The 121,896-nt window shown below is 44.0% G+C and overlaps 2 protein-coding genes across 5 annotated transcripts; one reads left to right on the top strand and one right to left on the bottom strand.

Annotated features, from left to right (window-relative positions):
• Nucleotides 1-38,623: 38,623 nt before the first annotated feature.
• Nucleotides 38,624-79,878, top strand: TVP23A (trans-golgi network vesicle protein 23 homolog A). 2 transcript variants are annotated; one of them, XM_030211054.1, is made up of 8 exons: nt 38,624-38,716; nt 38,865-38,944; nt 42,490-42,634; nt 58,231-58,320; nt 64,214-64,342; nt 66,874-67,002; nt 69,823-69,900; nt 77,933-77,952. In XM_030211054.1, the coding sequence occupies exons 1-7, from the start codon at nt 38,708-38,710 to the stop codon at nt 69,850-69,852; spliced, it is 612 nt and encodes a 203-aa protein (XP_030066914.1). In that variant the 5' UTR covers nt 38,624-38,707; the 3' UTR covers nt 69,853-69,900; nt 77,933-77,952. The 2 variants fall into 2 exon arrangements, with proteins under 2 accessions (XP_030066914.1, XP_030066913.1); XM_030211053.1 differs by lacking the exon at nt 69,823-69,900 and having other exon boundaries at nt 77,933-79,878.
• On the bottom strand, nt 78,102-120,428 carry NUBP1 (nucleotide binding protein 1). 3 transcript variants are annotated; one of them, XM_030211050.1, is made up of 11 exons: nt 120,309-120,428; nt 114,701-114,805; nt 111,791-111,924; nt 105,135-105,203; nt 103,095-103,127; nt 100,718-100,808; nt 93,704-93,858; nt 92,518-92,628; nt 91,616-91,718; nt 88,188-88,271; nt 78,102-80,296 (listed from the first exon to the last, which is right to left on the bottom strand). In XM_030211050.1, exons 1-11 carry the CDS (start codon nt 120,367-120,369, stop codon nt 80,244-80,246), a joined length of 999 nt encoding a protein of 332 aa, XP_030066910.1. In that variant the 5' UTR covers nt 120,370-120,428; the 3' UTR covers nt 78,102-80,243. The 3 variants fall into 3 exon arrangements, with proteins under 3 accessions (XP_030066910.1, XP_030066912.1, XP_030066911.1); XM_030211052.1 differs by having other exon boundaries at nt 120,144-120,401; XM_030211051.1 differs by lacking the exon at nt 120,309-120,428 and adding an exon at nt 114,888-115,514.
• Between the last annotated feature and the right edge of the window lie 1,468 nt (nt 120,429-121,896).

Here is a 121,896-nt window from a genome sequence, read left to right on the forward strand (position 1 = left end):
GAACTGTTCAATTAAAGCAACTTCATGGGTGTGGCTTGTATCTCTTTCAGGGAGACAAAACTAACAGTTTATAGCAGCAGCTTCAGAGAGCATTTTCCATCTCACAGATAGGCTGCAGAGAATACCTTCTCCTGCTTTAGACTTAGTCCCGCCCACTCTACCCCTCTACCCACCCACCCCTAGAATGACATGTCTTATATAACCTCTCTATCAACTCAATCATTACTTTTACCTCCCCAAGTACACCTATTTCTATTCTTCTATCACCTTCTCCCACTACTCCAACCAGAGTTACACCTGATCACACTGACCACCCTTCAACATCTTCGGTCCTTCTGTGACTGCTCTCTTCTGCTTGACTGCTTAAATACTTCAAATTTAAATGCTTTACTTTTTGTCTATTAGATTGTAAGCTCTTTGAGCAGGGACTGTCTTTCTTCTGTGTTTGTACAGCGCTGCGTACACTTTGTAGCGCTCTAGAAATGTTAAATAGTAGTAGTAGTAGTGGACATGCCGAGTACCAGGTCTAAATACGGACGTTCATCTTTTTAGACATGGACACCCCTTTCCTTTTCTGAAACTGGAGTTGGACATCCATAATTTGCTCCCCCCCCCCCCCATCTCGCCTAAAACATACCCAGACCATGCCCCCTTGCTATATGGCCATACTGTAGTGTTAGATGTCCATATTCTGGCTTTATAAAATTGGAATTTGAAGGTCTGTGCAATATAAATGTCTAAATGCTGGTTTTCAGATGTCCGAAACACAAATACAGCTTCTAAAATTCGGGCAATAATCAACTAACAAGTACAAAAAAACTAGCATTGTAAAAAGCCATCATAATATGATGGGGCTGATAAATTACTTGGTTCAATGCCTTAGTGACATATGCTTGAAACAACTGCAGGTGCTCTTTCCATACTAATAGACCCCAGTGTCACAGAAGACTACTAAAATGTAAAGCCAAAAATATACCAACTTGGATTCCATGAACATAAAGCCAGAAACCTACCGTTCAATATTTAGGGTGGACTTACACTAGCTTGTCACCCCCCTTTTTTGGACTGACTACTTACTCTGATGTTGACCTCCTGGGGGGAGGGAAGAAAGCAGGGTGGAGGGGTGGGGTCTACAACTCTTTCCGAAAAAAAAGGCGTGATCTAAATCCCTTCCTTTCCTCCTATCAGCAGCCTCCTTCAGTCATATTACCAGGGGCGTAGCCAGACAACAGATTTTGGGTGGGCCTAGGCAAGAAGTGGGTGGGTACCAAGTGTTCTCCCCCCTCCCCCACCACCACCAAAACAATATCTCAGCAGGTGGGAAAATGCTTCTTGCCACCTTGGCAGTCTACAGCAGGCATGCACTGAAAACTGAGCATGCGCAGATGCCGGTATCGTGGAGAGTAGCGTTTTCGTTCCCATCAGGGGGAAGACTTCAGCTGGCAGAGCTTGGGATCCCCACCAGCTACCACTAAACGTGTTCTACTGTTGGGTGGGCCTGAGCCCTAAGTGGGTGGGCCCTGGCCCACCCAGGCCCACCTGTGGCTACGCCACTGCTCTGTACCACCCATCTTGTCCCCATCTATACCTGCACTTGACCCCTCGGCTTCATGGTAAGGTGTACTGTAGAAAAGCATTAGCATTGTATCTGTTATTTGAATGTTTTAGGTGTTTCATTGGTATTACGCTGACGACATTGTATTATATCTCTGTTATTTGAATTTCAGTGCAGTTAAATGTATATATTTTTGATACTGATTCATTATAGTCCTATCATTAGGTTTCTATTTGCTGTTTTCAGGTTTACCTCATTTATTGTATTGTCAGGTGTTGAGATTTTCCTGGTTCCCCAGCACAAGTATGAAGTAGTAACTCTTTCTCAGTGCTCAACACCAGTTTTATTACACTGCCCCACAATAAAACACAGTCTTCTCATGAGCCGCTAAGTTAGCTCCGCAGTATCCTACATGAGGCTTCCAACAATTCGCCCACATAAGCCCCTCCCCCAGCTATACCTTCCACCAACACAGTCCTGTAGCTTCTCACCGCCCCAGCAGTGCATTAATGTTCCAACAAAACAGTCACAGCTTTCTGGAGCAGATTCTCCCTGCAGTATTCAGGTCTTAACAGGCCTCCTACACAGAGTCTTAATGGTTTATACAGTCCAAAAGCGTCTAGCACAAGCATGCCTTAGCACTATTAGAGTCCTCACACTATCTTTCCACTCTTTTCAAACAAAAATTAGAAACAGAACAATGTCCAGCTCTGGGGCTTTTCTATCTCTGCCACCAGAGCTGGGACAGTCACCTCCCTTGCAGTGTTCCATGGACACAGCCCACCCCCAGCTGCCACAGGAGAAAAATAATACACTGTGGCCAGCACTAAACACTGCTACCCCAAAACAATCCAATATTATTGAGAGACTTATGTCAGTGCCTTTTTGTGGTTAGTATAAAAAAAAGGGTTTCCTCTTTCTTTCTGGCTCATCGGCCTCTGCTAGTTCCAGCCACATTCCTTTCCAGAGCTTCTTGGCTCAGCCCTTACTTTGGGGTCCCTTCTTGCCCTGGGGTTGGGTAGCCCATTTACTCCTGGCTGGCAGTGTTGCCATATAAAAAAAAAAAATTCCCACCCAAAACAGCCCAAAATCCGCCCAAAAACCGCACACACCCCACCCCCGACGTCATCACCCCCGCCCCTTCCGTCATCACCCCCACCCCCGCTGTCATCAACCCCGCCCCTTCCGTCATCACCCCCGCCCCCGCCATCATCAGCCCCACCCCCACCATCATCGCCCCGCCCAATACGTCACCAAACCCCGCCTCTGTCGCCATTAGCCCCACCCCCCACCGGCCGAAAAACCGCCCAAAAGCCGCACGGAAAAAAAAACAAGCCCAAAAAACCGCAACCCGCCGCGGGCAAAAGTTTCCCGCGGCGGGTTGCAGAAAACCGCCCAATTGGGCGGGAAAACCGCCCATCTGGCAACCCTGCTGGCTGGCCTTTCTGTGTGAGGGCTCTTCTTTCTGAGGCTCCCCTCCCCCTTTGGGCTGGGTCTCTTTCCTTTTCCCTGCTTGTCCCCGCCCTTCCTCTCACTCTCTGGCTGCTGGAGTCCTCAACCACTCCCTTCCAGGCCATGCCTTTCTTTGATGGACCGCTGGGGGACTGAGGGACCCTAGAAACTCCTCTCCTCAGGTAGGATCCCAGTTTCCTACAGAGCCCATGCTCCTCCTCTGCCAAAAAAAAACTCCCAGCAGGCTCAGAGCTCCCAGATATTGCTGCTGGGTATAGAAACTCCTTTTCCCTTGACTGGATTCCATTCCGGGTTTCTCTTCCCAACCAAAACCCACACCGTCCTCAGTGACATTTTCTATCTAGCTATCTCCTGTTAGCCAGCAGGTGTAATTCAAAGTACATTTATTTTTTTTTTTAAACCTTGCACACCTAGAGAATCAATTAAATTTATGTCAGTTGTTTAGAGAATCATATCTTTTCCAATAAGACTGTTTTGGTGAGTGCTATGAGCACAGACATGCACCCCTCATTCTATATAGGGTGCATGCAGTTAGGTGCTCAGTTACAGAATAGCGCCAATTGCACACAGAACTGGTTAATTGGCACTAAGGGGTCCTTTTACTGAGGTGCACTAAAGGATTTTGGACACGCTAACAAATTAGTGTCCCCAAACTGTTCTAAACAGCACTCTAAAAGTAGCACAGGAACAGTGTGGGGGCTTTACCGCCCCTATGATCAGAGATAATAGCATGCAAATGTATGTGCGCTATTATCTCTGATCATAGGGTAAAGTGCGGGAGGATTATGCCTGAGCACGTGCTCAGGCACAATCCTCCAGCATTTGTTTGACAGGTCTGGGCTGTCAAAAGCCCAGATCTGTCAGACACAGGGGCTGGAGGTCCAAGGGACCACCAGACCCCAAACAGCATGGCCCTAGTGGCCTACTACCCCCCCCCCCCCCCCCCTGTGGTGTGAAGCCCCACCCAGTGCATCCCAGGATGCACTGGGTAGGGCTGGGTGCAACCATTTTCAAGGCAGCACCAATGGAAGAGGAGGGAGGCCACCTCCCTCTTCCAATGAAGGTAGGGGTGTTGGGAAGAGGGCCGCTAGACCACCAAGTGGAGGGGGGTTGATTTGCGGCCCACTGGGCCACCAAGGCTCTATTTGAGGGGATGCTAGGGGGGTTAGGGGAGCTGGAGACCCACTGGATCTTCAGCTCCCCTGAACTTGTGTCGGGGGTGTCAGGGGGACTGGAGCCCCGTGTCACTGGGGGGGGGGGGGGGGGTCAGGATTCCTGCTCCTGTGGGAGGGGGGCTGCTAGCATGCAAATGCATGCTGGATAAGGCTCACCATTCCTCCCCAATGGTCTGTAAACCCTAATGCCAGCTCCGAGCTGGCGTAGGGTTTGCCGTGGACAGCGCGCTAATGTTTGGTGTGCAGTTCGCTGATCATTGGGGAGGAATACATTTAGCATGCATTTACATGCTACTTACGCTAATAGCCCTGTTTTGCAAGCATTTGCATGCTAGTTGCATTCAGAGCCTGCGAGCGCATTGTTTCACGCACTCGGAGGCTCTGATCATGGGGCGGTAACAAACGCAGGCACTAGTATGGTGCTAACAGCCTCTAGCGCCTGCGTTTGCTTCTGATCATCGGCCCATAAGTGCCATGTGGCCCAGAGGTATACAATGGACTGAGTGGTATTTACCATTCGCTAATCATTAGCGCACACTAAATCCGTTAGTGCACCTTATTAAAAGGACCCCTCAGTTGGCAATAAGTACCAATAATTGGCTTTAACAAATATTAATTGACACTAATTTGCAGTTATGCATATAACTGACTTACAAGCCTATTCTATCAATTTAGGGGGTAATATTCATAGAAATATAGAAAAATGTAGGCAGATAAAGACCATATGGCTTATCCAGTTTGCCCATCCATGCAATATACTCTCCCTATCACTCCCTTAGAGATCCTATGTACTTGTCCCGAGCTCTCTTGAATTCAGATACTCTTTATCTCCACCACTTCCACCAGGAGACCATTCTACGAATTCACCATGCTTTCCATGAACAAGTATTTCCTCAGGTTACCTGAGTCTATCCCCTTTCACCTTCATCCTATGTCCCCTCGTTCCAGAGCTTCCTTTCAATTGAAACTTTTCCTGAGATGGGAAGACAGTAGAACGAGAGGACATGAAATGAGATTGAAGGGGGCAGACTCAGGAAAAATGTCAGGAAGTTTTTTTTCATGGAGAGAGTGGTGGATAATTGGAATGCCCTCCCAAGGTAGGTGGTGGAGATGAAAACGGTAACGGAATTCAAACATGCATGGGATAAACATAAAGGAATCCTGTTCAGAAGGAAGGGATCCTCAGAAGCTTAGCTGAGATTGGGTGGCAGAGCCGGTGGGGGGAGGCGGGGCTGGTGGTTGGGAGGCGGGGCTAGTTCTGGGCAGACTTATACGGTCTGTGCCCAGACAATGGCAGATACAAATCAAGGTAAGGTATACACAAAAAGTAGCACATATGAGTTTGTCTTCTTGGGCAGACTGGATGGACCGTGCAGGTCTTTTTCTGCCGCCATCTACTATGTTACTATGAAAGAGACTCACCTTTTGCATAGGTATTTAAATATCTGTATCATATCTTCCCTCTGCCGCCTTTCTTCCAAAGTATACATACTAAGATCTTTAAGTCTGTTTCCATATGCTTTATGATGAAGACCATTGACAATTTTAGTAGCCACCCTCTGGATCGACTCCATCCTGTTTACATGTTTTTGAAGGTGCGGTCTCCAGAATTGTACACATTCTAAATAAGGTCTCACCAGAGTTTTATATAGGGGCACCATCGTCTCCTTTTTCCTACTGACCATTCCTTTGCACCCAAGCAACCTTCTAGCTTTTGCTGTCACCTTTTCTACCTGTGTGGCCACCTTAAGATCATCTCATACGATCACACCCAAGTCCTGCTCCTCTGTCGTGCACAAAAGTTCTTCATCACCTAAACTGTACTGTTCCCTCGGGGTTTTTTTTTTTTAACATTTGTACCCCGCGCTTTCCCACTCATGGCAGGCTCAATGTGGGGAGCAATGGAGGGTTAAGTGACTTGCCCAGAGTCACAAGGAGCTGCCTGTGCTGGGAATCAAACTCAGTTCCTCAGTTCCCCAGGACCAAAGTCCACCACCCTAACCACTAGGCCACTCCTCCCCCAAGTGCATGACCCTGCATTTTTTAGCATTAAATCTTAGCTGCCAAATTCCAGACCGTTCCTCTAGCTTCGCTAAATCCTTCCTCATATTATCCACACCATAGCCGCCGAGAGGGGGGGCAGGGGGAACAAAATTCCCCAGGCCCCCTGGCGCCACAGTCCCACCCGCCCTCCGTTGTCGACCGTCTGCCCCCTGCATTGAAATCGCAGTCTCACCTCCGTGAAAGCAGCGCTGCAGGCAGCAGAACGCCTCCCTTCGGCCCTCCTTCCCTCCTTGTGTCCCGCCCTCGTCTGACGTAACTTCCGCAAGGGCGGGACACAAGGAGGGAAGGCGGGCCGAAGGGAGATGTTCTGCTGCCTGCAGCGCTGCTTTCACGGAGGTGAGACTGCGATTTCAATGCAGGGGGCCCAGCTCAGTGGCAGACGAAGGGGAGGAGCAGCGGCGACCTCGGGGGGGGGTGGAGGGGGGAGCGGTGGCGGCGACCTCAAGGGGATGGGGCGGCAAGGGTGGCACGGGCGGGGCCCCGGAGGGGCGGCCTTGCCCCGGGCCCGGCCCAGTCTCTCGGCTGCCCTGATCCACATCATCTATCCTATTGCAGGTTTTGGTATCATCCACAAATAAGCAAAACCTTACCAGACAGCCCTTCAGCAATATCGCTTACAAAAATGATTAAAAAAACTGTCCCAAGAACTGAACTTTGCAGCACACTACAGGTAACATCCTTCTCCTCAGAATGAGCTCCTTTTACCACTACCATCTGTCACCTTCCACTCAACCAGATCCTAAGCAGTCAGTTACTTTCGGGTCCAAATTGAGGGTACTCAGTTTATTTATTAGTCATCTATGCGGAACCATGTCAAAGGCTTTGTTAAAATCTAAATACACCACATCTATCATATTCCCTCTCCTTCCTTACTTCTGCTTCCTCTTTTTTTTTTTTTTTACAGATACTTTTACTAAAAAAAGTTTATTCTCTATATTATGCTTTGTGTGCACATTCTGTTCTGCTGCTTCCTGTTTCTCAGCACGTCCCATGAATTTGGTTCATAAGCACAGTTAAGGGTAGGCATAGGAGGAGGGGGCCAATGCCCCCCAACGTTACAGCAGCAAATACTGAATCGATCCCCTTCCCCCTTTGTCAATATGACTTTCTTGCCCTTTGCCCCCACTATCTCCCCTGATAGTAATCATACAAACTATAATTTCAGGTTCACGCTGTAACATTCTAAGATCCATAAGTTCTGCTCACAGACGTGGAGTGGCCAAAGTAGATGACAAGGCCTTTTTATTTTATGGACTAAATGCCAAATGACTGAATGCAGATCAATTAAAAAGGCTAACCAGTGCCCACCCCCCCCCGAGGTTGTCGTCGTCACCGCCCCCTCCGTCGACCACCGGGCCAGGCCCCCCTGAATTCAAATCATAGCGCCTCACCTCGACCTCGCTCCTTGTGAAAGAAGCGCAGCAGCGGCAGTCTGCAGATCGCCTCCCTTCGGGCCTTCCCTCCCTGTGTCCCGCCCTCGCGCAAGTTACATCGGACGAGGGCGGGACACAGGGAGGGAAGGCTCGAAGGGAGGCGATCTGCAGATTGCCGCTGCTGCGCTTCTTTCACATGGAGTGAGGTTGAGGTGAGGCGCTATGATTTGAATTCGGGGGGGCCCGGCCTGGTGGCAAGTGGAGGGGACTGCGGCACTGGGCCCCCCTTGGAGGCCTGGGCCCAGGCAATTTTGTCCCCCCTGCCCCCCCCTCTCGGTGGCCCTGAGGCTAACTCCCAATTTCAGTAAAGCTCGTTAAAAATTGCATGCACAAATGTGGGTGGGTGCCCATTTCCATGTGCAAAGTAGTTGAATAACAAGCCAATTAACACCAATAATTAAGATTTTAACAAGTGATTATTGGTGATAATTGGATTTAATTTTACATGTAGGTCCACAAAGGGGGCGCAGCCATGGGAGGGTCATAGGTGGATCGGGGCACTCCTTTAATTTATGCATGTTGTCTAGAATAAAGGGGATCCATGCCTAATTTAGATGCAGGGATTTACACCAAGGTTTTTTTTTGGTGTAAATGGTCACTCCTAAATGTAGTCATGGTTCCCAGTGCTTAACGCTATTCTATAAATGGTGCCTAACTTTAAGCACCGTTTACAGAATAGCACTAATTGTTATTTTTTTCAATGCTGATTTTATAGAATCACCATCATTTATAGAATTTAGTCTTAAATGTACCTAAAAGAAGAATAAAAGTAGAAGTTATCTCCTGGACCCAGGGCAGGATTAACCTTTTGGCAGGCTCTGTGCAAACAAGCATATTGAGTACACTGGGAACTGGAGCTGGAGACAAGGACTTGGGAGGCCAGGCAGCACATAGCAAGCATGGCTGGCAAATGTCGAGAAGGCAACAGAAGGAGGGCTGGCCACCTTAAGAAGCTGGCAACATGATGTCATCAGGATGCGCCCAGACAAGCCGTTCCAAAGAAATTGCACATGAAGGCTCCTGCGCACGCCTACAGAGCATGCCACTGAGATGGCAACCCATGGTGTGGAGAGCCTGGCACATCAGAGCCACCAAGACGACCACTACCAGAGAAACCCAGCTCCGGAGCAGCCATGCGGGCAGTCCACAATCCCCTCCAACGAGAAGGTAGGGGGGTTGGGACATGGTAACAGCCGTGACAAGACCCTGAGGAGGAGCTAAGCCAGCTAATGTCTACCAAGTGCCACCCCAGCATAATCAGTCCACCACTGCTGTGTGATATTAAGTTACTGTCAGGCTTCTCACGGAAACACTGGGATTGTGAGCCCTTGGACCACTGCTGTGGAGCGGCAGTAGCAGGCAAAACCACCCCCAAACCCAAGACAAGGCAGGACAGGACTGGAACCCCGGACTGGAGTTGCAGCTGAGGCAAACAAGCTGGAACAGGCAGAGCAGGAACAACTAGACTTCACCTGCGCTTGACCGCCATTCCCCAGGAGTTGAGCCCCTGGGTGCAGGCAGCCGGCAGGACTTACAGAACAGGGCAGGAACTGGATACCAACAAGATACACACAGGGTCTAGAATACACAAGGGAGGCTAGGCAGAATACTAGACTAGGACTCTCAGACAAACAATACCACACTAGGTAGAAAGCAGACAGGCTCAAGAACAAGGACTGAAAGCTGCCAGGCAGCCATTAAGAAAGGAACACAGACAACCATGAACTAGTCAAGGAATATAGACCAGAAACAAGACTAGGAAATAAGCAATAAAACCAAAGCTAAACTACACACAGACTAACTAGAACCAGACAAGGAACTCTGACAAGAAACTGGACTTGGCAGAAGGGCACAGAGCACACCAACATACCAGGGTCCTTAGATGATGTAAAGGCAAACACAGAAGTTTCCAGGTGGTTAATAAAGCCCATCAGCAGCTGAAGTTCACTGCAAGAATCACAAGGCAGCTACGGGTGCTGTTTAGGCACAAACAAGAAAAGCATGTCTGGCAGCCTGGAAGATCCAGACCGGACTGGTCTGAAGTCTGGAATGTGTGACAGTTCATAGCAGCCACAGGTGGCGAGGTGAGCACAGACAAGGAAACAGTCACCATCGTGACAGTTACTAGTAATTAGTTACTGTAGTTAATTAATTTCTTGCAGTAATCAATAAAGTAGCTAAGTGCTTGTTCACTATCCCAGTAACTATAATTAATTACTTTTGAAGAGTTACTAGCACAATATGGCATGATATGATTACTGTAACTAATTAATTTAAGCGGAGATGCCACTGCTTACCCTGGGATTGGTAGCATGGAATGCTGCTACTATTTGGGCTTCTGCCATGTACTTGTGACCTGGATTGGTCATTGCTGGACACAGGATACTGGGTTAGATGGACCATTGGTCTGACCCAGTATGGCTAGTCTTATATAGTAACTGAAGAGTAACTAGTACAACACTGTAGTTCACATCCTAATTTGTTACCCTGCCACCAACACCTCATCCTTCAAAAATAGGAAGTTCTTAATCCCTTTCCAGAAGTCTCATATTGAAAGCCTGGGAAGTAAACAAACACAGCGGGGGTAACAGGAAGGATGATGCAGAATAAAAGTGTCCAATGGACTAGAGAGTTCACATCAGAAGCTTTATTCACAGTAAAATGGACTCAACACGAATCGTGTTTCGGTCACAAAGGCCTGCTTCAGGAGTCCCTGTACGTTGTACTTATATGGCTACTCAACACTCTGCAAGTACTAAAGGCAAATAACCTAGACAGTGAGTATCAATCTCAGGAGCGCTGTCAAACAGAGTCGCGGCTAACAAGCAGAAGAGTGTTGAGTAGCCTTATAAGTACAACTTACACGGACTCCTGAAGCAGGCCTTTGTGGCCGAAACACGATTCATGTCGAGTCTATTTTACTGTGAATAAAGCTTCGGTTGTGAACATTTTAGTCCATTGGACATTTTTATTCTGCCTCATCCTTTGTGTCACCCCTGCTGTGTTTGTTTACCTGTGTTACCTGTGCGGAGGACTTTTGTTCTTCTGTGCGTGTCGAAACCCTGGGAAGTAACATTTTCTGTGCTCTCTAAAAATGGTCCTTGTACCCTGATGCAGCTTTTGTAAGTGAAATGCTGGCCACCGTTAGTGGGGACATTTTGGCATGGTTTATATCTTTGGCCAGTACTGCTTTTGGAGGAGACAAGAAACACTGAGGAATTAAGGGGATGACCTCCCCTAATCCTTCCAGTGGAACACTGCACAAAACAATCACTTTTCCAAAGGTTAGATATCCTGAGTAGCAGGTGTAAATCCCAACATCAATCTTTATGGACACAGAGGTGCATTTCCCTTCTGAAACGAGGAATACACGGTTATTTATTTTTTTATCCCCATCGTAGCCCCACACAAAATATGCCCACACCATGTTCCCTTGCTAGATTCATGTTTTTTAGTTGTAGACATGACTATCTCGGCTTGGTACAATTGGGATTTAGACATTTATGCAATATAAACATCTAAATACTGGTTTATGCCCATCTAAAACCCGAATAGCACTTCTAAAATAGGCACCTTACTCGGGTTCTGATGCACAAAGCTTAATGTGCTTGCAACATTTGCTTTAGACTGGTTGAAGCTGGTCTAAAGCAAAAGTTATGTAGCGTCTAATTCACAAAGGGGTTCTGTGTCCCTTTTATCGTTTGCCGTAGCAGCTACCAATAACCCTATGCAAATGTATGACAATGAGCTCACTGGTATTCAAATGAGCATTCCGAGCAATACGAACTAACCAACTTCCGCAAACTACTGAAGACCCATCTCTTTAACAAGGCATACCACAAAGATTAACAAATATGAACATACACAACACCTCCACATATATTCAGAACTGTCTTAATATATCTGCTTGCTATATTACTATCACATTTTTATTATAATGCTACCCAAGATCCTTCTGTACCATTAAATGTATATTTTCTAATTATATTTCCACCTATCATGATGTATTGTAAGCCACATTGAGCCTGCAAGGAGGTGGGAAAATGTGGGATACAAATGCAATAAATAAATACACAGACAGTTCTGTGCAACGAGCGCCTACCTTTAACGTGCAAAATTTTCCGGCAGGTTTGGAGCTGTTGTATGGGGACACCCTCAGTCTGCTTGCACTACGGTTTCCTGGACTGTGTAGAGTACTTGTGTTAAATTTCCCAGCCTTGGGCAGACAAGGGCAAGCAAATATAAACAAAGCAAAAAACAACTTGTTAAGCCCCGATATACATGACAGACCTCATAGACCTACCAACCAGAAACACAACAGGATCAACATGAACATACCTAAATCTCCACTTCCCAAGCTGCAAAGGACTCAAATACAAATCAACCTATGCATCCAGCTTTTCCTACATAAGCACACAACTATGGAACGCATTACCAAAAGCCGTGAAAACAACTTATGATCACATAAACTTCCAGAAATCATTAAAAACTAACCTGTTCAAAAAGGCATACCCTACCGACCCAACTTAAATGCCTGTACCCTGCAACACAACAAAACCAAAACTCGTAATGGACGTAGAATAACTCTTCCTCTCTACGATTCTCTTCCTCTCTACGATTCCCTAATGTGTCTGTACACACGAACCTTATTCTACCACAACATTACTGTATTTGTTCATACCGGAATTGGCGAATGCCTTTACGGTACTTTGTAAGCCACATTGACCCTGCAAATAGGTGGGGAAATGTGGGATACAAATATAACAAATAAATAAATAAATAACCCCCCCCCCCCCCCTAAAAAAAAAAAATCCCCCACTTCAACTAGCTAACAATTTACGGATAAAGCATTTTCTTTATAAACTTTGTAAACTTACCCCCACCCCAAATTCTTAAGTTACCGCAACTGTTTTGTACTGCCTATCTACATTACATAAACAAGATTTCTAGCTTCAACACACACATCATGTGCACCATAGGAGTGGAAAGTGAAGCTTTGAAGGTGGAAGCGCATGCGCAGAACATAAGCGCTTACCGAGAGACTGCTCTGCGCATGTGCTAGGTGCTTTCCCTATCGAGCCACTTACAGATTTTCCGTGCATCTCATTTGCATGCGATTTCCTTTCAGCAACGGTTGGTGATTGAAAATCGCTAAAGCCAACCGCGGATATAAACGTGCATAGTGTTTCATGGCGACTTTTGTGCATTGGGGCCTCAGTGGTATCTTTTGAGTTGCCAGCACCACTGAATGTAAGCATAAAGTTAAATACTGATGCTGATGCTTAACATTCTGCTGAAAATCGGGCCCTAAGGGTTTAGCATCAGTCCTGATATACAGACAAGATGCTTCTGTATTGTATTTAGTCAGAGGACCAAACAGAAAATATGAAGGGATGTAATTAATTCAATGAAAAAAGTACTAAACTAAGGGGCCCTTGTACTAAAGGGCATTAAGCCCTTAATGCATGATCAGTGCATGAAAACAGGCTCATGCAGAAATGTATTAAAGCGTTGTGTGGGATTACTATATATACTCAACTATAAGCCAAGATTTTTGGGCCCCCCAAAAATCCCCAAATCTGGGGTCTCGGATTATAATCAAAACAGCTCATTAAGGGACCCTTTTACTAAGCTGCGCTAAAATGTAGCCTGCACACTATTTTTAGCATGTAGATTTCCCGAACGCTCAGGCCACTTTTAGTGTGACAGTAAAATTGTGGCAATTTCAATTTTCCCCTTAATGGCTACGTGCTAATTTTCCAATTAGCGCATTGCCATTAGCGTGTGAGCCCCTACCATCACCTATTTACTAGGTGGTAAGGGTTCCCACGCTAAACCTGCGCTAATCAGCAGCGTACGCTGGTTTGCTAGTTAGCACAGGACATGCCCCCTCTCCACCCCCAAAACACTCCCCTGCGCTAAAATTTTAAAAATATTTTTAGTACTTACTGCCACGTCGTAAAAGGGCCCCTAAGTATTAGAATGCAAAAATAATAACTACATCTCAAAGATGTTCAGTTTTTCTTTTCTGTGAAATTTTGCATATCTTAATCTTTTTTGCTCATTTTCCACTGGAGAAAAATATCACAAAACATATCTACAATAGTGCACAGCAAAAGGAGCAGCTTTTATATGATTCTCAATGTTAAAAATCTCTACAGAAAGGTCTGCTTTTACACTGAGATATGCCCATACTCCACAGCTGGCATCAACCTGCCCAGTGATGCCAAGTCAGAATGGAAACTAATTCAGGACCGGTTCTATGCATCAAAAGATGAAGAGAAAAGAGGAAGACTTTCACATGACCAACACAAGTTTCTGAAAGTAAAAACGGAAAGAAATTCACAGTATAAATAAACACACACACATGATGAATAAAATTGATGCCCAACAGACCCGTAAACAGTGCATTTTGTCTAGCAAAAAAGGTGCCGGTACCCAAATGGCAGGCCAGCCTTCAGGGGTGGAGTGATCATTGAGGGACTCACCCCACAATAGCCAGGACCCCTGCAACCAGTCATAGAATCTATGACAAGGCAGAATTTGTATGTAGAACCTGAGCTCTTTCATTAAAATATGAGAACCATGGGTCAACTTTAGCAGACAGTGGAAAAGGTGCCACTTCTCAGTACCCCCAAGTACCCCCTCAAAAAAAAGCCCTGCCCGTAAAACTCCTTATACTTGTCTTTTCCAAATAAGAAAGATTCAAGCACACCAAATACCAAGCTGCGGTAAAAAGTGGCCTGCAGTAGTGTGGGCACGTGGGATCGCTGCGTGCCCAGGCCACTTTTAACCACGGCCGTAAAAAGGTTTTTTTTTTTAATTGATGTCCGGAATGGCTGTGTGCTAATTGCAAAATTAGCACATGGCCATTACCACCGTGAGCCCTTACCGACATCTATTTAATAGGCAGGACTCACGTGCTACTCATGCGGTAATCGGGCACCATGCAGTGATAGCCGTGCGCAGCCCAATTACAGCTGGGAATGCCTACTCCCTGCCTCCATGCTAGCATGGGAAATGGCAGACAGCAAAACCAGAATTATCGCAGGGTGCCTGGGTGCAGCTGGCGGTGCTGAAAAAAGCACTATTCTGTAAGCCATGCTTAAAGTCAGGCGAGGTTTATAGAATAGCGCTTACGCACAAGAATCACATGCAAATTTAGGTGTCATCATTTGCACCAATGAAAACTGGTTGCAAATGACCGTGCCTAAATTTATGCACGATGACCAATTATGTGCATAATTAAAACCCATGCCCTTGATCTGCCCTGAAACACTCAAGACCCTCCAATTTCCACATCCCATTTTTTGAGCTCTGTGTAAAATTTAGGCACAGATTCCACACCTAAATTTACGTGCATAGATGCTAATTAAATGTAATTCATGCCGATAATTGCTGGTTAAAAAGCCAATTGTTTAATTGCTCCTTGGTTTCTGTTTCTTCTCTCTACCACTTGATTGCAAGGTTGGCTTGTAGTATTATCATATATTCTATAAATACATGTTTAAAAGCCAATTATTGTCACTAATTGGCTCGTTATTCAATTCATTTGCACTCGCAATTTTATAAAATTAGAGGGTTAGGTGTAAATTCAATATAAGTTGGTACAAGTTAGGTGCCAAAAAAACTAAGTACTAAGCTGGTATTCTATAATTGGCACATTTGTGCACCAAGGGGCCCTTTTACTAAGCAGCGGTAGGGCTAATGCGTAGGTAGCGCACGCCAAATCGACACTACCGCCAGGTTAGCGCAGGCACCCGGTGGTAATTTTGAAGTTGGTGTCTGCTGTTTCCCGTGGTAGAAAATATTTTTCTATTTTCTACCGCAGGGGCGTTCCCGGCCATAATTGGCAGCGTGGCCACATTGGTGAGTGCTGCCTGATTACTGCTCAAATAGCGCATGAGCCCTTCCTGCTAGGTCAATGGGTTGTGGTAAGGGCTCAGGAAGAAAATAACCATGTACTACTTCTAATTTTAGTATACGGCCATTTACTGCCCCAATTTTTTAAAAAGCCATTTTTTCTATTCACAGTAAAAAAAAAACTGGCCCAGTGAGCGTCAGTTTCACGTGTCCAAACTACCACAGGCCACGTTTAAATATGGCTTAGTAAAAGGGCCCCCAAATCTGTTCTAGAATCCTAATGTAAGTCCACTGTAATGCGCTCATCTTTACTTGTCTATGGCTGGAGTAAATGGTGCCACCTACCTACATGCAGCAGCCACGACCTATTGGAACATAACAGAAATAGAAATGTATGAATGCTCTGCTATTTGACCCTAAGTGGGTAATGAAATAAACGAAACCGTGAAACCTCACAATCAAGTATTCTATAAAGCGCGTGTAAGATTAGTTGGAAGATCCCTGACTCTTCCATTCCCCTCCCACGTTAACATCTCTGTTGCAGTTGTATGCAAGAGATGTTAGGTGCCCAGTTTACAGAATAGTATAATAAAAAGAATTTAGGCTAAACAAAAATGAAATCAAAGAAATCATTTCAAAATCAATCAGTCATTAAAATACAGGCTAGGAGAGAAATGCCTCCCCTCCCCTTTGTCAAGCCCTGCCCATTGGAGGCAGCCGTGAACCAGCTGTGGCAGGTGGATGACATCTAATCCATGGGTTTTTGCCTATACATGTCTGCCATTGTCCACCATGACACACTGTCTCAGTCTACAAGTGTATTTTCATGTGGTACTTTTTTCTGTATAGCAAGTTGATCAAATATCCCAAACAAAAAAAACTCAATTACAATATAGTATATAATGTTTAAATCCAAACTAAACAACACGTAATTTTTAAAAAGGAAGGAAAAGGCCTCAGACGCCTTGCCCTAATGTTCAAGACTATAACTCGAGGATGATTAACACCATCGACTAAAAAAATTACCTCTATTGGTGCACAAAAATCTTTCAAAATAAACATGCAAAATCATCAAAAACTTTAACTGAAAAAACTTGGTTGGATTTAAAGCATAAACCGCCCAGACCCTATAATGCCTGTGTTTCTGCATTGTGCCTTCTTCAGGGGTCACAACTTGACGAGTAACTGAAAAACAATATGGAGATTAACCGCAATATCAGCAAAAGGTGCAGCAAATCAACATCTGCAGTGCAGCGAGTCTATTCGCGAAGGGTCCGGACGATATATGTTATTTCTATTGGAGAATAAACTGGCTGTCCTCGGAACTACTTCTTCCACTTCTGTTTTCAGCTTTTGATTACTGTGTAAGTTCTTTCCTGCTTAGGTTTGGTTTGATCTGGATTTAAAGCATTACATACTATATTGTAATGGAGTTTTTTGATTAGGAAACTTGTAGAATTTCACTCCATTCTTTAGTATTATGTATACTTTTTGGTATACATAATAGTGGAGGAGTGGCCTAGTGGTTAGGGTGGTGGACTTTGGTCCTGAGGAACTGAGTTTGATTCCCGGCACAGGCAGCTCCTTGTGACTCTGGGCAAGTCACTTAACCCTCCATTGCCCCATGTAAGCCGCATTGAGCCTGCCATGAGTGGGAAAGCGTAGGGTACAAATGTAACAAAAATAAAATAGATACTATTGGAGATTCTACATGGAATGTTGCTACTATTGGAGATTCTAGGTGGAATGCTGCTACTATTGGAGATTCTACATGGAATGTTGCTATTCCACTAGCAACATTCCATGTAGAAAGGCTGCGCAGGCCTCTGTTTCTGTGAGTCTGACGTCCTGCACGTACGTGCAGGACGTCAGACTCACAGAAGCAGAAGCCTGCGCGGCCACATTGGTGATCTGCAAGGGCCAACTTCAATCTCAAATAGTAGTAACAGTGGAGGAGTGGCCTAGTGGTTAGGGTGGTGGACTTTGGTCCTGAGGAACTGAGTTCGATTCCCACTTCAGGCACAGGCAGCTCCTTGTGACTCTGGGCAAGTCACTTAACCCTCCATTGCCCCATGTAAGCCGCATTGAGCCTGCCATGAGTGGGGAAAGCGCTGGGTACAAATGTAACAATCAGTATATATGAGGATGACATATAACAAAGAACAGCAAGGTAACATTTCTCGAGATCAGACCACTGCATGAATGACATTGAAGGTAACTTTCAGTAGTTGTGGGCAGCTTAAAAGTCCATGAATGTAACTTAATTAACATAGGAGGGAATTCATCAAACAATGTTAGGGCCTTAGTCGTATTATTTGGGCCTTAATGCAACTTAAATGGCTGTAACACTCCTTGCCCAAAAATACCATGCTGTCATTTGTCACAGGTTAGGCAGTAATGAGATGTAAAATAAGCAAATGCATGCTTTGCATCTCATTATTACGCAAATGCTCTAATGTGACGTGGTGATAAACTGCAAGTCACTTTAGGTGCCAAAAATCATGGTAAAATAACCCCAGCTTTTTGCTGGGGTTATTTTATCTTCCAAGAGTACTGGGCTGCAAAGCCATGGCCCAATGCTTCCAGGCCTGTAGAGAAGAGTTTCTCCCACCCCTGGCTCAAGCTCCCCGCTATTTTCCCCCACCCCCCATGGGGGCTAGGAACGTCCTCAGGTCTTTGGCAGGAGTGATGCTCAGTTAACTCCTGCCCAGTCCAGCACCAGCACCAGCCCCAGCTAGGGGCACCATCTTGGGGCTGGCTGAACTGGGCAGGATCAACTAGGCATTGTTCTTGCCAAAGACCCCTGGACCCCTACAAAAGAATAAACTGGGCCAATTACAGGAACAAGGACAGATCATTAAAAACAAATGACTGATAAAAACTAATTAATTCAAACTCAAATATTTTCTAAATAAAAATGTTTTCAACAACTTTCAAAATGCTGCATAGTTAGATTGCATTTGAATTTCTATAGGTAGTTCATTCCAACTACTGGCTGCCAAATATGCAAATGAACCAGCAAAAAATATCTTATAAACCACCCTTTTTGGATCTGGATACTGAAGAATCAAAAAACATCTGGATCCAGGACTAACATTTCTAGCTGATTAGACTTGACATATAAGCAGGTGTTTCACCATTCACATTTAAAAAAAACAAGCAACACAGCTTTAACACAATACATCTTTTTTTCTTATTACATTTGTACCCCGTGCTTTCCCACTCATGTCAGGCTCAATGCAGCTTACATGGGGCAATGGAGGGTTAAGTGACTTGCCCAGAGTCACAAGGAGCTGCCTGTGCCTGAAGTGGGAATCAAACTCAGTTCCTCAGGACCAGAGTCCACCCCCCTAACCACTAGGCCACTCCTCCACTGTTGCTACTATTTGAGATTCTACATGGAATATTGCTATTCCACTAGCAACATTCCATGTAGAAGTCGGCCCTTGCAGATCACCAATGTGGCCACGCAGGCTTCTACATGGAATGTTGCTAGTGGAATAGCAACATTCCATGTAGAATCTCCAATAGTATCTATTTTATTTTTGTTACATTTGTACCCTGCGCTTTCCCACTCATGGCAGGCTCAATGCGGCTTACATGGGGCAATGGAGGGTTAAGTGACTTGCCCAGAGTCACAAGGAGCTGCCTGTGCCTGAAGTGGGAATCGAACTCAGTTCCTCAGTTCCCCAGGACCAAAGTCCACCACCGTAACCACTAGGCCACTCCTCCACATGCCTGTACTGGTAACCAGTGCAATTGCAACAACAATGGTGTGGCTCTACCATACTTGAATACCTTAAATATAAATCGCGCAGTCATGTTTAACAGAGTTTGAAGTTTCTTACAATCATATCTGTACAGCCCATATAAATGATGTTTCAATATCAATGTGAGCCAACACCATTGATTGCGCAATCAGTCCGAACACCTCTGGTTTAAAAATTTGATCTTATGTGATGTAACTTCCATAATACTCTAAATACTTTAAGGACTACAGCCTGTACCTGCTCTTCAAACATAAGACACTTGTCAACAATTACTCCCAAGATTTTAAGGGAAGTTCAAGATTCCAATGAAAAGCTAATATTATCAGTACTTAAACTTTTCTCATCCAACTTATTGTATTTACTGCTGAAGACTAGGAAGTTAGTTTTGTCTTTCTTCGTTATAAGTCTAAAGGTGGTTTCATCATCTGCACATATTAAAACTTTCAAACCTAAACCAGGTGATTTCCTGCCCAGAAGTGCCATAATTAAGTTAAAAAGAATGGGAGACAAGGGATCTGGGAGTGGGAGTTAGGGTGTCTGGTGCTGGAATCATGGGAGATAAGGGTGATCCCCTGAGAACCCCTCCCCCGGAGAGGGGACTGGGATGTCTGGTACTAAGCAGGGTTGCCAGGTGGAAAATTTTTTCCCCACCCAAACCAGCCCAAAACCCGCCCAAAGTCAAACCCCGCCCCTGACACCCCCACCCCCGCGTCATCACCCCCGCCCCGCCGTCATCACCCCGCCCCCGCTGTCATCAACCCCGCCTCCGCCATCATCGGCCCCGCCCAAACCAGCCCAAAACCAGCCTAAAACCCGCCCAAAGTCAAACCCCACCCCTGACACCCCCACCCCCGCGTCATCACCCCCACCCCGCCGTCATCACCCCCGTCCCGCCGTCATCAACCCCGCCCCCGCCATAATTGGCCCCGCCTCCCCCATCATCAGCCCTGCCTCCCCCGTCATCGGCCCTGCCCAGAACATCACTAACCCCACCCAAAATGTCACTAACCCCGCCCCCCACAGCCGAAAAAACCGCTTAAAAAACCACCCAAAAGACCCAAAACAAGCCCAAAAAACCGCAACCCGCCGCGGGCAAAAATTTCCTGCGGTGGGTCGCTGAAAACCGCCCAATTGGGCGGTAAAACTGCCCACCTGGCAACACTGGTACTAAGATCATACTGATGCTCTCCAATGTTTATAAGCAGTATTACTGCTTTGCCCTATAACTTAACAACCAGTAACACCAGCATTCTACAGGATTACTAAATCCTGTATAAATGTATTCCTCCTTTAACTCTGTAGTTATAATGTACCATATAATAGCATATAAGCTATCTCTCAGAAAAAGAAGCCTCCAAGAACAAAAATAATTTTTCTAATTGCATATAGGAAGACAGTTTGAGTATAGTCCATACTACCTTAGTTAGGGTAAACACCTGGGACCCTGCTTGGGGTGACAGTAGTCCATGAGAGAAGTCTACATGGGAGGTGGCAGGGGAGGAATAACCCACTCCAGAGAGGGAAAGGGGATTTATATTTTCAAGAGAACTGAGAAAGAGGAGAAACAAGAGACATTGAACCGAATGTTAATTAGCATATAATTTGCATAAGCAGAGTACCTGGAGGGTGAGGAAATTTCACCCTGAGCATGAAGGGATCTACAAAGAGGGACTGGCAATAGAGGAGGTTCAGCTATAGGTTAATATGTTGTGTGTGGGTTTTTTTGTTTTTTTTTGGGGGGGGGGGGGGGTATTTTTTTTTCATATGTAGCATTTGGTCTGGTTTTTTTTTTTTAAGTATGTGGCTTGTTTGACTATTTTTTGAGACACTTTAAGTGGTAAACCATTGAATTAGTCTGCTGCTGTTCTTTAGTAGTTGATATGGTTATTTTACATATTTATACTTTTGCAATTACTAATTTTTACAATTAAATTAGTGTTCAGTTTATTTTAGCTGGAGAGTTCTAATTTCTTTTGAAGACAGTTTAGCCCACTTTGAATGTTTGTTTGAACAGCCATGTTTCTTTTTCCATAGTTTCACTTAGATGATATTACATAAGTATTGCCATACTGGGACAGACCAAAGGTCCATCAAGCCCAGCATCCCGTTTCCAACAGTGGCCAATCTAGGTCACAAATACCTGGCAAGATCCCAAACAAGTACAAAAACATTTTATACTGCTTATCCCAGAAATAGTGGATTTTCCCCAAGTCCAATTTAATAATGGTATATGGACTATTCCTTTAGGAAGCCGTCCAAACCTTTTTAAAACTCTGCTAAGCTAACCGCCTTTACCACATTCTCTGGCAACGAATTCCAGAGTTTAATTACACGTTGAGTGAAGAAACATTTTCTATCATTCGTTTTAAATTTACTACTTTGTAGCTTCATCACATGCCCCCTAGTCCTAGTATTTTTGGAAAGCATGAACAGACGCTTCACATCCACCTGTTCCACTCCACTCATTATTTTATAAACTTCTATCATATCTCCCCTCAGTCGCCTTTTCTATAAGCTGAAGAGCCCTAGCCGCTTTAGCCTTTCCTCATAGGGAAGTCGTCCCATCTCCTTTATCATTTTCATTGCCCTTCTCTGCACCTTTTCTAATTTCACTATATCTTTTTTGAGATGCGGCGACCAGAATTAAACACAATATTCGAGGTGCGGTCGCACCATGGAGTGATACAAAGGCATTATAACATCCTCATTTTTGTTTTCCATTCCTTTCCTAACAATACCTAACATCCTATTTGCTTTCTTAGTCGCAGCAGCACACTGAGCAGAAGGTTTCAACGTATCATCAATGACGACACCTAGATCCCTTTCTTGGTCTGTGACTCCTAACGTGGAACCTTGCATGAGGTAGCTATAATTCGGGTTCCTCTTTCCCACATGCATCACTTTGCACTTGCTCACATTAAACATCATCTGCCATTTAGACACCCAGTCTCCCAGTCTCGTAATTTTTCACAATCCTCCCGCGATTTGACGACTTTGAATAACTTTGTGTCATCAGCAAATTTAATTACCTCACTAGTTACTCCTATAGCTCCTTGTGACTGTGGGCAAGTCACTTAACCCTCCATTGCCCCAGGTACAAAATAAGTACCTGAATATATGTAAACCGCTTTGAATGTAGTTGCAAAATACCACAGAAAGGCGGTATATCAAGTCCCATTTCCCTTTCCCTATCTCTAGGTCATTTATAAATATCACAGATCCCTAGGGAACCCCACTAACTACCATTCTCCATTGAGAATAATGACAATTTAACCCTACTCTTTGTTTTCTATCTTTTAACCAGTTTTTAATCCACAGTAAGACAGTACCTCCTATTCCATGACTCTCCAATCTCTGGAGTGAATCAGGGTGGTATTTGTGTGTTTCTTTATGCTCTCTGTATATCCTTGTTTTTGAATAAAGGTTTCTAAACACTACTTACTGCTCTAATAGTCCTGGCTATAACATCTGAGGCTGTCACAGAGGCTGGTGAGTAATTTTTTTGGGGTAGGAGGGTCATTCCTGAATCCCTCCAGTGGTCATTTAGGGCACCTCTTTGTGTCTTATTCATAGAAAAACAGATCTAGACCAAAATGTTGACGTTTTCACCCTAAACATTTTGGTTTTGTTCCATTATGGCTGTAAAATGTCCAAGTGTTAGGCATGCCCTAAGCCCGCCTTTGAAACACCCCTGACACGCCCCTTATGATTTGGATGCACTGCAGATGAAATGTATAGTCAGGTGTCTGCAAAACAGGTTTCAAAAATACTGATTTGGACGTTTTGAGAAGAAATTCGTCCAAATACGTTTTATGACACTATTTGGATGTTTTTCTCTTTCAAGAATGAGCCCTTTTGTGAGACATCAAACAGAAGGAGCATTAAAGCAACTCCTCATCTTTCTGAAGACAAAATTCTCTGAGGTTATAAGAGCTTAAATACCAGAACATCTTCGGTCCTTTAAAAAGACCTTACCTATAGAGACCACTTACCTTTCAAAAATAGTTTAGAATGATGGTTCATTTTGTCCTGTCTCAGCCCTGGTGCTGACTGAGCTGGTAGAAGCCCTGACGCAAGGCCCAGAACCATTGTGGAACAGACCAGACCGGACTAGATATGCTGGTGGGTGGGGGACAGATATAAAATGGAAGAAAAATCCCTGGATAGTTAGGAATGAAGGCTCATACTTTAGCCTGGAGAAAAGGCGGCTGAGGGGTGATATGATACCTCTCGCCTTGACTACTGCAACCTACTTCTTACTGGCCTCCCACTTAGCCATCTATCCCCCCTTCAGTCCGTTCAGAACTCTGCTGCATGTCTTATCTTCCGCCTGGACCGATATACTCATATCACCCCTCTACTCAAGTCACTTCATTGGCTTCCAATCAGGTACCGTATACAGTTCAAGCTTCTCCTACTAACCTTCAAATGCACTCGATCTGCAGCCCCTCCCTACCTCTCCACCTTCATCTCCCCCTACACGCAACCTCCGCTCTCAAGACAAATCCCTCCTTTCAGTACCCTTCTCCACCACCACCAACTCCAGGCTCCGCCCTTTCTGCCTCGCCTCACCCCATGCTTGGAATAAACTCCCTGAGCCCATATGCCAGGCCCCCTCCCTGCCCATCTTCAAATCCTTGCTCAAAGCCCACCTCTTCAATGTCGCCTTCGGCACCTAACCACTATACCTCTACTCAGGAAATCTAGACTGCCCAACTTGACATTTCGTCCTTTAGATTGTAAGCTCCTTGAGCAGGGACTGTCCTTCTTTGTTAAACTGTACAGCGCTGCGTAACCCTAGTAGCGCTCTAGAAATGTTAAGTAGTAGTAGAGCGGACAGATGTGAAGCATTTGTTTACGCTTTCTAACAATAATAGAACCAGGGGACACAAGATGAAATTAGAATGTGGTAGGTTTAAAACAAATCGGAGAAAGTTTTTCTTTACTCAGCGCGTCGTTAGACTCTGGAACTAATTGCTGGAGAAGGTAGTGACGACAGCTGGCCTTGCTGAGTTTAAAGGGGGTCTGGACAGGAAAAGTCCATTGATCGTTATTAAATTTTGGGGTTTTGCCAGGTTCTTGGGGCCTGGATTGGCCGCTGTCGGAGACAGAGTGCTGGGCTTTATGGACCTTTGGTCTTTTCCCAGCGTGGCAGTGCTTATGTACTTATGTCTCAGCCCTGGCACTGACTGAGCTGGAACTCCAGAGGACCAAGAGAAACCTGCTAGGTTAACAATTGTATGCCTGTACTTTGTTGCTAATTTCCTAGGGAAACTTCCTGGGTAGTTTCCCTTTGAAAATCATCTTGAAATGCATTTGCACAAATGGTCCACATGTTTGCACAAATGGGCATGTAGGGGATGCCTGCCTCACTGTAATCTGCTGAGGAACACCATTTTCAGCCAGGTCAATACCCAGGTAATGTGCTTTTGAAAACCTCTATATGCAAAACACCTGATCCAGCCAAGCAACTGCCTCTTCCAGGTTCTAACACCTATTCTTCAAGAAGCATAAAACAAGGGCCATCTCTGTCACACAGACTAATAAAGCTACAGCTCTAGATAATGACCTTGAAGTTCTTTAATAATCTTGAGTGAAGTTTCCACATCAGAATCTCTTGCAGCCATGGATAGGAGAAGGGGTTGTGTGCTGATGGGGGCTTTCCAAGTTGCTGGTTAACTATGAAGAGGAAGGAAAGCAATGGTTGACCACAACTTCCCTCTAAGAACAACAAACAAAAATGGCAAGAAAATACAGATTTTATTTGGCCTACATTTATTAGGATTAAGCTAGCTAGCATGTCTGTACTTTTAAGTAACCATTAAAGTGAATTCCTGAATTAGGTCTACCACTCTCCAGGTTGGCTAGGGCTAGGGTTGCTGTGGAATCAGTGTTCACAGCATCCTGGAGCAGTGGGGGCTGTGGCAGGGAAGGAGGAGATCATCGCTTAAGGGTGAGATCTAGTGGCTGAATTCAAGGCCCATGATTGAAGGATTCTGGAAGAATAGCATAGCCCCTGGCCCAAAACTGTCACTCCAATGCCCTGACTCAGAGCTGGATTAAGACATAGACAAACTCAGCACATGCTTAAGATCCAATGAGGGGGCCCTGTCAGACATACTAATCCAGCATTTTCCACCTGATGTTGACAGATTTTTACCCTGGCTGCCACCTAGTAAATAAAAGAGTTGAGTTGGGTTCAAGCTGCTGCCATCCATGGAAACCTCTCTGCCTAATTATGACAGGGCCCTTATAGCCAAGGGCTTTCTCCATCCAATATTCTCCAGCCCTGGAGGATACATTTGGGATCCAACCACCTCAGACAATCCAGGTCTTAGTAGGAGTTTCTCAGGTCACCATACATTTAACTACAGCCTATATGATAAGTACCTTGGATAGATCTCCAATTAGAAGCATACTTTATGATGCTTCCTTATGCAGGTCTGTGAAGCAGTTTAAAAAAAACAACTCATACAAAAATCTCAATCAACATGGGACTTCCATTCTTCATCAAAACTACTACAGTTACTCACTATATAAACAAAATCCCTTGCTTCTAAGAAAACCCTCAAAAATAGCTTATACCTATAGTTCCTCATACCTTCAGTCTTAGGTATAGGGGTCCTACTTACACTCAGGGTGACTGTTCTTCAGCTATCAGCCATCCTGTTCCTGACCACCTCCTTTTGACTTAGAAACAGATTGCAGTCCCACCTGAAACTGAACATGTCCAAGACCGAGCTTATCGTCTTTCCACCAAAACCCACTTCTCCTCTTCCTCCACTTTCTATCTCAGTTTATAACACCCTCATCCTCCCCGTCTCATCTGCCCGCAACCTCGGAGTCATCTTTGACTCCTCTCTCTCCTTCTCTGCGCATATCCAGCAGATAGCCAAGACCTGTCGCTTCTTCCTCTTTAACATCAGCAAAATTCGCCCTTTCCTCTCTGAACACACCACCCGAACTCTCGTCCACGCTCTCATTACCTCTCGCCTGGACTACTGCAACTTACTCCTCACCGGCCTCCCACTTAGCCATCTATCCCCCCTTCAGTCTGTTCAGAACTCTGCTGCACGTCTCATATTCCGCCAGAACCGATATAATCATATCACCCCTCTCCTCAGGTCACTTCACTGGCTTCCGATCAGATACCGCATTCAATTCAAGCTTCTCCTTCTTACCTACAAATGCACTCAGTCTGCTGCCCCTCACTATCTTTCTACCCTCATCTCCCCTTACGTTCCCGCCCGTAACCTCCGTTCACAGGATAAATCCCTCCTCTCAGTACCCTTCTCCACCACCGCCAACTCCAGGCTCCGCTCATTCTGCCTCGCCTCACCCTATGCTTGGAACAACCTTCCTGAACCCTTACGCCAAGCCCCCTCCCTGCCCGTCTTCAAGTCTTTGCTTAAAGCCCACCTCTTCAATGCTGCGTTCGGCACCTAACCCTTACCGTTCAGTGAATCCACACTGCCCCAATTTGACTGCCCCTATCGGACCGACCGTTCACTTGTCTATTAGATTGTAAGCTCTTTGAGCAGGGACTGTCTCTCTTTGTTAAATTGTACAGCGCTGCGTAACCTTAGTAGCGTTCTAGAAATGTTAAGTAGTAGTAGTAGTAGTATGCTTGTGTCACACCCTCATGGCGTCTTTTCTGGGGGACACAACCTTGTACTAGCAGGCTTCATCAAAATATGCAAAGTAGCAACTTCTTAGGCAAATTGTACTTCCTTTAATATTATTTAATCATGCAAGCAGGGAATTCTTACAACAAACAGCAAACAGTTCATCAAATCCTTCTTCAACTGGGCCCACTCCATAGGGGACCTGGGTCTCTGTTTAGAACAACCTCCACCCCTTGGACAGGCCTTTTTTTTTCACTCTCATTTTACAGTCCTGTCCTCCACCCCCAGCTGTTAGTCCAGTTCTTAATTTACATCCTCTAATATTGCTTTTTTTTCCTCCTCCCTCCCTTCCTTCCCAGGAAGGTACTCTTTATATAGGGCTGCTACCACTTCTCCACACCCCTTCTGGGCTCTTGCCCCTGGCTCTGGAAAGGTCCAATATCTTCTTGGGTGCCTTCTCTCTTAAAGAGGAATCTCCTTCTATGGGTCCTCCCTGACTCCTATATGCCTGGCCTTTGCTGGAGCTACCTCTAGTGACTCCATCCAAGCATTTCACTATCTGATTCTCTCCAGTGGTCATTTAGAGTATCTTTTTTGTACCGTATTTGTTCTGAAAACAGGTCTAGGCAAAAACATCTCTGTCTCCTTAGTGATCACCCGGAAAATCCTTACTCCCAGCCTTCAGGCATGGAGGTCACACATGCATGATGTTTTGCACATACATGTACAATGGGTTGGGATATTGCACACTATTCAGTAGTGATTGCACATGAATAAACATGAAATTTTGTGTATTTGTTTCTGCTCATTTTCATTTACCAGCAACATGATCACTAACATCCCTAGTGATCATGTTAGGGGGTGGGGAGATGAGAAAGTGATATTATTTTAGGCAAGTTGGGGGAAGAGGAAGATGATATGATTTTGGAGGATGGGATGATGAAAAAAATTATGTCATTATGTTAGAGAGAAGAAGGGTGTGTGTATGGGGGAGGTGTATTTAAACTATGATGGGAATCCAATGTGCTTGATTCCCAAGGACCCACCAAACAGTTAATGCTGCTCTGATCAGACTACATACGTACTGTGTGTCTGTGTATTGGGGGGGGGGGGGGGGAAGATATGAAATAGAAATATCCTGATGCTTGTGAATGAACGTTTATGGTGCTGGATCTCAAATCTGGCTGTGACTCATTTGGAAAGAAACTGCCAGGTCAGAAACACCATGCATGCACAAGCATGTATACTTGTTCTATGCACATTTGTAGTTTACTCCATGACAGGTTTCAGTTTCACCTCAAACTCTCTTTAATATTTTATGTCAGTTGGAAAATCCCTTGGTAAGCTTGTCTGCTTGGTCATAACTCAATTTAGTTAAACCAGTATTGCCAGCTAAGGGCGGACGTTTCCAGTCTATTGGCATTCAGTTCAGTTGCATGATCTCGTTTAGTATAGGGTGGAATCGATCTGTTTTCTTTCTTTCTTTCTTTCTTTCTCTCTCTCTCTTTTTCTTGTGCATTTTCTATAAAATAATTTAACCAAAAATATAAATAATCTTAGATAAACGTGAAAATACACTTAAAAGTCAATTTTACCTCTTTTGCTATGAACAGAACTTCAGCCATTTGTTGCGTGAACCATGAAGAGTCACAACAAAACTATTTATTGAGGAACAAGAGTTTATTTTCACTTTCAATTTTTGGTGCACGCATTTTAAGATTGCAGAGCACAGGTCTGAAGTACCCAAAGTTTATTTTGTCTCAAATACTGCTTACGTTCTCTGTTTCAGTATTTTAACATTTTTTCTTTTGAACATACAGAAAAAATATCAAGCAAGGTGATATTTTGGCATTCTAATTCAAACTTAGGGATTATGATTTGTACTATATGTGGAGGGGCATTTTAGAAAGGACGCCCAACTCAGCATATGGATGTCCATGTCAGAATGTCACACATTGTCATCCATCTCACATGTATTTTAGAACAGTATACTAGAGCCTGTTCTAAAATACATGTGAGATGGACATCCATGTACCATGGGCGTAGCTAGGTGCGGCCACGGGGGCATGGGCCCCCACAGATTAAGCCCTGGTCCCCTCTACTTTTGACCCCCCCCCGCCGCCGACCTTCCCCTACCACTTTCGATCCCCCCTCCCGCTGCCGCCGACCCTCCCCCGCCACCGCCAGGTACCTTTGCTGGCGGGGGTCCCCAACCCCCACCATCTGAAGTCTTCTTCAGCGCCGGTCAACTCCGGCGCCTTCGCTGATGATCTGTTTTTGACTCCTGACGTTCTGCATGCACGTCCTGCATGGGGCTACATACAGGACGTGCACGCAGGACATCAGGAGTTAGAAACAGATCATCAGCGAAGGCGCCGGAGTAGACCGGTGCTGAAGAAGACATTGGCTGGCGGGGGTTGGGGACCCCGCCAGGAAAGGTACCTAGCGGCAGCGGCGATGGGGGAGGGGCGGCAGCGGGGGGGGGGGGGGGTTCGGCGGCGGGAGGGAGTCCAAAGTGGCGGGGGGGGGTTGGTGGCTGGGGGAGGCAGGCTAAACTGTGCCTCCTCACCTCGGGGTCTGGACCCCCCTCCCACCAAGGTCTGGCTACACCCCTGCCATGTACTGGAAACATCCAGCATGAACATCCATTTACTAACTGAAACGTTCAAATTATGAAGTGTGGGGGGGGGGGGGGGGGAACAAGGGACATGGACATGTGGCAGAATAGGCAGTGCTTTTTTTGTGCCGGTATACAACAGTACGGCGTACCGGCACCTTTTTATTTTCTACCCCCCTCCAGACTCAGCTCCCGGCAGCTTGATTCAGCTCTGTTCCTTCCCCCCCTCCCCCCGGCAGCCCAACTCAGCTCCATTCCTCCTCCCCTCCACCCCTCCACCCGGCAGCCCGACTCAGCTCCATTCCTCCCCCCCCCCGGCAGCCTGACTCAGCTTCGTTCCCCCCACCCAAAGCGTTTAACCCTTTTACCCTTTTACCAGTGGCAGCAACGTCAGTAAAGAAGAAGGCACTGTAGGCTCGCCTCCAGCTTCTCCCTTCCCTCTTCACACAGTGTCCTGCCCTCGCGGAAACAGGAAATGCATCATCGGAGAAGGCGGGACACTGTGTGAAGAGGGAAGGGAGAAGCTGGAGGCGAGCCTGCAGTGCCTTCTTCTTTACTGACATCGCTGCCACAGACAGTAAAAGGGTTAAATGCTTGGGGGGGCAGGAAGGAACGGAGAGGAGGGCAGGGAGCTGAGGGAGGGCAGGGAGAATCGCTGGACATGGAGAGGAGGGGAGGGGGAAGAGAACAGATCGCTGGACGTGGAGAGGAGGGGAGGGCAGGGGGAGAGAACAGATAGCTGGGCATGGAGACAAGGGGAGGGCAGGGGGAGAGAACAGATCGCTGAAGAGGAGGGGAGGGCAGGGGGAGAGAAGAGATCGCTGGACATGGAGAGAAGGGGAGGGCAGGGGAAGAGAACAGATTGCTGGAGAGGAGGTGAGGGCAGGGGGAGAGAAGAGATTGCTGGACATGGATGGATGGAGGGGAGGGCAGGGGAGAGAGGAGAATTGCTGGACATGGATGGATGGATGGATGGATGGATGGATAGATGGAGGGGAGGGAAGTCAGGAAGGAGATGCACATGGATGGAGGGGAGGGAAGGGAGGAGAAATGCTAGACATGGATGGAGTGGAGGGCAGGAAAGCGAGGAGAAATGTTGGACAAGGATGGAGGGAAGGAAAGACAAAGAAAGGAGATGCACACGGATGGAGTGGAAGGGAGAGAGGAGAAATGATGGTCATGGATGGAGGGGAGGAAAGACAGAGGAAGTACATGCACATGGATGGAGCGGAGGGAAGTAAGGAGAAATGCTGGATATGGATGGAGGGAAAATTGCTGAATTTAAGGGCTGGATTGGGCAGATGTTGAAACTGGAGAAAGGAAAGGGACAGGGCTACAGATGGTAGACAGGACGCATAAGGACACAGAAGGATGGTGGACATGGTGAGAGAAAAAATATCAAATGGAAAGAAGACACTGCATAAAACAGAAGACACTGGGACCAAAGCTAATAGAAAAACTAAATGCTCAGACAGCAAAGGTAGAAAACTTTTTTATTCAGAATTTATTAATTGGAATATGTCAGCTTTTGGAAATGTGAATCTGTGATATTTTACATGCAAGTTTCAACTTTTCTAGTATTGCTGCATGCTGAGTCTGACTTCTTGAGGTAACTTTCCAGTTCAGTATTTTGCCTTCATATCTGTTGTGTCATGTGTTTTTCATGCGTGATCAAGATGCAGTATTCTGCTAGCGTGCATTATTTGCAGCCCTTTTTGTTTTGTTTTGTTTTTTGTTTCACTAGGTTGTGTACTGGTGTTTTAGAGCCCGGTGTAATTATAGTGCTGCCTTTCCACGGATAAGGTTGTAGCTGATTTTTTTGTCTACATTTTTATTAGTTTATAATCAGTCTTCAGAGTTCTTGTTTTGGGCCTAGGGACTTGTGTACTATTTTCAATGCTACATTTTTATATGCTCCATGGCTAGTAAAATGGATGTGGCTAATGTGGGGGTGTGGCTACTATGGGGGCGGAGCCATAGATAGTGACCCCGCCCTTAAGGTTGGCACGGTATGAGTACCGGCACCTTTTTTCCTACAATAAAAGCACTGAGAATAGGAATGTCCGTCTTATAAAATACCCACACAGACATCCATGAAGAGTATAAAGTGGTGGAAATAAGTATTTGATCCCTTGCTGATTTTGTAAGTTTGCCCACTGACAAAGACATGAGCAGCCCATAATTGAAGGGTAGGTTATTGGTAACAGTGAGAGATAGCACATCACAAATTAAATCCGGAAAATCACATTGTGGAAAGTATATGAATTTATTTGCATTCTGCAGAGGGAAATAAGTATTTAATCCCTCTGGCAAACAAGACCTAATACTTGGTGGCAAAACCCTTGTTGGCAAGCACAGCGGTCAGACGTCTTCTGTAGTTGATGATGAGGTTTGCACACATGTCAGGAGGAATTTTGGTCCACTCCTCTTTGCAGATCATCTCTAAATCATTAAGAGTTCTGGGCTGTCGCTTGGCAACTCGCAGCTTCAGCTCCCTCCATAAGTTTTCAATGGGATTAAGGTCTGGTGACTGGCTAGGCCACTCCATGACCCTAATGTGCTTCTTCCTGAGCCACTCCTTTGTTGCCTTGGCTGTATGTTTTGGGTCATTGTCGTGCTGGAAGACCCAGCCACGACCCATTTTTAAGGCCCTGGCGGAGGGAAGGAGGTTGTCACTCAGAATTGTACGGTACATGGCCCCATCCATTCTCCCATTGATGCGGTGAAGTAGTCCTGTGCCCTTAGCAGAGAAACACCCCCAAAACATAACATTTCCACCTCCATGCTTGACAGTGGGGACGGTGTTCTTTGGGTCATAGGCAGCATTTCTCTTCCTCCAAACACGGCGAGTTGAGTTCATGCCAAAGAGCTCAATTTTTGTCTCATCTGACCACAGCACCTTCTCCCAATCACTCTCGGCATCATCCAGGTGTTCACTGGCAAACTTCAGACGGGCCGTCACATGTGCCTTCCGGAGCAGGGGGACCTTGCGGGCACTGCAGGATTGCAATCCGTTATGTCGTAATGTGTTACCAATGGTTTTCGTGGTGACAGTGGTCCCAGCTGCCTTGAGATCATTGACAAGTTCCCCCCTTGTAGTTGTAGGCTGATTTCTAACCTTCCTCATGATCAAGGATACCCCACGAGGTGAGATTTTGCGTGGAGCCCCAGATCTTTGTCGATTGACAGTCATTTTGTACTTCTTCCATTTTCTTACTATGGCACCAACAGTTGTCTCCTTCTCGCCCAGCGTCTTACTGATGGTTTTGTAGCCCATTCCAGCCTTGTGCAGGTGTATGATCTTGTCCCTGACATCCTTAGACAGCTCCTTGCTCTTGGCCATTTTGTAGAGGTTAGAGTCTGACTGATTCACTGAGTCTGTGGACAGGTGTCTTTCATACAGGTGACCATTGCCGACAGCTGTCTGTCATGCAGGTAACGAGTTGATTTGGAGCATCTACCTGGTCTGTAGGGGCCAGATCTCTTACTGGTTGGTGGGGGATCAAATACTTATTTCCCTCTGCAGAATGCAAATAAATTCATATACTTTCCACAATGTGATTTTCCGGATTTAATTTGTGATGTGCTATCTCTCACTGTTACCAATAACCTACCCTTCAATTATGGGCTGCTCATGTCTTTGTCAGTGGGCAAACTTACAAAATCAGCAAGGGATCAAATACTTATTTCCACCACTGTAGGTGTAGTCTAATGGTTAGAGAAGTGGTGTGAGAATCAGGGGGCCCAGGTTTAATTCCCACTTTAGGTGTTTGTGATTTTTTTTTTTTTTAGATTGTGAGCCCTCCAGGAACAGAAAAAATACGTACTGTACCTGAATGTATACCACTTCAATATCCTTCAGGCTTGCAGGTGGCTTATATATTCAGGTACAATAGGTATTTTTCTGTCCTTGGAGGGTTCACAGTTAAAACAGACAACAAAAGAGCTGAAGGGGAATTTGAACCTGGGTCCCCTGGCTCCTTGTTCACTGTTACTGCTCAGATCTGCATACAGCTGTCAGTGGCGTTCCTTGGTCGGCTGCCACCCGGGGTGGTTCGCCACTGCGCACCCCCCCCCCCAGGTGCAGCATCGTTTGACCCCCCCCTGGGTGTAGCACGACACCCCCCCCCCAGGTGCAGCATGACCCACCCCCAGGTGCAGCGTCCCCCCAGCGCATCACCTCCAAGCCCTTCCCCTGGGTGCATTCTTCCTACCTGCTGGGGTGCTGGGAGCAGCCGCATGGCTGTCGGCTTCGCTGGTTCCCTGCCCCCTCTGCCCCGGAACAGGAAGTAACAGCAGAGGGAGCAGGGAACCAGCGGAGCTGACAGCCACATGGCTGCTCCCTGCACCTCCTCCGCAGCAAGCACCCGGGGCAGACCGCCCCCATCGCCCTGCCTTCGGTATGCCACTGACTGTTGTGTTAAGTATATCCAAAATACTTGAAGCTGTCATACAGCCTGATTCCTTACTGGTTTCACATTCAGGGGTCAGGAAGGGGAACAGCAACCACTGGGGGATTAAGGAGGTGTCATGCCTTAATAACCTCAGTGAACAGCTGCTTAATCAGAAAACCTTTATGTAACCTGGACATGACAAGCACGAGGTCTAAATAATAATGTCTATCTTTTTAGACTTGGACGTCCTTTTCCCTCTGTGGTTGGAGCTGAATGTTCATATTTTGGGCCCTATCTAGTCCCACTCAAAACATGTCCAGACCATGCTTCCTTGTCATATGGACGCACTGCAGTGTTAGATGTCCATATCCTGCCTTTGTAAAATTGGGATTTAGACGTCCATACCATAGGATGTCTAAATACAAGCTTCCAGATGTCCAAAACAAGAATAGAGCTTCTACAATAACCACCTAAATAATAAAGTAAACGTGAAATAAGTCTCTAGTGCAGGAGGGTCGCATGAATGTCATTACTATCCCTAGCGGGTTGCACACATAAAACATAAGCATCGCCACACTGGGTCAGACCAAAGGTCCATCTAGCCCAGCACCCTGTCTCCGACAGTGGCCAATCCAGGTCACAATCACCTGACAAGATCCACGGAGCAAAGCATTTTGTACTGCTTGTCCCAGGAATAGTGGATTTTTCCCTACGTTCCTTTAATAACATTCTATGGCCTTTTCCTTCAGGAAGCCGTCCAAACCTTTCTTAAACTCTGCTAAGCTAACTGCCTTAACCATATTCTCCGGCAACAAATTCCAGAGTCGAATTACGCGCTGAGTAAAGAAAATTTTCTCTTATTTGTTTTAAACTTATTGCACTCCAGCTTCATTGCATGCCCCCTTGTCCTAGTATCTTTGGAAAGCGTAAACTAACGCTCCATATCTATCTTTTCCACTCCACTCATCATATCACCCCTCAGCCGCCTTTTCTCCAAGCTGAAGAGCCCCAGCCACTTTAGCCTTTCCTCATAGGAAAGTCGTCCCATCCCCTTAATCATCTTTGTCACCCTTCTCTGTACAGAAAATTAAAAAATGCACCAAATAATTCACTGCCAACAAAACTCAATGTGATGACAGAACATAAATTATTACCAGAATCATATACATCTGTCATTACTTTAAAGGTTTAATTAGATCTCTGCCACTATTCTGAAAATATTTGAAAATACAGTATTTAGAATCGCCAAAACACTGGTTAATAATGTTTGTGTGAGCCATTTTCTGTGTATACTTCCCATGGTCTCAAGGACCACATAAAATTCAATGATGGGCTACAGGTTGCCCACCCTTGCTCTAGTACATTATTTTGCAATCTTTATAAATACTGCAGACTGTGGCACTTAATCTTAAGTCACAACAAAAAGAGTAAACTCTCTGCAGAACATAAAGCACACACAGGAATGAAGGTGGTCAAAGAAAGGAAGAATAAACAGAGATCATGCAACTACCATTGATTGAGCAAAGACCCAACCTGGCCAGTTTTGGCTAAACAGCCTGCAACAGGGTCTGAAATATATTAAAAACAGTCCTCAATATATAACTCTTATTAACATTAGCCATAACACGTATATTAACATATTCACACATATTATCAAAGTTTATTGGTTGGTTTATGTATGTATATGTTAATAAGAGTTATGTATCGAGAATTGTTTTTAATATATTTCAGACCCCTGATTCAAGCTGTGTAGCTAAACTGGGTCTTATCTCAATAAACGGTTATTGCATGATCTCTAGAGATTCCTCCTTTCTTTGACCATCTTTGTTCCTGTGTGCATTTAATCTTAAAGTATGCTTACTTGTTAGCCATAGACCAGTGTGTCTTCACCTTCACTCTTCCAGCTGAACGCCTGCTCTGAGTTGGTATAATAAGATCATAACTATCTATTAACGTTTTGGCACCTTCAGCCAGTAATAATGTAAACCACATCTCAGTACTATTGAATGTCTAAGAAAAAGTCCCCTAAATTTACAACAGATTTCCCCCTACCAAGTATGTGTTAAACCAGGGTTCTTAATCAGTGGTGCTATGTTTATTTAAGAAAAAGTCCCCTAAACTTGCACATACTGCAGCGGGACATGTTTATCCACTCCTAGCCTAACTGAGATAATATTTAACCATCTCTCTGACTTCATGTGCAACTTTCTTCAAATCAGTCACCTTACTTTCTAATTCTTCCTACTTTATTACTCATCTATATGTTACAACTTTGCCTTACCCTTCACTACCAATTATAATGTTCTATTACGTATTGTGTTGTCATTGTTACTTGAATATTTTTACTGCTGTAATTACCTATTGTTCATGTTTGATCTATTCTTACTGTACACCGCCTTGAGTGAATTCCTTCAAAAAGGTGGTAAATAAATCCTAATAAATAAATAAACAGATTTCCCCCTACCAAGTATGTGTTAAACCAAGGTTCTTAACCAGTGGTGCTCACACCCCTGAGAGGTGTGGAAAGAGGTCAAATGGGGTACAAAGAAGGGTCTTGAAACCTGAGATTCTAAGGCCATTAATTAAAACAGTTTAGACAGAGTGAAGACAGGTATTAGAACAGTTACTGGTAGTATAACTGTGCACTCCTGTAATGTTAGCAACATGTTAGCAGTTAGCATTGTTAGGGCTAGATTCTATATATGGCACAGAAAAAATGAGTGCTAAGCACTATTCTATAAATGGCGATCTGAGTTGGGCACTGTTTATAGAATAACATTTGGCGCTGGGACCTGTGCCCAGTTTTGGACGTGAGGATTTACGCCAACTGAAACCTGGTGTAAATCCTCACACCTAAATTAGATGCGGATCTGCCTTGTTCTGTAACACTGAGCACAAATTCCAGGAATGCCCCTGACCCACCTATGCCCCTCCCATGGCCATGCCCCCTTTTCAGATCCACATTTAAAACTTTATGCACACACCTTTATAGAATAGCACCTATAAAGATGCATGTGTAAATTCAAATTATTGCCTGTTAGTGCCAATAATTGATTGATAACATCCAGTAGTTACTATTGGACACATGGTTTAGGAAGGAGGTGCGAGGGTTTCATTGATCAGTTACAGGAATGCAGGGAACCAAAAAAGATTGGAACCTCTGTGTTAAAATGCACGATTTTATTTTGATGAACATAGGTCATGCCCTATCTCGAGAATACCACAAGGGGGAGCTCTGCCTCTCTGATTACAGTTTAATGTTGAAGGACTATAGGAACTGGCTTTGCCTTTTTAAAACACATATGGGGGATCTGTTAAAAAGAAAAAGAGATCGTTTCCTTTTTTTAAGGAAAAAAAACCCAGTTAAGAAAATTGGGTCTCATATAAAAAGGATAAAATTCAATTGTGGTAGTTCTATAAAAGCTCTCCCCAGAAACAGAGGGAAAAAAAAACCCCTATATGTACATAGAAGTGTGGACTGTATATAGGACTAACAGCAAGGGGTAGAGGACAGGACTGTAAGGTGTTGGTGAAATATTGTCCTGTCCAAGGGGTGGAGACTTTTAAACTGAGTTCCTAATACTCCAGTGAAGAGGCTCCAGTTCAACATTGTTACTTGAAAGAGAACTGTATTAAAGGGTGCATCACCCCCCCCCCCCCCAACAGTGTTGGTTGAAGGCGGTTACATAAGACCTTATTTGCATAAGGCCAGGCCGTGAAGCATGCCTAATTTGCATATCACCAAAAACTTCTAACCATGTATATTTTGTCACCTGGTGAAGCCTGAATGCTTAAGTACCAGAGCCAGTATTTGTCTAGGAATGGGCTGGTGCTAGGGCAGAATGAATGCCTGAACCTTGGTATCTGGGGGGGGGGGGGGGGGGGGGGGGGGGGAGAAATCACCCTTTGTGTAAAGAGGCCCAGCATAAAGGACTACTAGACTTAAAAAGTATGCTATGATTGTTTATTTCTAAGATTTTTTTTAATTAATAATAAATAAATGTTTTGATGTAATAATTGAGCTGCTATATCTGAGTAGTTTTCTTAGAGAATAATTTTAGTTCAAATAATTTTGGATTGAGATGCTGTTTCTGAGCTTTTAAATTTCAGAGGAATAGTGTTTTATAGTTCTCATAGAGAGCACACTGTTTGGTTAGCAGACATTTGTGGTCTCAGGAGGAAATTTGTGTTGGATTATGTGATTCAAGAGGTTGGGACATTGGACATGGCAGGAACATTTGAATTGTAACACTGGTTGAACTAGCCCATTCGCTCTGCTTTAGATTAGGTATGGGTCTTGTTGGTGCTGAGTTCTCTAGATTTGGCTGCAGAAAATGTGTTATGCTCCTGTCTTTTAGTGTTTCTCCCCCCCCCCCCCCCATTTTGACTATTCTCTGTGGGTGGGATTTGTGTTTTTCTCTATGCGTTCTGTTGTGCGGAAATCGACACAACCATTACTCGCTTTCTTCTCTTTCCCTCCCATTATTATCCCAGCAGGTGCGTAGAGTAGCAGCACGCGACACCACACAGTCACCTTCTATCGCCATTGGCGGCCGACGTCAAAGGCAGCCAATCAGCAGCCTTCCCCTTGCGGCGCCGAGGTTGCGCCCTCGGCATCTTTTACCTCTGGGAGCCGTCCGGTTGCCTTGGCAACCCCGCGCCCCCACAGCCCATCGAACTCCCGCGGGAAAAGGCGCGACGGCCGGCCGGGCAGACAGTCTGGCGGCGGGCAGCGAGCATGAAAGAGGTACGGGTAGAGAGGATGGACGGCCGCCGCTCGGGCCCTCGCGCTGTGTGCAGTGCACTTCCCGCCCAGCTTCGGAGCAGGGGCCTCGGGAGAGATGCATAACGGATAAGTAAGCCCCGTTTTATGCGTGTTTGTGTGTGTGTTTCAGGCCCTCGTGGACGATACAGAGGATGTGTCGCTGGAGTTCGGCCATGAAGAGGAACTGGCTCGATGGAAAGGGAGAATAAGGTAAGCGAGCAGGTGAAGCATCTACCAGAGGCTTGCACCTGGAGGATTTGTTTTTTTTTAAATAATGATTTCGTTAGGATAGACAGAAACACGTTCATGGTGATTTAAATGTCTGCAAACTTTTTATTTCTTGTTCTATGTTATGCGTGAAGATTAGGTTTAATGTCAGACACTGGCAGATTGATGAGTCAGCACATTATTTTTTAATTTTGATCTGAAGCATTGTAATCACAACATGCAGTGACAGCATTATTTGTATTCATTTTGGAAAAAGTGATCATTTTTATAAACAGGGAGGAGAGCCATTCGATTGCAAGACGTTAGTAATCGTTCAGAGGTGGACACAGATGACCAGTGTTATATTTTGGATAAAAGTACCCCTGGTTTGCTAAGAAAAATTACAAGCCTGGAATTAGTTGTTAAAAAATGTGTCATTGGATTATTTCCATGAAAAGCCTCCCTGGCTGCTGGTAACTTAATGGTAACCAGCTTGTGTGACTCAGGAATCACACGGATGACAAAATGTCAGTCAGTATACAGTCTTTTTAAAATCATAGTTCACAAAAATAAAATTAAAAGGGGAAGACTGAGCAGTATACATTAAGAGAGTGGTTTACTATTAGCATGTTATCTGCTGCATGGCCCATGCAGCCTGTAGCACAGACTGACCATTAGTAAATGATCCCCAAAGCAAAAGCTATATGTTATAAACAGGGTAAGTCATGATTTCACTAGATACCTTATATTTTATAAATGCTGATCGGTAGCTTAAATTCAAATTAAAGTGCGCCAGTTTGATTTTGTCTACTCCTCTCAAATATGTATATCTACTGAACTTCCCAAATTGTCAATATTGATGCCAGGATGTGTAGTGATAAAATATATTTGTATCAGCAGTATTTTTTTCTGCCTGAGACTGACTTGGCAAATCTAATTTATTTGTGAGCATGCACAGACACAGCAGGGACATAGACATGAGTGGGCCATTGTCCCTCGGAGTCAGGTCTACCCAGAGGCAGTGACCCAGGCCAATAATAGGAGAGCAGGAGGTAGTGCCAATATTCACACTCATGCCCACCTGGCCTGTTGATTCCTTGCTATATGGCGAAGGGCATTCAAATGCTTGGATTGGCTTGTTGTTTACATGTATATGAAAATATTCTTTATTAAAAATAAAAGGCAGTATAAGTAATGATGAAAGAGGATGACTGGAAATTCCAAAAGATAACTTTAATAAATATATCTATATATAATTAATTAAAACATTTCACTTCACTATTTGAGATTGTAGCAGATGTTCATGATGAAGGTTCTACCAGTGTACCTAATACTTATAATAACATTCAAACTAACAAGGATGCAGTGAGGTGTGTTTGGACTTATAGAACCTGTAGTTTACTAGTAATGAGTAAGATTACTGTTAATATTTTAGTGAAACCTATTTGTTTTGATTTTTTGCTATTAAAAACAATTTGTATTTTCCATTACAACAGTTAAACTCAAAAGCAGTGGCTCAAACATAGAAACATTCCAAATAAACAAGTGATACCCCCAAATACTCCAAACAGCCTAGTCCTATTACCCCATGAACTAGCGGCCTTGGTTATTATGGCCTCCTGTCTCTCTGACAGATAGTCAACCCCCACTTTCTCCTTCCTCATCCCACGATAAGCTGATTAGTTTGATTTTTATACAAAACTAAAGAAGCATCCTACAGACAGGAATATCAAATCAGTAATTTTAGGGCAGAAACAAACTGTAGAAGTCTCATTCCTCCTGAGTATTATTTGTTGCATCAAAAGCACAAGTGACTATGACTATTATTTGCTCACACCTTTTCCAGTACTAGCTCAAGATGAGATACATTCAGCTACACTGGGTATTTCTCTGTCCCTGGAGGGCTCACAATCTAATTTTTGTATCTAAGGCAATGGAGGGTTAAGTGGCCCAAGATCACAAAGAGCAGCAGTGGGATTTGAACTGGCCACCTCTGGCTGTCAAAGACTGGTGCTCTAATCACTAGGCTACTCTTCCATGCCTCTTATTAGTTCAGTTGCTTATTAACTACTTTCCTGAGTAAACTTGTTATGAATATTCATTTGGCATAAAAGGGATACAATTTTGTAGATTAAACTGTTGTGTGAGAGAGAGCAGACTGCTGAGTTCTTTTAATTTCACCATACCAGGGATAGACCTGGGAATTTATATTTGGGGGACCAGGTGCCCAAGGTATATGGGGATTGGGAAGTGAGATGAATATGTCACATCCTTCTTGTTAAATTTTCTATCCCTCTGTCCGTTTGTTAATTCCTTTTATGTTTGGTCTCTCTCATTCATCTTTTTCCATCACTTCAGCATCCCACAATCATCCTTTCTGTTCTCTTATTCTTTCCTTTACTCTTTCAGTCTTCCCTTTCACACCCTTAATTCTTGGTTCTCTTCTCTCTCTTTTTCATTCCATCCCCCAGTTTGCATCTCACAGTAGAGGCATGCATATGAAATTTTTATTATTTCTTTTTTTGTGTTTCATTGGGAGCGTTGGGGTTTTAAAAAAAATTATTTTGATTGTTTCATTTTGCTGAGGTTGCTAAAAGAACATCAACCAAATGAGAGACTGCTACCCCCAAGAGAAACTTTTGGCATATAAATTTAAATCAACCTGTCTTATTCCCCCCCTTCCCCCCTCAGCTTCAGGCAGCTCTTCAGGGTGTCTGGTTACCAATTTAAGGTCTTCTTTTAGTAAGCCACGCTATTGATTCCCGCATGGCAAACGAAAGGAAGCCCATAGGAACTGAATGGGCTTCCTCTCATTTGCCGTATTGGGAATCGCTAGCTAGTGCGGCTTAGTAAAAGAGGCTTTAAATGGTTATTTAAATGTAAATGATATTTACAGCCTAATTCAAATGTACTCAGCATCATTCGTTCCATTTTCAATTATTCCTCTCTTTTATGCACGCCTGTTCACTTCTATTTTTTCTCAGCAGTCAGATCCCTGTTTTTTTTCTCTGTCTGTGACTCACATTCATTCTTAGTAGTCATATATCCACTCTGCTTTGCAGTTTTCAGCACTTACCTCTCTTGTCTTCACTCTCATCACTTATTTTCTTACTTCAGACTCAGATGTCAGAGCTCCCTGTCTCATATTCAGCCAAGGGAATCACTTTTCTCACTTATTTTTGTATTTGTTCTCTCTCCTTAAGGGAAGATCTTAGCTATTCTATCTTCTCTCCTTTCCTGTCTCTTTCTCTGTCTTCTGCACTCCTCTTGTTTTTATTTCCTTTCACCCTCTGTCCTCCTCCTTTGCTTTCTCTCTCTTCTAATATTCCCACTCCTTTTCTCACAATTTTTCTTCCTCCTTTACTCTTTCTCTTCCCTCTCCTTATTATTATTTTGAGTGCAAGAGACTCAAAATGAGTTTGGGAGGTTGGGAGGAGGGACAAAGGCAAAAATTGTGAGCCTGTAATGTATAAATAGCCTGTCCAGATATATTTATTAATGTTTTGCAATTGTCTGGTTTTGTTAAGTATTTTGGATTGTTTTCCTAGGCATCCATTGGCCACCTTTTTTCACCTGTTTTTCCGAGTGAGCGCTATTGTTACTTACTTGTTCTGTGACTGGTTCAGCAAAAGCTTTGTTGCCTGTTTTGTCACTATTCTTCTTCTTCTGTCCTTTGACTTTTGGTCTGTCAAGGTAAGACAACTTTCTGAACCAGCAGTAGAGTTCGTTAAGCTTTTGTTTTGTTTTCTATCTTGACCATGTTAATGTCATAGCAGTGCTTCCCAATCTTTTGGTGGCTCTGACCCCATGATTGTGGCCAAATAAAATTATGTGAATCCCCCCACCCCAGAGGTGCAGAATAATGATGTACCTATGGAGAGCCCACCTGAGTCGTGACCCCATTTGGGGTCCCGACCCACAGTTTGGGAAGCAATGGGGCTCATTTTCAAAGCACTTTGACTTACAAAGTTCCATAGATTACTACCCTGCTTATAATCGAAATAGAAAAACGCCTATATTGTGACCCAAATCGGGAGATAGACGTTTATCTCACAAAAACGAATAAAGCGGTATAATCGAAAGCCGAATTTGGACGTTTTCAACTGCACTCCGTCGCGGATGCGGACAAAGTTGATGGGGCGTGTCGAAGGCGTAGTGAAGGCGGAACTGGGGCGTGGTTATCGGCTGATCAGAGATGGGCGCCTTTCGCCGATAATGGAAAAAAATATGCGTTTTTAGCGAGAATTTAGGGCACTTTTCCTGGACCCTGTCTTTCCATGAATAAGGCCCCAAAAAGTGCCCTAAATGACCAGATGACCACTGGAGGGAATCGGGGATGACCTCCCCTGACTCCCCCAGTGGTCACAAACCCCCTCCCACCACAAAATATGCCGTTTCACAACTTTTTATTTTCACCCTCAAATGTCATACCCACCTCCCTGGCAGCAGTATGCAGGCCACTGGAGCAGTTATTAGGGGGTGCAGTGGACTTCAGGCAGGTGGACCCAGGCCCATCCCCCCCTACCTGTTACACTTGTGCTGGTAAATGGGAGCCCTCCAACCTGCCCCCCCCCAAACCCACTGTACCCACATGTAGGTGCCCCCCTTCACCCCTTAGGGCTATAGTAATGGTGTAGACTTGTGGGCAGTGGGTTTTGAGGGGGATTTGGGGGGCTCAACACCCAAGGGAAGGGTGCTATGCACCTGGGAGCTCTTTTACCTTTTTATTTGTTTTTGTAAAAGTGCCCCCTAGGGTGCCCGGTTGGTGTCCTGGCATGTGAGGGGGACCAGTGCACTACGACTCCTGGCCCCTCCCATGAACAAATGTCCTTGGATTTATTCGTTTTTGAGCTGGGCGCTTTCATTTTCCATTATCACTGAAAAACAAAAACGCCCAGCTCAAAAAAAGATAAAGTCCATGTTTTTCGAAAATACGGTTCGGTCCGCCCCTTCACGGGCCCGTTCTCGGAGATAAACGCCCATGGAGATAGACGTTTCCGTTCGATTATGCCCCTTCACGTAACTTTGTAAGTCTAAGTGCTTTGAAAATATGTCTCTCTGTGTTACAGGTTTGTTTTCCATGTACAATATATCATTTAGAAAATGATGTACTGGTACAGTGACACAACATACTCATAATGTTTCAGTAGCCCTATAATGTTAATGTTGATTCATGATGTTAGGCCAAATTCATTAAGCAAAGAGCTTGATTTTGGGTAAATGGTTCTGCATTGGTTTCAGATGTGCACTTTAGAAAAAGAATTAGGTCATTTAGGCTGACTTTCCATATATATATAACACATACATATACACAGTGGTGTGCTGGAGCTGGCTCGCAAGAGCTGGTTGTTAATTTTTTAAAGATCTTACGAGCCGATTGTTCAGCACGGTGAGCCGGCTCTGGTAAACGAGGTAAGCATGGCAGGAGGGCACCACAAGCCATGCTTACCCCGTTTACCTCACCTCCCACCATTGCCTTCGTTTGCCTGCACCGCCCTGGGGGGGGGGTTCAATCGTTTTTATTACCTCCGTCGAAGCGGCTACGTCATTGAAAGCCCTGCCCGTCTCTAGCCTTCTCTTCGTAAGTTTGTTCCCTCAGAGTTCCGTCTTCTGATGTCATTTCCTCTTTCCGCGAGGGCGGGACTCTGAGGGAACAAACTCAAAGGGAAGGCTAGAGACTGGCAGGGCTTTCAATGATGCGGCCGCTTTGATGGAGGTAATCAGGGGAGAGAGGAGAATCGCTGGGTCTGGATGACTGGAGGGGGGCAGGTGAGAATCGCTGGGTCTGGATGGCTGGAGGGGGGCAGGGGAGAGAAGAGAATCGCTGGGTCTGGATAGCTGGAGGGGGGGCATGGGAGAGAAGAGAATCGCTGGGTCTGGATGGCCGGAAGGGGGACAGGGAAGAGAAGAGAATCGCTGGGTCTGGATGGATAGAGGGGGCAGGGGAGAGAAGAGTTGCTGGACATGGGTGGATGGAGGGGAGGGCAGGGGGAGAGGAGAGTTGCTGGACATGGGTGGACGGAGCGAAGGGCAGGGGAGAGGAGGGTTGCTGGACATGGGTGGAGGAGAGGGAAGGGAGAGAGAAGAAATGCTGGACATGGGTGGAGAGGACGGAAGAGTGAGGAAGAAGATGAGATGAGGAAAAAGGAAGAGAGGAGAAAAATTGCACATGGATGAAGAAAATAGGCAGAAGCTGGATCCACTGGACAGTCAAGTCTGCGGAGGACCCAGCTTTTACTTACGGATGTAGGGCAAGAAATGAAGAAGAAAGACAGAAAGTAAAGAAATAAATGGAAAGGAAGCCCTGGAAACGGAGTTAAGAGAACAGATAGCAGCAGAATCGGATACTGGGCCAGCATGATCAGAAAAACAAAGTCACCAGACAACAAAGGTAGAAAAAAAATCATTTTATTTTCATTATAGTGTTTGGAATATGTCCACTTTGAGAATCAGGTGCTCAACATTAAAAGTTTATATTTATTTATTTATTTATGGCATTTTTATCCCACATTAAACATGAATTAGATTGGAACCTGGGATCATTTAATTTTTTTTCCTGGCGTAATGCATTGCCCCCCCCCCCCAGGCTCTCTCCCCAGCTATAGCCAGCTCTGCAATTGGGGGGGGGGGGCGCAGAGGTGGACCAGGGAGATAGCCTGTTATTAAACATTTACCAGCACACCACTGCATATGCATACACTTAGCCAACTTCTGTTTCTCTCTCTCTCTCTCTCTTCAGAAAGGTAGAGAATATCACAACCATGATGTACCCTCTGAAAGAATGCGTCTTAATATTGTCATGCAGCCAGGGTCTGTTTGAAAGAATTAAGCAAGAATGCAAGACAGATTATACATGAAATAGAAGTTTTGCTGTGATCTGCCTTGTCCTTACAAATGGTCAGAAAAGTACAAGATATAAATATGAAGTTAAATTAGCGAAAGTACTTCTGCAAAAAAGTCACTGCTGTTTATTCTATCCTTAATGTATTGGAAATGTAAGTCCTGAACACTAGCATTATTTATCACATTTCTGAATAAGAAAAGTGATCAACAGGGATGAAGCAGTATAATGAATAGAATAAAGCTCTCGTTAGTTTGATGCAGAATACTTGGGTTTGAATTTGAGTCCTAGATCTAGCCTGGTCCAGCAATGGTTGGAGTTCATACATCAGTGACTCCCAGGGTGGAATTACTGAAAAAAAAGCCACAGTCTATGGTCCCAAGCAAGGACTTGACTGTGACTGTGATTGCCGCAGCAGCGTAGCCAGACCTGCCATTTTGGGCGGGCCCCGCATTAACCTGGGTGGGCTGTTCCCAACCCCACCCCTACACAGTAATTTTAAAATATTCCCTCCCCACCCCCCCCCCCCCCCGGCATTTTCTTCTGTCTCCCTCTGCCTACCTTGGCAGAGCTCTCTCCCTTCGCCATCCCCTCCCTCTCTTCTGACGGCTCTCCCCGTCCGCGTGGTCTGTTTAATTTTAGTCCTTGAAGCGCCGTTCTCCCTCCAGGACCGCACCGGCGATTCCGATAGCCTTTTGCCAGCGTGCGTTGTCAGGGACGGGGCCTCTCAGGCGCGTCCTGAGGTGGGATGCGCCTAAGGAGAAGCCCCGCCCCTGACGATGCACGCTGGCAGAAGGCTATCGGAATCGCCGGTGCGGTCCTGGAGGGAGAACGGCACTTCAAGGACTAAAATTAAACAGACCACGCGGATGGGGAGAGCCAGCAGAAGAGGCAGGAAAAGATGGCTTGGGTTGGGGCTTGTTAGGGTGGGCGCTGGGCGGGCCTAAAGGAAAAGTGGCTGGGCCTGGGCCCGTCCAGGCCCACCCGTGGCTACGCCCCTGGATTGCCGTGTTATAGAAGAAGGGCCTTCAGGAGTACAAATAGAGGGAAATGGTTGTAAATGACAGCTCATGGTGGCAGTGGTTCCGACTGAGCTGAGAGATGCAAGGGAAGTTGTCAGGCCAAAATCTCATGCCAATACTTTTCCTGTACTTTATTGCATAAGTATTTTTTAGTCTGTCTTAATCGGAGTTTAATGTGATTCTAAAGTAAATTGTCACATGCGGCAGCCATTTCTCAGTCTTCTTTTGCTGAATGAAATCCTTATTCCCTTTTGCCGTTGTTGTCATCATTTCCTTCATAAGGTGATAGTGTGACCATACTAATCTATCATTGTTATCACGTGATCTTGTTTAAATGAAATTAGGATTAGTTAAATGGAAAACAAAACTTCTTTTAAACCATATAAAGCATATCATAGAATCAGTCTTTCTTCCCTTTGTAAGAAAAAAAGAGAGAGGTTCCCTAAAGGCATAAAGCCCCTAATTTTATAAAAGTCACCAAAATTTGTACGTGCAGTTTAATTGAATGATGAGCTAATTAGCATCAATTGGCTTTTTAACAAGCAGTTACTGGAACTAATTAGATTTAATTGGCATTTACACACATAACTTTTGGTGCAGGATCCGTGCCTAAAATTTACGCGTGATCTGAAAAAGGAGAGTGCGGAAATGGCAGGGTCATGGGTGTAATGGGGGCTTTCCTAAAATTTACATGCATTGTTATAGAATAACGGGGATGCGTGCCTAATTTAGGTGCGTACATGTGCATCATATTTCAGTTGGTGCAAATGGCTGTGCCTAAAGTTAGGTGCTGGTCTATAAATGAGCCTAACTTTAAGTGAGGCTTATAGATTAACGTTTTTTTAATCTTTTGGCTCCATATATAGGATGTAGGCCAAACTATATATATTAAACTTCTATGGCTTTAGGATTCAAAACCATTTATCTGAATAGCAGCACCTGCTATCTGGCTAAACGCTGTTGTCTGAGATATTCAGATGCACTATCTGAGTAGTGCTGGAATGGAAAGCTAGGCCAGTCCCAGAACTTATCTGGATAGAGGCAATATTCAGGCTTAGGACAGATAAAAGGCTATTTATTTAAGTTTCGGTGTGACCGCATTATCTTGATATTCAGCACTGGCTACTAGCTGAGTAGTGGTACTAATTACGGCTGCTAAGTAAAAAAAAAAAAAAATAGTGCTAAACTGGAAGTAATATATTAAATGAAAAGTAAAGATTAAAGTTCACTTCCATTTTAAATTTAGTATTAAAATAGAAGTAAGGTCAACTTCTAACTTTATCTCTGTTTTAACTACAGAGGCTGCCTGGTTCAGGCAGACCTCCTTTTTGAAGACCTTCCTGACCAAGGCATCCCCAGAGACCAGAAACCCTTGATCAGAGATGCCTCCAAACTTCTGGCACTTCCCTGTGGACCAATAATATTTAGCCAGTCTGGTAACGTACCCTCCTTTGTCCTCTTCAACTGGTACCATTTTAGAAGCCAAACCAGTGCCAGTTTCCAAGATGGGATCCTTTCAAGAGGACAGTGGAGGATGCTTCCCTGGTAGCAGGTATGTGTTATTGGTCCGCTAGGGGACAGGGGATGTTGGAGGTTTGGTGGCTCACTGGTCAAGGACCTCCCTGTGCCTGGGGCCTAGGTGATGGGACCTATGATTCTTATCTTGGGGAATCCAGCGCTGATTTTTTTTATAATGCATTTACATGCTTATTGTGCTAATTTAGCACTGTGGTATACTTTTGGTATAAGTGAATGAAGAAGAAAAGCAATGAAGACCAAGAGGAGGAAATGACAAACAACTCAGGAGATCACCCAGTGGTGTAGGAAGGGCAGGGCGGTGGGGGCGGTTCGCCCCGGGTGCACGCTGCTGGAGGGTGCAGAGAGCAGCCGCACCGCACTCCTGTCGGCTCCGCTGGCTCCCTGCTCCCTCTGCCCTGGAACAGGTTACTTCCTGTTCCTGGGCAGAGGGAGCAGGGAGCCAGCGGAGCCGACAGGCGCTCGACTGCTCTGTGCACCCTCCAGCAGCCAAGAATGCACCCCGGGGGGGGGGGGGGGGGGCTTAATGCGATGGGGAGGGGGGTGTTGTGCTGCACTCTGGGGGGGGGGGGACGGATGCCGCTGCACCCGTGGGGGGGGGGGGGGGGGGCAGCGGCAATCCGCCCTGGGTGGCAGCCGACCTAGGATCGCCACTGAGATCACCTTGGTTCAAATTTTTATTGTACTGTCACACACTAAAATGCCACATCCTATACATTTAGAGCTTGAGAGAGTAACCTATGAGTCTTTATTACAGACCAGAAAACCTGACATCAGTGCTGGCAAAATAGTAGAAACTATTGTAAAGAATGAAATTACTGAACATATACAGTAGACAAACATAGTTTAATGGGACAGTGTCAGCATGGATTCAACCAAGGAAAGTTTTCCTCACCAATTTGCTTAGTTTCTTTAAGATGTGAATGAACATGTGCATAAAGGTGAGCCACTTAATGTAGTGTATCTAGATTTTCAGAAAGCTTTTGACAAAGTCTCTCATGGGAGACACCTGAAAAAATTAAAAAGCCATAGGATAGGAGGCAATTTTCTGTTGTGGATTAGGACCTGGTTAATGGATAGAAAACAGATAGGGTTAAATAGCCATTTCCATATCATCAAGCTGATCAATCCATAGACTGGTGGGTTGTGTCCATCTACCAGCAGGTGGAGATAGAGAGCAAACTTTTGCCTCCCTATATGTGGTCATGTGCTGCCGGAAACTCCTCAGTATGTTCTCTATCTCAGCAGGTGGTGGTCACACACAGCAGCAGCTCTGGCTAGGCCTCCAAGCCTAATTTTTAGGTTTTGTTGAGTGCCTGGGGTTGAGGGCTCTTTTGAGCAAGTGCAAACCTGGTGGTGCCAGGTCCCTCCTTTTCTCCCCCCTCCCGCTGGCTCCGTTAAAAAAAAAAAAAAAAAAAAAAATTTTGAACGGCCTTAAAGGCGTTTATTTCGACGTTTATTTAAGCGTCTATTGCAGCTACTCACTGAGACACCAGGTCGTTACAACTCGGAGCGGACAGCAGGTAATTTTACCTTTTTATAGCGGGCGGGGGTTCCCCGATTCTTCTCCTCGTGGCTCATGGCGTCGGAGGGCGAGGGCGCAAAGGGTCGCTCCCCGGGTCGCTCGAGCGCTTCTAGAGGGGATGCGGGGGTCTTCAAGCCGGATTCGCCCTTGGTGGGTGACAGTTTCGCGACCGATGCATGTCCCGGTCCTTCCTCCGGCGTGGCGGTTTTTCCCGCCATAAACGCCCATCCCCCGCTCCTCGCCTCCGCCATCTTGGCCGGCCACGCGGCTCGGACGGCTTCTTCTTGGGCCGCCCTTGAGGTTGGAGACATTAATGCCATGAACGCCCTTAATTTGGGCGACGGCACAGAAGCGGCTATAGTTAAGAGCCGTTCTTCCCGCGCGGCTCCTTCGCGGAGTTTCGCGCCGGACGCCATTTTGGATGCACAGCATGTCTCTCCCCCGCTATTGCGAGCGCCGGTTGAGAGCGCGCCTAGGGCTGTTGCCCAGGCTGCGGAGGTGCACAGTCTGGGGGGTTTCTCCCCCGAGTTTGTTTTGCTGCTGCATCGGGCCTTCCTCATGCACAACGCTGCCCCCGCTCCCTCCTCTGGTAAAGAGGTGGAGGTTCCCAGAGGTAAACGTCCTCGGGTTGATTCCCAGGCCTTGGAGGAATTTGTCTCCTCCGATGTAGATGAGGGCAGCGTGTCTGAGGTCTCCCAACGGTCCTTTGCGGATTCCTTGGAGGAGACGGATCCCCGCTCGGATGGAGCGGATGACCCCTCTGCAGCGCGGCTTTTTCGCCCGGAGGATTTGCCCAACCTGTTGTTACAGGCCATGGACACTTTGAAGATATCCTCTCCGGAGGACGTCTCTCCCTCAGCCCCTGTTGGCTCTGCCATTATGCTGGGGACTAAGCGCCCGCCTAGAACCTTCCACGTGCATGATGCCATGCACACCTTAATTTCGGCTCAATGGGATGTCCCAGAAGCGAGCCTTAAAGTGGCTAGGGCTATGTCCCGCCTCTATCCTTTGGCTGTGAGTGAACGTGAGGCCTATCTGTGGCCTACCGTGGATTCTTTAATCACTGCGGTGACTAAGAAAACGGCATTGCCGGTGGAAGGTGGCACGGCCCTAAAGGACGCCCAAGACAGGAGATTGGAGGCGGCCTTAAGGTCGTCCTTTGAGGCGGCTGCTTTAAGTTTGCAGGCCTCAGTTTGCGGCTCCTATGTGGCCAGGGCGTGCCTGACTATGGTGCAGCGGGCTTCCCCCTCGGATCATTTCTTGAGGAATGACTGGCCAGCCCTGGAATCGGGCTTAGCCTATTTGGCAGACTTGCTGTATGATGTCTTGAGAGCCTCAGCTAAAGGCATGGCTCAGACTGTCTCTGCGCGGCGGTGGCTTTGGCTGAAACATTGGTCTGCTGACCACGCCTCAAAATCCCGCCTGGCTAGATTGCCTTTTAAAGGCAAGCTGCTCTTTGGGGTCGAGCTGGACAAAATCGTGACTGATCTCGGCACGTCTAAGGGCAAGAAGTTACCGGAGGTCAGGGCTCGGGCTAGTGCTCGTCCCGGTACCTCCAGAGGACGGTTTCAGGAAGCCCGTCGGTACCGCCCGGGCAGGTCGGGTGCTTCTGCCCCCTCTTCCTTTAAGAGGAATTTCTCCCCCAAGCAGCATTCCTTTCGCAGAGACCGCCGTCCCGGAGGTGCTCCCTCCGGTCCTCCCCCAGGGTCTCGTACCCAATGACGGGGTATTGGTCCACGCCCCAGTGCAGATTGGAGGACGGCTGTCCTCGTTTCTGGGCGAGTGGACCACAATAACTTCAGACGCTTGGGTGCTGGAAGTCATCAGAGACGGCTACAAGCTAGAGTTCTACTGACCCTTAAGAGACGGGTTTGTACTCTCTCCCTGCAAGTCTCCGGTCAAAGCTGTGGCAGTGCAGCAGACTTTGGACAATCTGATCCGCCTGGGTGCGGTCGTTCCGGTGCCAGAAAGTCAGCTTGGCAAGGGGCGTTACTCCATTTACTTTGTGGTACCAAAGAAAGGAGGTTCTGTCCGGCCTATCCTCGACCTCAAAGGGGTCAATCGGGCCTTGAAAGTGCGGCACTTTCGCATGGAGACTCTCCGCTCTGTTATAGCGGCAGTGAAGGCAGGGGAGTACCTGGCATCCTTGGACATCAAGGAAGCGTACCTGCATATTCCCATCTGGCCTCCTCATCAACGCTTTCTGCGTTTTGCAGTCCTGGGCCGACACTTCCAGTTCAGAGCCCTCCCGTTCGGGTTGGCTACTGCTCCGCGGACCTTTTCCAAGGTAATGGTGGTCATAGCGGCCTTCCTGCGAAAGGAAGGAGTACAAGTCCATCCTTATCTGGACGACTGGTTGATCCGAGCCCCCTCTTATGCAGAGTGCGGCAAAGCTGTGGACCGGGTAGTTGCTCTTTTGAGCTCCCTGGGATGGATCATCAACTGGGAGAAGAGCCAGCTGCGCCCGACTCAGTCCCTGGAGTATCTGGGAGTTCGATTCGACACCCAAGTGGGCAGAGTGTTCCTGCCAGTCAATCGGATTGTCAAGCTTCAGGCTCAGGTGGACCAGTTCCTAGTAGCCTCTCCTCTTCGGGCTTGGGACTATGTGCAGCTGTTGGGCTCTATGACGGCCACGATGGAAGTAGTGCCCTGGGCCAGGGCTCATATGAGACCACTACAACACTCTCTGCTGCAGCGCTGGACTCCGATGTCGGAGGATTATGCGGTGCGTCTTCCCTTGGATCCAGCAGTGTGCAAGGCGCTGAGCTGGTGGATGCAGACAGACAAGTTGTCTGCGGGAATGCCTCTGGTGTCCCCAGAGTGGATTGTCGTCACGACGGACGCCTCGTTATCGGGCTGGGGAGCCCACTGCTTGGGAAGGACAGCGCAGGGGCTCTGGTCTCCTGCAGAGGCAAAGTGGTCTATCAACCTCCTGGAACTCAGAGCCATTCGGTTGGCGCTTTTGGAGTTCATCCCGGTACTGGTGTTCAAGCCTGTACGGGTCCTGTCGGACAATGCCACGGCTGTGGCCTATGTCAACCGCCAGGGAGGTACCAAGAGCGCCCCTCTAGCCAAGGAAGCTATGAGTCTATGCCAGTGGGCGGAAGCGAACCTGGAACAGCTGTCAGCGGCCCACATTGCCGGAGTCATGAATGTCAAGGCGGACTTTCTCAGTCGCCATACCTTGGAGCCCGGAGAGTGGCAGCTATCTGCTCAGGCGTTCTTGGACATCACGAAGCGCTGGGGCCAGCCGAGCCTAGATCTGATGGCGTCATCGGCCAATTGCCAAGTGCCGCGCTTCTTCAGCAGAGGACGGGACCCTCGATCCCTGGGAGTAGATGCTCTTCTCCAACAATGGCCGACACAAGAGCTTCTCTATGTGTTCCCGCCCTGGCCCATGTTGGGCAGGGTACTAGACCGGGTGGCAAAGCATCCCGGCAGGATAATCCTGGTGGGTCCGGATTGGCCCAGGCGTCCCTGGTATGCGGACTTGATCAGACTCTCAGTCGACGATCCTCTGCGGTTGCCAGTGGAGCAGGGCCTGTTACATCAGGGTCCCGTGGTGATGGAGGATCCCTCCCCCTTTGGTCTTACGGCCTGGCTATTGAGCGGCAGCGTCTGAGGAAGAAGGGCTTCTCAGACAAGGTCATCGCCACTATGCTGAGAGCGAGGAAACGCTCTACTTCTACTGCTTACGCCAGGGTTTGGCGTATCTTTGCAGCGTGGTGTGAAGCAGGCTCTCTTTCTCCTTTCACTGCTCCAATTTCTTCAGTGTTGACGTTCCTGCAAGAAGGTCTGGACAAAGGCCTGTCGCTCAGTTCCCTTAAGGTCCAGGTAGCGGCTCTGGCTTGCTTCAGGGGCCGCCTGAAGGGTGCTTCCCTGGCTTCGCAGCCAGATGTGGTGCGCTTTCTCAAGGGGGTTAATCACCTGCGCCCTCCTCTGCACTCAGTGGTGCCTGCGTGGAATCTCAACCTGGTGCTAAGAGCATTGCAGAAGCCGCCGTTTGAACCCTTGTCAAGGGCATCTCTGAAAGACCTGACGTTGAAAGCAGTCTTTTTGGTGGCTATCACTTCAGCCAGAGGAGTTTCCGAGCTCCAGGCGCTCTCATGTCGAGAGCCTTTTCTACAGTTCACTGAGGCAGGAGTGACTATTCGCACAGTGCCTTCCTTCCTGCCCAAGATTGTTTCTCGCTTCCATGTGAATCAGCAGCTATGTCTCCCTTCCTTTCGTAGGGAGGACTACCCAGAGGAGTACTCTGCTCTTAAATATCTGGATGTGAGACGAGTCATCATCAGATACTTGGAAGTGACCAATGATTTCCGGAAATCGGATCATCTGTTTGTCCTGTTTGCAGGTCCTCGTAAGGGTCTGCAGGCTGCTAAGCCTACAGTGGCAAGATGGGTCAAGGAAGCCATTGCAGCGGCTTATGTGGCCGCAGGGAAGGTGCCGCCTATCCAGCTGAAGGCTCACTCCACGAGAGCTCAGGCGACCTCGATGGCAGAGGCCGGATCCGTCTCCTTGGAAGAGATATGCAAGGCGGCAACTTGGGCTTCGGCTCATACATTCTCCAAGCATTACCGTTTGACTGTGGCTGCACGGGCGGAGGCCCGGTTTGGAGCTTCAGTGTTGAGGTCAGGGATTTCAATGTCCCGCCCTGGGTGAGTACTGCTTCGGTACATCCCACCAGTCTATGGATTGATCAGCTTGATGATATGGAAGGTAAAATTATGTATAATCATACCTGATAATTTTCTTTCCATTAATCATAGCTGATCAATCCATAGCCCCTCCCAGATATCTGTACTGTTTTTATTCTGGTTGCATTTCAGGTTCAAGTTTAGTCTTCAGTTACTTCAGAAAGACTTCGTGTTCAAGTTTTTTCACTTGGATTCTTCAAGAGTTAAGACGAGTTTGTGTTACAGTGAGCTGCTGCATTCCTCTCCCCTCCGTTTTACGGGGCTGGATTGAGACTTAAAATTCTGCCGGCACTCCCTCCCGCTTCGTGCGGCTGTAGGGCAGCTTTGTACCCTTCCCGCTTCGGCGGTGTTAGGGTCAGTCAGCTCCTCCCGCGGTTGCGGTTGCAGGATAAGCCAGATCCCCCCGCATCGGCGGGTGTGGTGTCCCTCCCCCGCTCCGCGGGGATGAGCTGGACGGATTCCCCTCCCCCACTTGTGTGGGGATGAGCTGGGTTAATTCCCCTCCCCCGTTTCGGCGGTGGTGAGCTGGGCAGAGTGTCCCTTCGTGGGTGTAATTCTCTAAGTGCTGAGTCCTGCGGATGGAGCTTTGATATCGACATACTGAGGAGTTTCCGGCAGCACATGACCACATATAGGGAGGCAAAAGTTTGCTCTCTATCTCCACCTGCTGGTAGATGGACACAACCCACCAGTCTATGGATTGATCAGCTATGATTAATGGAAAGAAAATTATCAGGTATGATTATACATAATTTTACCTTCTGTCAATGGAGGAGGGTGAACAGTGGAGTGCCCCAGGGATCTGTACTGGGACCGATGCTATTTAACATATTTATAAATTATCTAGAAATGGGGATGACTAGTGAGGTGATCAAATTTTCAGATGACACAGAACTGTTCCAAGTTGTTGAAATGAATGCGAACTGTGAAAAATTGCAGGGAGACCTTAGGAACTTGGAAGACTGGATATCCAAATGGCAGATGAAATTTGATTTGGAGAAATGCAAAGTGATGCACATTGGAAAAAATAATCCAAATCATAGTTACCTGATGTTAAGGAATCAGCACCGAAGAAAAAGATCTAGGTGTCATCATTGACAATATGCTGAAATCTTCTTCCCAGTGTGTGGCAGCGGCCAAAAAAGCAAGCAGAATGCTAGGAAGTATTAGGAAAGGTATAGAAAATAAGACAAAGAATACTATAATGCCTCTTTTGCTCCGTGGTACAATCTCACCTTGAGTATTGTGTGGAATTCTGGTCACCTATCTCAAAAAAGATATAGTAGAATTAGAAAAGGTTCAAAGAAGTGTGACCAAAATGATTAAAGGGATGGAACTTCTCTTATATGAGGAAAGGCAGAGATTAGGGCTGTGCAGCTTGGAAAAGAGATGGCTGGGGAGGGATATGATAGAGGTCTACAAAATCCTGTATGGTGTAGAGTGGGTAAATGTGAATTTTTTATTTTTATTCTTTTGAAAAGTACACTCAGTGAAGTTACATGTAAATACTTTTAAAACAAATAAGAGGAAATATTTTTTCACTCAATGAATAGTGTAATAGGACAGGACCCCGGGAACCCCTCTTGAAGCTTGGAGAGCCAGTGGAGGAGTGGCCTAGTGGTTAGGGTGGTGGACTTTGGTCCTGAGGAACTGAGTTCGATTCCCACTTCAGGCACAGGCAGCTCCTTGTGACTCTGGGCAAGTCACTTAACCCTCCATTGCCCCAGGTACAAATAAGTACCTGTATACAATATGTAAGCCGCATTGAGCCTGCCATGAGTGGGAAAGCGCGGGGTACAAATGTAACAATAAAATAAAAAAAAACCTACCCTACCCAGAATCCAGCAGGGAAAGGGGTGGGACCCAAAACCCGGATCGGATTCCAGGAGCTGGCACCAGCAGCAGCAGTGAGGAGAATGGAGAGGCAGTATAGTTACCAGGAGGGGGGCGCATGAACCAGGGGAATCAGTACATAATTCCTGCCACCTGTGAGAAGGAGAGGGCTGCTTTCCTGGAGGCTTTGAAGAGAAGAGGGGCAGAGGAAAGGGAGAGAGAGGAGAGAAAGGACAGGGAATGGGAAGTGAGTGAGACCGATCTACCTGCTGTTATACCGGGTGGGGAGGAACGCATGGAGGTGGAGGGGTCCAGATAAAAGACTTTGGTCTAGAGAGAAGAGCAGTGGGTGGGAGGCCACAGAGTTGTTTGTTGCTGGGCAGAGGGAGGAGCACTGCTCTGGCAGGGAACCTCAAAGATTGGAGTTTCCTGGTTGGGGGAAAAGGCAGAATTGAGTTGGTGCTGCTGAGAACTAAAGCTACTGAAATCACTGGAGGTAAAAGTGTTTATTTCGGCGGGAAGGAGGAGAAGCCTATCCGGTGCCTACAGGGTACAAAGGACTCCTGAAGTACTGGGACTGTTTCTTTGGGGTTTTGAGACTGGGGGAGGGGGTGTACCCAAACTTGCTCATGTGCTGTGGATGTGGACTACAATAAAAGGGATTTTTCCCTCAACTGGCATTGGAGAGGTGTTTACTTTGTGGTGACTGAGAGTGGAGTGCTAAGCCCGGGACAGTGGCCCGGCCCTACCGGCGAAGGAGGAAGTTTACAATAGTTAAGCTCTGGAACTTGTTACCAGAGGATATGGTTAGTATTCCTAGCTTTAAAAAAAAGTTTGGACAAGTTCCTGTAGGAAAAGTCTATAGTCTGCTATTGAGATAGTAATGGGGAAGCCACTTGCTGTCCCTGGGATTGGTGGTATGGAGACTTGCTACTAGTTGGGATTCTGCGATGTACTTGTGTCCTGTATTGGCCACTGTTGGAAGCAGAATACTGAGCTAAATGGACCATCGATCTGCCCCAGCATGGCTATTCTTAATTACAACCCACACAAAACCAAATTCAAGTTTATTTTTGATATACCAGTAAGTAAAACAAAAATATCTAAATAGTTTACAAAGCAAAAATGAAAAGAAGTGTAGATTAAAAAACAAAAGAAGAAAGATTAGAGGACAGAAAGGAGACACAAAAGAAACATAAAGGGAAAAAATTAGAAATTCATCTGAGGAAATCAGGGAAATAAGAGTAGGGAAAAACAAAAATGGTAATCTACTGCACAGATAAGTCAAAAGGCAGGTCCAAGGACTATAAAGTCAGGTTTGTGGAAAGGCCTGAGTAAAGAAAAATGCCTTGAGGTTACCCTTAATTTTTTTTTTTGTGAAAGACCTGTTTCAAGAGAGAGAGGGACAGGGCCTTTTTAGCGCACAGTAATGGAAAGCCATTTTATACCTGTGGGCTTCTCAGCATTTAGCGCATGCTAAGCTGTAGTAAAAGGGCCCCTAACGCAGGTGTTTCAAAGGGATTCAAACCATATATGACAAAAGGAAGGGGCAGTGTTGGGAGCAAATGCTGTTGGGAGGAGCGAAGTGTACAAGATGATGCTTAACCAAAAGTAAACTGATGCATGTAGATGAATGCAATTTATTACTTTGGAGGCTTTCCATTTGGGAAGGGTAGATCCATTATATGCATTTTCATTTACTTAAAATACTCATGTTATACAAAAAAAAGTGTTAAGTGTGTATTTAAAATATATAGAAAGTCTAATAAAAAGCGCAAACCTGACTCAATGTTGAAGTAATAATATTAAAAACTAACTAAATTTGATGTCAGTAGAATGTTACTGGAAGACTCTTGGTTGGTTTACGTTGGTGGAATCAGATTGATGAAGATGGCAAAAGTCATTGGATGTTCGAAGCAAAAAAGGTACCACAATTGTAAAAATCTTATAAAAGATAACTGTATATTCTTCAAAGATTAAATACTGTTACATTGCATCGTATTTATAAGAAATGCATTGTTTTACATTTTGCTATTTTAATATGTCATTAATCTGATATGACTAGTTACTGGCATCTAGATTTCCTGTTTGTTTTTATTTTCCTGTACTTATATACCATAGAAGTAATCCAGTCACTGGCAACTAAGCAGTTAACAAAAGCTAGTCAAATATTCCATAGAAGGGCTGGGAAAGAAAAAAGGGGAGAAGTTAGGGCCAGCGAAGGAATAAGTAGTGAAGAAGCCAAAGGAGGAGAAACTTCTCTTACTGACCTACAAGTGCATTCACTCTACCGCTCCCCAGTACCTCTCCGCTCTTATCTTTCCCTACGCCCCCCCCTCGGGTACTCCGTTCTGTGGATAAATCTCTCCTGTCTGTCCCCTTCTCCTCTACTGCTAATTCCAGACTCCGTTCCTTTTATCTCGCGGCACCTCACGCCTGGAATAGACTTCCCGAGCTTGTACGTCTAGCCCCGTCTTTGGCTGTTTTCAAATCCAGGCTGAAAGCCCACCTCTTTGACGCTGCTTTTGACTCCTAACCACTACTCACTTCCCCTGTACCCTTTTATCCCTTACCTCTTAGTTGTTCTGTCTGTTTGTCTGTCCTATTTAGGTTGTAAACTCTTTGAGCAGGGACTGTCTTTTCGTGTATGATGTACAGCGCTGCATATGCCTTGTAGCGCTATAGAAGTGATAAGTGTAGTAGAAGAAGAGAAGTGTTTTGAGAAGAGCCTTAAAGGACTGAAGTGAAGGGGCAGACCTGAGAGGGGGAAGGAGGACATTCCACAGAGATGGACCCAGGTAACTAAGGGGCCCTTTTACTAAGCTGCGGTAAAAGGGGCCCTGCACTAGCGGCAGTGTCTGTTTTTGCTACGTGATGAGGCCGTTTTTACCGCAGTGGGTAAAAAGGCCGAAAAAAGAAATGGCCTGGCCATGCGGTAAGATTGCATTTACTGTATGGCCTTGCGGGGAGGGAGCATTTACCGCCACCCATTGAGGTGGTGGGTAAGGGCTCCTGCGCTACCCTAGTGGTAACCAACCAGCACGCGGCACTACTACTACTACTACTACTACTTAGCATTTCTATAGCTGCCAGGGTTACGCACCCGATTACTACTAGGTAGCTCCCTGCGGAAATATTTTTCAACTATTTCTGCTGGTCCTGGAAATTCGTGCTGGGGGTGGAACTATCACCGGCACCCGCATTCGGCTGGTGGTAGTTCTGGATTGCCACTGGGTAAGCCTGCGGTGGGCTTACCACCGCTTAGTAAAAGGGCCCCTAAATGCGGTCTGTTGAGAGAGTGAAAGCTGGAGAACAGAAGAGGGGGGAATGCAAAGGAGATTACCTGAGGAGGATCAGAGGTTATGAGAGGGAGAATAGGGAGCCAGAAATTTATTTAAATAAGCTGGGGTAGAAGAGGGACGACATTTAAAGAAAAGCAAAAGTATTTTATAATGGATATGTGAAGAGATAGGGAGCCAGTGTTCAATGTGAAGAAGAGGAGTGACATGATCGAAACAGTAGGCACGGTGAATGAGCTTGACAGCCATTGATTGGGTCAACTGTAGACGTTTCAGGGATGAAAGAGGAAGACCGGCTTAGAGAGAGTTACAGTAATCCAGGCAGGAAATGACCAGTGCAAGGATAAGGGAATGAACAAAGGAGTGAGGAAGGGGCAAATGGAGCGGATACTGTGGAGCGCAAAGAAAGAAGAGCTCACTACAAAGTCAATTTGCTTTTTGAAAGAGAGGTTAGAATCAGAATGGACACCTAAGATTTTGACAGAATCATTGAAGTTAAATGATGAGTTTTCAAGTGTGGGGGTGGGGAGAAACAGAGAAAGAAGAGAAGGGAAAGCAACGGACTCACATTTTGTGGAGTTCAGAAAGAGCCCATTATCCCTGAGCCATGCGAAGACAGATTGGAGACAGGAATTCAGGGCAGGGAGAGTGGAAGAGGGTTAGAGATATGGTAGAGAATTTGTATATGTTCAGCATAGCAGAAGGGGAGGCAGCCTTTATTGTGAATTACAGTCAAGAGGGGAACCAAAAAGATGTTGAAAAGTGCAGGAGAAAGAATGGACCCTGAGGAACACCTGATTGTATGGGAAAAATATCAGAAAAGGACCCAGAGTGTATGAGTTGGAAGAGGCGGTTAAAGAGATAGCCGGAGAACTACTACTACTACTACTATTCAGCATTTCTATAGCGCTACAAGGCATACGCAGCGCTGCACAAACATAAAAGAAAGACAGTCCCTGCTCAAAGAGCTTACAATCTAATAGACAAAAAATAAAGTAATCAAATCAATGTGTACAGGAAGGAGGAGAGGAGGGTAGGTGGAGGCGAGTGGTTACAAGTGGTTACGAGTCAAAAGCAATGTTAAAGAGGTGGGCTTTCAGTCTAGATTTAAAGGTGGCCAAGGATGGGGCAAGACGTAGGGGCTCAGGAAGTTTATTCCAGGCGTAGGGTGCAGCAAGACAGAAGGCGCGAAGTCTGGAGTTGGCAGTAGTGGAGAAGGGAACAGATAAGAAGGATTTATCCATGGAGCGGAGTGCACGGGAAGGGGTGTAGGGAAGAACGAGTGTGGAGAGATACTGGGGAGCAGCAGAGTGAGTACATTTATAGGTTAGTAGAAGAAGTTTGAACAGGATGCGAAAACGGATAGGGAGCCAGTGAAGCAACTTGAGGAGAGGGGTAGTATGAGTAAAGCGACCCTGGCTGAAGACAATACGGGCAGCAGAGTTTTGAACCGATTGGAGAGGGGAGAGGTGACTAAGTGGGAGGCCAGCAAGAAGCAGATTGCAGTAGTCTAAGCGAGAGGTGACAAGGGTGTGGATGAGGGTTTTGGTAGAGTGCTCGGAAAGAAAGGGGCGGATTTTACGGATGTTGTAAAGAAAGAAATGACAGGTCTTGGCGATCTGCTGGATATGAGCAGAAAAGGAGAGAGAAGAGTCAAAGATGACCCCAAGGTTTCGAGCTGAGGAGACAGGGAGAATGAGAGAGCCATCAACAGAAATAGAAAATGGGGGGAGTGGGGAGGTGGGTTTGGGGGGAAAAATGAGAAGCTCGGTTTTGGTCATGTTTAATTTCAGGTGGCGTTGAGACATATAGACAGCAATGTCAGACAAGCACGCTGAAACTTTGGTTTGGATGCAAGGTGAGATATCAGGGGTACAAAGATAGATTTGGGAGTCATCAGCATAGAGATGGTAGGAAAAGCCATGGGATGAGATTAATGAACCAAGGGAAGAAGTGTAGATAGAAAAGAGGAGGGGACCAAGAACAGAACCCTGAGGTACGCCGACAGGCAGAGGGATAGAAGTAGAAGAGGATCCACCAGAGTGAACACTGAAGGTGCGGAGGGAGAGGTAGGAAGAGAACCAGGAAAGGACAGAGCCCTGGAATCCAAGTGAGGACAGGGTATCGAGGAGTATGCTGTGATCGACAGTGTCAAAAGCAGCGGAAAGATCAAGAAGAATGAGGATGGAATAGAGACCTCTGGATTTAGGTCATTTGATACTTTAGTAAGCGCAGTTTCGGTTGAGTGGAGAGGCGAAAACCAGATTGTAGTGGGTCAAGAATAGCATGTGAGGAGAGAAAATCAAGGCAGCGGTGGTGAACAGCACGCTCAAGTAATTTGGAGAGAAAAGGGAGGAGGGAGATGGGTCGGTAATTAGAGGGACAAGTAGGGTCGAGTGAAGGCTTCTTAAGGAGAGGTGTGACCATAGCATGTTTAAAGGCAGTAGGGACAGTTGCAATGGAAAGCGAGAGGTTGAGAATGTGACAGATAAAAGGAATAAGAGCAGGTGAGATGGCATTAAGAAGGTGGGTGGGAATGGGATCAGAGGAACAGGTGGTACATTTTGAGGAAGAAAGGAGAAGTGTAGTTTCCTCTGTAGTAACTAGTTCAGAACAGTGTTGGAAATGCCGATGGTGCAGCAACGACAGAAGAGTGTGATCTACAAGGTCGAAGGCTGAGACTAGATCGAGAGAAACAATTACCACAGATTGGCGTTGGTCTAGGGCTACATGGATGGTGCCAGAAGTAGGGTTTCAGTAATATGGCTGACTCTGAAGCCAGCCTGGAATGGGTGCAAGATATTAGAGTGTTCGATGAAAGAATCTAACTGGGATAAGACAAATCTGTCCAGAATCTTACCAAAAAAGGGGAGGTTGGAAATGAGACAAAAGTTGGCTGGAAGAGATGGATCGAGGTTGGGCTTTTTGAGTAAAAGGGTGACCAAGGCATGTTTCCAGGGACAGTGCACAATCCCCAGGGAAAGGCTAGACTGGAAGAGGGGAATAATGAAGAGGAGATGATGAGCTAAGCTGGCCAGGGGAAGAAGTGGGTTTAAATAATTGCAAAATCTTGAGTACTGAGTGGGCTGACGGAAGGTTGAAGGAGGACATAGGGCAAGTGGGGGGCAGAGGGAAAAGAAGGTGAGAGGCTTGGAGGACTCTCTGCAGATCTGTGCACAGAAATGTTGGTTACCAAAGGACAGTAGTGCACTCAACATATAGCTTTAGGAATTAAAATCCAAATTGTCAGTCAGTTTTGGAACCCATGGTATTTCTCTATAATCATCTACATTTTGGGGGCTTGAATATAGCTAACAAAGGGAAAAATACATTGGCAAATTGCCTCATACATTTATCTGATTTTATTTGATAAATGCTTTTGTTTTCAAGCAACAAATATTACAATCAGATTAACTAAACCAAAATACAAATCAAGATTGATAACTAAAGCAAACCCAGTATAAAAATAAAAAGTTAATCAAAATAACTTCACCACAGCAATACTCCCAAATGCAAACACATTTAATAATCAGAAAATTAGAAGCCCCACCCAAACTCTCCCCCACATATCAATTTCACATTAATCCATAAAACAATGATTACATGCTCTAAAAAGTACATTTCTAGCAGTCCTTTTGATCAGGGCTGGCCCTTCCACTAGACAGATTAGGCATCCCCCTAGAGTGGAAGAATTTGGGGTGGGGTGGGGTGGGAAGGGAGTGGGGTGCAGCAGCAGTGATTATTGTGCTTGAAGTTTTGATCATATGAACTATGCTGGATTTGCTATAAATGTGCTTTTTTATTTTAAGATATTATATATAATAAAGTGACTGTGTATAAAAGGAGGTTTTTCGGCCAATGATGATTGTAAGTCTTTGGTGACAAAGGGGCTCTTTTACAAAGGTGCGGGAGGGCTAATGCACGGGTAACTGGCGCCCAGTCGGCACTACCACCGGGGTAGCGCATGCGTCCAGCAGTAATTCCAAGTGTAGCACGCCGAATCCCATGGTAGAAAAGAATTTTCTACCGCGGGGACGTTCCGAGTGGTAACCGACAGCGCGCCCACATTGGCGCGTGTTGCATGGTTACCGCATGGGTAGTGTGTGAGCCTTTACCGCTAGGTCAGTGGGTGCTCAGGCCATAAAAAGGCACATTCTAGTTTTAATATTAGCAGAGTCCTATTTCCAGGTCCATTAAAAAATAGCCTTTTTTCCCAGCCATGGTAAAAATGGCCCAACGCGTGCCCAAATGACGCGCCCACACTACTGCAGGCCACTTTTTACCATGGCTTTGTAAAAGGACCCCTAAGCTTATGTGTGAAACCACTGAAGCACCACTAGCAATTTATAACACCTTTTCCCTCCATTTTTGGTGGTATAAAATAGACAGTGCCAAAATATTTTTGTCCTTTGTGTTCCATATTACAAGTTAAATTGTTGCTTTAATAATTGTAGACAAATAAAATGTTGACGTACAACTAACATTTAATAATTCACATATTGTACTTTTTGTTTTTTAGGTTTCCACAAATAATTCCACATCAACGGAAGTGGAAGCTCAGATCTTTTGGTTGGGTCTGATTATTTGTCCAATGATCTGGACAGTCTTCCTTTTTAGCACTTTATTTTCCTTGAAGCTGAAATGGCTAGTAAGACATTTTCTGATTATCTTTGGAAGTACTTTTATAGCTGGTTAAGATGCATGTACATCTGATTACACATTCATATCCCTCACCCCCCCTCCCGAGAATATGAAAAAAATATATATTCAAAATGTCCAGAAATATGACATTTGATATATCTTGTATTTCAGTTTTGCATACTTTTTGCAAAAAACTTAAGGTCCTTTTTACTAATGTGTACTAAACCTTTGCTGTTACCATTCATTAGTTGCAAAAATTATTGTGCAGTAACTGCAGAGCTTCTCAGCTGTTACAGGTATGCTCAGCATCTTTCTATACAATTAATGAGGAAACTATAACTGCACTTAACTACATTGCAATTAACATAGATGCACTTCACTCCGACGATTACCCCTGGGGGAATCCTGCGCAAAATTTTTGAAAATTTTGCATTGTTTATTTGTAGTATTTTTGCACAGAATTTCCTCAACATATCACCTGAAATTCCCTCCTGCCTTTTCCCGTCTCAGGCTCCAGCATCCTCAGTACCATCTCTCACGCCATCTGCAGTTCTCTCTCCATCTAGCTCCCAGAAAGACCTCCAATTCTGCACATCTGGTGCGGAATTCTCTGTAAATACTTCCTTGTGCAGAATTCCCCCAGGAGTAAACTATTCAGGTGGCATTAACCACTCTGCATTCTCTACTGTGTTAATAATGCATTGTAACTTAATCATGCACCATTAACTGCAAGGCACTATTCCACACTATCTAGCTAATGCAGGAATTAGCATGTTAAGTGTCAACCTGGACATCTGCAACTTAGGCGCTCTTTTACTAAAATGTTGTATGTTTTACATTTACCGCATGTTAAAAATAACACTTTAACATGCAGTAAGTGCAGAGCCCTTGCGATAAATGCAGGGGTGTGCCCTGAATCTGCCCTGCATTTAGTGTACAAAACACACAGTTAATGCACTTCCGCTGCATTACAAGCCTAGGCTGATGGTGTAGGCATGTAAAATGGTGACTGTGCATTAAGAGACAACATGATAGTTAACCACAGCAGCGCTACCGGTTCCTGGTCCCCCTTCACCCCCAAGCACAACCCTGATCCACCCCCACCCTTGATGACAAACTCTACAACCCATCCAAAAACCTCACCCCCCCTTCAAGAATATCTCCTTCTGGGCTTACCCCACCATTATAATCTACTTATATGGAAAGGATGACCCCTAGTGGCAATACCATGAGACTATTCCTAGGAGTTATTGGCATTGTTTTGGATTAAGGCAGTGCTCCGGGCAACAGTGGAGAAAGATCACTGACCACTGCCTCAGCAATACAGAGCCCTGGCTAAGTCTTGGGGAATGGGAGGCCAGGGAAGAGTAGGACTCTGGAGGATGGAGTTTTCTTTCAGGGGCGGGGCTTCTAGAAGGGGATATGGTTTTTGGATTGGGGTTAGGTTTGGCACCGGGGAGTCAGGGTAGTGCTGGGGGGGGGGGGGGGGGAAGGTTCTGGGTGAGTACTTTCTCAACTCCAGTGACAGTATACTGCACTGCCAGTAGCAGAGCTGCAGTTGTTGCCTCCTCGTAAGGTGGAGGTTAAGTTCTGCTGTACTGTCGGCAGTTGTGACAGCTAGCACACAGTAGTGAGCCGTATGCTAGCTGTCACAGCCGGCCACATCTCTGCCTACCAATGTCTTGCCTACCTCTGCTCACTTCTGCATTAGGCAGATAACATGGCATTTTTATAGTATGTTGTTTCCTTAATACAGTAGACAGCATGGGCCTGCACTACTGTTTGCTATATAGTAAAAGCCATATTAGCTGCTTAACACAGCTTAGTAATAGAGCCCCTTGGTTTCCTAATGGTTCCATGTTGGTAATCCAGTGGAATATTTGTTTGTAGTAGGAGCCTAACATGTTGGTGTAGGATAAGAGGAGTAGCCTAGTGGTTAGTGCAGTGGACTTTGATCCTGGGGAACTGAGTTCGATTCCCACTGCAGCTCTTGTGACTCTGGGCAAGTCACTTAACTCTCCATTGCCCCTGGTACAAAATAAGTACCTGAATATATATGTAAACCGCTTTGAATGTAGTTGCAAAAACCTCAGAAAGGCAGTATATCAAGTCCAATTTCCCTTTATATTTATTTTTTTAACTTTTCCCATGCCTTGAATCCTTTTTCCTTTAGTTATGGGTTAGATTGGTTGAATGCTAATTTTTTTTCTCAATAAATATTTATTGAAAGATTTTTTTTTGTTTCATGTAATAATCCCCCCCAATACAAACAGATTAGGTTGCACTTCAAAAACAATAACAATTGACCCTCCCACCCCCTCCAAAAAAAGTACCCATCTACCTGTACTTAGGTTGAATGTTAATTTTTTATTTTTGTTTTATTATTTGGAGTTTTATTTTTGTTAGTGTTTATAATTTGTTTTCTGTGCAAGATTTGTGGATAGACATCTAATTAGAATTAAAAAATGCAATTTAAATTTTTTTTAAAAAATGGTTTATTCTTAATTGATATTGAAACATCGATTTCCTTGCTCATAGGCCCTTGTGATAGCTGGAATCTCCCTTCAAACTGCTAACCTTTATGGTTATATCCATTGCAAGCTTGAAGGGCAAAAAAGTTTCAGCAGAAAAGCATCAAGATTTTTGTCCCAGCAGCTGTTTCAGAGGGTAAGTTTTAATGCTGGTTGTACAAATGACACTGACAAATCTTTACTTTGAAGATGGGTCTTTTTCTTACCTTAATAGATACAGATAGATCTTCATGGTCCTTAAGTTGATTGCTTGATAGGGCAGAAGAAAACTATTTGTTATTAAACTTGCTACTTATTTGTTTGCACTAATTGTGTTTTCTTAAAATCCTAAACTGATTTCCATGCTTATTCCATTTATAGGCAGTGGCAGAGTAAGAACTGCTTTGACCATAAAAGAATATAATAAACGTTAAGTTTGAACATACATCAATACAATATCGGTTGACTATTTAAATCTAAAAAATATAACTAATGGTACAATATGTCAGCCTAAATGTTGTATATTATTTGGGCAGACTGGATGGACCGGGCAGGTCTTTTTCTGCTGTCATCTACTATGTTACAAGTGTAGGACTAAAAGGAACAGCGTTAATTCCCAAAACAGACTAACAATGGTTCCCAAACTTTTTCGGTCCCCGGCCACACATCATGTCCAATATTTCTCCCTCTCTCCCCCAAACACCATCTCTCCCTTCCCTCCACACCTATGTCCAACATTTCTCCCTCTCTGGCCTCCCTCCCCTTGACCCCCATATATACGATTTCACGCTTTTGCTGTATCTCTCCCTTCCTCCCCCTCCAGCCCATGCCCAACAATTATGCCCCTCATTCCTCCTGCAGCATCTCTTCTTCCCTCCCCCACCCCACCCCCAATTCTTCCTCTGCTTCAATGGGTCCCCAGCAGCGATAGCGATTCCCACACGGTACCTGCCGCTAACTCAGAAGCTTCCCCTTTTGTCATGTCCTGCCCCCGGGTTAGCAGCAGGCATGTGGGAATCGCTGCCTCGAACCCGTTGTAGCATGAGCAGCGCTGTTAAGGATGCAGTTGCAGTACCTTTCACAGCAGCAGTGGTGGCAGGCTGGATTCACTTCTTCTGTAGTCTCTTGCAGGGCCCAGGATTCACTGCGGCTTGTGAGTGCCCTTATTCCATCTCCCTCCACGGTACCCCCGTGAGTTTTCTGTGTTGCACCAGCGTGCTATAGCGCAGAGTTTGGGAAATGCTGGTCTAGAACACTAAAGCTTAGCATGTGCTAATGGACATTGGTGTGCACTAAGTGCCACGTGGCCCATAATTATAAAATAGAAAGCATAGTATTTAGCACATTCCGATTCCTTTAGGGCCCTTTTTACTAAAGCTTAGTGCATACTATGTTAGTGACTAGTGAGAAAATATATTCCAAAATGGATTATAAAGCATAGTTAACTAGCAGTTTGTTATTTCTTATAGGCTTATGTTAGCTTTTAGAGAGTGGTAGAACTAGGGTAGCATGTCACAATTTGTTTTGTTGTTAATCAAAGTTTAAAGCAGAACTATAAGAAATTCTTAGATAATATAGTTGGCAGTTAAAATGACCAAACTCATTGACACCAACTTTTTCTGTTTTATTTTGTCCAAAAGAAAATAGTGGTGGTATATTTTAAAGCCTTTGAAAAATTGCTTACTTACCCATTACTTGTTTTAGAGCTGCTTTTACAAAGCCGCACTAGCAATTCCTGCGCAGCAAATGAGAGGAATCCCATTCAGTTTCTCTGGGCTTTCATTTGCTGCATGGGAATCGCTAGAACAGCTTAGGAAAAGAAACCCTTAATGAGATATAAGGAATGACATCATTGCTTTACTCCCCTGAATCTACCCCGGAACACTTAAATATTTTAATAAAACTTGGACTGTCAGAGGTTGCAGCCCAGCATAAACTTAAAAGAGCTTCTGTGGGCTAGATTCACCATACATTATCAGTTTTGGGGGGGCGGGGTCCCCAAAATTGTAGTAATTATTTTCTTTTAACTTATTACTACAATTTGCATGAGTTGTTAATGTTCCAATGTTAACTTCGTCCATATAAATTTTTGATAATTGTTCAAGCTTATTTAAATATACTGCAGCACCACTGCAATAAGGGAATAAAAACAGGAACTAAAAGGAAAAATTGCCAAGCAGTTGTGAATGAAGGCTTTAGGTATGAAAACAAAGCAATTTATTAAACTGAAATAAATAAATGGCAGTAAGTTCCCAGTACGGGGTTTCAATTGACCTAGAAGAAAAAAAGAACTACTACGGGCCTCCCACAAACGATCTGGAGCAGTGATGCTTTATTCAGGCCAATTTGTTCTTGGATCCATCCATTTCATTTATTCCATCAACTTAGAAATCATAACTAGATTTATTGATATTTTAAAGCAGCACTGCTGCCTACTGTTTTAGATTTTGTTAATTGTTAATGAGTGGAGTGGAACAGGTGGATGTGAAGCATCTATTCACACTTTCCAAAAATACTAGGACTAGGGGGCATGCGATGAAACTAGAGTGTAATAAATTTAAAACAAATCGGAGAAAAGTTTTCTTCACCCAACGCATAATTAAACTCTGGAATTTGTTGCCGGAGAACATGGTGAAGGCGGTTAGCTTGGCAGAGTTTAAAAAGGGGTTAGACGGTTTCTTAAAGGATAAGTCCATAAACCACTACTAAATGGACTTGGGAAAAATCCACAATTCCAGGACTAACATGTATAGAATGTTTGTACGTTTGGGAAGCTCGCCAGGTGCCCTTGGCCTGGATTGGCCGTTGTCGACAGGATGCTGGGCTCGATGGACTCTCGGTCTTTTCCCAGTGTGGCATTACTTATGTAGGTCTTCAGAATCATTGTGTAAATGTTTTTGGGCTAAAAGTAAAAATAGCAAAGAAATCTTTTGAAGGTAGCTTATAGTGCATGTAGTTTGTTGCTCTCCCTCCTCAGCAATCCGGCATCAGCAGCTCTAGAATATGAACGGCACTCTTTGCTTAGAAGAGACAAAACCCAGAAACCACAACAGCAGTGAGTTCATTCATGTTTTCTAATTCATTCTGTTTTTTTTTGCTTCAAAACAAATAAGTATGCATACCTGTAGTGGCAAAGTAAAATTGTTGCTGCTTTCATCACTTTTAAAATCAGTTCATATGTATACACAGTTAAAACTGCTTCATTTTGCATATGCTATCAAATAACATAAGTGTATTGCTGCCTTTTTGTAATAAATTTATGTAGCACCAGAATTGATTTTTTTTTCTTTAAAGAAAAAGCTACTAGGTTGGGTCAGTAGCAGCCTCCACCTTGAACTATTGCTATAATGCACATAGCAGTTCTATTATAAGCCCTCTCTAGCATGGGTGGTTATTAAAAGTAGTTGACAACTCCTTCACCTTGATGGGTTTGTGAAATTTTATAACTTTTTATACATGGTTAAAGCTTAGAGTAAATGACTTTCTCTCCTATGCCAAGTCATACAGAAACATTTCGAATTCAGTCCAAGGAAAGTTCCTGACTTGTAATTCAGTGCTACTAGCTAATATCTATAGAAATTCAACAAGAGAACCTGCTCATTCCCGTTCACCTCATAATTCATCTCCCCCCCCCCCCCCCCCCCCCCAGTTTGACCTCATCCCCTTTGTACAAAGTAGTTGCTCCTGCCACAACAGAAACAAACTTTCCACACACTCAATTCCTACCCCCCCCCCCCCCTTTCAGCACCAAATGACCTGGAGTATGGAAGATCAGAGCTGAGAAACTTGTCTCTCTGTGTGGCAGTAAACAATACTGGTACAGAATCATCAGACCACTTCTCATTAAGAATTCTAGGGGGTAATTCTATAACTAGGCACCTACAGTTAGGTGGTCAGAAGGCACAGTAGCAACCTATTCTATAAATCAAAGTAGGCACCTGCTTTCCTTTATACAATACTAGCATAACTATATATATCTCTATATATAGGCTAAACATTTAAGTTCCTTAGCATCCCTCCGGACCGGCCCAGGATTGGACTGATGGGTTGTGCACGTCTACCAGCAGGAGGAGACTGAGAAAAAAACTTTGACTAGATAGCCAATAAGAGCCCTGGTCATGTGACCCTAGCCTCAGTATTTTCTCAGTCTCCCAGCAGGTAGGAAGTGAGCCCATTAGTCTCTTTCTAAGTATCTACTTGTTTTATTATTATATCTTTCTCTGTGCCACAGGAATTCTTTGAGGCTGGTTAGGTTTGGTCAGCTGATTAGCTAAGCCTCAGGGGGGTATACTCGGGTGCCCCGGGTCACTCCCCCTATTCCTCCCCATCTCCCTTCTATTCTACTAATCTCTAAGGGAAGGGTTCCTCTTTTGGTTAGCAAAGAGGTCTTACCTTTGGGAGAGGCAGCCAGATTAAAGTATATAAGCTCTGTTTTCCCCATTGTTTTAATGAGCAGCCAGCTCTGTTTGCGTTTTGGGGTGTCTGTGTTGTGTGTCTCTTTAAAAAAAAAAAAAAAAAAAAAAAGAACGAACCAAAGAGCACAAGTTTTGTTTTAGTATTGTGCTTAGTTTTCATTTCGCTAGGTTATTATTGCTAGCACTGCAGAGCGGAGTGTTTTTCTAAGGTTTAAAGAATAACTGGATTTAGGCGCGAACCGCGTACGCGCATTCCCGCCATGTCTGAGAAACTTAAACGATGCGCTGTTTGCCAGCGTCGGGGGGTTTCTTCTACGGGCGCGTGTAAATATTGTACCGCGCCAGGAGCAGCGTCCTCGTCTGTTTTGCCTACGACGTCGGCCTCTCTGTTGTCGGTATCGGGTCCCTCGCCGTCGCGGTCCTCGTCTGCAGCTCCTGAGGAGTCAGGCGCGCCTCCGGAGGCCGTCCCGGCGAATTTGGCGCGAACGGCGGCCATTTTGATTCCTACTCCGTCTTCTCCTTCGCGTATTCAGCAGCCTGCGGCCCTAGGTCTTTCAGAGGCTGATACGTTGAATTCGGGAGCTCTGGTGCAATCTGGGGCCACTCAGGCAGGGGGTTTTCCTCCTGAGTTTGTGCTCCAGATGTACCAGGCGTTTTTGATGCACAGAGGCGATGCAGGAGCTGGGACAGCAGATGCTGTCACACCTACACCTCCACCTCCTAAAAAAGTTAGGGAACATGTGTTCCATGGGGATTTTTGGTCCGATCGCGATCAAGAGATGCCCTATCTGGAAGAGGAGGAAGATTTTGAAGACAATGCCTGTACTGATCCTGATTTTTCGCTCTCAGATCCGGAGGCGGCAGCTTTTGCCCAGGGGGATGATCCCGCCATGGCTAGGATTTTTCACAAAGATGACTTGCAGGAGCTCATTTCTATGGTCTCCTCTACTTTGAATTTTGAAGATGTTACGCCAGTTTCACAAACCCGTAAGGTAGACTTCTTGATTAAGGGGTCTAGATCCGCGCCCAAAACTTTTCCCATGCATCAGGACATTTGGGATGTTATTAAAGCGCAATGGGAGGTTCCAGATGCAGCTTTCCGTCCGACTAGATCTATGTCTCGGCTCTATCAGATTCCAGAAACAGATAAAGCTATGCTTAAGGTGCCGGTCGTGGATGCAGTGGTGTCGGCGGTTACTAAACGGAATACGGTTCCCGTGGATGGAGGCACGGCTCTTCGGGATGTTCAGGACAGAAGACTAGATTCTCTGCTCAGGAATAGTTTTGATGTTTCTTCCTTGGCAGTTCAGGCTGCCATTTGTGGTTCCTTGGTGGCTAGAGCTTGCTTTAGGTGGGCAGAGAGAGTCCTGGACAGGACTTCGGATGATCTTCATTCCATCGATGTTGACGTAGCTAGAATTGAGACAGGGGCGGCTTTTCTGGCTGATGCCCTCTATGATTTGCTGCGAGCATCTTCTAAGTCTTTGGCTTTGGGGGTCGCTGCTGCTCGCAGATCTCTGTGGTTGAAAGGTTGGTCGGCGGATGCGGCCTCCAAGTCAAAGTTGAGCAAGTTTCCTTTTAAAGGTTCTTTCTTGTTTGGAGAAGAATTGGATAAGTTGGTTAATTCCTTGGGTGATGCTAAGGTTCCTCGCCTTCCGCAAGATAGACCTCGTCTGTCCACTCGGGGTTCTTTGTTTGGTAGGAGTTCTGTGAGAGGTTTCCGGAAGTTTCAGGCTGGTCGAGGTTTTCAGCCTCAGAGGTCTAGGTTTGGCAATAGGATTCAGTCCTTTCGGGGTTCTCGCAGAGGAGCAGGTTTCTCCAATCCAGGCTTTCGCTCCCAGAGTCGTCCGTCCCAATGAAGGTGCGGGGGCCTCTCCTCTGGTCCCTGTCGGAGCTCGTCTTTCTCAGTTCTATCAGAGGTGGGCCCACATTACTTCAGATCAGTGGGTCTTGGAGGTTGTTCGAGACGGTTATGCCTTAGAGTTCGCAAGACCTATTTCAGACGCCTTTCTGGAGTCTCCCTGCCGCTCTCCTCTCAAGGCGAGGGTGGTTCGGGACACTCTACAGAGGCTGTTAGATCTTCAGGCTATCTCTCCAGTCCCTCCTTCCGAGTACAGGCAAGGCAGGTATTCCATTTATTTTGTGGTTCCAAAGAAGGAAGATGCCTTCCGACCTATCTTAGATCTCAAGGCTGTCAATCGCGCTCTCAGAGTCACGAGCTTTCGTATGGAGACGCTGCGGTCAGTCATAGTGGCAGTGCGCCAGGACGAGTATTTGACAGCGTTAGATCTCACAGAGGCCTATTTACATATTCCTATTCGTCCAGCTCACCACAAGTTCTTGCGCTTTGCAATTCTAGGACGGCATTACCAGTTTCGAGCATTGCCCTTCGGCCTTGCGATGGCTCCACGCACATTTACCAAAGTCATGGTCGTGGTTGCAGCGGCCCTCAGAAAAGAAGGGATTCTTGTTCATCCATACCTAGACGACTGGTTAATCAGAGCGAAGTCTTATCAGGAAAGTTGTCAAGTCACAGGTCGAGTGATGCAGTTTTTGCAGTCTCTAGGTTGGGTGGTAAATGTAGCCAAGAGTCGGTTAGTTCCTTCTCAGTCTCTGGAGTATTTGGGAGTTGTGTTCGACACAGCGCGGGGCCGAGTCTTTCTGCCGCAGGCCAGGATTGTAAAGCTTCAGGTCCAGATAAGGGAGTTACTTCAGCACCACCGTCCATGTGCTCGGGATTATCTTCAGGTGCTCGGTTCCATGGCAGCCACTATAGAGGCAGTACCCTGGGCCAGGCTTCATATGAGGCCTCTTCAGTGGTCCCTTCTCTCCCGGTGGTCCTCTCAGAGGGATTCACTACTGATGCGACTACCTCTCCGCAACCGAGAACGCAGCTCCCTGTTCTGGTGGCTGCGGATGAAGAATCTGACGGTAGGAATGCCTTTGGAGTCTCCTCGGTGGATACCGTTAACAACAGATGCCAGTCTCCGAGGATGGGGAGCGCATTGTCTAGGCAAGTGGACTCAGGGTCTCTGGTCTCAACTGGAAGCCATTCAATCAATCAACTTTTTGGAGACCAGGGCGATTCGGTTGGCTCTGCAACACTTCAGTTCTCTTCTGGTAGGCAAAGCGGTGCGGGTCCTTTCGGACAATGCCTCGGCAGTGGCCTATATCAATCGTCAGGGAGGAACGAGATGCCGACTATTGTGTCGGGAGGCGGAGAGTCTCCTTTCCTGGGCGGAAGTTCATCTAACGGCCATTTCAGCATCCCACGTAGCAGGAGTAGAGAACGTTCAAGCCGACTTCCTCAGTTGCCACACTCTCGATCCGGGAGAATGGGCTCTCAGCGCTCAGGCGTTTCAGGTTATAGTGGAGCGCTGGGGCACTCCAGTTCTCGATCTTTTTGCCACCAGTCTCAACTCAAAGGTCCCTCGGTTCTTCAGTCGACGAAGGGATGCAAGAGCGGCAGGGGTAGACGCTCTCTTGCAGCAGTGGCCCCCCGACCTTCTTTATGCGTTTCCTCCTTGGCCACTAATAGGTCGTCTCCTGCAGAGGATCGAGGAACACAGAGGACCGGTAATTCTGGTGGCACCGGACTGGCCTCGGCGTCCTTGGTACGCGGATCTGCAACGTCTGTCGGTGGCGCCTCCTTTTCGACTCCCGTTGCACAAGGCTCTGTTGGTACAAGGGCCAGTCCCACATCCAGATCCGGCTCGATTTTGTCTTACGGCTTGGCTCTTGAACGAGCCCGTTTAGCTAAGCGGGGTTTTTCACAACCAGTGATTTCCACCATGCTTCGTTCTCGTCGGCGTTCCACCTCTCTGAACTATATTCGCACTTGGAGAATTTTTGAGGCTTGGTGTGTAGAGGCTGACATTCGTCCTTTCGGCGCGTCAGTGGCTCAGATGTTAGATTTTTTACAGCGAGGGTTTGATAAAGGGCTGTCTCTTTCTTCTCTTAAGGTGCAAGCGGCAGCTCTTTCCTGTTTCAGAGGTAGGATTAGGGGTAGGTCTTTCGCTAGGCTGCCCGATGTAGTACGTTTTTTGAAGGGAGTCAGTCTTCTTCGTCCTCCGGTTAGGTCAGTGTTCCCATCTTGGGATCTTAATCTGGTCCTTTCATCTTTGACAAAACCTCCTTTTGAGCCATTGCGTGCATGTTCGTTGAAGGATTTGACTCTTAAGACAGTGTTTTTGGTGGCTATTGCCTCGGCTAGGAGAGTCTCGGAGTTGCAAGCTTTCTCATGTAGATCTCCATTTCTGCAATTTTCAAAGGAACGAGTGGTTCTTCGTCCGGTGCCTTCCTTTTTGCCTAAGGTGCTGTCTCGATTTCATCTATCCCAGTCAGTGTTTCTGCCGGTTCTAGGATCGGCCTCAGGGACGCAGGAACAGAGACGGTTGCATACTCTGGATGTTAAGAGGGTGCTTAAACAGTATCTCGCAGTTACTGAGGATTTTCGTCGCACGGACCGTCTTTTCCTTCTGTTGGCCGGTCACCGTAAGGGTTTGTCGGCTTCTAAGCCCACGTTATCTAGGTGGATCAAAGAGATGATAGCGTCAGCCTACCTTTTAGCAGGTAAGGCAGTCCCGGACTCGGTTAAAGCTCATTCAACTAGAGGGCAGGCAGCGTCCTGGGCCGAGTGTTCCTTGGTTCCGCCAGCGGAGATTTGTAAGGCAGCTACGTGGTCTTCTCTCCATTCCTTTTCTAAGCATTACAGGCTTGATGTTCAATGTCGGCAAGAGGCGGTCTTTGCGTCGCGGGTAATCTCAGCAGGTTTGCTGGGGTCCCTCCCGTAGGACTACTGCTTTGTTACGTCCCATCAGTCCAATCCTGGGCCGGTCCGGAGGGATGCTAAGGAAGGAGAAATTAGACCTTACCTGCTAATTTGCTTTCCTTTAATCCCTCCGGACCGGCCCAGGCCCCTCCCGTGTGATATATTTCTGTCTAGTTCTCTATGTTCCATGGTTTGCAGAGATGTGTTCAGTTCTTTGTTTGTTGAGCTGTTTTGTTTGCAAGTTAAACCATAAATAAATGGGTTAAAAAAAAAAAAACAGTTTCTATTAAGGCCATACCGCTGCTCTGGTAAGGGTATGTGGTGAGCCATTATAGTTTAGGCCATACCGCTGCTCTGGTAAGGGTATGTGGTGAGCCATTATAGTTTGGCCATACCGATGCCCTGGTTAGGGTACTTTGTGAGCCATTATGATAAGGCCATACCGATTCTCTGGTTAGAGTTTTCGGTGAGCCATTATGACAAGGCCATACCGCTGCTCTGGTGAGAGTTGTCGGTGAGCCTTTGAGCACGTCTTCAACAGTGCTCCCTGGTTGCTTGAATTCCTTGGGGCACAGACTGTTCTTCTTCTTTCTGCTTTGTTATTTAAATACTGAGGCTAGGGTCACATGGCCAGGGCTCTTATTGGCTATCTAGTCAAAGTTTTTTTTCTCAGTCTCCTCCTGCTGGTAGACATGCACAACCCATCAGTCCAATCCTGGGCCGGTCCGGAGGGATTAAAGGAAAGCAAATTAGCAGGTAAGGTCTAATTTCTCCTTTTAGCACCTGAGTGTGGCAAATGTGAGAGCCCTACCCATGCTTTATCCCTGTACATGCCCCCCCTTGCAAACACAATGTAAGTAAGTGTAGAATAGCACTTAGGTATGCACATTGGCATGTACACACACGTTAGCATTCCAAGCATTTACATAGAAACAAAAATGTAGGCAGATAAAAACCATATGGCCTATCCATTCTGCTCATCCATGCCACCTACTCTCCCTTAGAGATCCTATGTACTTGGCCCAAGCTGTCTTGAATTCAGATACTGTTTTCATCTCCACCACTTGCACCAGGAGGCAGTTCCACAAATTCACCACCCTTTGCATGAAGAAGTATTTCCTCAGGTTACTGCTGAGTTTATCCTCTGTCACCTTCATCCTATGGCCCCTTGTTTCAGTGCTTCCTTTCATTTGAAAGAGACCTATCTCCTGTGCATTTATGCTGCATAACTATTTAAATATCTCTATCATATCTCCCATTTCCTGCCTTTCTTCCATAATACACATTTCTTTAGCATCCACATCAGTTCAGTCCAGAACTTACACATTGCCTTAACCTGCTGGTAGATAGGCACAGAGTATAAACTGAGTTCTGCCCTGCCATAAAGGTCATTGTGCAGTATTTCTCTATCTCCAGCAAATGGTAGAACTTCTCCTCTTGAGCTGGGAGGAAGGCTCTTATATTCTAGCCTTTTTTGCTTTCCTCAGTTTTTTTAAATTTAAACAACTTTCCATTTAGTATCACCTCTGCTAAAAGCATAACCAGAAACATGGAGTGTCCTTAAAGAGCATCTCATTTGCTCAAGTTGCAGTTCTGTTTCCATCTGTTAGCGAGAGGATGAAATGCCAGTAGTCTTAACTGTCTATTGTGGAAAGCTGCAAAATAAATTTATCTAATAGAAAATACTCTTTTTTTTTTTTTTTCTATTTGTTGACCAGTATACAAGAGGCCAAAATAGAAAATAGTTACTTGGTTAAAAGATATTTTAGCATTTTCTCCAGAGCAATAGAAACTGGAAAGACAACACCAGTGTTCTGAACTACTCATTGTAATGTTTGCGAAATTACTGTATTAATAACCAAAAATCAACTGGACTAATTTTGGTGTTATCTTCTTTCTAGACAGAACACACAAACAAACAAAAAAAAGACAACCAAAGTGGGAGGCTGTTGAAAGATGAAATGCTGCCCATCATACATGCTGGAGGAGACACGGCATCCAAACAACATTTAAACAGTTATTTAATCAAAGCATGAAATTACAGTGTTCACTGTAACAAAGTTCCACTCCCCCCCACCCTCTACCACCAAAACAAAAGTATTTACCAGTACTTCTAAAATGGCACAATCTAGTATGTATTCGGTGCCTTAATGTTATTTGTATTTATTTTACTCCATAATTTATTTCACTAATGTAAAGCTTTTTCTAAATAAAAAAAATTGCATTATTGGCATTATTCAATGCATCATTTAGTTTTTGAGAGCATTAGAATCTGGTGCTAAGACTGAATTTGAAATCTTTGTCAGTGTTGCGTGCATTGTTCCCTCTAAGGTATGAAAAAATCCGCCACCCATATTCTTACTACTTGGAATTGTGTGGAAATATTATGATTTCAGTCAGAAAGGGCCGGTCTGCTGGGATTCCCTTTGTAATTGAAACCACAATATTGCTACACCACTCCCATTGATAGGAATGCTGATGGAGGACAGTCACTCACCTTAGCGGGAATATTGTTTGCACTGCTCTTTATTGTCAGAAGTTAGGTTTCTTCTACAATAGCTGCTCGTGCAAGTTTCTAGTGCAATGATGCTGCAATGATACTTCAAATACAGGCTAAGATGATGCTAGACTGGGCTGCAATTGAAGGATCTGCTGGAGTCTTTAGTTTCCCACTGTATGGTTGCTGGGAGGGATACTGAAAAAGAAGCATCAACCCAACAGCTTCCTATTACCTCTTTTGCCCAGCCTATAACATTTTAGGGGTTTTAGCAGTGCTGGATCAAGGGATAGGCTTCTTGTTTGAGGGTTATGTTATACTACACTCGGTTGGACCTGCTGATCTCCAGGGAAGGTGGGAAAGGAAAACAGAGTTCTGAAGCTCTTGGGGAAGCTCTCACACAATGACTGTCACTGGCTGAGTGTTCCTTGCTCAGCACAGACGGGGGAAGAGACCGTGAAAGTATGCCACAGGCAGTGGTTGCGGGGAGTCCAGCAAGGTCAGCACAGGAGTGACACTGGGCCTTGGCACTGGGCTGCCTTGGGAAGATTCACCCCATCCACATCATCAAATGTGCTACCAGCTATACTGCCTCTGACTAGGAAGGCCTTTGTCATCTCTCCTCCAATTCTGCTTTTTATTAAATATGGCTGTTTTCCACTCTCAAAAATTCAGATAGGCCACTCCAGCAATTAGAAGAACAGCAGAAGGCAATTATCCATGGTGAAGGACAAGTTGTTTGTACATAGAAAATGGGAGAATTTTTGGTAATTATACCAACAGTCTAAATCCAAGAATATTGAAATGTTCTTCAAACCTCTTATCTACTAGTGGGAAGGAGAAAATTTATTGATGTTCACGATGCGCAGAGGCGACAGTTGTCCAACGAATGGATAATGAATATGACTTTTGGGCAGACTGGATGGACCAGTCAGGTCTTTATCTGCCTTCACTTACTATGTTATGACTCTTCAGACTTGTCTGGGAATCTTGAGAAAGTTGGGGGGAAGAGATTAAGGTATTTCTCCTAACGGCTCCTGTATTTCTTCAGGACAAGGATTGAGTTTTGACATATTTCCTACATCAGTTCACAATTTTTATGGGAGCTCAAATATTCCGATTGTATATAAAAAGACACAAGGAAGAAACAAACAGTCCCTGGTCTCATACCAGAAGTCCTCTCACTTGGTGTTAAATAATCTTGTGCTTTTTCTCCAAGATTAAATATCAGAATACCAACTATATTTTTTGAGCCCTCACAATTACATTTTTACTTAGTAGAAGAGTTAGATCTCAATATCCTAGTGGTTGAGTCCCGCTGGCCTGTTTGAAACTGGAGGTGGTTGCCTTTAATAATTTAAAAAATATATATTTTGTTACTTTATCTTTGAATCCATCTCTATAGCTTTATTTAAGAATGCAGTACCCTATTCATTTTTTCTTGATTGTGAATATATTACCTAGCGTTTGCGTTGGGATTAATTAAGCATTCTCTTTACCTATAAAGAGTTTGTCTTGAGATATTTTCAATAATGTGAAATTTAAAAAAAGTGTTTTTACTCTTAAGTACTAAAGGGTTATATGAATAAACAAACAGCCATTTTCAGAAGAAAGGAACTAGAATAATAAGTTTGTGCCAAGTTTCATTCTTATGAATGCCATGGTTATAGACTAGTGCCTTATATCATGGACTGTACAGAAGATCATTAGCTTCGTTATGCATCTTTGCCTTCTTGAGAAAGATGCATATCACAGTATTCCCGAATTCCTGCATGGAAGGAAAAAAACAAACATTTCTATATCAGAAAAAATACCTAAAGCAATATCTTTGTTATACAATAAACATGAATAGGAGTTTATACAAAGCTTGCTATTACAGTAGGATCACAGAGCACCACATATTTTATTCTGTGTTTTGTCCAATTAGTTATTGGCCCAGTTCTCACATACACAAAAAAATACAAGTTTATTACTGTTCTTTGGAAACAATATGAATTTAGCAGGGCCCACATAGTGTAACCAAATTGGAGTTAGATTCAGGTTTAAATCAGCATTTCTGAGAAATATACTCAATCCCCCTCTTTAAGACTTTGTGCCCAAATTTGGCAGCTTTTTCAGAATTATTCCCAATGTGCTTATATTGTAGTGACAAAGGTGATGTACTCAGTTTTCATTAGAAAGACTAGACCAGTGAATAGCTTAGATTTTGATATATTTTACCCATTATTGCATTAAGAACAATGACAAAAAGACGCTATGTACAGTATGTGTATTTAATGTGATTTAGTGCTAAAGCAAACATTGATTTACACTTACGTAATATAAAGCTCAACTGTAAAGCTACAGTCCTTACTTGAAATTGAAGTCAATTTTGAAATGAAATTGCACAACAAAGTCTGGAGATCTATGACACATGGACTTGTTTACTAAAGAGACCAAATTTTCAAAAACACTAGAGACACAGTCAACAGTAAAGGGTCCTCAGTCAACAGTAAAGGGTCCTTTTACAGAGCTGCAGTATGTTTCAACAATTTTTATTGATGAATCGACAGAACACCAATAAGCAATAAATTGTTAAACATAATCTATAATAATCTGACTCCGATCCGAATAATAGCCTTATCATCAAAGTTTTAAACACTTTTCTCCCAACCCTACCCAAACCATAGCCCTCCCTCCCCGCAAGGTTTAGTATGTTTTCCATGACCACTATATACTAAAAACTAACGCCTTGACTCTAACAAAAGCTAAAACCGTGTCTTCACCTTTTGTGTTATTCTTCTTCCCTCTCCTCCTCCCACCATTACAGAGCCGCAGTAAAAAGTGGCCTGTGGTAATGTTGGCACGTGGCATTGCCGCCTGCTGAGGTCACTTTTTATCATGGCCATAAAAATCCCTTTTTTCCCCCCATTGTTGTCGTTAATGGCCATGTACTAACTTCACAATTAGCAGGCGGCCCTTACTGCCAACTATTTACTTGGCAGTAAGGGCTCACACACTAATTGGCGATAATTGATATGCACTGCCTGATTATTGCCAGGCACACCTACTTCCCGCTAAGAAATAATTTCTGTTTTCTGGCATGGGAAACATTGCACACTGAACCCAGAACTACCCGCAGGGTATCTGGGCATGCACTGCAGTAGTGCTGATTCGCTATGCAGTAGCCCTACCACCCTTTAATAAAAGAGCCCCTAGCTGAATTGAATATTGTAGAAAACAGCCATCAAGACTCTTTGTCACCCTTTTTTTTATGCCTCAGGTTACCAGCTCAGTACTTTTAAGAACTAGACATGGCGGCACAAAAACTGAGAAGACACACAATGCAAACTGTAATGAATAAATCAAACAAGCAGTTCAACAACTGCAAATACCAGATTGGTATTTAGATAGGCAAATGAGAGATCATGTGACCCCCTCCACTCATTCAGCTCCATTCAAGTTTAATGTTTAAATGTCTCTATTTAGTGTTTAAGGCACTACATGATGGTATCTCAAAAACAGAGGGATGATAGGCATGCAGGGGAGCATAGGGACAGGTACACAATGGGGAGATGCTGCATGTAGATGGTATATGGACACAGAAGGAAGATGCTAGACATGGGGGAGAATAGGAACACAGAAGTGAGATGGGGGTGGGGGGGGGCATAGGACAGAGGAATGATGTTGGACACGGGTTGAGGCTAGAGACAGTAGTGATGATGAATGTGGGGAGACAGACACAGGAGAGATTCTGGACAGTGAAATATAGGGGACACTGAGAAGGGAGATGCTGAACATGACAGAGATAGAAGGTGGAAGGTGAGCATAGAGAAAGAAGAAATTCCAAATGGGCAGGAGACTCTGGCAAGTTAAAAAGAAGGCAGAGAAACAGAAACAGAGCCTGGGGCCAACATGACTTGAAAAATAAAATAAGTTTCAACAAAAACAAAAAAAAGGAAACAAAGGAGAGAAAAAAAACCTAGCACAGGCAAAAAACAAAACAAAAGAGTGGAAGATACCCAAAGTCCAAAATAAAAAAAGTATTTTATTCTTAAAACACAATGAAGATATTCTCTCACTACAATCTTTACATGAAGTATACAAGTACACAAATCCCAACACATATATAAGTAATCCCAACCCACACCGTGTTTCGGGCACATATGCCTTCATCAGGGGACCTGTCAGCATGATGTACGTCCCAATACTGCAAGATGGAAGTGTGAAAGGGGCATACAAAATGTGTTAATCGATTTCACTGGTTCTCTCTAAACACTCTGTGCAAAGCTCAACCCCCAGCGAGGAGACAGGTTTGAAGTGCCACAGGAAGAAACAGGAGAGATGTTTGGACCCACTGGGGGGGGGGGGGGGGGGGGGTGTCTCAGGAGAACTGCTGACTCACACTGGGGGAGTAGGGAGAACACACAGCAAAGAGATAGGTTTGAAACATCGTGGGGCTGGTTGGGGGGAAGGAGAGCTGCTGGGCTTGCAGGGGGGCAGGAGTTGTTGGACTTGGAAGGGGGGAGGGACACAAAAGGGAGATAGCATAGGGACAGAGGGTTAATGCTGGACAGAGAGCGCAGGGACACAGATGACCAATGCTGAACGTGGGGACACAGAAGGCAGTGGCATACTGAGGGCAGGGCGATGGGGGCGATCCGCCCCGGGTGCACATTGCAGGAGGGGTGAAGTGGCCAGCTGCACAGCTGTCGGCTCTGCTGGTACTTCCTGTTCCGGGGCAGAGAGAGCAGGGAACCAATGGAGCCAACAGCCACGTGGCTGCTCCCAGCAGGTAGGAAGAATGCACCCAGGGTGGGGGAGGGAGGACTTGGAGGTGATGCATCTGGGGGGATACAAGCTGCACCTGGGGGGGGGGGAGGGATAGAACAGACGACAATGCACTGGGGGAGGGTGCGCAGTGGCAAACCGCCCCAGGAATGCCACTGACAGAAGGGAAATGCTGGACATGGGGTGGGGGGGAGGATAGGGATACAGAATGGAAATGTTGGACAGGGGAAGTGAGATGCTGAACATGGGCACAGGGACACAGAGGTAAGACTGATCATGGATTTGGAGAGAGGAGAAAGTTCATATGGATAGAAGACCCTGGCAAGACAGAGGAAAGTAGAAACCAAAGATGGGACCAATAAAGTTACAAACTCAAATGACCACACAACAAAGGTAGAATAATAATTTTATTTCCTATTTGATGAATAGAAAATGTCAGTTTTTGTAATGTACAACTGCCAAAGCTGGTATCAGATATGACTGAAATCCATGCCAGAAAATGTGGGAGGGGACCACAAAGCTCTGTACAAGACTATGCCTTCTTCCCAGACTAGGTGTCGTATTAGCATGAAACGTTTTAGTGCCTACAATAATATTGATGGCATTGCTGTTATGTATGTATGTTTTTTTTTTTTTTTTTGGGGGGGGGGGGGGGGGGGGTAAGAGGTGACAGTTGGGCAAGAGAAGACAGAGAGGAACAGACTGCCGGTGGTGTGTATGTGTACAGGGTATATTCTGGCTGTCGGTGTATGTTTGGGGCAGGCAGAAAGAAGTGGCAGCATGCATTTGGGAAACAGAAGAGAGGCCATGTACATTGGGGGGGGGGGGGGGGGGGGGGAAGACAGGCTGGCTGTATGTGTGTGGCAGGGATGGAGGAACATAGAGGGGCATTTTGCCTGTAGATGTGGGGGGAACACAGAAAGAGGTGGCAGTGCGCATGAGTGGGGGGGGAGAGAGGGACAAAAGAGAAACTGGGTGAAGGGAGAGGTAAGAAAGACAGACTGGATGAAGGCTGGGGTGCAATGAGAGAGAGGGGAATGGCAGGGGCCCAGACCCTGGTGATATGTGAAACAAAAAGGCAATTGCCTATTTGCTTCACCTATCAAGGCGGTGTTGTCATACAGCTGACAACATACTTTAAGAAGGGAGACTGCTGGCTTCTGAGACTGATCTACTGAAGTTTCTTTGCCCAGACACAGAATAGGAAAGGAGCTTTAGTATATCAGTTTCTAAACGATCTGCTAGTGATCTGGAAGGGGATTCCTGCCCCTCCCCCCCCCCCAAAAAAATAAAATAAAATTAATTGCAACAGTAGGGAAGAAGCGAGACTGGAGCCAGCAGTCGAGACCTATGTTTTTGGACTGGCTCCTAGATTTAATACAAATTTGTCAAGGACTGATCAAAAGAACTGCCATTATGGGAGCAATTTTCAAACAGTTTACCTAGCTGCAAAATGTGTCATGGCAGGTGTCTTAATATTCAAAGGTAACATACACATTACCTTTGAAAAGTACCCATGAGTACAAAAGACCTATGGACTTTGTACCTATAATGTGTCCAGATTTGAAAATATAATCTGTGTATTATTTTCTGACCAAACCCAATACATGGGTCCCCTCCCTGTGAATGCTCTATGGAATGAAGACAATTTTATGACATCCAATTTAGCTGGGTAAATGACCTAATCACCATGGTACTTAAGTTATGTGACTTAATCACCATGGTAGTTATGTGACTTAACATACTGTTAAAAACTATCCTGCAGCAGTTACACAAGGTCAGAGAAATTCACGTGTATCAACTCTTGAATAATGATATACGGAAATTACAAAATCAGCTAGCAACTTACAGGCAAGACCTCTTGGCCTAATAATAGATTTCTGAATAGTTTTAAAGAACTTTGCCCTATTCATCAGGTCAAAGTTCTCAAATGTTAGTCAAAAATGTATTGGCTTCCACTTGGCCTGCAGCAAGACTCTCAAACAGCTGAATGCAACAGGAGCATTTGCTTGGTTTCTGCCCACTGTTCTCATTCACTCTTTTCTCTCGCTAGAACAGCTGATCACCCATATGGCTACCCACTATCTACAAAAAGGTTCCCCACCCCATATTAAGATCCTACAAGCTATATTATATGAAAAATAAAGCCATTAAAGCTCTTAAAAAGCACTGCTACAGTAGCTTAGCTCTCTTATGGAACATTGGCATTGGTCAGGTAAAAAAGCCATACAACTGCACGGACCATTGACCTTCAAACACTGTTTCAAGAAAATGATCTTTCACTGCTCTAGGTTGAGCCATTTAAAGGGAGAAGAAACATACAAAAAGAGGCTTACCATATGTTACAACTACAAAGTAGAAATTAGGGCTAACCCACTAATTTCCCCATCCTTGAACTCTTTCAGGCCAGTCCAGACATATGGACTTACCTTCCCCCAGCCATCAGATGGAGACTGAAAACCACTAGTTTCAGACATATGGACTGACCTTCCCCCAGCCAACAGATGGAGACTGAAAGCCACTAGTTTAATGATGTCACCCTATATAGAGTCCTGTGCAGTCCCTCAGTATTTCTCCGAGGACAAGCAGACCATGTCATACTCGCATGTAGGTGACGTCATCCATGTTGCCCGGTGTGGAACGCTTTCACAGCATATATAGCTTTAAAAGCATGCACTAGAGTCACCACTGAGCATGTGCAAGTGCCTTTCTGCCTGCCGTGAGCATGTGGGACCAGCAATCTCTCTTCCATTTGCTGTGAGGAGAGAATACGCTGTTCGCGGCTCTTCACAGTGTCTGGTGCGTTGCTGTTTTTGAGCTCTTTTTTTGTGCCTTATTTAGGTACTAGCCGTTGAGCCCGTAAAAACGGGCTGGTATAGAGGTTTTCCTCCCCCCACGGTCACCACCGCTCCCCTCCCCCCCGCGAAGTCGCCACCGCTCCCCCCCCTCGAAGTCGTCGTCGCCGCTGCCGCCGCCACCTGGTCCGGGCCCTCTCTTCACTTCTGAACTTACAGATCCATTCGCCGAACGCAGCAACGCACATCAGCTGAGCTGCCCCTTCCTTCTCTGCCTGTGTGTGTCCCGCCCTCGCTGACGTTACATCACAGGAGGGCGGGGCCACAGGCAAAGAAGGAAGGGCTCACTGCAGCTCAGCTGATGTGCATTGCTGCGTTCGGCGAATGGATCTGTAAGTTCAGAAGGGAAGAGAGGGCCCGGGCCGGGTGGAGGGGTGGCGGCAGCGACTCCGAGTGGGGGGGGGGAGCGGTAGCAACGTCGACGGCGCAGTTTCCCTCTCTGTCCCGCCCCCCCCCCCCGTCATCACGTATTGACGTGGGGACGGGACAGAGAGGGAAGTCTCTACTGCGCATTTGCAGTGAGTACGGTCACTCGCCGTTTATATGTTTGATTTTTTGCCTAATTTTGATTTTTCTTTTATTAGGCAGTTGGGTTGTTTTTTTTTTTTTTTACTTTCTCTTATAGCTTTGGTGTGTTTTTCTCCACTTTTAAAGTTTCCTTATTTTTCCAGGCTCATGAGGCCCACTTAGGCCTGAGCTTTGGTCGGGTTTCTTCCCCTCCTTTTTTCTTGGTGATTTGTCCCTTTTTGTTAACAACACCGAGTTGTTTGATCTGGCCACAGCTGCTTTTCCTTCCACGTCATCGATGATTCCATTTGGTTCCAAGCGCTGCGCTCAGTGCAATTGGGCCATCTCTGGAACGACACCTGTTCCTGGTGTCTCTAGTGTTTGGGACCAGAACATACCCCTTCCCACTGTCTTCTTTGCCCGCGTATGCAAAAAAGAACATGGTTGTCCAGAAAGGCGCTTGCACTGGCATCAGTCCCTATGACTGCTAGACCCATTTCCAACCCTGGGAGTGGTTGTGCATCGAGCAGGTCTCTTCCTGCCTGAACACCATCTGCTGTGCAGGGCCTCATGATCGTTCAGCAGCAGACCCAACACCGAGGAGGCATGAGGTTGTTGGCACCGAGGAGTGTTGATGCTCCATATCGGGCAAAGGCCAAGAAGCACCAATGATGGTGGTTTGAATGCGAGTTTCTTCCATGGGCCCCTTATTTTGGAACCATGAAAGCCACAGAGGTCTTTTCCCTTCTAATACAATAATCTGGGAATTATTTTTATGAGCTTTAACAGGCATTGTGTAGGTACTATGCGCCGACAATGGTGACTAGCAGACTACGCAGTGCTGGCTGTGCTTAGCCTGCCCTGATATCACCTGAGGCACCTTTAACTTGGTAACAGCTGACTCCTGTTGCATGTGCTGGCTGTTAACTCCCTCCCCCCAAAAGCCATATTTTATTGAGAGCACCTCTATCCCCTTCCTTTCTCTTTTTTTTTTTTTTAAGATTGTATTCATTGCTACTGAATAAAAACTGAGTAATTAATTATCTTCCTGGTACCTTTCAAAAGGTTGGGGGAGAGGAAAGGAGGAAGCGCAGCAGCCAAAACACCCAAAAACCAGTTGCCAGACTCAAGGAGTGACTTAGCTTGGTACCTCCTGAATGGCACCAGCCAATCCAAGCCTCTTACCCGTGCTCCACAAGCAGGGGCTGCCAGTTAGCCTGTCAGCCTATTTCATGGCAGTTCAGTCCTCAGCAACCCGCCAGGCCAGTTGCAGACTGCACAGGTCTATCTGCCTACAATCTGCTGAAGACTGAGAAATACCGCTTAGCCAGGGACTGCACAGTCCCTATACAGGGAGACAATCATTCCAGTGGTTCTTAGTGTTTCCATCTGCTGGCAGGGGAAGGTACACCCACATGTCTTGGCTGGACTAGAGGAATAATGAGGAAATGATAAAAGCAAACAATATTTTTTTTCTTATTTACAAGAGGGCCCTAATTCATAACCACTAATGTGTCTTGTACTTACTTTGGATTATTTTCCTGTAAGATGTAGTTGCAAGGGAGTCTGGTACTTCAGACAAAAATGACTTTCCTCTGTCACAACTTTTTCCTTAAAATGAAATGAAAAGCTGTGAATTGAAAATGCCACGATAATAAATTGACAAAGACAAGATTCTATAGCGACTAGAAACTGAAAATTATAAACTGTGATCCTTTCCAAATATCTCAAAAGGTTCAATTCAATCTTAAACCCGATTTGCCAGAAGAGCTTTGTGTGCTGCTTGCTTTAAAAGAACTTTTGTTCAAATGTGTTTTCTTTCAGAGTCATTTACTAATAGTGCGCATTAATGCTGCTTATATATGCCCACTGCATAAAAATGGTAAAACAATATGCATCACTCATAGAAACACACAGTTCATTTACGAACAATACAATTTTAAAACAATTCATTTCATTAGGATTGATAAACTACTTTGTTTTTTGATGAACTCATATGGAGACATAATTTCAAAGCACTTAGACTTATAACGTTTCATAGCAACCTATGAACTTTTAAGTCTAAATGCTTTGAAAATGAACCCCATGGTTATCTACAGTAAAACCAATACAACGAACAAGTTAAACAAAAATGGAAACAAAATAGAAAGGGTTAATCAAATAGCCATGTTAAGTGGTTTACGGTGAATGGATAGGGAGCTCTGTTTTGATGATCTGGGAGAATATGTTTAAACAGAGAAGTAAAGTTGGTACTATTAACGCTCAGCTGTAACTAAATTAAGGGGCAAGGAGATGCTAAACAGCAGTGCCATAGCGAGGGTGCCTGACACCCGGGGCGGGTCGCCGCTGCGCACTCCCCCCCCCCCCCCGGTGCAGGGCACGGCGCCCCTCCCTCCGGAGTGCACCCCCCCCCCCGAAACGCACCCTACCTTGCAGCGGGGGGCAGGCGGGAGGGCCGATCCGCCCCCAGTGCACGTCACTGGGAGCTGCGTCGGCTCTGCTGCTTACCTGCTTTCTCTGCCTCGGAACAGGGAGTAACCTGTTCCGGGGCAGAAAGAGCAGGAAACCAGCGAGCCAACACCCCCCCCAGCGCGTGCACCTGGGGTGGACTGCCCCACCCCCTTCCTAAGCCACTGCTAAACAGTATTAGTGGAAAATGGCAAGTGCACCAGTATTTCAGGAGTACTCTTGTAAGTTTAATTAAGAAATCACATCTCCTCCACTTGAAAACTAGAAACACTTTTGTTGGTTTAGTCAGATCACCCTTTCTGAGCATGAATGCATAAGTTATTTTTTGGGGGGGTAGGGTGCAGAAAATAAAAAGGCTGCTTCCAGTGAGCCAGTACTAAAGTCATGTGAGCTGCTAAGTGCCACCCTATCAAACTTGGAATTTTAAACATCAGAATTGTGCTTGGGAAACACTTCAGGACAGCAGCAGGATGAATCCACTGAAGATATTATTCCCTTTAGACAGCAATTACAAATAATTATCTTTTACTTGTCTCTAGGCAGAATTCAATTTAATGTATTTGGAAGCATTATTTTTTAAACTGCAAAATGGATTACATGGTTTACATAATTGAAGAGCATTTTTAAAAAATAGATATAGAGGGGCATATTTGATATAAAATCTAAATCCAATTTTGGATGTTTTGCTGAAAATTTCCAAAAATCTAGAGGCGAACATACTGATTTTCAAACCATAAAAATGTCTTTTTTGTTTTCAAAAATTACCATTTGCTAGATGTTTTTGAGCTCAGTGCGTCTATCTTTTTGGACCATTTTTGAAAATAAAACATCTAAGGGGAAAACGCACAAAAACAAGCCATTAGGATGTAATGGGGGAAGGGCAGCATTCTTTTTAGACAGGCCACACTGACATCCCAGCATAAGACTGTGCTCAATTATTTATATCCTCTTGTGGTGCAATCACAATGGACTTGAAAGGATATTTTTTAAGAGGAAAAGACCTCAGAAGCCTACAGTGCTCAGTGCCGAAGGACAGACAATTTTAGCACTTAATAGGCACATTGCTCAATCATAGGTCGGAAAAACCTCCATTTTTAAATAAATTTTGCAGTTAAAATACCCAACTGAAAACATCAAATGTTCAAGCATAAAAACATCCAACACTTAACTTAATGCAGCGCTCCCGACGGGGACCCATTTCACCCACCGGCTTTTTCAAGGGAACCAGACTGCTTCTGTGCCATCTGTGATTGCACCATAAGAGGATATAAATAATTGAGCACAGTCTTATGCTAGGAATATTCTTATATACCTGTGCAACAGTTTGTGTATGAAGTGATCTTTGATTCTGCTACACAGACATCCCAACAGAGCAGTGGGGTACCCTAGAGGGCACTGCAGTGGACTTCCCATAAAAGGACCCAGTTACAGATCTCACCATTACCCTCTTATATTATAGGGGGAGCCCTCCAAAACCCACCAAGAACCTACAGTACACCACTACAATAGCCCTTATGCCTGCAGGTGTCATCTCTACGTAGGTACAGTAGGTTTTTGATGGGTTTTGGAGGGATTATACGTTCCACCACAAGTGTACCAGTTAGTGTGGGATGTAGGCCTGTGTTCCCTTCTTTATAGTGCACTGCACCGACCACTAGGCTACTCCAGAAACCTGCTTGCTGCGCTAATAGGACTGGCCATAACATCTGAAGGTTGGTATTTACTGCTTCTTTCAAATCTTTGGGGATGGGTGGAAGGGGGTCCGTGACCACTGGGAAAGTAAGGGGGGGGGGGAGGGGGTCATGCCTTAATCCCTCCAGTGCCACTTGGAGTGGAGGAGTAGCTTAATGGTTAGTGTAGTGGGCTTTGATCCTAGCAACTGGGGTTTAATTTCCGCTGCAGCTCCTTGTGACATTCGGCAAGTCAGTCAAACCTCTGTTGTCCCAGGTACAAAAAAAAAAAAAAAAAAAAAGATTGTGAGTCCTCCAGGGACAGAAAAAATACCTGCATATAATGTGTACAGCATTGTGTACATCTAAGCACTGTAGAAAATGATTAGTAGTATTTAGGGCACCTTTTTGTGACAGTCATGAATGAAACAGGTCTAGACCAAAACTTTTAGCCCTGGACATTTTTGCTTTGTTCCAATATGGCAGAACAAGTTTTAGGAATGACCAAATCCTACCCCCAACATACCGCGATTTGGACGTTTTGGCAAAAAAAACCCCAAAAACAAAACATCTTGCTGCTTTATGGATGTTTTTGTGTTTCAAAAATGAGCCCTGTAATGTACATATACAATAGAAGAATTATATATAACTAAGCATGAAACCGACGAAATGCTATAAGACTGTAAAGGACATTTATTTTTATAAGTACTTCACATGTTGCTGGGTGAAATTTCCTTGGCACTTTTATGAAAATCAGAAGACTTTCCAATCAATTGAAAATCCTTTTTCTTAGTGGAAACAGTTGTTTCTCCTTACCTATCTGGGGATCAAGAGGCACTTTACCCAGGAGAGTAATATTAAAATCTTGACACATTTTCTCTGCACCACCAGTTGTTGGAGGGAAGATCTGAGATTCATTCTGAAAAAGGAAAAACATATTAATGTCAAGACAAAAATGAGGCTTCTAAACTCAATGTATAAAAAGACACATTGTTTTGTTTATCATCCTGTTTTATTTGTTCAGCCACCTCCTTGGAGAACCATTTTGGTTTCTTTTTTTCCTTTCATTAATATCATACTATTACCCCATCTTTTAGTTTGGCCATTATACTTCTATGTCTCCTTGTATTCTTCTAGCTCCTCCTTAAGGTACCTGCTCGTTTCCCCAGTCACCAATTCTCTTGTTGCCCAGTCAAAGCACTCAATCAGATTCATTTGGCACAATTTACCTTTGATAAAATCATGTTGCCTCGGATCTTGTAGCCCACTGGATTCCAGGAAATTCACTATTCTTTCCTTCAGGAATGCTTCCATTATTTTTCCAAATAACCATAAGTGAGGCTTACCAGTACTACTACTACTACTATTTAGCATTTCTATAGCGCTAGTTACTGGGGGCTGATTTAAACATTACGATCCAAGTTTGACTTGATGAATAAACGTGTTTTTTTTTTTCCAGTATCTGCAATAATCCACTGCCTCCAAGCTAGAAAACTGTCCCTGATAACTTGGCAGAGGACTGGATTCTGGAAGTCAGCTGTATTAAAATCTATTCAAAAGGACTCAAGACCTTCCCAAATTTATCAGCTTCTTTGAGCTAGTATGAAATATAAGTGTCCACTGTTATTCATTACTGATACTATTCAGGCCATGTTCACTTGATTGCTACTCATTCTACGCCATGAATAAGAAAAATGTTTTAATTATATAACTCTTACCTTACATTTTGGGCATATAAAACCACTCATATTTTCTATAACACCTATGATGGGCAGCTTGACTTTATGACAGAAGTTAATTTCTTTTCTAACATCTTGAAGTGATACTTCCTACAAACATAAGACAGTTCAATTATTTCAGCATAAAAACAGAAAAAGCTTATTTCTAGTGTAAGGGTCCGATATACTAAACTGTTTTCCCCCTAGGATTATAGGTCTTTTAGATAATTTATAATTTACTAGACTTTGAGCCCGTAAAAACGGGCTATTATAGGAAGGGGGGGGTTGAAAGGCCCGCCCCCACCGCCGAGTTCGCCGCTGCCCCTCCCCCTCCGAGTTCGCGCCCCCCCCCCCCACCGAGCCGTCACCACCCACCTTCCACCCGGCCGGGCCCTCGCTCCGCTATTGAAACAGCGAGGGTCCATGAACGCAGCACCGAGCTCCGCTGAGTTGCCGACGTCGGCCTTCGTTCTTCTTCTCTGCCTGTCCCGCCCTCGTGTGACGTAACGTCGTCGAGGGCGGGACAGAGGCAGAGAAGAAGAAGGAAGGGCGATGTCGGCAGCTCAGCAGAGCTCAGTGCTGCGTTCCCGGACCCTCGCTGTTTCAATAGTGGAGCGAGGGCCCGACCGGGTAGAAGGTGGGTGGCAGCGGCGACTCGGGTGGGGGGAGCATTAGACGGCGGTGTCCCTCCCTCAGCAATGCGCAGTACAGACCCTCTTTGTTCTGCCCCCCGTCATCACGTATTGACGTGGGGGCGGGGCAGAGAAGGTCTCTACTGCGCATTTGCGAGTGAGTACGGTCACTCGCCGTTTATATGTTTGATCATTTAAAAAAAAAAACTCACAAAAAAAAACACTTTATACCAGGCAGACCGGAAGTCAGTGCATTTGCTTTTACAACGAACTTGTTAAAGGGAATACTGTCCTGCAGCTGGGTTTAGTTCCTGAGCTTGGCTTCAGTTTCTCATTCTGGCCAGGAGTATGCATGCATGCTATAAAGAGTCCCAGCAATTCAAATACAGTGACAACCACTGACCAGATACAAACTTAAGACACTACATTAAATTACATGACAATGTTCATGTGTTACACTAACTAGTTAGGCAATGCACTAAATATCTGTCATGCTAACATTTGCTCTCATACAGTCACTGTTGGCTGTTGCCTCTTTTCTGCCCATACCTTACCTGAGGGGTTGTGATTATTACTGCACCATCTATCTGTGCAGCTCTGAGATACTGTACAATCGAGAGATGCTCATCCGAAGTACCTGGAGGAGTGTCTATAATAAGGTAATCAAGTTCACCCCAGTCCACATCCCGCAGAAACTGTTTGATCATGCCTAAAAAAAAAAAAAAATAAAATTGTCTGGAAATGTACTGAATTGCTTTCTTTAAAACATGCTGAAATGGCATCAGAGATGTCTGTACGACTGTCTCTTTTCCAGATTTATCTAAGGACTGTAGCCTATAGATTCAATGGGGCAAAGCTGGACTGGGTCTCAATGACCTGCATCCATTTTTTAGCCTAGCATAGGGGGATAAGAAAACTCATGGATTTATTTTAAGAACAGAAAAAAAAAAAGGCTGAATATTGAAATAGTGAATTCTAAATTATTAATGGAAGAACAGAGGCAAGGTAGCATTCATTATCTCTGATGTTGATGTACTTAACTGCAAAGTTATTTATCAGAATTGGACTTTGTATTAAAAAAAAAAAAAAGCACAAAATTTCTCTAGATGCGCAAAAATAATTTAAGTTTGATGTTTTGTACATTTTTTCTTCAAAGACCTCTTCTGCAAAATAACCGCAAATTTCCCCTTTGCAAACCATATGCTTTTGCTTGAAAGTTTACTACAGGAAAGGTGGTATATCAAAATTAACAAAGGAGTCAGGGCTTATTTAAATCTTGATGGAATTAAAAGAAACCTTGCTAAAAACGTCTGTCATAAAATAGGAACCGGACAAAGCCTCTCCCTTGGCAGACCACATCATGATTACCTTCTCTCCCCCTCTGGGGCCTCTATCCACTGAGACCTGCCAATGCTCTGCCATCTTGTCACTTCTCCAGGCCTTGGCTTCCTAATAGCAGCATCATTCCATGCTGTAAAATTGGTTTTATACTTTTGGGATCTTGCCAGGTACTGGAAACTTGGATTGGCCACTGATGGAAAAAGGATACTGGGCTTGACGGACCTTTAGTCTGTCCCAGTATGGCAATGCTTACGTTCTTATGGTTCCTTTAGTTTGCTGAGGCAACAGTAGTGGAGTTGGGGGAGGAGGGAACTCTGCACCACTGAGTGTTGCCCCAGCTCCAATAAAACTTGTGGCAGTCTTCGTTATGAAGAAAGAGAGCATAATCCTTTCAAAAAGAAACCCTTTGTTCTACCAACAGAAAAAAAATCTGTTAGGAGCTGGATCAGAAGAACTGACCAGGAGCTACAAGGTTTGGCCACCATCCGCTTAGAGACAGAGGATACTGAGCATTCTATGGCTGCACAATCCCCTTTAGGGGTGAAGTAGATGGAGCTATCTTCTCTGTCTCCATCCACTGGTCAATGGACACAACAACCAACTGTCAGGACTGGGGTATGGACGATAAGGAAGCAGCTATTTCAAAACACCTTAGTGTGGCTACAGTCATATAAAAAATAAAGGCATGATTATGCAACACACTCATTCTTCAAAGTCATTGCATTTGTTGCCTATGAATTACAGGATTCAGTCTGAATTCCTCCATTTAGTTTCCTGGCCCTTAATTCCCACCCACCCTTTTTTTCCCTCATCACATTTTTCCCATATTTTTAAATTCTCTTGTGAACAGCTTAGATGTTTTTTTTTGTGGTATATCAAATAAATATGAACTACGAATTAAGGTTGTGGCTACCTGATGGAGAAACTAATGCATTCTGTGCTGAAAGGCCTCTTCAGTTCTCACAGTAGTTGCTTTTAAAAATGCCGGTTAAGATTAAGTTGCAGTGCACACAAGTGATGTGCTTTTGTAGACAAGGCGCTGTTTCTGTGGAGTTCTATTCCTTTTGATTTATGTAAAGAAATAGTTCATGTTTTGAAGAAAAATAAAAGCCTGGTCAAACTTTCCCTTAAGGCCAATTTTTAGCTGAAGTCTGGTGTTCTATGATTCAGGAGAGTGGTTGTTTTTCTTTCTTTATCCAGTCTTTATATCCGATTTTCTGTTACTTTATTGTATTTTAAATTGTATCTGGCTATATACTATTTTGTATTGTAAACTGCTTGTGAAGTTTACAAGTGGCAGTATATAAAATAAACCTGCAGCAGTGTGGCCTGGAAATGTTGGTGGGCATTTGAGTGTGCGAGTTGGGTGCTTATTGTTTTAGATGTTATATATATGAATTGTAACTCACTTCAAACTTTACTTGAAGATGGAGGTAATCAAATGAAATAAACATTAAAAATAAATAAAAATTACTCTTCTTTTTCATTATAATTTACTTCTGCAATTCGTTAAGTCAAAAAGTGCATATCATGAGCAAAATGAGGAGCCCATGTGAACTGAAGGACTGTTTTATAAGTTGAAAGAAGAAAGGCTGGCAAGGAGCTTTAATGCCCATGGATATATTAAGACAAAAATTTGCCTGGTTTAATGTGAAGGAATCAATAGTAGACTCAAAGAAATCAAGTGATCCTATTCTTTTCCATTTAAGATATTACAATAAAATTAAACTAAATACCAAAGGCCAATTATAGTGTCTATTTTTGCTACAGACTATCCCTGGTTGCTGATTGAGCGTGGGAGCAAGCTCCGCCCTTCTGCACACATCAGACGCCGCAGGTATTTTACCATGCCTAGTGGTGAACGCTTTTGTACAGCAACTGGCGTGAGACTGGAGTGGAATTAACAATGGATTCAGTTAAAGACATAGTTTAAAGTATGGTACACTTTTTAAACTGAGAACTTGACAAGATGTTTTGTTTTATTGTTGTAGGCTTTTTTTTTTATATGGGGGGGGTCCTTGCATTCTAAGATCTATGGCTGCTGAATGGGGTATTCCAGTACATATTTCTATGAAGGAGTATCATCATGGGCCATTTGTTAACTCTGCTACTTCAAATAATTTGACTGATTGTCCTTTAATAATGCAAAATCAGATTCTCTCCCTCATTCGAGGTAGAAAATCTGACAAGGCACCAAGGAATCAACACACATTTAGAAAGGGTTGTGCTAGAAAAGTCAGGAACCTATCTTTTAGACAATTACCACAGGTCAGAGAATGCTCCTTTACACCAGTTCTCTGTCTCTATGTTAATGCCAGATCTGCTGTTAATAAAGTAGATATTATTAGGGACTTGATATAGAAAAACCTACCCTGGCATAGATTCTTCTGAGACATGGTTTGTTATCCTAGATGACCCCCATATGAAGTTTATGTGCCCAAATGGGTACAAAATATTGCATGCTCCAAGATAGAAGGGGAGGAGGGATTGTAATTTTATATAGATCTTCTAGGTAAGTTTAATCTGTGGCCCCTCGAAGCGATTTGTTGTTCAATTCAGGATTCTACATTTTCAGCTACTTTATGTTGTATTGTTGTGTACTGTCCACCTAGTAAATGGATGAGATGTAAGGATAATCTATAAAATTGTGTGACCAAATATGCCATTCAATATCAAGTCACATTATTATCACATGATGTTAACTTACATCTTGATGACAGACTAGACAGTCATACCAAGGAGTTTTTAGATTTTTAAAGATGTTTTAGGGTTCGATAGGCCCAATATATCAAGTTCTCATGACAAAGATCACACGTTGGATATTCTTGCGATGACCAATAGTGATCAGCAGAATTTTAATTTGAGTTTTAATTCTTGCACTTTATTGCCTTGGACTGATCATGGTAAAATTGATTTTACTATTTCTTGGCGGGATTCTTGTGCTAAGATCAGCAAGCTGAACATTTTTATGAAAACAAGAGGAGTGGCCTAGTGGTTAGGGTGGTGGACTTTGGTCCTGGGGAACTGAGTTCGATTCCCGGCACAGGCAGCTCCTTGTGACTCTGGGCAAGTCACTTAACCCTCAATTGCCTGCCGCATAGAGCCTGCCCTGAGTGGGAAAGCGCGGGGTACAAATGTAATAAAAAAAAAAAAAATAGCTACTATCTTATTTTGGGATAAACAGAGTCTAAGCAAAGTTTGCTCCTCGCATGATTTGTTCCAAAATTGGTATGATCATATCTCGGGTATAGTAAATGAAATAGCCCCCCTATAAGATCAAACTAAAGGTCGCATGCAAATCAGAAATGGTTTGACACTGAGGACCTTGCCATAAAGTAGGATTGTAGAAGCATAAGAGCTTGGAGACAGTTTCTTTCCCCTGAACATAAACTGATCTGGTTTTTGAAGATCTCTCTATATAAACAGTTAATAATCAAAACGTAAAGGGATTTTTATTCCAATTTCATTGGTAATAATGCCTTGGATGTTCATAAATTTGTCTACCAAGTTGAACATCTTTTTACCAACAAGTTGACATACGATATTGGAGGTATCTCTCCCTCAGCTAATGTTTTAGCTTCCTACTTTGAGAACGTAGCAAATATCCGTAGACAGTTAATCAATATCTTGGAATCACCTGTGTTTGTTGACCAACTTAATGATATTCCTGCAGATCATATGTGGAATTAATTCCCACCTATGACCACCACAGAAGTGAGAATGTTGTTGAATAAATATACAAAATCCAATTATAGTTTAGATCCATGCCCAGCGTATATTATGAACAATATGAATAAGGTATTTTTGTCTACTTTTAACTACTTGGCTAAATAGCTGATGGCCAATTCCCAGTTAATGGCGGTGAAATTGTTTTAACACCTATCCTGAAAAATCTGAGTGGTAATTTTTCATCACCCAGCAAATATTGCCCAGTGGCTTCGATTCCTCCATTTATGAAGATTATGGAGGGCTGTTACTCAAATGCTTGCCAACATTTTGAAGGAAAATAATATTATTCATTCATCTCAATCTGGGTTTCGGAAGAATTATAGTACCAAAAATGTAGTTGCTTCTATTGTAGCTCATGACAAAGCCTTATTAAATCAAGGGAAGAGAGCAGTGGTAGTTCAGTTCTGTGACAGAACAGTGGGTTTTTTAAGCATGTAAAACTGCCTTATTTCCTGAAGTGTATTTCTTCTAGTGGCCAGCAGGTGGTGCATGTTTTATGTTAAAGCTGTTAAAGAAAAGGGAATGCTCCCTCTTTAGTTTCACAACTTGTTGTTCTGCGCTCTAATTGGCCCAGGAGCTCAATTTCATTTGGATTTTACTGGCTTTTTCCCCAGTCTTAGCCAGGAAGACAGTTATATTTGATAATCTGTGAGAAGCGTATTTCCTGATCTCCCCAGGTACTTTTTAGAAAGCAAACAAATGTTTACTTAGGGTTATAATTGATCCATATTTCAGTTACCTGTTTTGCTGATTGCACATTTTTTATCCACTGTTCAAGTTCTGACAATAAACATTTCCAGTTTGTTGACTCTGCCTGTCTGGACTGATAAAGAATCCTGGTGGTTTGCGTGTTGGGTCTGTGCTTTTTGGGAAGTGTAGGACCACTGGATGTGTGGCCTCCAGTAACCCAGAAATCACTGGGGATAATTTGAGAGCGGAAGACTCGCCCAGAAGCGGTTGTGACCATCAGTGGGAGGGTGCTAGTGTAGAGCGTAAGTGGCAGGTGGAGGTGGACCTGAGCTGTGCTGGGGATAGATACTCTAAGTGGCCACGGGGTAACTCCAGGCAGGTGGCTAGGCATTTTGTGACAAGTTTGATCTATCATGTGCCTTTGATTTGGTTGAACACAAAATTATGCTGACCAGCCTAAGTGATATTGAGATATGTGACAGAGTTTTGGACTGGTTCAGGGGTTTGTTTGTTTTTTAATTACCCACAGCAATAAAGTCCAAAAGGATGGTCATTTTTCAGCCTGTTGGAACCCTGGTTGTGGTGTTCCACAGGCTTCATATCTCTGTTGCCATCATTATTTAATGTGTTACTTCAACCTCTAGGTGGTCGTGTTGAAAAGATGCAAGGTTCCATGTTATATATAAGCGTATAATATTACTTTGCTGTTCCAGGTACTCAGGGACTGGTTGGTTGTACTGAATGATATTTCTTGTGTAGAACTGATTGAAAATTGGATCGCAATTGCTTGAAATTCGGCCCACTCGATTCAATCGAGTTCGCTCAGCATTTTTCTATTGGTTCCAATACCTTCACTTTTGATTCATGGTCAAGAATTCTGGGTGTGGAGGTGGACAGTCTTATTCTCTAATCATATAAGTCTGCTTGTCAAATAAATCTTACTACATGTTCAAGTTGAGAATGATTTGTAAATATTTTGAGTTAGAAAAGTTCCGATTGCTGGTCCAAGCACCGATACTATCTAGACTCAATTATTGCAATATCATCTATATTTGCTGCTCTAACAGCCTTATATATAATATATAAGACTTATATATTCTGTTGGCAAGTCCGATTCCACTTCCCTGTTACTTGCTAAATTACACTGGCTTCCCGTTTGTGCTAGAGAATAGTTTAAGCTTAATACCCTAACTTTTAAAATCACATACGATGATGCCCCACCTTATCTAGCTGATTTGGGTTATATTTCTTTCTGGAGGATCTAGGATTAGAATTCATTACCAAATGTTATTATGCTTCCCCTTGGCTTAGCAGATCACAAGGCATCAGATGTTCAATTCCTCCCTCTATTATCAGGTTGCTTCTATTTGGAATTTGTTACTGCTACAGATCTGTGTTTTGTCAAGCTACTTAATTTTTCAGAAGGCACTTAAAACCTATTTTGTGAACATATGATTTATATATAGGTTGTAGTTCCAAAATTTCTTTCTGGTTATCTTGGTTCTGTGATCCATGTTGAACTAATCTTGGTATTTGCGGAATATAAGTCTTGTATAACATAACACTAAGGGCTTCTTTTACAAAGCTGCGCTAGCAATTCCAGCACAGCAAATGTGACGAAGCCCATTCAATTCCTATGGGCTTTGTCACATTTGCCACACCAGAATCGCTAATGCGGCTTTGTAAAAGAAGCCCCATGGAACAAATAGGCTGTTTTTATGGCCTTGTGTGCTGCAAATATGAACAGGTTTGGTTAAGACACTCATCAACTCACAGTTATACCAAATATAGACTATGTGGATTCCAACCATTTTTCTTGGGTCCCCTCCATATAACAGCATCATCGGGACTGTTGAGCAGAAAACCAATTGACATCACTGCTAAGTTGTCGTCAACATACTGAAAGAGAACAGATGAATAGACGAAATCCCACATTTAATGGCCAGAACTTGCACAATTGTAGAACAATTTGATATTTGCTACTTTATGCAACTGCTTCAAAACAGCATGGTGTGGAAGGGAATGATTATGCAACACCCTTATTAAACTCATTGTATTGGTTGCCTGGAACTTACAGGAATACAGTATGAGATCCTCTGTTTAGTTTTCCAGCCCTTAATTCCCCACAGAGGAAGCAAAAAGAGGAGACGTACTTCTGGAACTTAGGAAGGGTTAGCTACCGATCACAGTGATAGAAGAGTGCCCAAGGGAAACAGAAAATGGAAGAGCTGCTACAGTCTCCTAATTTAGGGGTCTCTACAACAAATTACATACAGGTACGGGGAGACCCTACCCCCAGACAGCTTACAGCAAAAGGAGGAACAGTAACTTGTTCAGGTCAAGAGTTGATGGCAGACACAGGATTTGAATTCTGGTTGCTTCCTGTTATTGTTAGGCCATCCTCTGACTGCATAATCATTTCTGTAAAGGCTTCCTCCTAAAGAAAGGGGTACATCATGGACTTTTATTTATGTATTATTTATTTTGTTGCATTTGTATCCCACATTTTCCCACCTATTTGCAGGCTCAATGTGGTTTTACACTTAGGCTCTAGAGGGTGGCCTAGAAAACAGTAAAATCCGGTAACTTTTCCACTTCTCCCCCCTACAGAGATTGTTTAAATGATTTAACAAGGTATCTATCTGACTTATATTAGCTATATTGTTAATGAACATCACAGGCTCTATTCTCAGGGACAAATACGAAATTTCTCTATTTCACTTGGAAGTTTAATAAATCAACATCAAATTTATTAATTAGAGTTAATCAAGCAGTGTACAAGTTCACATTCACAATACAAGGAGACAGTATGATTCTGAATACTGGATATTAAAACTAAAAAGCAACTATTTGACCTAGTCAGTAGGAAAAAAAATCATCAACTGTCCCAAAGTGCTCATGGAGAGAATTAAAATGTGTGTTCCCCGTGTATTGACATTGTAACATCCCAACATAATTCCCCATCAGGTCTCTGATAGGACACGCAACCCTCAGCTAAAACCTCTAAATCGACTACTCCTGGAGGAATTCAATGGAACAAAATGTTTGGTATGGGAAGGCTGTGAGATCAGCAGCAGCATGCACAGACCCCAACAGGAAGATGGCAGGATTGGCGAACAAAAGCTGAAAGAGGAAGTTCAACCCACAAAGGCGGAAAGAGGACGAGGCTGGCTTTTTCAGTCTGAGTGGACTAGAAGACGGGCAGTAGCTGCATTATCTGCTGCTGCCAAAAGATAAATCTTTGGCTAGCATGAGTTGCTGCACCTTTTATTGAACTGCTGAAATGGTGGAGGGAGCGGTAGGGTCAAGCCTGGGCAAAGCAGAAGAGAGAGCTGGGCAATTAAAAGAAGGAAAAAAGGGAAGTGTATGCTGTGGGTATGGAGGATAACAAAAATATTTTATTTGAATAGCACGTACATAATTTTATTCTTTTGCATAAAAATTCTCCAGGTGTAAAAAGACTAAGAAAATTATTTTTTGTTAAAACACATGACCCCCCCCCCCCCCCTCTCTCTCTTTACACCTTCCAGCTGTGATGTCTCCCTCCCCCATCCCTGTGAATCCCCTCCACTCTGTCTCTCTCACCCCCTTCCCCTTGTCTCTCCTCCCCTTCCTTGGCTGTCTCTCTGCTCCACCCTCCCCACCTCTCCCCCTGTCTCTTTCTTTTCCTGATCTGGTCTCTCTCTATTACTGCACATTTGCAGAAGGGAGGGGTGGGTGGGGAGGTCGTAGGTTAGCACTTTGTTGCCCTTTTCTCTTATGCCTTTTCCCTACGCCTGGAATAGACTTCCTGAGCCCCTACGTCTTGCCCCATCCTTGGCCACCTTTAAATCTAGACTGAAAGCCCACCTCTTTAACATTGCTTTTGACTCGTAACCACTCGCCTCCACCTACCCTCCTCTCCTCCTTCCTGTACACATTAATTGATTTGATTACTTTATTTTTTGTCTATTAGATTGTAAGCTCTTTGAGCAGGGACTGTCTTTCTTCTATGTTTGTGCAGCGCTGCGTACGCCTTGTAGCGCTATAGAAATGCTAAATAGTAGTAGTAGTAGTAGTAATATGACTGCTTAAAAAAAAAAAAAAAAGCTCTGCACTATGTAATCTTTTAGCCTGTGCTGGTTTCTTCAAGCATTAACCTCTGCAGCAGAGTGTTTGTGAAAGAGTGCTAAGCATAGAACTCACCACAGGAGACCAACCAGAACCACTCTGATGCACCTAGAAGTAAAACAAAACAAATGGCTCATTTTTAAAGAAAGCAAACAGCTCACTTTTTTTTCTGCCTATTCAGTGGTAGCTGTGCTAAGTAATTTATCAGGTGAACTTTCCACAGCAGGCAAATGTCTGTCTTTCTCACCTTTAAAAATTAAGAAAACAGCATCCCCAAGCTAAACAAACCAAAACCTACTCCCCCCCCATCCAAATTAGGTGGTCAGACAAAGCAATCAGGAATCACATAACTCTGGGGCCATTCAATGATCTAGCAGATTGCAATCATGATCAAGTCATGCACTCTCTCTAGATAACATGGTCCAAAATGAGAAATATTTACATTAATGTTTAAAAAAAATAGTTGCCTTAATTAGCCTTAATTATCAAAGCAAAATACATCTATGGCCTATATTTCAGCAGGTACTGCCTGTTTCAAGGGGATTAATTACATGAAATTCAAAGTGCTGTAAAAACAATATTTGTGATTTACTTGGAAACTAGCGGTCTTAATTAAACTCAGAATGTTGACAGGATAATAGTGGTCATTTGCCACTGTCAAATGAACGTCAGTGGAAAAGGAAGAAATCTGGATAAGCCTACACAAAATTCATCTTTGTTGTTGTTTTTTATATACGTTTTTTTTTTTTTTACTGCAATTTGAAATGAAGCCAAATTAAAAACAGCTTGATATAGGAGCCATGGGTTTAGAAGCTAGAAAGAGAACAGAAGTTCTGGAGGTTGGAATTCACACAATTAAATAAATGAAGGAAGACCTAGAGGCCCGAGTACCATGAATGGGTTTTTGCACTTCCATTTAATTAAAGCTCTAAATGTAGAGATGTGGTTATTACTACTAGTGGAAGGCATAATGTATGCATTGCAGTTGTAAATGCAATTTTAAATATTCTCATAAAAGAAATATAATTCAGTCTTTTCCAAAATGCTTGAATTTTTTGATCATGCATTAACACATTCTACACTTTTATTTATTTTTTTGGTCTCTCCAGTTTCCTCCTGCTCCTTTGAAGTTCAATCAAACTGATTTCTATGGAGCTGTGTCAAACCTTTATTTACAACTATCCAGGTGTTTTCCCCTATTTTGTATTCTCACCACCTAGTCCAGCCATTGCCGTGATAACCCCTGGCCTAGGACCACAGGCCATAGCTCCCTTTAGAGCCTGCTATAAGTACACCCAAGTCCTGTCAGTGGGTGTCACCATTGTAAAATGGCCAAGACTCCCTCCCTTCCCGGCACCCCCAAACCTCAGTCTCCACGACATCTCTAACTCTAGCCCCCAGAACCAGAAATCAGGCATGAGAAGCAAATCCATGTAAAAGGCAACCTAGCAACTAGAGTACACCAAAATCCAGGGAAGCCAGCGCTTAAATCATGCTCCTCTTACTGAATCTCCTTGTAACTTGTGGCATATCACTTCACCCTCCACTGCCTCAGTACAGGGGTTCCTACGTTTGTACCAAACATGTTAACTGGATGAATGCACGTTAATACAAATTAGTTAGCAACACACACACACATGTACAATTAATAAATAGGATCCACTGAATATGGGGTTTGTGTCAACGCAGACTAGTAAGTGCAGCCCTTTGACTGTAAGCCTGCTAGGAGAGATCTACTGGCTGTACTTGAATTTGTAATTTATCTCATGCCTGGATTTGGAAAGGCAAGTAACTCAATCCAAATTTAAATCGTGGATCTTCTGCACCCCTGACCAATGGGTCAGTTCCAAACCTTATGTTTCTTTCATACCAGACATACTTTTATAGATTTGCATTATACAGTTGTTAAACATAGTTTGTTCAGAATCGGATGAATGCTTATAATGAGGAAGTTGTCTACAATCATTAGTTGCAATGCATTGTTAGGTGGATGGGCTTTTTATGATCAGTCAAATTTTTTTTTTAATTAAAAAGAAAAAAAAAAAAAGAAGAAGTTAAATATCTCCATGTCCAGGATTTTTCAATTTGGAAGCAATGTCAATGGTCGATGCTTACCTGCTCGCCTTCCAGACCCATCATTTTTGGAATTGATGGTCCACAAATATCAATATCGAGCAGAGCAACCTAAAAAATCCACAGAAGAAAAAGAAAGTGAGAACTGCCCAAACTAACCCTCTGTTGTTGTTTTGAGGGAATGGAAACTTTCACAGTCAAGACATCACCCTTGGGTAACAAGCACATCACCAAAATTACAACCCTATCAGCAGTAATACAGTAGCATTGAGCTTTCAAAAAGGCCGATTATAATTTGTATGAAGGTTACTGAAATGTTTTAGACAGCAGCTTCACAGTTTTGGTGGCTGTATGAGAGACATATTTTTAAAGTACTTAGACTTACAAAGTTCCATAGGTTACTGTGTAACTTTGTAAGTCTAAGTGCTTTGAAAATAAGACTCATTACCACTAAACTGAGTAATAAGACAAGGAAGATGGCCTGGGTATTGGATTAAGTATTGGTTTCTCTTCTAAGAAAAAGCTCAGTGACAAGGCCTGAAATGATGGTGGAGCCCAACACTTGACAGATTTGGGGCCTGCATGGCACATGCCGATAGCAACTATACATAAAGATTTGAGTGGCAAAATATATAAGATGGGGAAAGGGTGGCAGAGTTCGTGTTGGGTTGCAAATGGGAATTTGGACCTAAAGTATCAACTGGGCAGACTGTATGGGCCCTTATCTGCTGTCATCTGCTACATTAAGTCCCTAAATATTTCTGAACATTTGCCAAAATTTCTAGTTAGTTCTAGTTCTGCTTTAACTCTTAAAAAGTTCCTAGTATATGGTATTAACACCTTTTTGATTATTTTCTTGTTTCAAATTTTTAAATTCAGCTTTTAATAAATGGATCATTCCTAGTCAAAAACATTACATGGTCATCAACAGTGAATAAAACAGAAAATCAGATCATATCTAAAAGGAAAGAAGGCACATATCAAATATAAAACAAGAATTACATATTTGTTATCAAACACAGAAAGAGATTTCAGCCCTCACCAAATTTCACCTCTTATAATTTCAGATCAGATGTTAAGGTTTGGATGATTTACACGATGGAAAAATTATCAAGCCATTCTGTAATATATGGGAGGTAAAGAACGTCTCTGTAACCTAGCTATATATTCTAGATGATTCTATTAGTAGTTAAAAAGTGAGTGTTAAAATGGTCTATTCAAATTATTCAAAGATCCAGGTACTCTTGAGTCACTAGACTGGACCAAGAAAGTAGGGCTGTTGGTCAATTTGAAGAAACTCGGAAATCCAAAATATGTAGTGCTTTATTATGATTGACCGATTTTGAAAAAACGGATTGACTTTGAATACGAAAATGGCCGGTGATGTCAGTTTATACTAAATTGAATTGCACTTTAGCTGATAGTGAGACAGTACTGAAAACCAAAATTCATTCTTTGGGTATTGTTTTACATTTTTCCCTAACACTGTAGCCTCAGGTGTCAAAAGTAGTCAAGGCTTTAAGATCGAGTAAAAACAAATTTCACTTTCATAATTTCCTTTCCTTGAGTCCTGCTAGACCAGTCCAGACTACTGGGCTGTGCCCACCAACCAGCAGATAGAGACGGAGGTGGTTGGGTGCTACACCCTACTTGTCTGGACTAGTCTACCAGAATGATAAGGAAGAGGCCTTTTAAACATGTAAAACAGAATTTATGCTCAAAATTGTTTTAATGAAATTAGTCCCAAAAGGAATGTTTTATTAAGCTGTGGTACTACTGTGCACTTACCACAACTTGAAAGGGATTACTGTGGTATTTTTGCACTGTACACGCACCACACACTAAAAAAAATCCTTATTTTTTTTCAGAGGGGGCATGTCTGTGGGGGAGATAGTGTGGTCATTTATAAGCTAATCAATTAGCATGTCAACTGATTAGGGCGTGAGACCTTATTACCTACAAAATAGGTGGCGGTAAGGGCCCATATGCTAATTTTATTTTTTTTTTAAATGGCAACATTAGAGTGTGGCCATTAATGGTGGAAATTGGAAAAATAGATGATTTTCCAGCTGTAGGAAAGACCCATGTAAGGGCACACTAAGGCCACTTCTCCCCACACCTTTGTAAAACGACCCTAAAGTGTTTTAACGAAGGAGTACATTGCATGAGGTTTGCAAAACGCAACACAAATTTACTTGTAAATCACCACAGACAATTCAAAGACTTATAAACAGAGCTGAAAACCATCTGTCAGTACTTCTGCACTTATCTGAAGGAAACAGGACTTCAACAGCTCACACTCTTTATCAAAGCAAATTATGGGGAACTGCTTATCTTTTATTAAGTCTGGCTGCTATCCCACTGCCAGGAGGCCCTGACCTAAGGAAGAGACGGGAAAGTGAAAAGCTGAGAGAAAGAACAGCATCCTTTCAAAGCAATGCCGCATTTCCAGGCCATGTTAGACTACAGAATCTAAGAAGGCATCAAGGATACATGTTCTACTTTTAAGGGAAGTTGTAATAGCTGTATGAGTCACCGAGAAAGTTTTTTTTTTAACAGATACTATGAGCTTTTGAGATGTCACAGGGATCTCTTTTCGATGTCTTCAAAACGGAGGATTCCAAAATAAGTAAACAAAAAGAAAATCCAAGAACGAACGCAGGACAAGTTCCTTGACACCTCCACCAGTATACTTCATGCCCATTTAAATGCCACACCCTCACTTTCAGTGCCATGCCCCTCCCCCAATGATACAATAGGGGAAAAAACAAACAAACAAAAAAACTCAGGAAGTGAACCAGATTCCCAAATACAAAGAAATTAATAAGGTAGATCTGGTAAAAACACTACATGTATGTTTCTACCTGTTTTACTGAGAGCATTAAAAAAAGGGTACTTTATTTTATTTATTTTTCAGGCAACCCTAACAAGCTGTTTTGTTGTCTGATCAACTAAGTACAGCAAAACAATTATCAGCCTGACCACTGAATTCAGATGTATAACAGGGTTTCACTCTGTGTCTAGAAGAAAACAAAAAGCTACCTAGCCATGTAGTCCAAGTTGAAAAATACTTCCATTGTTTTGTGCTTTTATTACACAGAAAGATTAGACGTGTGGATACAGCATTCATCAGTTTTTATTAACTATCCATACTAATCTTGAAACATTAATTTACAGGCTATTTTGAGAAAGCTTTTACTTGAAGACTTTTGCATGAATCTCTTCAGCTTTTAGATTTTTTTGTACAGTATACTTTTATTTTTAAAGGAAACTTTCCTTTAAAAATATGACCAGCGCGTTCACTGTTACAACCCCCCCCCCCCCCCCCCCAAAAAAAAACAAACAAACATGCAGACCCTACCTATTATTAATGCAGGTCAGGTCTCATCCACTCTGCTAGGAAAAATACCAATGGAAATCTAAAAATCACATCTTTGTATCTGCCATCATTCCCCCAATCTGGGAATGCTCCTTGTCCCTGCATACTATAAAATGTTATATGTACTTTTACCTGCATTGACAGCAAACAATTTTCAAAACCTTATTTTACTTGATGTGTGCTTATGTGTTAAGTGCATGGTAAATCATCATTTTAATGTTAATAGGGCCCCTTTTAACAAGCTGCGGCAAAAGGGGGCTGGTGCTGGCATGTGTGTTACATGTGCACAGAGGCCCCCTTTTAACGCAGCTAGTAAAAGGGAAGTCTGGCCTTCCTGCAGAACATGGCCGTTCGGCAAGTAAAGCACTTGCCATGCGGCCATTTTGGGGGTGGGGGAGGGAGCCCTTACCACCACTCATTGAAGTGGTGGTAAGGGCTCCCGCATTAACCCAGGGGTAATCAATTAACACTTGGTACACTCCAGCGCTACAAAAATAAATCCATTTTTGTAGCGCCAGAAATGACACTGCACTAGGGGTGATAAGTACCACCAGGCTGCTGTAGTAGCCCGGCAGTACTTCCTGTATAGCGAGCAGTAAGCCCGCATTGGGCTTATTGTTGTTTAGTAAAAGGAGCCCAATAGTCTGTCAGTAAGCAGACAATATTTTCAAAATTTCAGTTTTTAAAATAGTATGTGATTTCAGAATTAAATGCCTCTTTCCACTGCTACATCATCATCCACTTTCTAACTGTGCAGCCCTGAGTTTTTACTATATATCCCAATCTATTGTGATGCTCATGGTCTTGCTTCTTCCACTTAAAATTATAAACAATCATCCACAAGGCAAGCAAGAAAAAAAAAAACATCAGTGGTGCTATTCTTGAAAAAGTAGACAGATTTTTTAGGAATGGAATTAATAGTTGTTCCCCCAAGGCCACACTTTCACTGAGGATCTGATGTACTGAGCTTCCCCAACCCCCACCCATCACAGAATGGGAGGAATGAATATGAATCAGGCCCTTAATGTTCCAGGGAAGGGCAGAAAACCTTGTAGGACATATTATTCTAACCTCATGATACAAGTGAACTCTGAAAGGTTCATTCATTTTATTTGACTGTATATTTTAGCAACACTTGCTGGAATTAGAGGTGTGCAAGGGGACAACAGGATGTCCATGGGGATGGTGAGGGGACGGTAGCAATATGATGATGAGGATGGGGATCAGATTATGTCCCCGTGCATATCTCCGCTGGGAACAAACCCTCTCCCCCACAAAAAAAAACAAACAAACAAAATCTAGGCTTATAGGGGAATTCATCAAGCACCGTTAGGGAAAATATACATGCTAAATGCTAAGAAGCCCATAGGTATAAAAGGCCCTAACGTTACTTGATGAATTCCCCCCCTTCTCTGCTCATATCCAGCAGATTGCCAAGACCTGTCGTTTCTTTCTTTACAACATCCGTAAAATCCGCCCTTCTTTCTTTCCGAGCACTCTACCAAAACCCTCATCCACACCCTTGTCACCTCTCGTTTAGACTACTGCAATCTGCTTCTTGCTGGCCTCCCACTTAGTCACCTCTCCCCTCTCCAGTCGGTTCAAAACTCTGCTGCCCGTCTCGTCTTCCGCCAGGGTCGCTTTACTCATACTACCCCTCTCCTCAAGACCCTTCACTGGCTCCCTATCTGTTTTCGCATCCTGTTCAAACTTCTTCTACTAACCTATAAATGTACTCACTCTGCTGCTCCCCAGTATCTCTCCACACACGTCCTTCCCTACACCCCTTCCCGTGCACTCCGCTCCATGGATAAATCCTTCTTATCTGTTCCCTTCTCCACTACTGCCAACTCCAGACTTCGCGCCTTCTGTCTCGCTGCACCCTACGCCTGGAATAAACTTCCTGAGCCCCTACGTCTTGCCCCATCCTTGGCCACCTTTAAATCTAGACTGAAAGCCCACCTCTTTAACATTGCTTTTGACTCGTAATCACTTGTAACCACTCGCCTCCACCTACCCTCCTCTCTTCCTTCCTGTACACATTAATTGATTTGATTTGCTTACTTTATTTTTTGTCTATTAGATTGTAAGCTCTTTGAGCAGGGACTGTCTTTCTTCTATGTTTGTGCAGCACTGCGTATGCCTTGTAGCGCTATAGAAATGCTAAATAGTAGTAGTAGTAATTTAGTCACTCCAGTGAACTAATGGTATGATAGGTCGCTGATTCTTAAGTATATTAGTCAAGTCTCTCTAGATTTTTTTTTCACAATTTTAGATGCAGCTATTGCACAGCTGAATAAAATTTCCAGCTGAATCTTGGTTTTGCCCAGATCCAAGTGGTCTCTTACCGATGTTCACTTCACTCAGTCATAAACTTGTGTCTTTTAACCTCTCACCCCATTACTTGTACCGAGCGGCTACTTTCCCGGATGGGTATCACTGCTTAAACAGTAATAAAAAGAGGAGCTTGCTCTAATTCCTATTTTATGTTGCATATCTTAAAATACAAAAGATATATGGAAAATACTTGGTATACTCACATTACGCTTTTTGGAGTTCCGATACATGCGAGAGGCTTTAAATGCTTTCACTATCTTTCATGTCTAGGTTACCCTTCACCCTTGAAGGATCAGTGAAAATGAGAAGATTCACACAGAATAAAGTCTACTTTCTCTCTAGGCATGTGTGAGTGCTTGTGTAGGCAAGATCCTTACAAAATTAGGTAATTTGTCCAAATAGGTTAGTTCTATGCATATCATGGCAGGCCTGAACCTCATCCCTAAGACAGAGCATATCCTCTTGGACCCCCTGGCATGCCCTGAAAATTTGGTGTGGATAGAACACCAAACAAAATGATTACAGATAAAGGACACACGGAAAACAAATACACATATATTTTCTCTCTTTGAAAGGATAAAGAGCCTTTTCAATAACTTAAGAAACTCAGGGATTTTTTTTACAAAGCCGCAAAGGTGATTCCCATGTGGCAAAAGAGAAAGGAAGCCCATAAGAATTGAATTAGCTTCTTATGGGTAGCATGGCTTTGTAAAAAAGGCCCTCAAGGACTCTGTTCCTGCCTAAAGCAAGATTTTAAATATGGTTGGCAGAAGTAATGAAAGGGCAGAATTAGCCTCACAGCATGGCCCTCTTCAATGTGAGCTGTTCTTTAAGAAAGACATCCATCTACCTCTTGTACACAGCAGTCACCTTGTGCTGACCTTTCAAGCAATTTTTACTGTAGAAATCCAGAGTTCCTAACACAGGTTCATACAGATTATTAAAGCAAGCCCCCCCACCCCCAACAATAAATACTACCAACCTGCTTTGTTTCATCCTCTGCCAATCCATGGGCTAAGTGGGAACTGAAAGTGCTCTTGCCAACACCTCCTTTTCCTGATAATACCAAGATCTTGTGTTTCACCATTTTCATTTTATCTTTTACTTCCTGTATAGCTGTACAAGAAACAGACATTCTTATACTAAATACAGCAAGATGAAAGCATCAACCAGTCAGAAAATACTTGCCCCCCTGTTTAATAAGCCACACTAGCAGCTGCCGTGCGCTAATGCCAACACAGCCCATTCACTTTGTCATTGCTACATGGCTTAGTAAACGGGTGGGGGGGTAGTTTTACCCCTACATCAGAACATAAGCTATGCTCTGCTGAGTTAGACCAAAGATCCATCAGAGTAGTATGCAGGTCCCTGGAATAGTGTAATGATGGGTGTAGTGCACTGCAGACAGGTAGACCCAGGCCCATACCTGCCCCTACTTGCAGTGGAAACTGTGAGCCCTACAAAATTCACCAGAAACCCACTGTACCCACATATAGGCGACCCCTTCACCCATAAGGGCTATTGTAGTGGTGTACAGCTGGGGCTAGTGGGTTTTGAGGGGCTCAGCAGACAAGATAAGGGAGCAACGGTGAGATGTGTACCCGGGAGCATTTATTTGAAGTCCACTGCAGTGCCCCCTAGGGTGCCCCATTGCTCTCCTGGGATGTCTGTGTGGCCAGTATACTAAGAATGCTGGCTCCTCCTACATACCAATGGTTTGATTTTGTGTGTTTTTAGTTGGGCGGGGTTTTTTTTTCCAAAAATGGACCAAAAAAAATAAACGCAAAAAGCACAAAAACATCTAGCAAACAGCCCATTTCAAATAGAAAAGATAGTGGACTTAGACATTGTATCGAAAATGTCTCTCCACGTAACTTTTTAAATCTAAGTGCTTTGAAAATATGTCTTCAGATATCTTGAATACATCCTTTGGTAACAAAAACATTTTTTTTAGGAAGAATATAGAATGATTAGACTACAGGGCATTTACAAAGAACCATAACTTTTGTATTTTTGGAAAAATTAAATGATGGAAATAGGCATTCAGAACAGCATGTAAGCGATACAAAATACAGTGTAACAAAAGTCCATAGTTCCTGATAACCTAACAATTAAAAAATATAAACATACTGAATGTCAAAAGCAATAGGTCTCACTTACGTCTTAGACCCTGAAAGAGGGACTTATATAGAGAATCTCTAGAAGGAAATATTTCTTTGGATTCTTTAGTTATTGAAAATGCAGTGCAAATGTAGGATGCTCAACGGCTATATCAGGACAGTGTCAGTGAAAAGCATGGGAATACAGCTGAGGGCCCCTTTTACTAAGCTGCAGTAAAAGGGCGTTTCTAACATGCACTGAGGCCCCCTTTCACCGCAGTGGGTAAAAGGCTGACTTTTTTTTGTTTTTTTAAGAAATGGTCATGCGGTAAGTGAACCACTTGTTATGCAGCCATTTCGGGGGGGGGGGGGGGGGGGGGGAGTACTTACTGCCACCCATTGAGGTGGTAGTTAAGAGCTCCTGTGCTAACCCTGTGGAAACCGGGCAGCGTGCAGCAATATCTGATTACCACCGGGTAAACACCAGCTGGAAATGATGCACGCCGAGGGTGGGAACTACCACTAGGCTGCTAAGGTAGCCCGGTGGTAGTTCCGGATTAGCGAGCAGTAAGCCCATGTTGAGCTTACCGCTGCTTAGTAAAAGACCGCCTGAAATTAGTCAGTCACAAGGTACCTTTTTTTTTAAACAGCTTCCATTATATAAAACCTGTAGGTTGTATACTTGGGAGGCATATTTTCAAAGCTTAGACTTACAAAGTTACAAAGTAACCTATGGAACCTTTGTAAGTCTAAGTGCTTTCTGAAGGTGATCTCTCTTTAAAAAATGTACTATCTGAATAATTACACTTATTTGGAAGGGGGAGATTAAAAAAAAAACAGCACTTGTACTTTTCAAAAATCCCATCTATATTTGTCTGCTGGGTGAAAGCCTCTTTTTTTTTAACCTGACTAAAAAAGATATGCGCATACTTACAGCTGAACAGTAGTTTCAGATAGGTCAATTTATTTTGATGGTGGAGGACTAGCCTAGTGGTTAGTGCAGTGGCCTGAGAACCTGGGTTCACTTCCCACTGCAGCTTCTTCTGAGTCTGGACAAGTCACTTAACCCTCCATTTCCCCAGGTACAAAAACATAGGGCTCCTTTTACTAAGCCCCATAAGCGTCTACGTGCACCCAACGCGCGACAAAATGGACTTACCACCCAACTACCACGTGGCTCTTGAAGTAATTTCATTTGTGGCGAGCGTCCGCTACGTGCATCTGAAAAATATTTGTTATTTTCAGACGCGCATCAAGTGGCATCTGACGTGCATAGGTCCTTACCACCCAAATTCTTTACCGCTACGTCTATGGCTGGCGGTAAGGTCTCAGACCCAAAATGGACTCGCAACGATTTTGCCGCGCGTTCATTTTTGGCAAAAAAAGGCATTTTTTGTAGGTGCACTGAAAAATTCTGCACGCGCTCAAAACCGCGCCTACACTACCGCAGTCCACTTTTTACCGCGGGTTTGTAAAACGACCCCATTAGATTGTGAGAAAGTACCTGCATATTAAAAAAAAAAAAGTGTACAGCACTACATACATCTAGTAGCACTATAGAAATTATTTGTACCAGTACTTGATCAAATTGCTTAGTGTGCTTTTAAAGATGTAAGAGGAAGCAGAAATACAATGTGTATAAAACAGGATACTCATAAGTAATAGTCACTGGGTACTCGTGGAAACCGCAGTGCGTATAGGGGATACCCACGGAGGGCTAAATACCGTGTGTATATTCACTAATACGGCAACCACCGACAATGCAGCGTCACCTGTATATGAACTATTCTCACCTGGGTCCGGACCTCCCGCTGCCCCTGAAGCGCAAAGGCTCTGGTTCGGGCATCCCTGACATAAAGAACTTTTACCAGCTTCACTGCTACTAGTTCCCGGACAAGCTGGAACAAATAACAAAAGTACAATTTAGAAAACGAACTCTAAGAGATTTAACTCCAGACTTCTGGGTTCATTTCCACTCACACTGTGGCGCGTTCTCTGGGACATCCGCCATCCTCTTAACATAACAACAATACTTCCGGCATTATTTGAAGAGAAAACCAAGGAAGTTAAATGCAAGTTCAGAATAGGAGACGGTACGAGGCTATGTAGCCCATTATACGGGTTGAAGCCAGTAGGCGGAGATTGCCGCCACACTGGTTCACCCAAAACAATATCAAACCTATTGGAAACAACTTCCTGTGTGTGGGCTAGCAGTCAAAATTCTAAAGCTGTGCCAGTTGGATAGGCAATACCTTAAAAGGGGGAGGTGAAAAGTTTTGGCTTTTGTTATTTTTACTTATTGGACAGTTTTATAATTTATTCGAAAGGTTCCCATATGTAGGTATAAATATCATACAATAAAATTTAATATCACTACAACAGCTTAAAAAAATTATTCTAGCTAGTGGAAAGAGCACTAAAACAGGCTGTATTTTGTGCTAATTTTTCTACACTGTTCTATATAATACAGTAAAATACATGGCCAAATTTCAGTGAGGATATCCTGTTTACTGATGGGTTTATTTTAACTGTTGTTGTAATCCAAGGAGATTTAATAGACAGAAGTAGAAATGTACCCAAGGGAAGCCAATTCGGTTAATCTCTGTTTCCACTCCCCCGTTTAGCCGTCATCTCTAGTACACTCAAAACACAGCAAGCAAACCTGAGCTGCTGCATCCACGTTGTCGTTCTTTATAACAAGTCTAAAGCTGTTTCAATTGGATAGGCAGTGCCTTAAAAAGTGGAGAACAAAAGATTTTTTTTCATTTATTGGACAGCTTTTTAATTTATTTTTGAAAGCTTCCCATATACCCATATGTAGGTATAAATATCATGAAATAATTGAACATCACTAAAACAGCTTGAAAACACTATAGCTGGTAGAAACAGCAATTTTAAACTCTGTATTTTGTGTTCATTTTTCTACAGTAAAATCTAAATATACTGTATACAATACAAATGGCAAAATTTCAGTGAGAATATTCTGTTTCCTGATGGGTTCATCTTAACTGCTGTTGTAATCTGCCTTTGGAAGCCTGGTGTTTTAAAGATGATGGACTATTTCAAAATTAAATGGAAATAAAAGTAAACTCTTCTTTTATTGGGGCACATGGAATCACATCCTCATTTGTTTTGTACAAGTTGACATTTTAGATACACACATGGATTATTCTGTTTTGAACGTTTCAGGGGCAAGTAGTTTTATGTCAAAATAAAAATAAATATTTTGTTTCATGCAGATCTCTTTTTTTTTTAACATAACTAAATGGGCTATAAGCCCCTAATGCAGTCCATTGGTTTTATTATATTTTGTTCTTCTGATGACTTATACTGTGCCAAAACTGAAAACTCTTACCTCTATCTGGTCGATAATACAAGTTGCTCATTGTGACCACTATCCACCCTAAAAGGTTGTTTTGTGGTTGTAGATGACGAATTGTGATATTGAATAAATAAGTGTATGTTTGTGTCCCTAATCATGCACCTCAAGTTTATATAATCCTTTCAAGAAAGCCAGTTAATTGTTTAACTTATTAGTGGAATATAACCACAGAGGCAAGGGTATGGTTGCATTTTCAATGTTGGCTTTTTTTTTTTTTTTTTTGCAACTGCATTCAAAGTGGTTTACATAGTATATACAGGTACTTATTTGTACCTGGGGTAATGGAGGGTTAAGTAACTTGCCCAGAGTCACACAGAGCTGCTGTGGGAATTGAACCCAGTTCCCCAGGATCAAAGTCTATTGCACTAACCACTAGGCTACTCCTTCACTCAAAATTGTAAAAGTAAATATTTTCTTTCATGCAGATCTCCCATTTGTTTAAACATAACTAATGCGCTAGCCCCTAATGGAGTCCATTGGTTTTCTTCTATTTTGTCTTTGTGATGACTTGCACTGTGGCAAAACTGGAAATACATTGAGACAGAATAATAGAATTCAGTAATATCCAAAACTTATTTTTTATGTTTTAATCATCTCTATTGAAAGCACAACATGTTGGCTGATTAGCTTCATACAGAACAAGAAAAAATAGTGAACCATCCAACACGGCACAATAAAAACTTTTACAGAGAATATATCCGAAGAACCTTCCCCTCCCATACTCCCCTCCCTTCTTATAAGCCCACCCTGTTGTTTCTACTTACCAAAATAACACAACAGATGTACAGATCAGTAGGACCCAAGCAGTACAAAACAAGTCAAGTCATAAACAACACAGTTTATACCAAATTGTTTAATCACCCATAGGTTTTGCCTTTGGATTTAACAAACAATACCATGTGCATGTAAGGTCTAGATAAATGAATTTAAACAAATCTGTGTTTAAGGCATATGCCCTAAATACGTACACTTGGTAGCAATAATGAAAGAGTGATAGAATATTCACATAGCAGGCAGCTAATAGATTTTATTTCCACTGAAAATAATTAACTTTGTATGAACATAAATGTCATTCATCTCCAACTGTTCTACTGCAGCTTTCCCTTAGCCATCATTATTCCTGGGAATCATTTATATACAAACACACAAACAGCTAGGAGACAAAGATTAAACATAGTAACATAGTAAATGACGCAGATAAAGACCTGAATGGTCCATCCAGTCTGCCCAACAAGATAAACTCATTTTACATGGTATGTGATACTTTATGTGTATACCCGAGTTTGATTTGTCCCTGCCTTTCTCAGGGCACAGTCCGTAATGGTCTGCCCAGCACTGTTCCTGTACTAAAAGTTCTGAAGCTAATGTCGCATCCCCTTAAAATTTACACTCCAGCCCATCAATATCTATTCAGCCATGATCAGGATGCAGACTGTAGAAGTCCTCCCAGCATTGGTTTTACTCTCCAGTTACCCGTGTCGCCACCCAATCTCCGCTAAGATTCCGTAGATACATTCCTTCTAAACAGTATTCCTTTGTGTTTATCCCATGCATGCTTGAATTCCATTACTGTTTTCATCTCCACCACTTCCCACGGGAGGGTATTCTACGTATCTACCACCCTTTCCGTGAAAAAATACTTCCTGACATTACTCCTGAATCTGCCCCCCTTCAACCTCAATTCATGTCCTCTAGTTCTTCTACCTTCCCGCCCCGGAAAAGGTTCGTTTGCGGATTAATACCTTTCAAATATTTTAATGTCTGTATCATGTCACCCCTGTTTCTCCTTTCCTCCAAGATATACATGTTCAGGTCGGCAAGTCTTGCCTTGTACGGTTTGCAATGCAAATCCCATACCATTTTTGTAGCTTTTCTTTGCACTGCTTTCAATCTTTTTACGTCTTTATCAAGATATGGCCTCCAAAACTGAACACAATACTCCAAGTGGGGCCTCACCAACAACTTGTAGAGGGGCATCAACACCTCCTTTCTTCTGCTGGTTATACCCCTCTCTATGCAGCCTAGCATCCTTCTGGCCATGGCCGCCTTGTCACATTGTTTATTCACCTTCAGATCCTCAGACACCAACATCCCAAGGTCTCTCTCCTGAGTTGAGCTTACTAATCTCTCCCCTCCTATTCGGTATCTCTCTTTTGGGTTTCTGCACCACAAATGCATCACTCTGCACTTCTTGGAATTAAATTTTAACTGCGACCATTCTTGTAACTTTTGGAGATCCCTTCTCGTTTCAACTCCCTTCAGGGTATCCACTCTATTGGCTATCTTTGTGTCATCAGCAAAAAGGCAAACCTTTGCTTCCAACCCTGCAGCAATATCTCTCACAAATGTATTAAACAGAATAGGCCCCAGCACCAACCCCTGAGGAACTCCACTGCTCACCTTCCTTTCCTCTGAGCAGATTCCATTTACCACCACCCTCTGCCACCTGTCGGTCAATCAGTTTCCTATCCAGTTCACCACTTTTGGTCCTAAGTTTAGCCCTTTCAGCTTATTCCTGAGTCTTCTGTGGGGGACCGTATCAAAGGCTTTGCTAAAATCCAAGTAGATTACATCTAGCGCACGTCCTTCATCCAGTTCTTTGGTCACCCAATCAAAGAAGTCAATGAGATTCGTTTGGCAGGATTTTCCTTTGGTAAAGCCATGTTGCCTCGGGTCCTGTAACCTATCGACTTCTAGAAAGTTAACTATCCTTTCTTTCAGCAGCGACTCCATTATTTTTCCTTCCACCAACGTGAGACTTACCGGTCTGTAGTTTCCCACTTCTTCCCTGTCTCCACTTTTGTGAAGAGGGACCACATCCGCTCGTCTCCAATCTTGTGGAACCTCTCCCGTCTCTAAAGATCTATTAAATAAATCTTTACGAGGTCTCGCCAGGATCTCCCTGAGCTCCCTCAGTATCCTGGGATGTATACCATCCGGCCCCATAGCGTTGTCCACCTTCAGATTGTCCAGCTGTTTATAAACTTTTATAAACCACCCCTCCTCTCCCCACCACCACCAAAAAAAAAAAAAAACAGCAAACAAAAAAAAAACCCATGCCTTTTACAACCAAACAGACTTGAAGAAAAAATAAATTTATGCCACAGAACTGGAAAATGTTCGCATATTTAGACTGACTGTGGACTTCTCCATGACTTATCCATGGAGATAGCTTTGCCCTGATTATTCAGTATCTCTATTTTTAAATAGCAGTAATAATATTAAGTGCACTTTTATAATATACCACTGAATTCCAGAAAACAAAAGAAGAAAGTTCCCACAAACCATCTTTCTCTTTTGATCTAGGCACAGGAAAAAAAAGAAATGATTTTAAATGCTCCCAGGTTTCAACCTAATACAAGTTTAATGTGGGATATAAATAAATAAATAGAAACTCTGAATGTTGAGTACCTGATTCTCATGACATGATGTCTGTTTAAGTGGCCCTTTAGCAGGAGAAAAAAAAAATCTCTGCAAGAAAATAACACATGCTAGGATGCATAACCAGCCTCTCCAAATGACACACTGATTTTATGATTTATAACAAATTACTACTCTACCAATGAAAAGTTATTCCATTATTATATTTCATCTGTGTACAAGTTTGAAAATATAAGTGAGATTAAATAAAAATTCAACCAACAATAAAGAACGACAACTTGGATACAGCAGCTCGTAGGTTTGTGTGCTTTGTGTGTAGGCGGAAAGACGGATGCACAGGGAAGAGGAAACTGAGACTAACCCAATTGGCTTCAACGTTTTGACGTCATGCCTTCTGTGCTCAATCAAACGTTCTCGGTTTTAATGACAGATGACGTGGTCAAAAAAAAGCCGAAGCCGGTTCCTACCTCCACCACCACCACCAGCAGCCGCCGCCATCTTAGTACTTCCAAAACAAACTAGAAATCTACGTTGTCGTTCACTGTTATTTTATCTGTTATATTTATAAACATTCCGGGTTGTGCAGCTTAAATGTAGTAAGAATGGGTGTATAATAGAGGTGCTGGGAAACAACGCACAGCCAAGTTTGAAGGGGCTTGATGGCGAGGGATCGCGGTGAGAGTAGATAGCTCGGGTCATTGCCTTAAGGCTAGGCAACTCCTCTCTTCCCGTCCTTCCTCCCTGTAGTGTGGGGCGAGGGCCGTTGATGAGGATCTCGCCTCATGTATGTTACAGAATTTCTGCTGGACAGTTGGCACCCTTCTCTGTGGCAGTCTCTCCGGGTCCGGTGGGTTGCTCTTCCCTTTTTCAGGGCTAGCGTGAAATTGAAACATGGATTCGATTATTGTGCCTCCGCCTTCTTCCCGTCTTCCCTCTCGCACTAAAAAGCCAGGTGTATCATATAATTGCTCATTGCTGGTTGAGGTTCCCCAGCCAGTGTTGGGGGACTGATCAGAATGGGGAGGGGCATAGTGTTTGCTATTGTTTTTATGTAGAAATATCCTTATTGTCATCATAAGTAAAAATAAAGACATATAGCACAGCACTGAAATCCACAATACAGCATTAAAATAACAAACTCTGGGAGCACTGACAAAAAACATTTTGAAAATAACCCTTCCCCATCTTCTCCTAACAGACAGAATGCAAAACTAAGCCAAAGTGGAGGCTAGCTCCGCCTGGCTTTTGGCCATATAATGGGCAAGATAGGCTCATGCCATTTCGTCATCAAACCAAGTAGTTTAATAAAACCCCATGACTGTTTCCCACCTTCTGCACCAAAACATAAAAATGCACCCCCAACGCTGTGTTAAGCCTTTTCTTCGGCCAATCAGTTCTACCGCAGCAGAAAACAGAAGAGGCATGGTTAGGTGCCAAGTATGATAATTATTTTTACAAAAGCATCTAATTCTATTCTCTGATATTTATGAAGTGATGATGTGTGTGTGTGTGTGTGTGTGTGTGTGTGTGTGGGGGGGGGGGGGGGGGGGGGGGTTATTGTGGTGGTAGGCTCAATTTCCCCCTTACCTGGAGTCTGGCCAGATTTGTCTCCCAGCCCTCTGGCTCTCTCGTTACTTGTTCTTGGTGATTTTAATATTCATGCAAACAACCCCTTTCACACGAGTCTGATTTTCTACTGCTTCTACATGACCTGGGCTTTGCTCTTGCTTCTTTAGCCCCTACACCTGTGCTGGGCACTGTTTAGCTAGGTGATATGGAGGAGTAGCCAGTGGGGGCAAAGGAATACTGCATAGTATTATAAAAATGTTCTGTTAAATTAGCTGGGAGATTAGTAAAATCAGCCAGGTAGTGCGCCCATTGGAAATGTCCTAGGGAGGACACTAGCTTTAATGCATGTATCTTTTACAACCCATGTACAGTACTTTTATATTTAGGGAATACACATTTAAATCTTTTTTGTGTGTGTGTGGGGGGGGGGGGGGTTGGTGTGTGCGCACTAATTTGGATAGGAAATGAGACAAAACAATACATTTCACTGATGTTCATGTTTTAAGATCTCCACTAGAACCAGGACAACTGCTACCTAGACAAATAGCTGGTAATTTCTCAATACCAAACTTTCCAAACATATATATTAAGATGTTTTTTTTAATTATTTTTTTGAAAAAGTACCCTCAGAATTTCCCACTGACTTTGGCAATCAGA

This window comes from Microcaecilia unicolor, chromosome 8 (assembly GCF_901765095.1).
Source record: "Microcaecilia unicolor chromosome 8, aMicUni1.1, whole genome shotgun sequence".
NCBI classification, from domain to species: domain Eukaryota; kingdom Metazoa; phylum Chordata; class Amphibia; order Gymnophiona; family Siphonopidae; genus Microcaecilia; species Microcaecilia unicolor.

What these genes read in the sequence shown, in the direction of transcription:
- TVP23A (XM_030211053.1), top strand. An exon ending in TTGACTTTTGGTCTGTCAAG is followed by an intron (nt 42,635 to 58,230) that starts GTAAGACAACTT and finishes TGATGTCAGTAG; the next exon opens with AATGTTACTGGAAGACTCTT. An exon ending in CCCAGCAGCTGTTTCAGAGG is followed by an intron (nt 67,003 to 77,932) that starts GTAAGTTTTAAT and finishes TCTTCTTTCTAG; the next exon opens with ACAGAACACACAAACAAACA.
- NUBP1 (XM_030211050.1), bottom strand. Translation starts at nt 120,369, where the DNA reads ATGACCCGAGCTATCTACTCTCACCGCGATCCCTCGCCATCAAGCCCC. An exon ending in TTATATGCCCAAAATGTAAG is followed by an intron (nt 91,719 to 92,517) that starts GTAAGAGTTATA and finishes TTCCTTTTTCAG; the next exon opens with AATGAATCTCAGATCTTCCC. An exon ending in GCCTCTTGATCCCCAGATAG is followed by an intron (nt 88,272 to 91,615) that starts GTAAGGAGAAAC and finishes TTTCATTTTAAG; the next exon opens with GAAAAAGTTGTGACAGAGGA.